The sequence below is a fragment of the Drosophila ananassae genome, assembly GCF_017639315.1.
Source record: "Drosophila ananassae strain 14024-0371.13 chromosome 4 unlocalized genomic scaffold, ASM1763931v2 tig00000054, whole genome shotgun sequence".
NCBI lineage: Eukaryota > Metazoa > Arthropoda > Insecta > Diptera > Drosophilidae > Drosophila > Drosophila ananassae.
In genome coordinates this window covers 7206777-7350955 of record NW_025319037.1, presented here as the reverse complement: position 1 = coordinate 7350955, position 144179 = coordinate 7206777, and the positions used below count along the sequence as shown (strand labels likewise).

The 144179-nt window shown below is 41.7% G+C and overlaps 2 protein-coding genes across 5 annotated transcripts; both read left to right on the top strand.

The window, feature by feature from the left end:
• The first annotated feature begins 46860 nt into the window (after positions 1-46860).
• On the top strand, positions 46861-123697 carry LOC6505487 (transcription initiation factor TFIID subunit 3). 4 transcript variants are annotated; one of them, XM_032455897.1, is made up of 9 exons: positions 46861-47163; positions 78076-78585; positions 78642-79529; positions 79594-80262; positions 102569-102676; positions 102736-103550; positions 122524-122893; positions 122964-123414; positions 123470-123697. In XM_032455897.1, the coding sequence occupies exons 1-9, from the start codon at positions 46998-47000 to the stop codon at positions 123582-123584; spliced, it is 4092 nt and encodes a 1363-aa protein (XP_032311788.1). In that variant the 5' UTR covers positions 46861-46997; the 3' UTR covers positions 123585-123697. The 4 variants fall into 4 exon arrangements, with proteins under 4 accessions (XP_032311788.1, XP_032311787.1, XP_032311789.1 ...); XM_032455896.1 differs by having other exon boundaries at positions 122946-123414; XM_032455898.1 differs by lacking the exons at positions 78642-79529; positions 79594-80262 and having other exon boundaries at positions 122946-123414.
• A 10131-nt stretch (positions 123698-133828) lies between these two features.
• Positions 133829-137273, top strand: LOC116656388. The gene is made up of 2 exons (XM_032455880.2): positions 133829-135453; positions 135507-137273. Exon 1 carries the CDS (start codon positions 134018-134020, stop codon positions 135338-135340), a length of 1323 nt encoding a protein of 440 aa, XP_032311771.1. The 5' UTR covers positions 133829-134017; the 3' UTR covers positions 135341-135453; positions 135507-137273.
• Positions 137274-144179: the final 6906 nt, after the last annotated feature.

The window sequence follows — 144179 nt, the reverse complement described above, 5'->3', positions numbered from 1 at the left end:
GCCCTAACTTTGTTTTTTTTAAGTTAGAAGGCTGGGACTTTTTATGGATCCCACTTTGAAAAAAATTACCCGATCTGACAAATTTTGATAAGGATCGACCGACTATATCCTATAGCTTCCATATTTCTGATCAATCGGAAATGCCATAACATTGTTGCTGTTTAATTTAAAGAGATTGGACTTTCTATGGATTTCACCTTGCGCAAAATTTTTCAAGGAGCAGAGCGCAAATCAGGAGCAATGAGCTAAGCATGATCCAGAGCTGGAGCAGCTCTAGGTGGTGCAGAAGTAGTAAGAGTCAAATTTGGTGGGCCATAGGCCTTATGTATTTATTTAGGCCTTAGGCATATGTATATAAATAAGATACATTATACTCGCATATGAAATCACTGTGGACGGCAGTAAAAATTTGTTAACTTTAAATATAGTCCTATAAGTGCAGCTACCAATTTTGTGCAGCCACCTGTGAAGCTTGCTGTTACTTACACATGTGTGTGTATTTGATTGGCAACTTTGCTTTTTGGAGTCTGCATATATTTGGGCAATATCCTAGAAAATATGGAGTATATCTTTTCAGCTTTTAGTTTATCTATTTAAAAATAAAATCCGAATAAAAAAGGGCTTAAAAAGTAAAATAGGAACATTGGCTCAACTAGGACTAGAACTCAGGCCCTCCGTGTTAGAAACCACAACGCTCTCCACTCGACTAATTGTGCTTTGTGTTTCAGTGTCTCATGTCTTAATGAGAAGACTCACAAATGCACAATTTTACGAGTAAAAAGCTTTATATGCATATGCACCCACTGAAAATATAACATAATGCATATAAATAAAACACTGCTTTACTTAAACTACAGCCACCACCGTTTTTTACCGAAATCATGGATTAAAAGCTTAAAAAAAAGCTAGGCAAACCAACTCCGCCAATTCTTTTCTAATATTTGTTATTTTATAATAAAGTGTTACATTCAACAATTTGTTTAACTAGAAAAACTTCAAAAACTTCGTTAACTTTGTTAATTAAAAACAAGATAGGAAAGCTAACTTCGGGTGGAGCCGAAGTTGATATACCCTTGCAGTAAAGTTTGTGCCATTTCCTATAGTTCAGTTATATGGCGGCTATAGGATATAGTCCGTCGATTCTTATGAAATTTGTCAAAACAGATTAGATTTCCCAAAATGGAATCCGATGGAAAGTCCCATCATTCTAGCTTAAAAGACACCAAAGTTATGCCAATTCCGATCGTTCAGTTATAAGGCAGCTATAGGATATAGTTGACCGATCCCGTCCGTTCCGACTTTTATACTGCCTGACAAAAGAAGGATGTATGCAAAGTTTCAAATCGATAGCTCTAAAACTGAGAGACGGACAGACGGTCATGCTTATATCGACTCAGGGGGTGATCCTGATCAAGAATATATATATGTCGTAAGTCCAGTAATTCCTTCCCTTGTCGAGCACAGCGAGTTCCGCTCACGTTCGTTACCATAACTCGACTGCCACATTTTCTCTCATCGATCATTATGCTTAACCCTGCACTCTCTCAGCATTCTCTCAAGTTGAGCCTTTATCTCCAAACTTTCAGTAACTCGTCAACGGACCTCACTCACCAGCAGAGACTACCCCCGTTTTTGCTGCTATGCCTTTCGCATGAATTCTATATTCCCCGAACTTAGAACTTCGCGACAACTCTGTTTGCCCTGGAATTTTACTGGTTCTCGACACGGCCTTCATGACCTATCACACGTCCCTGTGTGTTGAGTTTCTAGATTGCTAAAGAAGTCAAGAAAACATCGGTTAGAGCTATTCTTAATTCTAAACAATTCATCGTTTACATAACTTAAATCGTCATCTAATTTTATTCATAATTGCCGCGCAAACACATGCACCAGGACACCAAGACCTCCGCCATAAGTGTTCGACCCTGCGAGACAGCTGTGGTCAACACTTCCCTCCTTGGAACGCAGATGCACATTCACTTATATCATCCTCATACTGTTTCCCCTCTTGGAAAACAGACGCACCTTCACTGGTGCCGTCTTCATGGTCTTTCCCCTCTCGGGACACAAACGCACATTCACTTGTGCCAACTGTCTATTTGGTAGCGCTCTCAGAGACTCGTGAGTATTTATACGTCCGCTTATTAACTAATGATTTTAACTTAGGAACAAGAGTTGTTTGATGACGCTCTTCAGTCTTCAATAAAACATGATCACCTACGTTATACGCAATAACTCTCGCCTTATTTTTGTCAAATCTTTTTTTATCGTATCGTGCATTATTCTCCATATTTTCTTTAGCTTTTATTCTTGCACTTTCTCTATTCACTATATTATCTTTTTCATTTATTTTCAGCATACCAAAAGGCCTAGCCTCTTGCCCTATTAGCAATTCTATAGCACTAGATTTTGTAACTCTATTTGTAGAGCAATTTAAGGCTAACTGGATATCTTGCAATGCATCCTGCCAAGAACGTTCGCTAGTTTCTACAGCAGTTAGCATAGCTTTTAGCGTGCTCATTACACGTTCCACCTGTCCATTGGCTTGGCTTGCGCCCGTGGCTATTAAGTGCAACTCAATTTAACTGCCATCCTAAATGCATCATAGCCTCGTGACCATGGTTTATGGCGGAGCACCAAAACACCTTAGGAATCACTGGTAAACAACGGGTCTTGCCATTACGTTGTATCTTGCGATATAATAGCCCAGTTCTAATTTCGTAAGTTTTCATTACATCTGTCTCGATATCTTTGCTATTTAATTGGTCCATGATTTTTATTATGCTATCATCTCGTTGCTGTTCGGTTATCAGCCAATTATTTGTTATTGCTGCTACACGAAAGATCTACACGAACCTCTACTGCTCTACGGACTCAATGCTAAAATCAATATCCTGTAAAACCCCACCAACGGTGTACTCTTGGGGTCAATTCAGCTTTCTTCTGAGTCGCTCTTAGTGAATTGCAATCGGTGTGCACAATACATTTTCTACCATGTAAATAATGTCTGAAGTGTTTCACTGCATTGTAATCAGCTAAGGTCTAGCTCATATGAGTGATATTTAGCTTCGGATACTGTCGTGCGTTTGCTAAAATATTCAATTACTCTTCGTATACCATCTAATTTGTGTATTAGCATTGCGCCATACCCATCGGCACTGGCATCTGTGTGCAATTCGATTTTTAGTTCAGGGTCAAAGATTGTCAGTACGTCGGATCTGCTCATGCTTCTCTTTCCAATCCAACGTTTTAAGCTTAGAGGTCAACTCATGGCCTTTATCTGTTCTGAGAACCGCGGGACAAATTGTCTGAATTATGATGCCAAACCTATGAATTGCCTTAACTGAGTTACAGTGGATGGTGGCGGCAGAGCAGCCAGGACTTTTATCTTACTTGGATTTGGATTAATTTCACCATCTTTAATATAGAATCCCAGGTACTCTATTCCTGTGCGAAGAAAAGCGCACTTTTTTATGTTAAATGTAAAACCTGCCAGAAATTCATACTGACCTTCTGGGGTATCGAATGCTGTTCTTTCTATGGAGTCAGGATGGATCGGTATTTGATAAAATCCGCTGGTCATGTCTAAAGTAGAAAAATATTTTCCGCCTCGCAAGCGATCTGATCAGAAACGGGTACTTATCTGAGATTGTACTTATCTGAGATCAATATACAGTCTGTCGCTGCCATCTTTCTTTTTGACTACTAGTATTGGACTTGCAAATGGCGAATTGCTTAGACGGATCACATTGGATTTAATCATTTGGTCTATTTTCCCATAACTAATAGCTTTTCATCTACACTGAGCCGATAAGGACGCCTTTGAACAGCCTTTGAACAGTTTTATCTTGTCTATCAAAGGAATTTCTAATACTCCTGTGGTTACGCGTTTAGTTGGGATTCCATTTATAGAATTGTCAGAGTAATGTTTCAATATGTTTTTTTAGTTTACCTTTATCAATTTCACTTAATTCTATGTTGGTATCAAGTACATTTTCAAAATTGGATGTATCTTCATGTATAGCAATAATAATCTTTGTTTTGTAAATATTAAATTTGTCTGTTTCGATCATAACACCAAAACCAAGCTGGAATATTTCTTGTCCAATCATCATATCATGCTTTAAATAATCGTCTAATACGAAATGAAACAAAATTTCTAAATTAAACTGCGATATTTGAATCGAAGAGCCATTTGCAGATTTTATCTTATGAAGCTCTTAACAATATTGTCGCCAATTCCTCGTAGTACAACTAAATTATTAAATCTTTTTCACTCTTTTTGCATCTTATGTTTGAACGCTCCTTTACTCCAGAAACGCTGCTTCCACTGTAACTCTTTCCTTTGGTGGAGAATGAGCTCTACATGCGAGCGCGACATTGAGCGTATTTGTGGCCAATTTTCCCAAAACTCTGGCATTTTATCTGCGACTGCATTGGTGGTTTTTTCTTATCCAAACTTGACGAAGATTCATCACTTTCGCTTTTACGCTGCTTGAAGGCGTAAGCCTGCAGCTGCCGCTGTAGTTCATTACGTGACGTCACGCTGGTTGTGAAAACCCAACGCAGCAAATTATTGTCAATTTGTGTCATGTGGGCTATCGCTATTGACACCGCAATCTCTTCCAGCTCCGTATATTTCCACTGGGATAGTAATAGCGAGTGCCATATTCAGCAAAGCTTTCTCCAGATCTGGGATGTCCGTTTAAAACATCAATCAGTGCGGCAGCCGTTGTCTCAATGCACACGAATCGCTGGATGAACAGTTCCTTGAATTGGGTCCAGGTGATGCCAGCAAAGCATACCTGCGACAGTCATTGCGAAGCACTGCCCTCCAGCGCTTTGCTTAGTGCTATTACTAGGGCGCTTCCTTCAAGTACATTATCTGCGAAGATTAAGTCGACCGTAGTGCACCATGCTGATGCATCTGTTCCAGCACCATCGGGATTCAATTTGGGCAGTGTCACATGCGTGGCCTTCCCATCTGACGCCGAGGCTTTTGTCGCCTGCATGGCCTTTATGATTTCCATGAGGTTTTTGTTTTGCTCCTACAGCGCTGCCGTATATTGAGTGGAACTTTGTTCTTGTGGCGAAGGAAATCCCACTTCGGATGTCGTAAGTCCAGTAATTCCTTCTATTGTCCTATAATATTTAATAATCGATGCGGCAGCACAGCGAGTTCCGCTCACGTTCGTTACCATATCTCGACTACCACATTTTCTCTCATCGATCATTATGCTTAACCCTGCTCTCTCTCAGCATTCTCTCAAGTTGAGCCTCTGTCGTCATCACTTTTCATCTCCAAACTTTCGGTAACTCGTCAACGGACCTCCCTCACCAGCAGAGAATGAATTCTATATTCCCCGAACTTAGAACTTCGCGACAAGTCTATTCGTCCTTGAATTTTACTGTTTCCCAACATATACTTTATAGGGTCGGAGATGTCTCCTTCACTGCGTTGCACACTTTTAACCAAAATTATAATACCATCTGCAAGGGTATAAAAACAGTGTGTGTCTAGGGACACCCATGAGGAATGAAGTTCCTTTGGCATTTTTTCGTTTGGCAAGCATGTCGAGATGGAGGCCACTGAAGGAGAAACAGGAGTGAATGAAGGCGATAAATGATTTACAACAATAATTTACATTTATACAAAAATGATTTTTACTTTTACCTCTTTATTCTAGGTATATAAATCTAATCAGTGCGTCAAAATATCACAGGACTAAAATATCACAAAATAAATAAAAACTGAGAAATATTGCGAAAAAAGATAAAATGCAATTGAAAATTGAAATTGAAAATTTAAATTGAAATTGAAAATTGAAATTGAAAATTAAAAATTAAAATTGAACATTGAAATGAATTTGAAAATTGAAAATGAAAATTGGAGATGAAAATTGAATTTAAAAATTGAATTTGAAAATTGAAATTGAAAATTGAAATTGAAAATTGAAAATTGAAATTGCAAATTGAAATTGAAAATTGAAAATTGAAAATTGAAATTGAAATTGAAAATTGAAAATTGAAAATTGAAATTGAAAATTGAAAATTGAAAATTGAAAATTGAAAATTGAAATTAAAAATTAAAATTGAAATTGAAAACTGAAATTGAATATTGAAAAAATTGAGATTGACAATGAAAACTGAAGATATGAATTACAATTTCAAAATCATCTGTCTGTCGCATTTCTTCAAATAAGAGACAACACAGGCCGACAATTTTAAACTTTTTTTTCACTCCATAACCTATCTCCGCGGTACACCTAAGAGAATAAATTGATCAAATTTTACCATATATTGAATTATGTAGGCCGTGTAATGGCGATGACCATCATAATTTTAATATAATTTTTTACAAGAAAGGAAAGCTAACTTCGGGCGGAGCCGAAATTTATATACCCTTGCAGTTGAGTTGCAGTCCGCTAGGTGGCGCCACGCATCTTATATTATTAGATATATAGCGGATAGCATATAGTCAGCCGATCCTTATAAAATTTGGCAAATCAGATTATTTTGTCCAAAATAGAATCTGTACCAAATCCCAACTTTCTAACTTAAAAAACACCAAAGTTATGCCAATTTCAATCGTTCTATGACAGCTATAGGATATAGTCGGCCGATCCTTATGAAATTTTGTACACAAGATATTTTGGTCAAATATAACATGTGTGGAAAGTCTCAACCTTCTAACAAATAAAAAATCCTCTAACAATAAAAAACACATGCCATTTCCGATCAATCAGTTATATGGCAGCTATGGAATATAGTCGACCGATCCCGGCCATTCCGACTTAAGTACTACCTGCAAGGAAAAGAAGGATGTGTGCAAAGTTTCAACTCGATAGCTCTAAAACTGAGAGACTTGTTTGCGTAGAAACCGACAGGCAGACGGACAGACGGACATGCTTATATCATCTCAGGAGGTGATTCTGATCAAGTATATATACTTTATTGGGTCGGAGGTGTCTCCTTCACTGCGTTGCACACTTTTGACCAAAATTATAATACCCTCTGCAAGGGTATAAATATAATTCTAATTTATAATTTTTTTATTTTCATAAATTGATATATTACATTCTTTTAAGCAGTAAAAACTAGATGATGTATTCTGCTCAATCTAAACTCCTTTATTAAAAACTACGAGTATATTAGTTATTAAATTACATTATGTTAGTTATTAAATACAATATTAAAATTGCAAGAATCTAGAAACTATTTAAATTTGTATGTTTTAAAGAATGGGCATAACTTTTGTTGAAAAATTTGTAAGTTTAAAGATGCATGCCATGATGAACATAGATTTTATTGTTAAATTTTTAAGTTTTAACGGATGGGCAATTGATTAAGCTATTAATATTTTTTAATTGTTGTTTTATTGTTCAATTTAAACCTAAAACCGCAGCCGCTCAAATCAATGCCAAAAATAGAAGTAAATGAAAGCTTAGCAATAGAAGCTCGGAACAATGCAATTTTTTATCTCTTCGTTGGCAACAGGCGAGGCGGGGGAACGCAAAAAATGCAAGATGAGTTATTGTGCAAAAGCTCTTTAAAAAAGCTCCCAAAAGCGCATGCACTACAAATATTACTACAGCGGATACGAACGGGGGACAAACAAACAAATTGATATATTCCGACAGATAAAACTCGGGCAGAGAAGTCTGGTGGTCCTGGCTGAGGAATCTTTGTTTCAACTCGATCAGCTCATTCTTGGCACCCACAAAATTGCTAGCATTATTCGACCATATCTGTCTAGGTTTACGTCGCGCACAAATAAACCGTTGGAGCTGCTCAGAAAGAAGCTGTGTAAAGGTCATTGACTAACTCAAAATGAATTGCCTTCTTACTGAATCAGATGATTACGCTCATATAACGCTCATTTGATAGGGCCCTTATTCCAAGACTGTCTTGTAGAATAACGGTCTGCAAAAATCCACACCTGTTACATTAAAGCTTTAGAATCCTTTAACTCTCTTGGTCGGATGTTCAGCCAAGACATGATCCAGTATACGAAGCTTTGCGAGAAAACAGCGTATGCATTTGTTTAAAACCCTAGGACGCGCAACAGAAGATGGGTTCCTCCTTGGAGATCCTGGACAGAAATCTCTTTGTGACGGATGCGGTGGCAAAATTTGTAAATGTAGGCGAACACTCTCTGCAAGGCGGAAAACGAGTTGGCAAACTTGGACAATGATGCGATGTCCTTGCGAGGGGCAATAGTCAAGAAGGTTTTGGCACGGAGCTTGTTCGTTGCCCTTTCGGGCACAATAGTGCTGGCCAATCATCCTTGAATGCAAGAAGAAATTAAGGCCCATGAGACCATAGCTGGGAGTCCAACAGGTTAGTGAGCACCTCTCGACAATGGATCGGCTGGATTGAATGCCGTGGGAACGTACCGCCATTTCATTGCCTTGTTGAGCTCCTGTATGGATGAAACGCGATTAGAAAGAAACACGTTAAATCGAGCAGCTTCGTCTTAAATATAGGATAGGGCAACCGAGGAGTCATGCCAACAATAATAATCTGCTTTATACATATGTTCCAAGATCAGCAACTTCAACCATCAGTCTTGCTAGTAACTTAGCTCCAAATAGTTCCAGCTTGGGTATTTTCTGAGTTTTTATGGGTACCACTCGACTCTTTAAGCATAACAGCCGACAATCAGACCCTGACACTCTAGCGCAAGCTAGAGTCGCAGAAACCGTGGACCTCCAACCTTCTTGGCAGGGAATGACTAAACGAGGAAATTTAATTCGCTAAATTTGGTCAAAACTGGAACCGAATTGCAACCACTCGGAAAGAAGGGATTGAGGAAGGCTTTCATCCTATTAAAAATTTTTTCTGCACAGCTTCTGCAACAAGATCTTTGCCCTGGTGACGACAGGACCTACCAAGTCCCTCGGGTCATAAAACCGAGAGACGGATGATAGTATAGATCTTCCAGTTAGTTTGGCGGTGAGCTGAAAAGCTTCAAAGGAAAACAGTAAAAGGATCCCATGCTAATTCAAGAGTTTTTGTGAACGAACTGCCACCGTAAAATTTTAAGAAGAACTCCCTATCACCTTCGGGTACTCCTTCCAAAACCTCTGGGATGTTGGAGCACCATTTCCTTAATTGAAACTTGCCCATGTTCAACAGGCTCGATGTCTGAGCTATTATCTTAACCGTTTCGGTAGTCGTTGGGACACCAGATATGAGGTCGTCCACATAAAAATCCTGAAGGACAATACGATAGCAACGGCGATTGCACGCTAGACAGCGGGATGATAAGCATCAGCGGGCTAAGTGCTCAGACTTGAGAAACATAAAGCAGAGGGCAAGACGCCGGACCTCATCGAATCGTTCCTCAACTGACAAGGCGAGGAACCTTCTTGTGCCTGCACAGGGCATACAAAGCAGGCGGAGCATTCAGGAGCATGCACGATCGGGCCTACGTCGTCTCACCTGATTCGCAGACAAACACGGAGCTAAGGCCAAATCCAAAGGGTAAGGCACCTTTGTTCCAGAAACCAAGCCATAGATTCCCAAAATGGCAGACTGTCATCACTGCTTCCTGCTAGAGATTCTTCCCACTTGGCATTTGTGGCAAGGTCCAGCTTTTGGAAGATGATTTGGATGAAGACTCACCCTTAAATTTCGGTCCCGGACCTCATGAGGGCCCGCATATGACCATTAAATCGGTCGGATAATTCTCGAAGCGTTGCAACGGATCGCCAATGAGGGAGGAGGAGTATGGAGTAGTTGAAGTCCCAGCACCCCTGGTACCATCCAGAAGCATAGAGTGCGCAGCAAGTTCACAGTTCAATTAAACCTCATCCGCTCAAATCAATGCCAAAAATACAAGTAAACAAGAAAGGAAAGCTAACTTCGGGCGGAGCCGAAGTTGATATACCCTTGCAGTTGAGTCGCAGTCCGCTAGGTGGCGCCACGCATCTTATATTATTAGATATATAGCGGATCGTATATAGTCGGCCGATCCTTATGAAATTTGGCATATCGAATTATTTTGCCAAAAGAGGAATCCATTGAAACTCCCATGCTTTTAACTTGAAAAACAACGAAGTTATAGCATTTCCGATCAATCAGTTATATGACAGCTATAGGATATAGTTGGCCGATCCTTATGAAATTCGACAAATCAGATTTTTTTTCCCAAAATTGAATCTGTACCAAATCCCATCTATCTAACTTAAAAAACACCAAAGTTATGCCAATTTCGATCGTTCTATGACAGCTATAGGATATAGTCGGCCGATCCTTACGAAATTTTGTACATAAGATATTTTGGTCAAATATAACATGTGTGGAAACTCCCAACCCTCTAACTTAAAAAACACCAAAGTTATGGCATTTCCGATCAATCAGTTATATGGCAGCTATAGGATATAGTCGACCGATCCCGGCCGTTCCGACTTATATACTGCCTGCAAAGGAAAGAAAGGTGTGTGCAAATTTTCAACTCGATATCTTTAAAACTGAAAGACTAGTTTGCGTAGAAACAGACAGACGGACAGACGGACAGACGGACAGACGGACCGACGGACAGACGGACAGACGGACAGACGGACATGCTCATATCGACTCAGGAGGTGATCCTGATCAAGAATATATATACTTTATAGGGTCGGAGATGTCTCCTTCACTGCGTTGCACACTTTTGACCAAAATTATAATACCCTCTGCAAGGGTATAATGAAAGCTTAGCAATAGAAACTCAGAACATTTGTTTATCATTTCGTTGGCAAGAGGCGAGGCGGCAAAACGAACACGGGGGATCCATTTTTTTGTAAAATTTATATTTTTTAGGGGAAAGGCAATTGTAGGCACCTTTTGGTTTTGTGAGGAGATTAGATCTCCCACACGCCAAGACAGGCGATAAGAGGGGCAGCAGCGGGGGGGGAGAGAACAAGCAAATCAGCACCGCAGCGTCGGATGGGCCAGCGCTGTGTTTAGAAATACGGAAGAAGAGAAAGGCATTAAGAGCAGACGGCATGCGGGGGCAGCAGCGGGGGCGTGGGAGCCGGCACGGCGGCGCGCACGGAAGAAGGCGAAAGAGGAATCACCGTGGAACGTAACGGTCCCGGCCAAGCCTCCGCGGCCGCGCTCGAAGGTCATAGAAAACAGCGGGGACGGCGGGGAACGAAGCGGCCGGCGACTGCGCAGCTGTGTTTAGAAAATGCACAAAACACAGAAATGCATTTGGAATGACCAGGGGGGGGTCGCGGGGTATCTGGACGAAGTCCGATGACCGGCGCAACAACAATGCGGATCGGAGGCCCAAGCAGGGCAATCGGGGGAGGGGAGATAAAGAAAGCCCGCCGATAGAAAGACGGCGGGATTGGAGAAAGCTTACGGAGAAAGTAAATGAGCGGAGGATTAACGGCAGGAAGTAGATTTGCAAGGATTAACGGGGGCCTCTGGCACTATATAATGAGGGCCCCTGGAGCAAATCGGGAGCGAGTCTTCTAGGGAAGCTGGAAGAGTTGAGTGAAAGACCCCCCGTGGGTAAGTCTGACATTCAAGTGGGAAAGTTTCCTTGGAGGAATTAGGAGTACAGGCTGAAGGACCCCCTGTGGGTAAGTCCGGCGGCGGTACGCGAGTCGAGCAAGGAGCAAGGGGAAAGGATCAAGGATCGGCGGCAAAGCTGAGGCCCAAGGGTAAACGAGTCGGGTGGAGTTATTCCCGGACACAACAGGTACCCTGGTGTAGTAGCGGCAACGACGGATCAGCCTGGCGTACGTGTTGCCTGCTCCTGACCGTTCGATCCAGGTGTGATCCTGTAACGCGAGAGATAGCCAGCTCGGGAACTCAAGCCCAACAGTAAAACCACGCAGGGACACCCCGGGAAAGTCAGTAGAATCCAGGCGCTGGAGCGTATGCACAGCGTAATACCTGGAGTTAAAGGAGACGCGACGCCCAAACCTCTGGCTTATCATAAATCCTGCGGGGCGTAGGCACGCAGGTGTTTGGAGGCGAGTGGCGAACGCGACCGGGGGCGTGTCCTGTGCGGTAGGTAGGCCCTTCGTGCCCTGATCCGGCCGCTAAGCTGCGAGGAGCATATCCTGCCCGGCGTATGCCTGGGAGGTGAGCCACTCGGACTGTTAACACGGATTAGGTGCCGGCCACGGCGAAAGGGCAAGTGCAGCGAGCCAAAGTTTCCGAAGGTCCACGGCACCCATAAAGGAGGAGCAGCAACAACAGAGGCGACGACGAGGGACCGACGGCGACAACGAAGAAGCAGCAGCATCGACGAGGGAGCATCAGCGTCAGAGAAGCAGCGACGACGAGGGAGCGACGGCGACGGACGAGCAGCGGCAGCAGAAGACCAGCGCAGAAGACGGCAGCAACAACACAGGCCCCGCAACCAGAGTCCGTGAGTCCGAACGAAGGGAACCGTGAGCCGTTTCGGTGCCAGGGACCAAGACCACACGACCTGCCGGGCGCAAGCTTTGAGAGGGCGTGTGTATTGGCACCAACCCGGAGCGGGGATCGGGGATCGACGGGAGGGCAAGCGGTCGGTCGGCTGAGCCAAACAGCCGGTGAGATTCTCTTATTCTTTGTAAAGTAAAGACAATAAAGGGGATATAAATTCGGTGGAACGTACCCTTAACCTCTGTGAGCTAGTCGCGGCCTTTGTTGCGAACAAAATATAGCAGTTCGTTACAGTTTTTTAATTTTTTTATTTTTAAGACTTGGAGAATCAAGTATCGCAAAGAGTAATTGTTATTTTAAAATTCTAAATTGGTAAAAAAAGGACTTATTTTCGATTTCATGAAAAAAATTTCAAAATCTAAAGCTTTGTTTTTTTGAAAAAAAAACTTTAAATAATTTTAAAACGGGAGGTGGGCAATTTAAAATATTGATGGGCATTATACTAATTGAAAACGATTTCAGTAGTTTTTTTAATTAATATTTCTTTACCCGTTCAAAAAATTACCAAAACTAAACACTTAAATATTTAAAAAACTAAACGTTTTTTCAAAATTCTAAAAGATACCCATTGGTGAGCAAATGTTTTATTTCGACTTTAAAAAAAAAAATTCAAAAAGTCGGATTTAAAATTTTTAACAATGTTCAATTTTGAATAATTTTGAAATGGAAGGTGGGCATATGAAAATATTTATGGGCAATTAAAAAGGTGGACGCTCGACGTCAGGTATAGGCAGAGCGCAAACCTTCAAACGCGTTTTTTTCAAAACTATGTTTTCAAAGTCGATCGGCAAGATTTCTCGGAAACTACTCAACCGACATTGATCAAATTTTGCGCAGGCCTTCGAGATACGATTCTCGAGAACTTAAACGACGGATTTTTCGTTGATAACAACTATTTACAACAAAATGTCAAATAAATTTCACCACAATTTGAATTTTTTTGCAAAAAGATGTCCCAAAAATCGATTTTTTTTGTTACCCTTGCAGAGGGATTATAATTTTGGTCAAAAGTCTGCAACGCAGTCGGAACCGCCAGGATCGGTCGACTATATCCTATAGCTGCCATATAACTGATTGATCGGAAATTCCATAATTTTAGTGTTTTTTAAGTTAGAGGGTTAGAATTTTCCACACATGGTATACATAGTTAGCAAAAATATCTTATGTACAAAATTTCATAAGGGTCGGCCGACTATATCCTATAGAACTGTCATAGAACGATCGGAATTGGCATAGCTTTGTTGTGTTTTAAGTTAGAAAGATGGGAATTGGTACAGATTCTATTTTGGACAAAATAATCTGATTTGTCGAATTTCATAAGGATCGGCTGATTATATTCTATAGCTGCCATCTAACTGAACGATCGGAAATAGCACAACCTTAACTGCAAGGGTATGTCAACTTTGGCTCCGCCCGAAGTTAGCTTTTCTTTCTTGTTTTGCCTTCGTTCAGTTTCTAATTTTAGGTCCGTACTAAAAGAAAATATTTGGTCAGATGTTTCTGTCAGGAATTGTGCTGTCAACGCGAATGCACCTTTTTTCCGAGTTGTCACCAGAAATGACGTTCAATGGCTGACTGAAGAAACTTACTTCAAAATAGTAGAACTAAAGTGAATAATAAAGTTGCATTTAAATTTCATTAAAATATTGCCAATAAATGAACAATTGCCTGTGGACAAAATTAAGACGCATAAATTATTCCAAAATCACTGTCGCTTGGTTGAACGCTTCTTTTTAGAAAAGAAATAATTTTATAGAATGGAGAGTAATAAACCCAAAATTAATTCCACGACCCTTCATGATTTAAAAAGCAGATTATAAAGAAGATTTAAAAATAAGATAAAATGTTAAAGTAAAAAGCATTCGCCGGGTAGAACGGGTAGAACGTTTGGCAGTTGGATCACTTCCTCTAGAAAAGACTGAGCTAGAACGCAGGCTTTAAGTTTTAGATGAGACAATTTCTAAAGCAAATGAGTTGCAAGACCAGATCGAGCAATTAGACGAAATGGATGAGTTTGGAGCCGAGTTGGAAAAATTAACCATAACAGCCAAGACAAGGATTATGTCCTTACACAGAAGTGTTTAAATGAGTTGTTGATGGTGGGTCCAACAATTCAGGAAGAGCTTTACTCAACTCTTCTTAGATTTCGGCTAAACAAATTCGCTCTGGTAGCCGACATAAAAAAGATGTATCGTCAAGTGATGGTAAATGAAGCAGATCGACGATACCAGTTGATAGTGTGGAGAAAAGACCCGTCTGAGTCCTTGAAATTGTGCAAGCTCAACACCGTTACTTATGGCCCTGCACCAGCCCCATTCCTGGCCATAAGGTGTTTGAAGAGGTTGAGTGAATCCGCGAAAAATCCCTCGAGCTGCTAAAGTTATTGGGTCTGACTTTTACGTCGACGACATGTTAACGGGTGCTGGTTGCGTGGAGGAGCTAAAGACAATTAAGTCTGAAGTAACTCAGGTTCTTCAAAACGCTGGGTTTGAATTGAGTAAGTGGTTTTCAAACTCGCCTGACGTTACTGCATCCGAGAGCACGGTTAAACCAATAACACTTTCGGACTCAGAGCTGACAAAAACATTAGGAATCGTTTGGGTTCCTAAAGATGACGTGTTTAAATTCGAAATGGATATGTCAGTCATGGGTCAAAGGGCGACTAAGCGGAATATTCTTTCGGTGACATTAAAGCTTTTCGGCCCCTCTTGGCTTATTAAGCCCGATCCTTATTAAAGGAAAGATCCTGTTGCAGGAACTTTGGCTTAATAAGCTAGATCGGGATGAGTCGATTCCACAGCATTTGGAATCAGCGTGGAAAAAAGTTCAACTCGCCTTGTCACAGTTAGAAGATATCTCAATACCGAGATTTGTGATGAGTGAGCCGAAGTCATCAATTCAAATTCATGCCTTTTCTGACGCATCGATGAGAGCCTATGGATGCGCCTATATTCGTTGCAAATCTGCAGAAGTTAAAAAAGGTTGTTGACTGCAAAGTCCAAAGTATCGCCGTTCAAGACAAAGACGCTCCCCCGTCTTGAGGTATGTGCAGCTCACCTTATCGCAGACCTCTGCCGTAAAATCAAGCCTCTTATAACAGTACCGATCGAACGCAGTATATATTGGTCAGATTCTGAAGTTTGTCTTCATTGGATACATTCCCATCCATCGTCGTTGTCAACGTTCGTATCAAATAGAGTTGCTGAGATTCAAGAGTGGTCAGAGGATAGCACGTGGCGGCATGTACCAACCAAACAGAACCCGGCAGATATCGTGTCATGAAGTGGAGACGTAACGGAGAGGGTGAAATCGATCTGGTTTACAGGTCCATAGTTTTGAACGGAGCCGGAAGATAAGTGGCCAACGAGTCCCAGGTTTGATCCATCACCAGAGGTGTTGCAGATGGAAGTAAAAAAGAATGCGGTCGGATTAACCGCAATGGTGTCCAATTTATATTTATTGGAAGTGATAGAAGGATTTTCCTCTCACTTAAAACTGCTGAGAGTTTTCATTTACATGTTTCGCTTTATAGTTTATAGTTATAATAAGTAGTTCCTTTTGATAGTATCGCGTTACCTAACCTACTTCGAGTGTTGCTCCCGTAAAACGGACCGCCAGTAGGACTGGCCGATAAGGAATCAGCCGAACCACCATACCACCGGAGGAAAATCAGCCCAGGACTTCAAGCCCCCCACATCAACTCCAGCCTGATCACAGCAAGCGCCTGGTCAACCCGAGCAGTCCCTTGCAGAATACAGGTAAACTTAGTCAGACTATTTACGTTCTTTGACTACGACTCCGAGACCTACCGCTACTCCCGCGAGTTCAAGTTTGACGTAGTTGCCGCATAACGCTCTACGGACGAACATTTGGTGACCCCGACGTGATCCTTTTCTAGAGGATCACAACTTGAACACAAGCCGCAACGCAATTTAACTCATCAAAAAAAAAAACGAAAAAAAAACAAGAAAGGAAAGCTAACTTCGGGCGGAGCCGAAGTTTATATACCCTTGCAGTTGAGTCGCAGTTTCCTAGGTGGCGCCACGCATCTTATATTATTAGATATATAACGGATCGTATATAGTCGGCCGATCCTTATGAAATTTGGCATATCCAATTATTTTGCCCAAAGAGGCATCCATTGAAAATCCCATCCTTCTAACTTGAAAAACAAGTTAGTTATGGCGTTTCCGATCAATCAGTTATATGGCAGCTATAGGATATAGACGACCGATCCTTCTGAAATTTGGCAGATCGGATAAGTTGGCCCAAATTAGAATTCATAGATAGTCCCATGCTTCTAACTTAAAAAACAACGGAGTTATGGCATTTCCGATCAATCAGTTATATGGCAGCTATAGGATATAGTCGACCGATCCCGGCCGTTCCGACTTATGTACTGCCTGCAAAGAAAAGAAGGGTGTGTGCAAAGTTTCAACTCCATAGCTTTAAAACTGAGAGACTAGTTTGCGTAGAAACAGACAGACAGACAGACAGACAGACAGACAGACAGACAGACAGACAGACGGACAGACGGACAGACGGACAGACGGACATGCTCATATCGACTCAGGAGGTGATCCTGATTAAGAATATATATACTTTATAGGGTCGGAGATGTCTCCTTCACTGCGTTGCACACTTTTGACCAAAATTATAATACCCTCTGCAAGGGTATAAAAACATCATAAAATACATACATAAAAAAAGGGGATACATCGTAACCATGGGATATCAGAATCAGACCCCGTAATCCAAATGCTCATTGATGAGCAAATTGAAAGCAACATAGCCATCCAAAGGCTAATAAGAAACTTCACTAAGGAACGATACTTCGAGAAGAGACTCAGACAGCTCACTCACTCATGGACCCAGTTTAAAAAAAATTATGCCCAGCTCCATGAGCTAGCACTAATTCCTGAGAATGAGTATTTCACAAAGGCCAAAGCGCTAGAAGAGCTTGTGAAAAAATATGATGCAATATTTTCGGATGGAATCCCATCAGTGTCAGGCCCGTCACAAAGGCCCCGGAAAACAGGCGAAAATCTCGAGCAAACGGCACCATCATCACGAGGAAACGAAGGAAAAGACCTTCGATTAACATCATTAAAACGAAGACATGAAGGACGATTAGACGATATGGAAGACTTTCTGTGCAACCGCACCGAAAGACGGGAAGTGTCCACACACGTCAGACAACACATGAAGGAGCTATGGAAGGAAATCGTCACGGGATACCATGATCTCATCGACCTGGAACCAGCCATAAAAAATGATGGACACACCGATGACAGATTTCAGGTTGTACGAGCAGAATACTTTTCGTTTCTTAGCGAAGAATCGCAATCGGCTTCAGCATCAACACAAAAACCTGCGATCGCCCCTCCGTTTGTAACACCACCAGTAGAAATTCCAAAGTTTGACGGAGACTACCGATTTGTCCGCCAATTGACGTTGAGATTAGGTTTTTTGCTTCACCTTTTACATGATTTTCCAAACGACGGAATTTTACTGCATCACTGAATCGTAGCCAAGATTCTACGAAATTTTTACGGAATGTATCCACAATCAAGACTACAGTGATGCAGTAAAATTCCGTCGTTTGGAAAAAAATGTAAAAGGTGAAGCAGAAAACCTAATCTCAACGTCAATTGGCGGACAAACCAGTTACCAGGATGCCTGGCAACAACTAAAGAATCGATACCAAAATGAACGACTTTTGATTAAATTCGCGATCCAAGACCTTTTCGGACACCCCAGAACAAATGGATCAGCGGATCCATGTTATCCATCAGCATAACAATGCAGAAAAATACATCGGCTGCCCCACTTCGATCCAGTTCATCACGATTGGTGTGTTCAGCCACAGCCCTGCTTACAGATAAGCCCACCGTTCTGTTACCAACCGCCCAAGTGGCAATACATGGCCCAGCCGGAACCCATCAGCAATGCCGCACACTCCTAGATTCTGGATCACAGATTAACATAATCACCAGAAGGATGGCTGACACACTTGAACTACAATTGGAGCCATCAACCCTGAAGATCACTGAACTGGGAGGAACAACTAAAAGATCAAGAAAAAAGGCTGTGGTGACATTATCATCATTAACCACTGACTTTGAAGAGAAAATCAACGTCGTTGTACTACCGGAAATAATGCCCAATCAACCATCCCACCCTATTCAAGCGCCAAGAAATATCTCACCTCAGTTGCGCTCAGCCGATCCTGAATTTATGCAGCCCCAGAATATTGATCTGTTGTTGGGCGCCGAAATCATCTCCCAGCTTATGAGGCCACAACAGACATATTTGGGAGAAGGACAGCCACTACTAAAATATACCGCGCTTGGATGGATTGTGATGGGGCCAGTGCGACAGGAATCAGCTCCTGATATCAAGGCAGAACAAGTCGTCGGTAATACGACGGCTTGGACACCGGAAGCTAACGAGCCACGACAAAGTTTGATTGCATGCATCGGCAAGGAGAAAATAGTAAAATCCTCATTGCGGATCAACAAGGTTGTCAACTCACAACTGAAGAGCACAGAGTGCAAGGGCCAGTAACCAAGGAAATTCAAGAAGTAGAAGTCACCTCCTATCTGGCATGGGTAACAAGCATCTCCAAAAGGGAGCAAGAAGCAAGGTCAAGAGCGGACCAAGAGTCCTGTATGCGCACTGACCAACCAGAAAGATAGTTTAGTACTTCATATGATGCCCAGGGAGAATGGTTACGAGGGCGCGCAACAAGGCGAAGGAGACAACAGGTCGAATAGAATTATCGTTGGTATCTTATCAATCTTGGAGATCTCACCCACATGACTCCAAATTTTTTTGGTATTAACATTAGATTTTTAGTAATTAGTTTTAAGATCCACAATATTTCTAGTGCAAGGGTACACATCGGTTCACTGAGACGGTCCAACAACAACGCACAGCATTGGATTGAGTTCCTCAATGGGGGGAGAGAATAATGACAGTGCCAAGACCTCTACCCTATATGGTAAACCTAGTAATAAATTAGCGATAAGCATAAAACAATATCCAACCCGGCACTAGTCGACGGCGCCGGAAGCAGAATCAGCACTATCAGCGGGAAGAATGACCTAATGACCGAAGCAAGCAAAACCCAGCCAGCTAAGCTGAAATGCGTATGCAAGCAGTACATGAACAAACAATCTGAGTCAGCAGACTCAGAGGTGGGTGACCCTGGCATTAACATTAGTTTTAGCACTCCTTAACATTGACCTTTCTTATATTTAATGATGTATAATTTAGCATCTTATATAAGAATTGTTCTTCTAGAATAAGACAGTTGCGAAATCAGAGTGAATCGTCTCGTTACTCAGTGTGTTGGGCCAAGCAGCCACCAAAGATTGCATATAAAATAATAATAATATTCTAAGCTGCAGCTGTTGTTATCAGCATGTTTCGTCTCTGTTTTGTCCCCAGTTTCGCATGCGCTTTATTGTTATTTGTAGCGTATGCGCTTTGGGAAGCTTTGGTTGAGCTTCTGCGCAAGCTCTTGGTTTGGCGTTTGTTGTGATTTGGAGTTGATTGGAGCCGCATACATATATTAGGGTTAAATTGAACCCAAAATAAATATATTGAACATATAATTTGATATGCGTGTAGTTATTCGGCTGCTATTAAAAACTATTAATAGCTCAACATTTGGTGACCCCGACGTGATTATCATCCCGTTCAATTCTCGTGATCAGCATTAAAAGTGCCACTAAAACACCGTTGTTGTTTTTGTTGTCGCAAAGTTGCATTTTAATTTAATTGCACAATGGAATCTGAAGCTGAAGCTACTGCATCTGCTGCGTCAAGCCGTGAAAGGATGTTGCGGAGACGCGCAGAGGTAACATGTCAGGAAATGGAGGTACTGCATCGGAAGGTCAAGGCTGCGATGCAGACCGACGATTCAACCATTCTGACCCTCGAGTCTATGGAGCGTCTGCGCGACCGTTTCACCACGCTGCAGGAGGAATTGGAGGAGCTAAACTACAGCGAGATCGGGAGCGATTTATATTGGCGATTCTCTCAGCTGGCTACGGACGTGCACGTTGACATCCAGGTGGAGGTGGCCAAGCGTTCTATGCGGGTTGCTGCTCACTCTACGCTGTTGGATGCTACCAATGGTGCTGGGATTTCAAACGCTCCATATAGGCCTGCTTCCTCATTGCCCCCGTTGCCAATGCCAACATTTAGCGGCGCCTATGCTGAGTGGCCGGATTTCTGCGCCTTATTTAGGACAACCATTGACAGCCACCCGCACTTGACCAAGATGGAGAAGCTCAGGTGGCTCATTTCCTGCCTGCGGGACTCAGCCCTGGAGACTGTGAGGACGCTTGAGATTACCGACGCTAACTATGATGTTGCCCTCGACCTTTTGCGCAACCGTTTCAGCAACCGTCGCTTAATCTTCCAGGCTCACATCAACGAGATCCTGCAGTTAAGGGTGGTTGAGCCGGGATCCGTTGCTACTCTTCGAGAATTATCTGACCGCTTCAATGGACATATGCGAGCCCTTATGAGTTCTGGAACGTCGGCCGAAATTCAAGGATGCCTCCTCATCCTCATCCTCATCAAGTAGGCCGAGGTAGATCCTCCAATAACCGATCCTCGTGCATGGTTATTAACGCCAGTCCTGCTCTATGCGCCCTGTGTGGTGTTTCGGCTCACGAGCTTCCTGCTTGTCCAAAGTTCAGTGCTTTGCCAATTGAGGAACGGTACGACGAAGTGCGGCGTCTGACTCGCTGTTATGTTTGTCTGGAGGATGGCCATCTCGCTCGCGGATGCTCAGCTTCCCGCTGCACGACTTGCAATCACCGTCATCATATTCTGTTGCACCCTCGCGGGCAGGTTTCACCCGCACGAGTCTCACGTCCCATCGGTGCAGTTGCTGGTGCGAACCCATCACGCTCAATTAACACTGTTGTGACCCAGGATCGCAATGCTGAGCTAGTGCTCCTGCCAACAGCAAATGTACTCGTTCGTGGTCGATCTGGAAACTTCTTGCCTTGCCGAGCGTTATTGGATTCCGGTTCACAAGTGCATCTCATCTCGTCGCGGCTGGCGAATGAACTTCAGCTTGGCCGCTCCAAATGCTCCACAACGGTGGCCGGTTTCGGCGGCGCTGGATTTGAAACAAATGGAGCATCCGTTAATGTGTGCTTGAAGTCCCGCCTTAGCACATATTCAGTGGAAATTGAGGCTGTTGTAGCTTCACATATAACGGACTATCAGCGTAGCCAGGACATAGATGCTTCGGGCTGGAAGATTCCTGGCAATATGGACCTAGCTGACCCCAACTTCCACAAAACGCAGCGAGTGGATCTTTGACCTGTTGTCGGCTGGCCAAATCCAGTTAGGTCACGGGCTCCCAATTGCTCAGAACACTCGATTTGGCTGGGTGATTTCTGGCCACGGTGGACTATCACGGGATGTGTCGGCGCTCTGTGGTAGGGAGGACAACCCATGGAATAACCTCTGCAATAATGTGATGCTGCCCCTTCCAAAATTCTTATTGAAGGCCCACCCTTCAATGGGGGGAGGATGTTGGGCCAAGCAGCCACCAAAGATTGCATATAAAATAATAATAATATTCTAAGCTGCAGCTGTTGTTATCAGCATGTTTCGTCTCTGTTCGAGTGTTGCTCCCGTGAAACGAACCACAAGTATACCCCGCGTGACCCAACCTACTTCGAGTGTTGCTCCCGTGAAACGGACCACAAGTAGACCCCGCGTTACCAAACCTACTTCTTATATAGATGCATAATTAAATCTAAGAAAGGTCAATGTTATGAACGTGCTAAAACTAATATTAATGCCAGGGTCACCCACCTCTGAGACTGCTGACTCAGATTGCTTGTTCATGAATTGCTTGTTTTTTGCTTGGCCTCGGTCAGTCGGTCATTCTTCCCTCTGATAATGCTGATTTCTGCTTCTGGCGCCGTCTACTAGTGATGGGTTAATAGGTTGGATATAGTTTTATGTTTATTACTAATTATTATTAGGTGTTCCAATGTATATTGCGACATGCTGATGCATATTGATTGGATCAAATTACTAAGTGTGCATATAGGGTAGTAGGTCTTGGTACTAGGTGCCAACACTACACAACACAACACAACTTCACCGGAACTCGCCTAAAACTGCACAGGGTTGAGTTAAAGGAATTTTTGGTTTCTTCCAGGAAAGAACTTTCATAAATAGTTAAAAAGTATGTATCAAAAAGCATTCCAACTTAGATGAAGTTTTTTTGATTCCATGGAGACTTGGAGAAGAGCAGAACATTGGACAGTGTATGCAAACCTTATTTCGAAATCAGTGTCGGGTCAGGCAGCAGCCACGGCATAAATCGAATCATATATAAATAAATGTAACATATATATATAAATGTATTAATTATAGTTGATCATATAGTCATTTTCTAATCGCTGTTGTTAGTCGCAAGACGACTCTTCTCGGCCGCTCGGCTTTATTTTATTGTTGTCATTAAGTTAACGAGGTTTCGCCCGTCCTATGCTAAAAGGCGGGCCCACTTGTACTCTTTATCTTATTGCATACGCATCATAAATCGGAGCTTTCTGTCTCCATTTCATATGCGAATAAATAAACATTTTTATAACGTGGTGAAACAAATAATTACTTTGTTATTATTTGGATAAAAGTCATTGAAAAATCTCAATGACCAAACATTGGTGACCCCGACGTGATATAATTAATTATAAATTATAATTAATAAAATAAATAAACAATTCCACGAGCATAAAACAGTGCGAACATAGCCGTTTCAGTTTTTGCGCGGTGTATTAATATATGTATGTGCCTTTTGAACCTAAACGGCACACAGTGCATTTGTGAAACAATTATTTTGTATTTATACAAAATCATTTAATAATATAAATAAATACAATACATACAATTGTTATTCGGTCCGCCAGCATACATACATACACACATACGTTCCTCTTGCAAGTGCATTCGACTCACACAAGCGTTCATATATATATATATATTCCACAACTCAGTGTACGGTTCTGAGCGCACAGTGGGATAAATCGTGTTCGCTGCGCTCAAATATAATTAAATATAATAAAATAAACAAGAACTATAATATTGGCGCCAACATTAATTTTTCGTGTTTTTACTTAAATTGAGCGTATTTCAATTATAGTGGCGATGAACTCCAGCGGCGCCGTCACAGGAGAACCCACTCCATCTCGGAGCACGATTTTAAAATGCAAGGCAAAGGGTATCCTCCAGGATTTGAAGAGGATCCAAGGCGCCCTGCAGCCAATGCCAAAGGTGGAGGATGCTATGTTCCATGTGCGTCACGGCCAGTTTGTCGCCATGTACGAGGATTTTAAGGCCATCCACGGGGAGCTTGAAGAGTTAGACATTGCTGAAATAAGCAGGGACTTGCGATGGACAGTCTCTGAGCTTGTAGCTACGATGCATGCCGAAATCGAGCACGAGACGTCGTTGCGCTCTGCTCGAATGGCTGCCCATTCCACCCTTGCCAGCGGAGTTTCCAGTGTCCAGGTGGAACCAGCGCTTAGTCGGAGTTTTCAAGCCTTGCCTCCTCTTCCTCTTCCTACTTTCAGCGGAGGATGTTTAGAGTGGGCTGAGTTTCATTCGGTCTTTTCGACGATCGTAGGCTGCAATCCTTATATAAGTAAGGTGGAAAAGTTTCAGAGGTTGCGATCTTGTCTTCGGGACTCCGCTTTAGAGGCAGTCCGTTCCTTGGAAATCTCCGAGGAGAATTATGATGTCGCAGTGCAGCTTTTGGAGAATCGATTTTATAACCGTCGATTGATATTTCAGGCTCATGTGAACGAGATTTTGGGCCTCAATCTATTGGAAGATGACTCAGTGGCAGCGCTTCGAGGGCTGTCCGATAAGTTCAATGCCCATATGCGAGCTTTAAAAAATTTGGGGACGACAGTTCAGATCGCCGGCTGCGTCATTGTCCAGGTACTTCTTCAAAGGTTGGATCCAGCTACTCAGGCCAAGTGGGAGGAAGGTCAAAATGCCTCGAACTCGGATCTCATCCCTACTTGGGAGTCGATGGCAGAGTTTTTGGAACAGCGTTGCAGGACTTCGGAGGCTATGGATGTGGCCTTGGCCGCTTACGCGCCGGGCACTCAGGTGGGAAGACGTAGAGTCGCAGATAACAGTAGAGCCTCCTTTATTATTACTAATTCACCTGCCTCTGCTAGTATATTATGCGGTGGGTGGTCCCATGTAGTTTCTGCATGCCCAAGATTTTTATCATTGCCCCCTGAGAGCCGCCTTGGCGAGGCTAGGCGACTAGGTCTATATCGGAAATGTCTCCAAACTGGCCATCACCTGCGTGAGTGCCTCGCTGGTAATTGTCGCAGTTGCGGGAGGAGGCATCACAGTCTGTTGCATTTTTTGGAGTTACAGCCTTCCAGCAGCCAGCCTTCTGCTGTGCAGTCTACATCAGCAGCAGCCGAGTGCGCCGAGCCAATAGGCGCTTCACCATCCACGGCTAATGCACTAGTTGCCCAGGGTCGCGGCCCAGGGTGAAATAGCCTTACTGGCCACAGCGAAAATTCTCATTCGGAGTCGTTCTGGGGTTTTTGTTCCATGCCGGGCTATTTTGGATTCTGGATCGCAGGTGCACGTGATTACGTCACGACTGGCTAGTCAGCTGCAGCTTCGTAGACGCAAATCGTACGTGGCAGTGTCGGGCATTGGCGACACTGGCTTCGCGACAGACGGATTCTCTGTTGATGTGCTCCTACGATCCTATTGCTCTGAATATTCGGCCCTCGTCAACGCTGTAATCGCCACCAACATCACGGACCTTCAGCCTAGTTTTAGCTTAGATGTCTCCAGCTGGAATATTCCGTCAAACCTCACTTCGGCTGATCCCCAGTTCTTTCGACCGCAGCGGATCGATTTACTTATCGGAGCCAGTCTATTCTATGATCTGCTGTGGGTTGGTCAAATGCAGCTCTTAGCTGGCCTATCGGTGCCGCAGAAAACCCGGCTTGGATGGGTTGTGTGTGGCGGTGGTTCACAACTGGAGAGAAAGTCGTTCGTAGCCACAGCCCGCGAGGACGTTGTGAAAAGCCTTCTTCAGCAGCGCTCCAAATGGCGTGCGTCCGGCCCTGAGTTGGCGATTAACGATGTGGTGCTAGTCAAGGACGAGAACCTACCCCCCATGAAGTGGCCGTTGGCTAGAATTCTGGATCTAGTCCCTGGTCGGGATAGAGTGCCTCAAGTGGCGGTGGTTCGAACCGCTTCTGGAACTACCAAGCGCGCAGTGACCAAGCTTTGCCTATTGCCCCTTAAGGATGAAGTTGAAGGACAGGCCTCAACTGGGGGGAGTATGTCGGGTCAGGCAGCAGCCACGGCATAAATCGAATCATATATTGTAGCAGTATGCTAAGTCACACTCATGTACATATATCATATCATATCATTGTATTCAGTAGTTCCTAGTATTTAACTGTTAGTTCTTAAGTATGTATAAGCAGTTTGTGAAGTAAGGAGGAATGAGCAAAAACCGAAAATAAAAAGAGTCAGTCTTGTGTTAGCTCTGGAACTGTGCGGGTGTTTTCTCTGCTACAATATAAATAAATGTAACATATATATATAAATGTATTAATTATAGTTGATCATATAGTCATTTTCTAATCGCTGTTGTTAGTCGCAAGTCGACTCTTCTCGGCCGCTCGGCTTTATTTTATTGTTGTCATTAAGTTAACGAGCTTTCGCCCGCCCTATGCTAAAAGGCGGGCCCACTTGTACTCTTTATCTCAGTGCATACGCATCATAAATCGGAGGTTTCTGTCTCCATTTCATATGCGAATAAATAAACATTTTTATAACGTGGTGAAACAAATAATTACTTTGTTATTATTTTGGATAAAAGTCATTGAAAAATCTCAATGACCAAACAATCAGTATTTCTAAGTTTCATATCGTCGTATCGAATTGTACCGGTGAAAAGTATGCCAACTCAAAAACAAGCCTTTGCTGAAAAAGTTAATTTCCTTTACTAATAGCTTTTTAATTCGCGCCAACAATGAATAGTTGCAAACATGTACTGTAACGAATGCTAACTCCTACAATCATTTATGGGCGGAGGCGGGTGGTAAAAACATGAGAACCAGGGGACGATGGAATATCCGGCTTCGGCTCGTCGGCAAGGGGGGTGTTTATTGCCGGTTCCCAAGGGTGGCTCTCCAGGTAGGGATCTAACTAAACAAGAAAGGAAAGCTAACTTCGGGCGGAGCCGAAGTTGATATACCCTTGCAGTTGAGTCGCAGTCCGCTAGGTGGCGCCACGCATCTTATATTATTAGATATATAGCGGATCGTATATAGTCGTCCGATCCTTATGAAATTTGGCATATCGAATTATTTTGCCAAAAGAGGAATCCATTGAAACTCCCATGCTTCTAACTTGAAAAACAACGAAGTTATAGCATTTCCGATCAATCAGTTATATGACAGCTATATAGGTATAGTTGTACACAAGATATTTTGGTCAAATATAACATGTGTGGAAAGTCTCAACCCTCTAACTTAAAAAACACCAAAGTTATGGCATTTCCGATCAATCAGTTATATGGCAGCTATAGGATATAGTCGACCGATCCCGGCCGTTCCGACTTATATACTGCCTGCAACAGAAAGAAGGGTGTGTGCAAAGTTTCAACTCGATAGCTCTAAAACTGAGAGACTAGTTTGCGTAGAAACAGACAGACGGACAGACGGACAGACGGACCGACGGACAGACGGACAGACGGACAGACGGACATGCTCATATCGACTCAGGAGGTGATCCTGATCAAGAATATATATACTTTATAGGGTCGGAGATGTCTCCTTCACTGCGTTGCACACTTTTGACCAAAATTATAATACCCTCTGCAAGGGTATAAAAATTGCGTGCTCAAGACGGCATACTATAGATGGTTTCCTATAGATGGTGAGAATGGGGGTTCCCTTCCTGCGCCTAACTAAGAGTCACCCAGATGTCAAGGGGCGACTCTCGCCCACCCTACCAATGATCGCTCCGGTTCCGCATCCTGCGAGCGACCCCTTTTCTTGGGTACTCCTACTACCTGATCCCGGCTAGCTGCGGCATAATTCTTAGTGTTTAGAACATTATAAAATATTTATTAATACGTCAGAAAATACATATAACAATTGATCATTGCAAATGAGTATATAAAACTTAAGATAATAAAATTTAAATATATAAATAAAATAAATATTAAAACGTACATATAATATTAAAATTGGCATAGAAAATAGGACAATTTAAAATCGATAGAATTTAATAACATTATAAATCAATCAAGCAAATCAAAGCGTAAGGCTGGGTATTGATTTTTAAAAACCGAAAAAAAACCAAAGAAACCAAAAGGGCTCAAAATTACTTTGTCATTACAGAGTCCAGATTTTTCGGGACACCAGGAATTTAAATCAAAAGGATGTCCAATCATAAAAATAAGTTTTACTCACAGAACATAATTCCTTGTTGCATCCCACGACGAAAGCGCTTTCGATGGGTCGCTGGAAAAAAAGGTTTACAACATCAATTGTCTGTCTTCCCCCAATGGGGCAGGCATAAACTGATAAAACCAATGAACAAAAAAATCAAAATTTTTAGAGGCGATACAATTTGATTATTTCCGATATACCGATTGAAACCACTAGGATATTTACGTTACTTTTCCCTTTGTTTTCCATAATTTTTTTTTTCCGCTGCTGATTTTTTTATTTTTTTTTCCCGTTTATAATTATATCATGTTTTCTCGAGGTTTTTCTGCGGCTATTAGATTAAGACTCCCGGAGCCTAAAATTGACTCTGCCGTGGCCCTTCTCGAGTTCACTACTAGACCGGATCCTAGGCTGCAACACACTCAGCCTGGACCTTCTAAAAAGGGAAAATCTCGGCGGTCTTCCTCCCTCACATGCTGATCTGTCGCGCTAAACTGATTTTGGGGTCTCTAATGCGTTCCTCTGTTCGCTCGAACCTAGCTTTGGTTCGAACCGAACTTGTTGCGGTACCTTATTTCAGGCTGGGATTACGGCTCCTCCTTGGCGCTCTTCTCGTCCGCCTTTGAGTGGACTGGCTTCGTCGAGCCACCTGGACTCCTTTCCTTTGGCCTCCAAACTGGGAATAGCCAATGCGAAATTCTGCTCGTGCCTGCTAATCTAGAATTCGTGACTAAATCCTATCCCTTGACCATTGGAACACTCACCCCGGGGTTTTCTCCGATCCAACACTTTCACACCTCCAGTAAGCCGGAGGACAATCGGGAGCCTTTGTGCGTCCTCAAAAACAATTAACTCAAATGCCAGCGGGATCTTCGGGTATATTTGGCTAATTTCTAAGCAGCCTTGCTCCAACCGTCTGGTCAGCTCAATCTCTCGCTTGGGAATGATCCTACGTACACTCACAACCAGACCGACGCCGGATTTCAGACGGGCTGGTTCCTGGGGTCCACAAAGGGCGAACTACCGGAATTCAATTGTTCCAGGCGCTCCCTCAATACCTACACCTACACCTTTCCCATAAATGGCGCCACTTTCCGCCAACTGCGGCTCCTAGGGGTCGCTTTACGTAATGGCAAGTGCTACAGTACTCACACTTTGACTCCACATTATATCATTGGTGCATCAGAAAAACACATTATTACGTAATATTTGCACCATCTACATTATGTCAGCATTATTTCGTGGGATCTTTTCGGAATGACTTAACATCCAAAGATACCCAAAATACTTTTCTAAATTAGCGCTGTAAAAGGTGCCATTTTTGGTGCCGGTGAGGGAGAGAACGGCTTGGGGCTGATTGAACTTTTTATAAGGCCTTTAAAATCATAAACATTTATTTTTTATAGTCTCTGAGAGCCAAGTGTTCGTAGACATATAACGACCAGTGGGCGGACGACCGGATGGACAAAGGAACGACTGTTGATCGGAGATAATTCCATCTCCCTTTTACATACATTTACACATACCATGTATGAGAAAACATCACAAATCCAAATCACACATATTTACATAAAGAAAAAAACTCAATTTGGAATGGAGATGGAATTATCTCCGATCAACAGTCAACATATTCCCTAAAAAATGACAGTATTCTTTTTTTCGCGTGGTTCCCGCTGCATACGTATAGCCCACCTCCTGGCTAAGTAACCGAGGAGTCTGCCGCATGACGTACGGCCCGAATAATTTCTGTACATGAGAAGGAGGGACAAGATTTGCATCCCAGTTGAGTCCCCTAAGAGCAAATAATAAGAAAATCTTTTGTACTGGGGACATATTGGGGACTCCAGACGCCTGAGCATTGCATTGCATTGTGCTTCATTCAGATATCACTGTGGACGGCAGTCCACGAGCTGACGACCTGCAGGCCTTGGCATGCGCGAGGAGACTCTATATATAGCCGAAGAATTAAAAATTTTCTGTAGGCATCCGATCTGAATGAATTATACACCAATCAAAAGGTATTGTTTTAATTAAATAATTTTTCTAATTCTATTTTTTTTTCCAAAAGTCGTTTGGTTTGGGAGAAATTTGGGTGAAAGTAAAGAAATTTTGAATCACTAGTACATTTTTTGAATAGGTGTACAAAATTGCATATAAAAAATATTCTTATTCGGCACGTGGCTGATTTTTTTTGGTTTTCTTGCACGTGGCAAACAAGAATATTTTTTATGTGCAATATTTTACACCTATGTAAAATATATAGCATATTTTCGTCACCAAAATTGGTATCAGATATTTTTGGTTTAGCATGCAGGTTCGTCACTGGTACCTTAGCTCGTCAAGAAGATTTTTTATATGATAAGTTATAAGCCTAGTACTCAGATCGACAAAAACTTGGTTTTAGATATGTGAGTGTAGCAACTCGCACCGACTGTGTATTTAAATTAGTTAAAATTTGCCCAGCCATTTGGTATTGAAAACCTATCAACGTCAATTACATAAAAAAATTTTGGAAGCAATTTAAAATCAAAAATGTTTTGTCCTGTGATAGTTTTACTTTCAAAAGAATTTTGGAACGAAGTTGCTTATGGCGCGGTGTGAGTTTGGCGGAGGAGGGCTAGCCGAGAAAAACCGTAACGTATATATATATAGCATAGGATATAACCATTTCTCCTCTCTCTCTCTCTCTCTGTCTCTTATTATCTCTTATTTGAAGAAATGGGACAGATGATTTTGAAATTGTAATTCATATCTTCAGTTTTCTTTGCCAATCTTAATTTTTTCAATATTCAATTGTAAATTTCAGTTTTCAATTTCAATTTTTAAATTCAATTTTCAACTCCAATTTCTCAGTTTTTTTATTTTGTGATATTTTTTTTTTTGTCATGTGATATTTTGACGTACTGATTAGATTTATATACCTAGAATAAATAAGCAACGGTAAAAATCATTTTTGTATGAATGTTGCAAATTATTGTTGTAAATCATTTTTCGCCTTCATTCACTCCTGTTTCTCCTTCATTGACCTCCATTCCGTCATGCCTGCTAAACGAAAACATGCCAACTTCGTTCCTCACGGGTGCCCCTAGACACACACTGTTTTTTTTTAATCCAAGAATTTAAATCATTTGTTCCTGTCGTTATTAATTTTTAAATTCAATTTCAAATGAATTTATCAACTAGCAAAGTGAATTTCCTAGTATGTTAATTGGAAAAAATTCGTCCACACTGGAAAAAATAAACATTTTTGCCCGTCAAACATGGTGTTCGATCTAAGTACTTGCTAGAAGTGAAGAAACATCGATGTTCGGAGACTTCGACGTTTTAAAAGAGAAAAACATCGCTATATATATGAAATATCGCTGTTCTAAAAAAAAATTATTCAAGTTATAAAAAATTGTTATGACCAGCATCGGGTCCTACGGTCCGCCAATCGGCATGGGTCTGGCTCCGGCTAGCTCATCCAGGGCCGTGGTTCCCCTGACCCTTCCCACTAGACCGCTAACAATGCCGAATAAAAAAAAATACAACATTTACCGAACCGCACATGTTAGACGTTCACAACATTAACTTCCACAACATTTAAATTTAAATTCTAACATACCCAAAAAAATAAAAATTCAGAACACTCATCCTCACCTGATCATCACGGGATCTCCATCCTACTCCTGATGAATCGGAGTAACCTTAGCGGAACGCTGGCCAATTCTCGCGTCCGCCCCTTACCTCCATTCCCCTCAATCCCCTACTCTTACCTTCCCATTATCCTTTCCTTAACCCCCCATTAACCTCCACTCGGACTTCATCTTCTAATTAAGTTTTATTGAATAAATTTGACAATTATTGTTAATTTGTTTCCTCAAACTTTCCTTTTTCTTTTCGTTCTTAATAATTAATAATTAAAATTAATAATTAAAATACCGCTTTCCGCCCGGATTTATACCCCTACCTACGAGAGCTCTGCTTAGGATGTAGGGACTACCGCTAAATAAAGGGAAATTTATCTTTCTTTCTGAAAATAGCCATCCATCAGCTTCTACGGCCGCTATCGGAACTCACAATGTATATGCGATAATACAAAAAACTAAAGGAAAATGTGCTGAATGATACTACTATTCGTAATTAACACTTAAAGGTAGAAGCAAAAAAAATATAAAATAAAAATAAAAACAGGATAAAAAATAAAACAGAATTATTAAATAACAACGACACATGTACCACCACACACATAAATACGTATTAAAACTAAAAATAAATTATCTATATACATATATCAAACAACTGGGTTTTCAAAACTAGATCTAAAACTGCGACCTCCTATTTTGTTGCTTCTCGGGTGGATTTCACCTCCGAGAAGGCGGGGCAATTTTTCCGGATTACAGAAGAATGGCCAGTCCTCTCTTTCACCCTGTGGTCCTTTTTAGGTGGGCCATGTTGGAACCTTTGGCCGGCTTCCACAATGTAAATTTAGGTTCGGCGTCAATCGTTGTGAGGCGCCAGCAAACCTGCGGCGCCAAAATTAATGGAGCGCCAAAAAAACAACGTCGAGTTTTTCAAATCGGGGATTTTGATCCACCAAAAAAAAACACGTCAGGCCCAGCTTGAGTTCTTAGGTCTGGCTTCTTCTCCCGGAGATACGAGCCTGGTCGGTCCTGGAATGAAGAAGCCCATTTATTTATGCCTTTATCTTTCTATCCACTTTAGTCAGTTCCATCTGAAAACATGTGCTGCCCAAACAGGACAAAGTGCGGGGTTACTCCCGTTACCGTATGCACCGACGTTCTCAACGTCGATTCAATTTCCATCAGGTATAGGTCCCAATCTCTGTGGTCCTGGTCCAAGTATGCCCTAATTGCGTTCAGTACCGACTGATTCACCCTCTCTGCCGCATTCGACTGAGCGGAATAAACTGCTGTTCTGACGTGGCGGATGTGGAATTCCTGCATAATTTCCCGGAATCGCTTTGCCACGAACTGTTTCCCATTGTATGAAAGCTCGCGAATGAAAGCTCTCCGGCACTCCAAACGTGTGAAATACCTCTCCCACCAGGAACCTAACCACCTCCGCTTCATGGCTGTCAGGAACACGAACTTTGAAAAATGATCTACCACAATAAAAATATATACACGTGCCCTTTTCGAGACCTCGGATATTTCCACAAGAAATCAATGTAGGACTTTTGGAATGGCCTGTAGGTCACCGTTTCGGCTCCTCGACCTGGCCGCGGGCCGCTATTCGTGGGTTTCGTCTCCTTGTAAGTCCGACATTCCCTCATCCACAATCTTTAAATCTGGAAACCCATCTTTTTCCGCCTCGAGCAACTGCCTTTACTCCGTGTACTCTGAATTCTGTGGTTGGAAATCCGAAATCCGAGCATCCAGCCTTCGTCTGGTTCCTCGGCGGTTTCCACCATCCTGGAGAGCGTGTCTGCCACCACGTTCTCTGATCCTCTACAGTGCTACAGTCCTCTACAGTTTGAACGACCACCTCGCTAGCCTTCCGGCCAGGTTCTTAACGGACATGATCCATTGTAGGCTCGAGTGATCCGTGAGCAGCTTACACGGCATAAGCTCATTGTACGGACGAAAACGTTCCACCGCCAGCACGGCTGCTAAACACTCTTTCTCCGTAGTTGCGCTGCGCTGGGTTCAGTTTCTGCGAAAAGAAGCTATGGGCTATGGTACTAACAGTACCGCTCCTACTTCGGTATCTGAAGCATCGCACTGTACATAAAACATCCTTTTAAAATCTGGATGTCTCAGAACCGGTGATGCACTCAGCGCCTCCTTCAGCGTCCTTACGGACATTTCCGCCTTCTCCGACATAACGAATTTGCCTTTTTTCAAGGTGTCCGTGAGCGGCGCCGCCAGTTCTGCAAAGTTCCGTATGAATCTTCTATACCACCCTGCCATCCCGAGGAACCGTCGAACCTTCTTAGCACTTTTCGAACCATCATCACCCTTTTTATCGCCTCCACTTTCTCTGGGTCCGTCCTCACAATTCCTCCGCCAATCACATATCCTAGTTAACGCAGCTCCTTGAAGCAAAAGTGCGGCTTCTTGAGGCCAATCGTCAGCCCTGCTGCCTTCTGGCTCCTGGATACCTCTTCCAGCATTCCCATGTGTTCCTGAAAATTTTCCGACACTACTAAGAGGTCGTCCAGGTACACGAAGACGCTTTCCCTGAGCCTCTGTGGTATGACTTTGTCCATCAGCCGACACAGCCTTTGGGCTGCGTTTGTCAATCCGAATGGCATCACCACGAAATGGTACAACGGGCGTCCCGGGACCGTAAACGCCGTATACCTCTTGCTGGCTTCGTCCAATTCTATCTGCCAGAACGCATGCTTAAGGTCCATACTTGAGATGTACCTTGTCGTTTTTATGCGACTCAAGATCCCCTCGATGTTCTGTTGCGGATACGCGTCCTTATCTTGTTCCGTTATCTTGTTCAGCTTTCGGGCGTTGAGGCAGAGGCGATTCTTTCCTGGCTTTCGGAATAACGTGATGGTGTTACTTCATGCACTGTCACTCTCTTCTATAACTCCTATGCGTAGCATCTCATCCATTTCCGGGTAAATGAGTGTCTGCTCCGCTGTTGATACTGGATAGTGCCGGAGTGCTGGATTCTTGATCGGGGTGGCCCCTTCCGTCAGCTCGATGCTATGCTTCATGACCTCTGTCCTTCCTAAACCGTTTTCCTCAAAATTCAGGAACGAGTTTTTTATTCTGTCTGCCTGTTCTGCTCGTTTTCTATTCAGCCATTTATAATTCAGCCAGGTATAATTTCTGCTTTAACGATGGACATAAGTAAAATAGGATTTCTCGAGTCCTTTTTTTATACTCCACCTGCACCTTCACCTTGCTTAAGATCTGTTGTTGCGCCTCATTCGCTGTTCGGACCTTAGCATCCATGGGACCATGGCATCCATGGGATTTCGAGACGTTCTATCTATTCTCTGATTAGACTAACCGAAGCTCCGGAATGTAGTAACCCTCTCATCATCATCCCTGCTACCTTGTCCATAGCGTAGGGTCGAGGGTCTGTCTTGGGTCCTCCATGCGTCATGGACATCACCGGGTGAGTTACTTCCTGTCATTCCCTTTTTCTACTTTTGAAACGCTCGCGGATCTTCCTAACCCTTCTTGTAACCATTGTCATCCCTGCTAGCTGGTTCTCTCGGAAGATTCTTACCGTCGCCTTCTTGTACTGACACACCCTCTTCTCCAAACTTCGATAAACTCTACTTGCCGCTTTATCTCCTATCGTCGAACGCTGGTTGCCCTCTGATGCAGCATTCCTGTTGGCTTTTCCTGGTCTGCAGTTTCGGCATTTGGGCGTTACGGTGGTTGCCAATCCACATTTGTAGCAGAAAAGCTTTCGCTGAGCCGCTTCGCACTCCATGTAGACATGACCCTCCTGCTGACAGTTCCAACAGGTGATCGCTTTTTGGGGTGTGCCACTAGAGATCGCCACCAACATATCTTCTAGTTTATCCGTTCCGTTCACTTCCGCTGATCCTCCTGTCCAGTATGAATGCACCTCTCCAGTCTACCAACTCGTTGCTCATCCCGGGGCTTGAATGCGGCGCTCATGCGATGCCTATGACCTGTTTCTCGCTCTAGATTTAGAACTCGTTCCACTTCCTTTCACTCATCGTGCAGGTGTTCTAGGGTGTAGACTCGCATTGGATAAATCCACTGCCTCATCGGTTCTAGGAGATTTCTTTTTACCGTCTTGATAACCCAATTGTTTTTCACTCCTGATTTTATCGAAGCCACCAGTCTACTTAGAGCCATAAAATACGCCTCCAGTGACTCCCCTTGCCGTTGCTTCCTCTCCGCGATATCCTGGATTCGATCGTAGTCGCCTTTATTATCGCAATATCTGCGTTGCAGGGCTTCATTTAATTCTCTCCAGTCTTGTGGTGGCTTGGTCCTTGTTAGCAGCCAGTTCCATTCGGATGCCTCTTCCGTCAACAAGCTGAAAGTCTCGAAGCAGTTCAATCCACTTTGCAATTCATATTGTTTCTGAAGGTGTTCTACCCGGAACAAAAAATCTTCAGCCCTCATCATTCCCGGACGACCGGAAAATTTAAAACCCCATTTATCAATCGAAACATACTCCCGGCTCCTCTGTTGTGCCTCCTGTTCCTGCAGTACCACATATGTTCCAGCCATATTGATGCTTCTGGGCCCGTCCATTTGTGATCTTTGAAAACTTCTGTTCCTGCTCGAGCTCCGATGCTTCCAATTATTCGGCGGTGGGAGAAACTCCCAATTTCTGCTTCGCTCCGCTCTTTGGCTGCTTTCCGCTAGTACCCAGTTTAGCAAGGCGTTCGTTCCGACCTAATGCGTCTCCCTGGTTTCTGTTGTTCCCTGTCCCTGAACTTGATGGGGCAAGGAATACCGTAGCTTTTTCTGCCATTTGTTTGTCTCCCTGTTGCTTTTCCGAAGTAGGAGAACCACCAGCTGACCCATTAGACAGTGGATTCTCCACCTGGGTGGCCATGGAGGATTCTGATGACCTCGAGGATGGAACTTTTCCGGTGTTCCGTTCCAGCTTCCGGAGTATTTGGTCAAATCCCGTCCTCATGCACAGGTCGTTCGATCCACCAGTTGTCTGAGATCTACCCTCAGCTGCTCTTGGGAGGTGTGAATGAGGGCCTGCATCTCTCGCCGATTGAAGGATGCATAGGCCTCTGCGTTCTCCAGGCTATACTGCTCTTGAATGGGATCCAATTGGAGATGAGAGTAAGTCTCGAATGGAGCTGATGCTTGCTCCATGCTGAGGTTCCTCGGGATTGGCCTCCTTTGTTGTGCGCTGAGTCGACTGGTCTCTCTGCTTTGCTCGGTACCGCCCTGTGCGCCCCCCTCTCTGTCCAATTCTCTTTCCCCTTTTTCGAGCATCGATAGGCTTGGTCCGCCCATAGAGTCCTATATTGATTTTACTCAAGTTTCCTAATAAGGAATAATCCAATCTATTTATATGCAAGCAATGACTGAATGTAATAATTAATTTCGAGACCAGGTGGTACCACCAGAACGAGTCCCTGATAACCAAATTAAATAAATAAATAAATAAATGAATAAATAAATAAATAATTGATTAAATAAATAGAACTAAAATACATTTTTTTTGTTGCGAAAATGAATCCGTTTTTCGATTGTGCATCTCCTGGAAGGAAAGTATTCCTGAGTCAAAGTGCAGTTGCCCTTTTTGAGGATCTTCAAGGATTGTTGTCCTCCTTGAAATCAGTGGAGACATTTCCGGAGGCGATGTTGAATGTACGACTCAGCAAATTGGAGGCAATCGTTGCGGATTTCAAGAGCACACACAAGGAGCTGTCCGAGCTGGATGTTGCAGAACTCAGGGGCGATCTGAGCGTCAACTTCAACGATGCGGCGAGGGAGGAACGATTTATCCTGGACCAGGAGATTATGCGGCGCTCCAGTTTAAGGCGTCGTACGGCAGAACTTTCCCGGCTTTGTCGCCACTGCCACTTCCCACTTTTAGTGGAGGTAATGCGGAGTGGCTTGAATTTCGGTCACTATTCACGACCATGGTGGACACAAACCCATTCAACAGCCGGGTCGAGAAGCTTCAGCGGTTGCGGTCGTGCCTTCGTGAATCTGCCTTGGAGACTGTTCGATCGTTGGAGCACACCGTGCAAAAATTATGACGTCGCATTGGAGCTGCTAAACAAAAGGTTTAGTAATCGCAGGCTTATTTTTCAAGCTCATGGTAATGAAATAATGCATCTGAGGACCGTAGAATCTGCATCGGCGACGATGCTTCGCGAGCTTTTGGACAAATTTAATTTATTTATGCCGGATTTATGCCGTAAGTGCCTTGGATCTGGGCACCTATCTCGGCAATGCAGTGCGTCAAGCTGCCGTGCGTGTGGACGCAGACTTCATAGTCTGATGCATTTTAGTGGCAATTCGCCAGCTCAAGGCCAACACCCCTCTTCCGAGGTTTCTGCATCTAGCGACGCTGTTTCTCGGTCAGCGTTGGCTCCCGTCAATTCTCTTGTAGCCAAGGATCGTTTCGGTGATGTGGTGCTGCTAGCCACTGCCAATATTTTGGTCTGAAACCGCTCCGGCGTCTGGTCGGGATCTGCAACGTGGTAGCTAGTGTGATAGGTCATATATTACCCAGGGTGGATGTGAAGCCGCCCTTGGACTTTGGCAGCGAAATGGCTACCGAGATGCCATCGCCCAACTGCAGTGACAGCGAGGATGAAGACGACGATGACGGAGTGTTTCCGGTGCGCTGCTGAGGACGGCGTCCGGAGTTACAAGGCGGGCAGTCTACAAATTGTACCTGCGTCCCCTTCGTGATGCTGTTGAAAGCCAATCTTCCAACGGGGGAGTATGTCGGGTCAAGCAGCCGCCGGAAAGAAGTTTGGCCGGCAAGAATTTATTGAATTCGTGACGTCACTGTCTTTTATATTTATGTTCGCGTCTCCCGCTCTATTCTCGTCGCCCGCTCTCGTGCATTCTATCTGCCACCTGCATCTGCCGTCATGCGCTAGCATTTGTCTCGGTCTCTCGCGGGATCTGTCGGTCACTCCGCAGCATCAAGCGATGAGCCGCGCTCCCGCGTCAATATTCTAATTCGGTCGTCAACCCTCAACTCAGTCACATATATCATTTGTAGAAACCCCAAATCAATTAAATAAATTTTATCAATATCTTTAAATCAAAATGTGCTTGTTTTTATTGAGAACACAATATTGAGGCCAATATTGAGAACACAAAAATAAAGCTGAATGAGGGCCTGCATCTCTCGCCGATTGAAGGATGCATAGGCCTCTGCGTTCTCCAGGCTATACTGCTCTTGAATGGGATCCAATTGGAGATGAGAGTAAGTCTCGAATGGAGCTGATGCTTGCTCCATGCTGAGGTTCCTCGGGATTGGCCTCCTTTGTTGTGCGCTGAGTCGACTGGTCTCTCTGCTTTGCTCGGTACCGCCCTGTGCGCCCCCCTCTCTGTCCAATTCTCTTTCCCCTTTTTCGAGCATCGATAGGCTTGGTCCGCCCATAGAGTCCTATATTGATTTTACTCAAGTTTCCTAATAAGGAATAATCCAATCTATTTATATGCAAGCAATGACTGAATGCAATAATTAATTTCGAGACCAGGTGGTACCACCAGAACGAGTCCCTGATAACCAAATTAAATAAATAAATAAATAAATGAATAAATAAATAAATAATTGATTAAATAAATAGAACTAAAATACATTTTTTTTGTTGCGAAAATGAATCCGTTTTTCGATTGTGCATCTCCTGGAAGGAAAGTATTCCTGAGTCAAAGTGCAGTTGCCCTTTTTGAGGATCTTCAAGGATTGTTGTCCTCCTTGAAATCAGTGGAGACATTTCCGGAGGCGATGTTGAATGTACGACTCAGCAAATTGGAGGCAATCGTTGCGGATTTCAAGAGCACACACAAGGAGCTGTCCGAGCTGGATGTTGCAGAACTCAGGGGCGATCTGAGCGTCAACTTCAACGATGCGGCGAGGGAGGAACGATTTATCCTGGACCAGGAGATTATGCGGCGCTCCAGTTTAAGGCGTCGTACGGCAGAACTTTCCCGGCTTTGTCGCCACTGCCACTTCCCACTTTTAGTGGAGGTAATGCGGAGTGGCTTGAATTTCGGTCACTATTCACGACCATGGTGGACACAAACCCATTCAACAGCCGGGTCGAGAAGCTTCAGCGGTTGCGGTCGTGCCTTCGTGAATCTGCCTTGGAGACTGTTCGATCGTTGGAGCACACCGTGCAAAAATTATGACGTCGCATTGGAGCTGCTAAACAAAAGGTTTAGTAATCGCAGGCTTATTTTTCAAGCTCATGGTAATGAAATAATGCATCTGAGGACCGTAGAATCTGCATCGGCGACGATGCTTCGCGAGCTTTTGGACAAATTTAATTTATTTATGCCGGATTTATGCCGTAAGTGCCTTGGATCTGGGCACCTATCTCGGCAATGCAGTGCGTCAAGCTGCCGTGCGTGTGGACGCAGACTTCATAGTCTGATGCATTTTAGTGGCAATTCGCCAGCTCAAGGCCAACACCCCTCTTCCGAGGTTTCTGCATCTAGCGACGCTGTTTCTCGGTCAGCGTTGGCTCCCGTCAATTCTCTTGTAGCCAAGGATCGTTTCGGTGATGTGGTGCTGCTAGCCACTGCCAATATTTTGGTCTGAAACCGCTCCGGCGTCTGGTCGGGATCTGCAACGTGGTAGCTAGTGTGATAGGTCATATATTACCCAGGGTGGATGTGAAGCCGCCCTTGGACTTTGGCAGCGAAATGGCTACCGAGATGCCATCGCCCAACTGCAGTGACAGCGAGGATGAAGACGACGATGACGGAGTGTTTCCGGTGCGCTGCTGAGGACGGCGTCCGGAGTTACAAGGCGGGCAGTCTACAAATTGTACCTGCGTCCCCTTCGTGATGCTGTTGAAAGCCAATCTTCCAACGGGGGAGTATGTCGGGTCAAGCAGCCGCCGGAAAGAAGTTTGGCCGGCAAGAATTTATTGAATTCGTGACGTCACTGTCTTTTATATTTATGTTCGCGTCTCCCGCTCTATTCTCGTCGCCCGCTCTCGTGCATTCTATCTGCCACCTGCATCTGCCGTCATGCGCTAGCATTTGTCTCGGTCTCTCGCGGGATCTGTCGGTCACTCCGCAGCATCAAGCGATGAGCCGCGCTCCCGCGTCAATATTCTAATTCGGTCGTCAACCCTCAACTCAGTCACATATATCATTTGTAGAAACCCCAAATCAATTAAATAAATTTTATCAATATCTTTAAATCAAAATGTGCTTGTTTTTATTGAGAACACAATATTGAGGCCAATATTGAGAACACAAAAATAAAGCTCCCGAAAACGCTCGAACAGTATCCTTTATTGTTTTAGACACAGCCGTTGGATTTCCCTTTCTATTAATCCTATAATTTTCCTACTCTTATTTATTTCCACTCAAAGTCCTATATATTTATCACAGTACTTATCTCAGTTTGTTCCTTTTTGCGCAAATCGGCCTTTGGTTTATTAAAGCCCGATGTCGCCTATGAAATTCCAATTCAACCTTGATCTGTACTGCCATAAATTGACTCTATTTCCTTTCTTCCTTCGCAGACCAGAAACATACTACTTGGGGACCTCTCGAGTGGTCCTCCAATTAGCTTTCTGGATCCAAGAAAGCCGAGGTTCCTCTCGTGGAGGCTATAGCGTTGGTTTGGGCGCCATTTTGTTATGACCAGTATCGGGTCCTACCGGCCTCCAATCGGCATGGGTCTGGCTCCGGCTAGCTCATCCAGAGCCGTGGTTCCCCTGACCCTTCCCACTAGACCGCTAACAATGCCGAATAAAAAAAATCCAACATGTTAGACGTTTCACAAAATTAAACTTCCTCAACATTTAAATTTAAATTCTAACATACCCCAAAAAAAAAAAATTCATAACACTCATCCTCACCGGATCATCACGGGATCTCCATCCTACTCCTGATGAAACGGAGTATCTCATTCCTACCTCCTCCCTCGTGCCATCTGACTTGACCTTAGCAGAACGCTGGCCAATTCTCGCGTATGCCCCTTATTTCCATTCCCCTCAATCCCCTACTCTTACCTTCCCATTATCCTTTCCTTAACCCCCCCCCCCATTCATCAGCCCTTATTTCCATTTAATTTATTTATGGAAATTTATTTTTCTTTCTGAAAATAGCCATCCGTCAGCTTCTACGGCCGCTATCGGAACTCACAATGTATATGCAATAATACAAAAAAAATAAAGGAAAATGTGCTGAATGATACTACTATTCGTAATTAATATTTAAAGGTAGAAGCAAAAAAAATATAAAATAAAAATGAAAACAGGATAAAAAAAACAGAATAATTAAATAACAACGACAACGACGTACCACCACACACATAAATGCGTATTAAAACTGAAAATAAATTATCTATATATATCAAACAAAAACTGGGTTTTCAAAACTGGATCTAAAATTGCGATCTCCTATTTTGTTGCTTCTCGGGTGGATTCCACCTCCTAGAAGGCGGAGCAATTTTCCCGGATTACAGAAGAATGGCCAGTCCTTTCTTTCATCCTGTGCTCCTTTTTAGGTGGGCCATGTTGGAACCTTTGGCCGGCTTCCACAATGTAACTTTAGGTCCGGCGTCAATCGTAGTGAGGCGCCAGCAAACCTGTGGCGCCAAAATTAATGGAGCGCCAAAAAACCAACGTCTAGTTTTTCAAATCGGGGATTTTGATCCACCAAAAAAAAAATACGCCAGGTCCAGCTTGAGTTCTTAGGCATTGCTTCTTCTCCCGGAGATAAGAGTCTGGTCGGTCCTGGAATGAAGATTCCCATTTATTACGGCTCTCCTTCCTGGACCGACCTCTTACCATTGATTTCTGCCGACCCTGCTTCCGACCTTGCTTCCCGCCTCCATCTTTTCCAGTTCGCTTTTTAATTATTTCGGTGTGAATTTTTTTCTTCTTTTTTCTTTACCACCCGCACTGCTTGACTACTGTCTTTGAAATAACCTTTCCTTAAATCTCCGCACGGCATGGTCGTTCGGATCGGACCGTTGTTTCAAATCCGATATGTCGCGGGTCATTAACCCCCTCATATCCAAAATTTCCCTGCATGGGACTAGGTGGCAGCCCTAGGCCCCTTTACCTTCACTAGGTGGCATCTCTTTACCCGATTATTTCTTATATTATTATTATGTATCGGCCACAACAAAATAAAATACTTATATTATTTTACTTTAAAGGTTTCTTTTAAAACAAAAAAAAGCAGAACAATTTTTTCAATAGCTTCAAAAACAAACGGATTTATATTTTCACTGAGATCACAGAAAATCACAGAAATGAGATCACAAAAGAAAAATTTAAACTTCGAAAGAAAAATTTAAATTATAAAATAGGAAACCTTAAACTACAAAAACAAAATCGAAATAAAATAAAAAAAAACTAAACTCAATAACTTAATATTTTTAATTATTTCATTTTGCCCTAAAAAGTTCAAAGATGGAACTTCTTTTATTGATGAAAAGGAGTTTGTCCACCACAGATATTATTGCATTGCTTGCTTGCATTGGATCTCACATATTCATGGCATCACCAATGATATTGTGGGATACGTGCCTCCCGATATCGTTTTCGGTGCCTGTTCAAAAGGACGCAACAATGAGCAGACCTCCTGTAGTAGCAGCATTGGATATCTATGTTCTATATAGATTCTATATAGTCAAATCTTAGCCATGCCTAACTCAAGTTTGAATCACGCGCCTCAGTATGCAAGTAAGACGGCATCCCGTCAACTGCTCCGTCTGTCAGTGTAGAGAACGGCGAATGTATCGTGTTTCGACAAAGTAGTCGAAAAATTGTGAGCTCATTTATCGCGACGTTAATCACAGCATTTTATACGGTACGGTATAATCACCTGAATCAAAACATCGTGATCGTGGTGCCATCGTGAAAAACTTATCAGACTTCTGATGCCCTGTAATGGCGAAATTTCTGCGGTTTACTCTTGGCATTCATTACATTAGCTCTTACAAAGCAAAGCGCAGAACGTTCTTTTTCATGTTTAAAAAGGATCAAAAACTATTTACTTTCAACTATGAGTGGAAATCGTCTAAATAGTCTAGCAAATATGAGCATTGAGTTCAATTTACTCGAACGCTTGGAATGTAAAGATCTGATGTAGAGATCAGACGTGTTTGCATTTGAAAAAACGTGTCATCGTGTTTGTTTATTGAAGTTTTCCGATACCGTATTAACGTTACTTTTTCTAATGATTTATTTGATTCATTGATAATTGGATTTGGTTTATCATAAGGTGCTGCAAAAGGGTTCACTATATCTCATTCTCCTCAAGCGTTTGTCATGTTTGTTAATTGAGAATTTTGTTAACTTACAATAATGCAGGTGAATATTTTTTCATGATTGAACGATGAATAAATATATGTTAATAAATCAATATTACATTCATTACAGCTTTGCCACACCAAAATACTGATATCAATTTTGGAGACGAAAAAATGCAATATAGGTATTCAATATTAATCATAAACAAGAAAGGAAAGCTAACTTCGGACGGAGCCGAAGTTAATATACCCTTGCAGTTATGTAGAAGCTTATATAATTATATATATATCGGATCATATAGTTGGCCGATGTTTAAAACAACCTCAAGCACCTTTAAAAATAGAAAGGTGCTTGGGGTTGTTTTAAAAATTTTAATTTTTATAAACATTCATATAGTTGGCCGATTCTCGTGACAATTTCACCATCAAATCCATTTTCTAATAAAAATGTTTAAAACAACCCCAAGCACCTTTAAAAATAGAAAGGTTGAGCCATTTCCGATCGTTCAGTTAAATAAAGATATAGTCGGCCGATCCTTATGAAATTTGGCAGATCGGATTAAGTTGCCCAAAATGGAATCCGTAGAAAGTCCCATCATTCTAGCTTCAAAAACAACAAAGTTAAGGCAATTCCGATCGTTCAGTTATATGGCTGCTATAAGATATAGTCGGCCGATCCTTATAAAGTTTGGAATAACTTTGCCCAAAATGGGATCCGTAAAAACTCCCATTTTTCTAACTTGAAAAACACCAAAGTTATAGCATTTCCGATCAATCAGTTATATGACAGCTATAGGATATAGTCGACCGATCGCGGCCGTTCCGACTTATGTACTACCTGCAAGGAAAATAAGGATGTATGCAACGTTTCATCTAGATAGCTTTACAACTGAGAAACCAGTTTGCGTAGAAACCGACAGACGGACGGACATGCTTATATCGACTCAGGAGGTGATCCTGATCTCCTTCACTGCGTTATACACTTTTGACCACAATTTTAATACCCTCTGCAAGGGTATAAAGATAAAAACGAGTTTATGTTAAAGTGTAACAACTGCATAATTTTTATTTTCAAATATCACTTTCCCACAATATTTTAATCATGATTAATATAACGTTTCCTTGAGCACGCCACACGGCGTGCTATCCTTAAGGCTACCCTTAAGGGTCGCATTAGTCCATTTACATTGTTGTAACCAGTGTTTTCATCAGCTCGTTACAGAAAAAGGCTAGATTGATTACACAGGCCGACAATTTCCTATTTTTTTTTTCCTCCACGCATAATTTTACCTGCTCCATAACCTTTCGGCTCCCCTGAACCAAAGTCCAGAAAAAACATAGTTTCTATCCTACCTAAGAGAAGAAATTGATCAAATTTCACCATATATTGAATTATGCAGGCCGTGTAGTGGCGATGACCATCATTGATTCTAGTACATATAATTTTTGAAATGTATGTGTACCAACTAAAATTAAAAAATGTTATATAGCAGTTATCATATCTTTGGAATACTCATCCAAAGTTCAAATCTCAGATTTTCTACATTAATTTTTTGTCTTCTATTATTTTTACCCAAACATTTTGCTATGGAATATTTTTATTTTCTTATTGAAATCAGTAGATCATATCATTTTTTAATTTTGGATTTAAGGAAAAACTCGAAATAATTTTATTGAATTTATTATAACATAGGTGGTTAAACAATATTTTCTTCAATTAAATTGGAGTTTTTAATCCCATATTTTCAAAAAGTTATGGCTATCTAAAACTGTTCTATGTTCAAAACGTATCTATTGCAGGTTCAGCTTGTTTAGTAAAGCTTTACAGAAATTGTAGATATTTTGTTTGATTTAGCCATGAATTACGGAACTTTTGTTTGTAAGCTTTTTTTGGCACCTTCACTCACAAATTTCACAATAAAAGTAACGACTGATAGCACTGTGTATCGATATATACGACAGTGTTGCATTCATTTAAAAGTGCTGCTATCGATATCAAAGTAATGTACATTTGAAAAGTGTAATGTACACTTTTCAGCTCTTTACACAAAAATAACAAGAAAGGAAAGCTAACTTCGGACGGAGCCGAAGTTGATATACCCTTGCAGTTGAATCGCAGTCCGCTAGGTGGCGCCACGCATCTTATATCATTAGATACATAGCGGATCGTATATAGTTGGCCGATCCTTATGAAATTTGGCATATCGAATTATTTTGCCAAAAGAGGAATCCATTGAAATCCCATCCTTCTAACTTGAAAAACAACGAAGTTATAGCGAGTTCCGATCAATCAGTTATATGGCAGCTATTGAATATAGTCGACCGATCCTTATGAAATTCGACAAATCAGATTGTATTTCCCAAAATAGAATCTGTACCAAATCCCATCTTTCTAACTTACAAAACTCCAAAGTTGTGCCAATTTCGATCGTTCTATGACAGCTATAGGATATAGTCGGCCGATCCTTATGAAATTTTGTACACAAGATATTTTGGTCAAATATAACATGTGTGGAAAGTCCCAACCCTCTAACTTAAAAAACACCAAAGTTATGGCATTTCCGATCAATCAGTTATATGGCAGCTATAGGATATAGTCGACCGATCCCGGCCGTTCCGACTTATATACTGCCTGCAAAGGAAAGAAGGGTGTGTGCAAAGTTTCAACTCGATAGCTTTAAAACTGAGAGACTAGTTTGCGTAGAAACGGACAGACGGACCGACGGACAGACGGACATGCTCATATCCACTCAGGAGGTGATCCTGATCAAGAATATATATACTTTATTGGGTCGGAGATGTCTCCTTCACTGCGTTGCACACTTTTGACCAAAATTATAATACCCTCTGCAAGGGTATAAAAAGCGGATAAAAAAGGCCAGCCCAAAAATAAAAAAAGAACCGATAAAAGGCTAAGGGATGTTTTAAAATTTTTCCGGCTGACGCAGTTAAAAACCGGACAGATTTGTCCGGAAAAAGGATAAAATGGCAACACTGGTTGTAACTTACATTATTAAATTTAATACCATTTGAAATGAGGTTTTAGTATTTTCAAGCATTTTTGCTCGCGGAATTTGGTATATTTAAACGAAGTGTTGTCGGTCATACAATGAACAAAATTAATACTTGACCGATGTAGTTATTCCATATTTTACTTCATTATAAAATATAAAAATTGCAATGGCCGAAAAATATTCATCTGATCTTTTTCGTGTGGTCATTGCACAAATATCACAAACCATCGGATACAGCTATACATTTAGTTCCCCATTGGAATTATTACAAGACGTTATAAAAAAGTTTGTGCACGAATTTGCTCAAGACATGCATCGCAACATGGAACACGGTAAGCAATGCGGTAGCCTTATATTTTACGCACCTGAAACATATTAACTTATCGAGCTCTTACTTCGAATCTTTACGAACTTGCTATAACCCATCATTACTTTTCTTTTTAAATCTGTATAATGTACATAGAACTACCTACATTTGTACATATGTATATATGTATGTATACTGCAAACTTTGCACAACTTTGATGTTTTTGAAAAGTGTGCAACGCAGTGAAGGAGACATCTCCGTCCCTCTAAATTTTATATATTTTCAAAAATATTTACAATACTCAGGATCACCTCTTAAGTCGATATAAACATGTCCGTCTGTCTGTCGATTTCTACGCAAACTTGTCTCTCAGTTTTAAAACTATGAAGTTGAAACTTTGCACACATCTTCCGTTTGCAGGCAGTACATACATATGTAAGTCGGATCGGCCGGGATCGGTCGACTATATCCTATAGCTGCCATATAACTGATTGATCGGAAATGCCATAACTTTGGTGTTTTTTAAGTTGGGTCTTTCCACACATGCTATATTTGACCAAAATATCTTATGTACAAAATTTCATAAGGATCGGCCGACTATATCGTATAGCTGTCATAGAACGATCGGAATTGGCATAACTTTGGTGTTTTTTAAGTTAGAAAGATGGGTCTTGGTACAGATTCTATATTGGACAAAATAATCTTATTTTCCAAATTTCATAAGGATCGGCCGACTATATACGATTTGCTATATATCTAATAATATAAGATACGTGGCGCCGCCTAGCGGACTGCGACTCAACTGCAAGTTGTGTAATTTCCGATATTAACTTGGGTATATTAACTTGGGCTCCGCCCGAAGTTAGCTTTCCTTTCTTGTTTGTTTTAAGTTCATAATATAAGAAACCCATTCGATGCGGTCCCATATATATATTTCAATAAAAACTGTCATAAAACTGCAAGGGGTATATGCACCCATATATACAGTGGCGAGCATATTTGGATACGTTTTCACTTTTGACTTCAAGATTCATTCGTAAAAAGGTATTAATCGACAAAATTTCCAATAATATTATACCTATTATACAAAAAAATAAAATATTTCAATAAGTTTCTTATATAACGAATACCATGCCATGAATACCATGAATTGAACATTTTCTGGGTGCGGCAGATCCGAATTCCAATCGAAAGGTATTTTAATATCCTTGTAAAGGGTATTACAAGCATAAAGTATATGTATATATTCTTTATCAGGATCACCTTCTATCCTTAGCTGCCATACATAACTGATTAATCGGAAATTACACAACTTCGGTATTTTTGATAATAAGTTCGAACTTATTAAACTTAGGGCAAAATAATCCGATTTACCGAAATTTTTATTTTACCTTCGCAAAATGTATCTAGTTTGTCCATCTGTCTGTCTGTCATCTGTTTGTCTGTCTGTTTATCTAAGATTCGCATGCGCAGGTTCTTTGTAGCGCATGCCTTCCCTGGAAGTGACCTACCAGGAGATGTCAAGGCAGTGCAGAAGGAGGACCTCACCATCATGGTACTGGAGCCATTGGAAATGCAGTTGCGTGATAAATTCATCACCAGGCTCCTGGACGAGTTAGAGGGACTGCTGCTGTTCGCAATATCTGATTTGATTGTTTTAATTTTCACCGCTGGCCACAAAATAAGAGCCTGGGTTGGTCTCCACACTGGACTCTAACATGCACCCTTTCAATGGTGAAGGTCGTCCATGTCGCTGCTGCCGCCGTATGCAGATGCCAAGGTGGCTGCTTTTCCAGCCATGAAATCTGCCTTATGCTTATGTTTTAATTGTCGACGATCGACGATCGAAAATTGCCTCTGGTTCTGGATAGACGCGACAGTCAGGAACCAAGAATCATAGACCAAGATTATCTGATGGAGCTATTCCATGCCTCTGCGCAGTTGTGTTGAAAGTTGAATTTCCAAAAGAGGGGAGTATGTTGTAATTTGTGCCAGTATTAATAGTCGAAAAATTCTAAAAATGATTTATTTTTGATCGCGCAACTGCTTAAGGGGTTATATACAGTCAGGATTTTCAAAAAATCGATTTTTTTTTTTTTGCATTTTCTTAAAGAATATATATTTCTCTGTTGTGAAAAAAATTTTTATGAAGATTCGAGAAATATTTCCCAAGTTACAGACAAAACTAGAAAAAATTTTTAACTCAATGTAAACTGTTTGTGAAACTTTAAAATCGTTTTTCTCAAAACTATGTTTCTCAAATCGGTGAACACGATTTCTCGAAAACCACTGAACCGATTTAGCTCTAATTTTCACACAAAATTAATAACTACTTTTTGCTGTCTTTAATCGAAGATCTTTTAAATAAAATTAAAATTATAATTTAAATCAACATTTGAAGTCGATTTTTTTTTCCATAAAAATGAACTTTTTTTTTTGGAAGCTGCCATTTTGTCAAAAAGTGATATTTTTTTAATTCCTTCGATTAAGGACTACATTTTTTAATATACTAAAAGCATCTTTTTGAATTTTTGATTTCCGATGATTCTGCAAATAGTTATTATGTTCACCGCGAGACACTTTTTTTTCGAAGACCATTGGGAGATAAGATGCAGAGGCCAAAGGAAATAATATTTTTACAGATATAAAATATTTTTTTAAACTTTAAAATATGTAAAATAATATAGAAAAAATTCAACTTTAATAAATAAATATTTCCTTGAAAAAAAAAATACCCAAAAACTGCATTTTTTTGACCGCCTGACTGTATATAACCCCTTAACCCCATAAATGTTTGACCACAAAGACCACAGGTCGTTTAAGATCAAGTTCATATTAATGTTCTTTATATCGTGAACTAAGTTTCCTCATGCCTTTTTTGTTTGTTTAAAGCAGGGATGCCCAGTCCCATTGCTCTCGTTCCTCCTTTGTTGTTGGATTGCTCTGTCATATGGGTAAAGCAAAATCATTGCCTGTGCTGCTCCCAGCATAGGCAAGGAAAATTACAATTACAATTTTGCATAGCTTAACAACACTTAACTTAACACTTTCGTCCCAGTGCGAAGGCAATTTGTTGTTGGATTGTTGTTGAAATTGTATTTGTGATTTTGTGCATCGGTATTGGATTTTGCAAGCAGTGCTTGGGCACCCCTGGTTTAAAGCGATAATTTCACTTCTACAACTCTTATTTGATTGCACTGCCCTGCAAATTTCAACTTTTGCATTGCGAATTAGATGGAATTTAGTGTTTCCGAAATATTTTGTTGTTTGGTCGTTTTTGAGAAATCAAACCGTCAAATTCTGACGTGCTACGAAATAGAGTACTATTGGAAACTAAAGGCATGCACCGGCGTGTTTATATTTAGGGGTCTTATCAAAAAAAGTACACAGTACGAGGAACCAATCGCTTGCCGTATGAGTGGGAACACCGACAGTAGGAGAGTAATACTCCCTTAACCACCCGTGACTGGCAGTATTGAGAGATTGGACTGTATAAACACAATGCCTGCCCTAACGGCACATGCGAACTGTTTGGCTTGGGTCTCGTTTTAAAGATACAAAATCAAGCTTTAATTTTCCTTGACGTGATGGGATTCGGGATCAGCACAGAAAAACCTTTCGGAAACACTATATCCCATCTTATTCGCAAAACCCATGCAGGGCATGTTGTTTTTGATAACATGTTCATCTTCATATCTACCGTAAACAAATCACCGAACATTGTTACTCGTAATATTTCATTACTACGCCAGTCGGCTATCACCGCACCACTACGGTTAAACAGTTTTTGCAAAGTCAGTACTTTGCATTCGTTTTTCCCCGGTCTTGCGATTGATATGAACTTTGTCTGAACCTCTCTCACGTAGAGAATATATAAACGTTCAATGCAAAAGTTTCCCGATCTTAGACACATAGTCCAAATTCTCTCAACTAACGCAGAATTCTCTCACGCAAGATCAGATCTTTTAAGTTTTCCATCTGCTCCCACTGTCCAATCGTCAAAACTACTCCCTTCGATATTCCCACTCTAAATTTGCAAAGATGCTAAATGATAGCTTCTCTTGCGTTTCGCACACTAAGCTTATCTCGAACTCTTCCCTTACACTAAGAACGCATATGCATATTACATATTATATTTTTAGGTATTTTCTTATGGCACGGATCCGAAAAAAACATTTGTGCCTTTTTAGGTATCTCTCGCTTCACGCTCAACGGCTTGAAAATGTTTGGGATTCCAAATTCCAAATTTTGGATTATATAATATTATATCATATCTCCTGATCTTATTTTGAAGTTATTTCACTTTCATTAATTAACAAAAACACAATTCGAATCACACAACATTGTGAATTGTGTGTGCACACATTTTTGCGAGTGATTGCATGATGCATATAAACAACACGAAAAAAAGTCCCATTTTAAAGCTTCGGACAGTTTTCAAAGCTTCCACTCATAAGCTCACATGTTTATTGTGAACTGACAAATACAATTCAATTCAAAAAAAGTGTCTCGTTTTTTACATAATAAAAAATATTTAATAAGTGCATTGAGGCACTCTTGGGTATAGAGGGCTAAGCGTAAGTTAACGAATTTTCCTCCTTCCCTAGCTTTCATATTTCTTCCTCTTCACCAGTGGGTATAACTAATAACTTTGCCTAGTTTTTACAATCCTCATAGTCTGCTGACAAGTATAACTTATATTCTAATTACACAGGCCGACAATTTCCAACTTTTTTTTTTCCTCCCCTCATAATTTCATCTGCTCCATAACCTGTAGGCTCCCCTGAACCAAAGTCCACAACAAACATAGGTTCTATCCTCCACAGTTTCCGCGGTACATTTAAGAGAATAAATTGATCAAATTTTTATACCCTTGCAGAGGGTATTATAATTTTGGTCAAAAGTGTGCAACGCAGTGAAGGAGACATCTCCGACCCTATAAAGTATATATATTCTTGATCAGGATCACCTCCTGAGTCGATATGAGCATGTCCGTCTGTCCGTTTCTACGCAAACTAGTCTCAGTTTTAAAGCTATCGAGTTGAAACTTTGCACACACCCTTCTTTCCTTTGCAGGCAGTATATAAGTCGGAACGGCCGGGATCGGTCGACTATATCCTATAGCTGCCATATAACTGATTGATCGGAAATGCCATAACTTTGACTTTTTTAAGTTAGAGGGTTGGGACTTTCCACACATGTTATATTTGACCAAAATATCTTGTGTACAAAATTTCATAAGGATCGGCCGACTATGTCCTATAGCTGTCATAGAACGATCGAAATTGGCATAACTTTGGTGTTTTTTAAGTTAGAAAGATGGGATTTGGTACAGATTCTATTTTGGGAAAAATAATTCAATATGCCAAATTTCATAAGGATCGGCCGACTATATACGATCCGCTACATATCTAATAATTTAAGATGCGTGGCGCCACCTAGCGGACTGCGACTGAACTGCAAGGGTATATAAACTTCGGCTCCTTTCTTGTATCATATATTGAATACAAGTTGGCCGTGTAATGACCATCATTGTTTCTAGTACATATCATTTTTGAAATGTATGTGTACCAACTAAAATTAAAAAAATGCTTTTTAGCAGTTACCATATCTTTGGAATCGATAGCTCTAAAACTGAGAGACTAGTTTGCGTAGAAACCGACAGACAGACGGACATGCTTATATCGACTCAGGAGGTGATTCTGATCAAGAATATATATACTTTATAGGGTCGGAGATGTCACCTTCACTGCGTTCCACACTTTTTTTTTAATCAAATCTTATATTTTTATACCCTTGCAGAGGGTATTATAATTTTGGTCAAAATTATATCCTTCTTTACCTTTCAGGTAGTACATAAGTCCGAACGGCCGCGATCGGTCGACTATATCCTATAGCTGCCATATAACTGATTGATCGGAAATGCCATAACTTTGGTGTTTTTTATGTTAGAAGGATGGGACTTCTATAGATTCTAATTTGGGCAAACTTATACGATCTGCCAAATTGAGACTTTCCACACATATTTGACCAAAATATCTTGTGTACAAAATTTCATAAGGATCGGCCGACTATATCCTATAGCTGTCATAGAACGATCGACATTGGCATAACTTTGGTGTTTTTTAAGTTAGAAAGATGGGTCTTGGTACAGATTCTATATTGGACAAAATAATCTTATTTTCCAAATTTCATAAGGATCGGCCGACTATATACGATTTGCTATATATCTAATAATATAAGATACGTGGCGCCGCCTAGCGGACTGCGACTCAACTGCAAGTTGTGTAATTTCCGATATTAACTTGGGTATATTAACTTGGGCTCCGCCCGAAGTTAGCTTTCCTTTCTTGTTTGTTTTAAGTTCATAATATAAGAAACCCATTCGATGCGGTCCCATATATATATTTCAATAAAAACTGTCATAAAACTGCAAGGGGTATATGCACCCATATATACAGTGACGAGCATATTTGGATACGTTTTCACTTTTGACTTCAAGATTCATTCGTAAAAAGGTATTAATCGACAAAATTTCCAATAATATTATACCTATTATACAAAAAAATAAAATATTTCAATAAGTTTCTTATATAACGAATACCATGCCATGAATACCATGAATTGAACATTTTCTGGGTGCGGCAGATCCGAATTCCAATCGAAAGGTATTTTAATATCCTTGTAAAGGGTATTACAAGCATAAAGTATATGTATATATTCTTTATCAGGATCACCTTCTATCCTTAGCTGCCATACATAACTGATTAATCGGAAATTACACAACTTCGGTATTTTTGATAATAAGTTCGAACTTATTAAACTTAGGGCAAAATAATCCGATTTACCGAAATTTTTATTTTACCTTCGCAAAATGTATCTAGTTTGTCCATCTGTCTGTCTGTCATCTGTTTGTCTGTCTGTTTATCTAAGATTCGCATGCGCAGGTTCTTTGTAGCGCATGCCTTCCCTGGAAGTGACCTACCAGGAGATGTCAAGGCAGTGCAGAAGGAGGACCTCACCATCATGGTACTGGAGCCATTGGAAATGCAGTTGCGTGATAAATTCATCACCAGGCTCCTGGACGAGTTAGAGGGACTGCTGCTGTTCGCAATATCTGATTTGATTGTTTTAATTTTCACCGCTGGCCACAAAATAAGAGCCTGGGTTGGTCTCCACACTGGACTCTAACATGCACCCTTTCAATAGTGAAGGTCGTCCATGTCGCTGCTGCCGCCGTATGCAGATGCCAAGGTGGCTGCTTTTCCAGCCATGAAATCTGCCTTATGCTTATGTTTTAATTGTCGACGATCGACGATCGAAAATTGCCTCTGGTTCTGGATAGACGCGACAGTCAGGAACCAAGAATCATAGACCAAGATTATCTGATGGAGCTATTCCATGCCTCTGCGCAGTTATGTTGAAAGTTGAATTTCCAAAAGAGGGGAGTATGTTGTAATTTGTGCCAGTATTAATAGTCGAAAAATTCTAAAAATGATTTATTTTTGATCGCGCAACTGCTTAAGGGGTTATATACAGTCAGGATTTTCAAAAAATCGATTTTTTTTTTTTTTTGCATTTTCTTAAAGAATATATATTTCTCTGTTGTGAAAAAAATTTTTATGAAGATTCGAGAAATATTTCCCAAGTTACAGACAAAACTAGAAAAAATTTTTAACTCAATGTAAACTGTTTGTGAAACTTTAAAATCGTTTTTCTCAAAACTATGTTTCTCAAATCGGTGAACACGATTTCTCGAAAACCACTGAACCGATTTAGCTCTAATTTTCACACAAAATTAATAACTACTTTTTGCTGTCTTTAATCGAAGATCTTTTAAATAAAATTAAAATTATAATTTAAATCAACATTTGAAGTCGATTTTTTTTTCCATAAAAATGAACTTTTTTTTTTGGAAGCTGCCATTTTGTCAAAAAGTGATATTTTTTTAATTCCTTCGATTAAGGACTACATTTTTTAATATACTAAAAGCATCTTTTTGAATTTTTGATTTCCGATGATTCTGCAAATAGTTATTATGTTCACCGCGAGACACTTTTTTTTCGAAGACCATTGGGAGATAAGATGCAGAGGCCAAAGGAAATAATATTTTTACAGATATAAAATATTTTTTTAAACTTTAAAATATGTAAAATAATATAGAAAAAATTCAACTTTAATAAATAAATATTTCCTTGAAAAAAAAAATACCCAAAAACTGCATTTTTTTGACCGCCTGACTGTATATAACCCCTTAACCCCATAAATGTTTGACCACAAAGACCACAGGTCGTTTAAGATCAAGTTCATATTAATGTTCTTTATATCGTGAACTAAGTTTCCTCATGCCTTTTTTGTTTGTTTAAAGCAGGGATGCCCAGTCCCATTGCTCTCGTTCCTCCTTTGTTGTTGGATTGCTCTGTCATATGGGTAAAGCAAAATCATTGCCTGTGCTGCTCCCAGCATAGGCAAGGAAAATTACAATTACAATTTTGCATAGCTTAACAACACTTAACTTAACACTTTCGTCCCAGTGCGAAGGCAATTTGTTGTTGGATTGTTGTTGAAATTGTATTTGTGATTTTGTGCATCGGTATTGGATTTTGCAAGCAGTGCTTGGGCACCCCTGGTTTAAAGCGATAATTTCACTTCTACAACTCTTATTTGATTGCACTGCCCTGCAAATTTCAACTTTTGCATTGCGAATTAGATGGAATTTAGTGTTTCCGAAATATTTTGTTGTTTGGTCGTTTTTGAGAAATCAAACCGTCAAATTCTGACGTGCTACGAAATAGAGTACTATTGGAAACTAAAGGCATGCACCGGCGTGTTTATATTTAGGGGTCTTATCAAAAAAAGTACACAGTACGAGGAACCAATCGCTTGCCGTATGAGTGGGAACACCGACAGTAGGAGAGTAATACTCCCTTAACCACCCGTGACTGGCAGTATTGAGAGATTGGACTGTATAAACACAATGCCTGCCCTAACGGCACATGCGAACTGTTTGGCTTGGGTCTCGTTTTAAAGATACAAAATCAAGCTTTAATTTTCCTTGACGTGATGGGATTCGGGATCAGCACAGAAAAACCTTTCGGAAACACTATATCCCATCTTATTCGCAAAACCCATGCAGGGCATGTTGTTTTTGATAACATGTTCATCTTCATATCTACCGTAAACAAATCACCGAACATTGTTACTCGTAATATTTCATTACTACGCCAGTCGGCTATCACCGCACCACTACGGTTAAACAGTTTTTGCAAAGTCAGTACTTTGCATTCGTTTTTCCCCGGTCTTGCGATTGATATGAACTTTGTCTGAACCTCTCTCACGTAGAGAATATATAAACGTTCAATGCAAAAGTTTCCCGATCTTAGACACATAGTCCAAATTCTCTCAACTAACGCAGAATTCTCTCACGCAAGATCAGATCTTTTAAGTTTTCCATCTGCTCCCACTGTCCAATCGTCAAAACTACTCCCTTCGATATTCCCACTCTAAATTTGCAAAGATGCTAAATGATAGCTTCTCTTGCGTTTCGCACACTAAGCTTATCTCGAACTCTTCCCTTACACTAAGAACGCATATGCATATTACATATTATATTTTTAGGTATTTTCTTATGGCACGGATCCGAAAAAAACATTTGTGCCTTTTTAGGTATCTCTCGCTTCACGCTCAACGGCTTGAAAATGTTTGGGATTCCAAATTCCAAATTTTGGATTATATAATATTATATCATATCTCCTGATCTTATTTTGAAGTTATTTCACTTTCATTAATTAACAAAAACACAATTCGAATCACACAACATTGTGAATTGTGTGTGCACACATTTTTGCGAGTGATTGCATGATGCATATAAACAACACGAAAAAAAGTCCCATTTTAAAGCTTCGGACAGTTTTCAAAGCTTCCACTCATAAGCTCACATGTTTATTGTGAACTGACAAATACAATTCAATTCAAAAAAAGTGTCTCGTTTTTTACATAATAAAAAATATTTAATAAGTGCATTGAGGCACTCTTGGGTATAGAGGGCTAAGCGTAAGTTAACGAATTTTCCTCCTTCCCTAGCTTTCATATTTCTTCCTCTTCACCAGTGGGTATAACTAATAACTTTGCCTAGTTTTTACAATCCTCATAGTCTGCTGACAAGTATAACTTATATTCTAATTACACAGGCCGACAATTTCCAACTTTTTTTTTTCCTCCCCTCATAATTTCATCTGCTCCATAACCTGTAGGCTCCCCTGAACCAAAGTCCACAACAAACATAGGTTCTATCCTCCACAGTTTCCGCGGTACATTTAAGAGAATAAATTGATCAAATTTTTATACCCTTGCAGAGGGTATTATAATTTTGGTCAAAAGTGTGCAACGCAGTGAAGGAGACATCTCCGACCCTATAAAGTATATATATTCTTGATCAGGATCACCTCCTGAGTCGATATGAGCATGTCCGTCTGTCCGTTTCTACGCAAACTAGTCTCAGTTTTAAAGCTATCGAGTTGAAACTTTGCACACACCCTTCTTTCCTTTGCAGGCAGTATATAAGTCGGAACGGCCGGGATCGGTCGACTATATCCTATAGCTGCCATATAACTGATTGATCGGAAATGCCATAACTTTGACTTTTTTAAGTTAGAGGGTTGGGACTTTCCACACATGTTATATTTGACCAAAATATCTTGTGTACAAAATTTCATAAGGATCGGCCGACTATGTCCTATAGCTGTCATAGAACGATCGAAATTGGCATAACTTTGGTGTTTTTTAAGTTAGAAAGATGGGATTTGGTACAGATTCTATTTTGGGAAAAATAATTCAATATGCCAAATTTCATAAGGATCGGCCGACTATATACGATCCGCTACATATCTAATAATTTAAGATGCGTGGCGCCACCTAGCGGACTGCGACTGAACTGCAAGGGTATATAAACTTCGGCTCCTTTCTTGTATCATATATTGAATACAAGTTGGCCGTGTAATGACCATCATTGTTTCTAGTACATATCATTTTTGAAATGTATGTGTACCAACTAAAATTAAAAAAATGCTTTTTAGCAGTTACCATATCTTTGGAATCGATAGCTCTAAAACTGAGAGACTAGTTTGCGTAGAAACCGACAGACAGACGGACATGCTTATATCGACTCAGGAGGTGATTCTGATCAAGAATATATATACTTTATAGGGTCGGAGATGTCACCTTCACTGCGTTCCACACTTTTTTTTTAATCAAATCTTATATTTTTATACCCTTGCAGAGGGTATTATAATTTTGGTCAAAATTATATCCTTCTTTACCTTTCAGGTAGTACATAAGTCCGAACGGCCGCGATCGGTCGACTATATCCTATAGCTGCCATATAACTGATTGATCGGAAATGCCATAACTTTGGTGTTTTTTATGTTAGAAGGATGGGACTTCTATAGATTCTAATTTGGGCAAACTTATACGATCTGCCAAATTGAGACTTTCCACACATATTTGACCAAAATATCTTGTGTACAAAATTTCATAAGGATCGGCCGACTATATCCTATAGCTGTCATAGAACGATCGACATTGGCATAACTTTGGTGTTTTTTAAGTTAGAAAGATGGGTCTTGGTACAGATTCTATATTGGACAAAATAATCTTATTTTCCAAATTTCATAAGGATCGGCCGACTATATACGATTTGCTATATATCTAATAATATAAGATACGTGGCGCCGCCTAGCGGACTGCGACTCAACTGCAAGTTGTGTAATTTCCGATATTAACTTGGGTATATTAACTTGGGCTCCGCCCGAAGTTAGCTTTCCTTTCTTGTTTGTTTTAAGTTCATAATATAAGAAACCCATTCGATGCGGTCCCATATATATATTTCAATAAAAACTGTCATAAAACTGCAAGGGGTATATGCACCCATATATACAGTGACGAGCATATTTGGATACGTTTTCACTTTTGACTTCAAGATTCATTCGTAAAAAGGTATTAATCGACAAAATTTCCAATAATATTATACCTATTATACAAAAAAATAAAATATTTCAATAAGTTTCTTATATAACGAATACCATGCCATGAATACCATGAATTGAACATTTTCTGGGTGCGGCAGATCCGAATTCCAATCGAAAGGTATTTTAATATCCTTGTAAAGGGTATTACAAGCATAAAGTATATGTATATATTCTTTATCAGGATCACCTTCTATCCTTAGCTGCCATACATAACTGATTAATCGGAAATTACACAACTTCGGTATTTTTGATAATAAGTTCGAACTTATTAAACTTAGGGCAAAATAATCCGATTTACCGAAATTTTTATTTTACCTTCGCAAAATGTATCTAGTTTGTCCATCTGTCTGTCTGTCATCTGTTTGTCTGTCTGTTTATCTAAGATTCGCATGCGCAGGTTCTTTGTAGCGCATGCCTTCCCTGGAAGTGACCTACCAGGAGATGTCAAGGCAGTGCAGAAGGAGGACCTCACCATCATGGTACTGGAGCCATTGGAAATGCAGTTGCGTGATAAATTCATCACCAGGCTCCTGGACGAGTTAGAGGGACTGCTGCTGTTCGCAATATCTGATTTGATTGTTTTAATTTTCACCGCTGGCCACAAAATAAGAGCCTGGGTTGGTCTCCACACTGGACTCTAACATGCACCCTTTCAATAGTGAAGGTCGTCCATGTCGCTGCTGCCGCCGTATGCAGATGCCAAGGTGGCTGCTTTTCCAGCCATGAAATCTGCCTTATGCTTATGTTTTAATTGTCGACGATCGACGATCGAAAATTGCCTCTGGTTCTGGATAGACGCGACAGTCAGGAACCAAGAATCATAGACCAAGATTATCTGATGGAGCTATTCCATGCCTCTGCGCAGTTATGTTGAAAGTTGAATTTCCAAAAGAGGGGAGTATGTTGTAATTTGTGCCAGTATTAATAGTCGAAAAATTCTAAAAATGATTTATTTTTGATCGCGCAACTGCTTAAGGGGTTATATACAGTCAGGATTTTCAAAAAATCGATTTTTTTTTTTTTGCATTTTCTTAAAGAATATATATTTCTCTGTTGTGAAAAAAATTTTTATGAAGATTCGAGAAATATTTCCCAAGTTACAGACAAAACTAGAAAAAATTTTTAACTCAATGTAAACTGTTTGTGAAACTTTAAAATCGTTTTTCTCAAAACTATGTTTCTCAAATCGGTGAACACGATTTCTCGAAAACCACTGAACCGATTTAGCTCTAATTTTCACACAAAATTAATAACTACTTTTTGCTGTCTTTAATCGAAGATCTTTTAAATAAAATTAAAATTATAATTTAAATCAACATTTGAAGTCGATTTTTTTTTCCATAAAAATAAACTTTTTTTTTTGGAAGCTGCCATTTTGTCAAAAAGTGATATTTTTTTAATTCCTTCGATTAAGGACTACATTTTTTAATATACTAAAAGCATCTTTTTGAATTTTTGATTTCCGATGATTCTGCAAATAGTTATTATGTTTACCGCGAGACACTTTTTTTTCGAAGACCATTGGGAGATAAGCTGCAGAGGCCAAAGGAAATAATATTTTTACAGATATAAAATATTTTTTTAAACTTTAAAATATGTAAAATAATATAGAAAAAATTCAACTTTTATAAATAAATATTTCCTTGAAAAAAAAAATACCCAAAAACTGCATTTTTTTGACCGCCTGACTGTATATAACCCCTTAACCCCATAAATGTTTGACCACAAAGACCACAGGTCGTTTAAGATCAAGTTCATATTAATGTTCTTTATATCGTGAACTAAGTTTCCTCATGCCTTTTTTGTTTGTTTAAAGCAGGGATGCCCAGTCCCATTGCTCTCGTTCCTCCTTTGTTGTTGGATTGCTCTGTCATATGGGTAGAGCAAAATCATTGCCTGTGCTGCTCCCAGCATAGGCAAGGAAAATTACAATTACAATTTTGCATAGCTTAACAACACTTAACTTAACACTTTCGTCCCAGTGCGAAGGCAATTTGTTGTTGGATTGTTGTTGAAATTGTATTTGTGATTTTGTGCATCGGTATTGGATTTTGCAAGCAGTGCTTGGGCACCCCTGGTTTAAAGCGATAATTTCACTTCTACAACTCTTATTTGATTGCACTGCCCTGCAAATTTCAACTTTTGCATTGCGAATTAGATGGAATTTAGTGTTTCCGAAATATTTTGTTGTTTGGTCGTTTTTGAAAAATCAAACCGTCAAATTCTGACGTGCTACGAAATAGAGTACTATTGGAAACTAAAGGCATGCACCGGCGTGTTTATATTTAGGGGTCTTATCAAAAAAAGTACACAGTACGAGGAACCAATCGCTTGCCGTATGAGTGGGAACACCGACAGTAGGAGAGTAATACTCCCTTAACCACCCGTGACTGGCAGTATTGAGAGATTGGACTGTATAAACACAATGCCTGCCCTAACGGCACATGCGAACTGTTTGGCTTGGGTCTCGTTTTAAAGATACAAAATCAAGCTTTAATTTTCCTTGACGTGATGGGATTCGGGATCAGCACAGAAAAACCTTTCGGGAACACTATATCCCATCTTATTCGCAAAACCCATGCAGGGCATGTTGTTTTTGATAACATGTTCATCTTCATATCTACCGTAAACAAATCACCGAACATTGTTACTCGTAATATTTCATTACTACGCCAGTCGGCTATCACCGCACCACTACGGTTAAACAGTTTTTGCAAAGTCAGTACTTTGCATTCGTTTTTCCCCGGTCTTGCGATTGATATGAACTTTGTCTGAACCTCTCTCACGTAGAGAATATATAAACGTTCAATGCAAAAGTTTCCCGATCTTAGACACATAGTCCAAATTCTCTCAACTAACGCAGAATTCTCTCACGCAAGATCAGATCTTTTAAGTTTTCCATCTGCTCCCACTGTCCAATCGTCAAAACTACTCCCTTCGATATTCCCACTCTAAATTTGCAAAGATGCTAAATGATAGCTTCTCTTGCGTTTCGCACACTAAGCTTATCTCGAACTCTTCCCTTACACTAAGAACGCATATGCATATTACATATTATATTTTTAGGTATTTTCTTATGGCACGGATCCGAAAAAAACATTTGTGCCTTTTTAGGTATCTCTCGCTTCACGCTCAACGGCTTGAAAATGTTTGGGATTCCAAATTCCAAATTTTGGATTATATAATATTATATCATATCTCCTGATCTTATTTTGAAGTTATTTCACTTTCATTAATTAACAAAAACACAATTCGAATCACACAACATTGTGAATTGTGTGTGCACACATTTTTGCGAGTGATTGCATGATGCATATAAACAACACGAAAAAAAGTCCCATTTTAAAGCTTCGGACAGTTTTCAAAGCTTCCACTCATAAGCTCACATGTTTATTGTGAACTGACAAATACAATTCAATTCAAAAAAAGTGTCTCGTTTTTTACATAATAAAAAATATTTAATAAGTGCATTGAGGCACTCTTGGGTATAGAGGGCTAAGCGTAAGTTAACGAATTTTCCTCCTTCCCTAGCTTTCATATTTCTTCCTCTTCACCAGTGGGTATAACTAATAACTTTGCCTAGTTTTTACAATCCTCATAGTCTGCTGACAAGTATAACTTATATTCTAATTACACAGGCCGACAATTTCCAACTTTTTTTTTTCCTCCCCTCATAATTTCATCTGCTCCATAACCTGTAGGCTCCCCTGAACCAAAGTCCACAACAAACATAGGTTCTATCCTCCACAGTTTCCGCGGTACATTTAAGAGAATAAATTGATCAAATTTTTATACCCTTGCAGAGGGTATTATAATTTTGGTCAAAAGTGTGCAACGCAGTGAAGGAGACATCTCCGACCCTATAAAGTATATATATTCTTGATCAGGATCACCTCCTGAGTCGATATGAGCATGTCCGTCTGTCCGTTTCTACGCAAACTAGTCTCAGTTTTAAAGCTATCGAGTTGAAACTTTGCACACACCCTTCTTTCCTTTGCAGGCAGTATATAAGTCGGAACGGCCGGGATCGGTCGACTATATCCTATAGCTGCCATATAACTGATTGATCGGAAATGCCATAACTTTGACTTTTTTAAGTTAGAGGGTTGGGACTTTCCACACATGTTATATTTGACCAAAATATCTTGTGTACAAAATTTCATAAGGATCGGCCGACTATGTCCTATAGCTGTCATAGAACGATCGAAATTGGCATAACTTTGGTGTTTTTTAAGTTAGAAAGATGGGATTTGGTACAGATTCTATTTTGGGAAAAATAATTCAATATGCCAAATTTCATAAGGATCGGCCGACTATATACGATCCGCTACATATCTAATAATTTAAGATGCGTGGCGCCACCTAGCGGACTGCGACTGAACTGCAAGGGTATATAAACTTCGGCTCCTTTCTTGTATCATATATTGAATACAAGTTGGCCGTGTAATGACGATGACCATCATTGTTTCTAGTACATATCATTTTTGAAATGTATGTGTACCAACTAAAATTAAAAAAATGCTTTTTAGCAGTTACCATATCTTTGGAATCGATAGCTCTAAAACTGAGAGACTAGTTTGCGTAGAAACCGACAGACAGACGGACATGCTTATATCGACTCAGGAGGTGATTCTGATCAAGAATATATATACTTTATAGGGTCGGAGATGTCACCTTCACTGCGTTCCACACTTTTTTTTTAATCAAATCTTATATTTTTATACCCTTGCAGAGGGTATTATAATTTTGGTCAAAATTATATCCTTCTTTACCTTTCAGGTAGTACATAAGTCCGAACGGCCGCGATCGGTCGACTATATCCTATAGCTGCCATATAACTGATTGATCGGAAATGCCATAACTTTGGTGTTTTTTATGTTAGAAGGATGGGACTTTCTATAGATTCTAATTTGGGCAAACTTATACGATCTGCCAAATTGAGACTTTCCACACATATTTGACCAAAATATCTTGTGTACAAAATTTCATAAGGATCGGCCGACTATATCCTATAGCTGTCATAGAACGATCGACATTGGCATAACTTTGGTGTTTTTTAAGTTAGAAAGATGGGTCTTGGTACAGATTCTATATTGGACAAAATAATCTTATTTTCCAAATTTCATAAGGATCGGCCGTCTATGTGCTATCCGCTATATATCTAATAACATAAGATGCGTGGCGCTACCTAGCGGGCTGCGACTCAACTGCAAGGGTATATACAATTCGGCTCCACCCGAAGTTAGCTTTCCTTTCTTGTTAACTTAACTAACAATCATGTTGACTGATTCAGAGTTAGACGGCCCTAAAAATCGATTACTGGGTTGGAAGGTCGTTGCGTCGCAGGCGGGATCTGTCGGGATAATTTTGCAAGCTTCCAGATATGGTGTTATTCGAGTTAGCAAGCATTTTTCAAACAATTTAGACAAACAATATAGAAGGCTTATTGGTCTGTACGATGACGGTGTTGTGTGGTCTTTTCCAGGCTTCGGTATCATTATTATGATGGACTTCTTCCACTTTTTTGGGAAATAGCCAAGATTAATGTTACCATTAAATAGTTTGCAGACGACCTCTATAGCGCATTTTGGAAGTTCGATCAGCATCTTTGGCGTCAGTCACCACCGGGAGCCTTTTTTGGTTTTAGCCCTCTTATGACTTTTTCGATTTCGTTCGGCCGGAATGAAGGTGCAGTTGACTGAGGGGTAGCCTCTGGCTGAATGACTGGCAGGAGGAATGAATTTGAGGCAGGGTTTGGCTGGAAGAAACTTTTGAGATGTGTAGCTCGGTCTTCGTCGCTGCGAGCCCAGTATCCTGAAGAGTTTCTTCGGGGTGATCGGAGTGGTCATTTCGTTTGGGGCGCTAAGATTTGGGTGGGCGGGCCCTCCACTGGGGATACATTGTGCTTATAGGTTATATGGTGAAGGGCCAGGTCGAACCATCAGGTTGCTTCCATAAGGCGTTACTTTGATTCTGGCGCCTCTTTGTTCGCACGAGCTGTTCGATTTGCTGATTAGATTTGTGGTTTTTGTTTCGGTCTACTTCCTTCCCTTGAGGAGTAGAGATGTTGGCTTTTTCCATGTTAAACTCCGGTGCTAGTTCTATATGGGCACTCAAGTACTTTTTATATTTAAGCCAGTTTGTTTTTGGCGATGTCAGGCTGAGGGGGTGTTCAGATATTTCTGGGCTTTAAAGAAGCGTTAAAAGCACATGCGAGTGGTCTGATGATAAGTCCGAGGCACTTATTAGAGTGCAAGGTATGTTTTTTGTCACCGCAAAATCAATAAGGTCTGGGAGCTTGCGTGGGTCGGTTGGCCAGTATATGGGACTTCCAGGGGAAACATAGTCCAGTTTATTTCTCACATTTATAATTGCATTGTACAATTGCCTTTCTCTGGGAGTCACTAGATGTGATCCCCAGTGCTTGCGTTTGGCGTTTTAGTCTCCTGCGGCTATAAAACGATCTCCAAGTGAATTGTAGAAGTCCATAAATTGTCCTTCCGAGATTGAGAAACGAGGAGGGCATTAAACGGCAGCGATTGAAAGGCTTCCGTTTCTTGACTGATTTTGTATCGATGTGGCCTACAAGAAGTTTGTTTCAAACCTTTTGTGAAAATGGTGAAAATGGATGATCTGTGTAGTAGATTGTATAGCCTCTTATTTGAAAGTTGTATTTGCTTATAAAATGCGTAATTTGCTTATAAAATTGATCTTCGTAGAGTCTGCATAGATTATTCAGACTGCTGTGCTACGAGCAGCTGTATTACCATGTTTTGGGTTTGAACAACTGTTTGCATGGTCGTTTTCATGAATGAAATAATCTCCATCATACTTTGTTGGAGGGTAAGCATCATAGTTTCCGTTTTGCTATGTGGCTGTTCTGGGGCCTGTTGAGCGCTTTGTGAGTTAGGCTGAATTAGGCTGGATTTCCCATTCCAGATCGTAGAGCATCGGCATAGGAGAAGCCGTTGGTGGTGTTTAGGGGACCGAATGAGGACCTCGCAGCTTTGGCGAAGAAGACGTCTGGCGTAGCTTTTGATGCAATGTACAGATTCTGTGGATTTTGATTGCGCGTTGCGGTCGCTTGACGCATGCGACTCTTCAACTCCTTGTGCACCATACATCCTCTATCGTTTGCCGTATGGTTGCCTCCGCAATGTCCTTGTTTGTAGTGCAGTAAGTGGAGTGTTGAGTGTCCCCGCAGACAACACAGACAGCCCGAAGTGTGCAGTTTGACCTAGTGTGACCATACTCTTGGCAGTTAGTGCATTGCACTGGACCGTTGCGTTTATGTGGCTCTTCAACTGTGATTCTACGATGCAAAAGATATTGCAGCTTGTAGATTAGGTGGACTTCGTTTTTCTTCAGCGACCTGCTTTCTGGCTCGAGCTCGACCTTGAAGAGTGGTTGTGGCTTTTTAACTTTATTTAGAATGTTAATAAGGTTCTTGGCGACGAAGCCCTTTTCTTTAAGGGCGGTTTTTATTTCCGCGGCGGTAACATCGGGTTCGATTCCCTTTACTATCACTTGTATTCCCTTGCTGCTTTTCAGCTGGTACGTGTAATAGCTTATCCGATCATTGTCCAAATATTTGGACACAATACGGAAGTGCTCTTCAGTCTTGCTTTGCACCTTTGTTTCGTGGATGTTCCCTTTGATAAACGGGACAACATGAAATTTGTCATCGTTTCCGATCAACGACGCAATTCCGTTGACCAACGCACTCGAGTTTTTCTCCCTGATATACACTGCTGGTCTTGGGTTAGATGCACTAAGTTTTCCACACAAATTTAATTTATATATTTTATTTTAATGATTATTGAAAAAATGTTAATATGCAAAAATCTTGGTTATTTAATAATACTTCAATTATAATATTCAAAATTATATAAAAATATAACATAAGTTGTGTTTCAAACATTTTCTTCAAGCAACTTAAAAAAAGGCACATTTTTCTTGGTCAATAGAATAGACGCACTTAGAAATAAAATTTTTTTTTTAAAAAGTAACTTATTTTTAACTTAAATTTGTAGTTGGTGTTAATATTTGATTTATTAGAAATAAAAAAAAAACATTTTAGTAATGGGTTCTGCCTCCTTTGTTAGTAAATACAGGGAATCTATGTATTTCAACGAAATCTCGCTCCAAGCACGTTTAATAGCTGCAGTTAATGTTTCCTTATCTTCGTATTGCTTTCCTCCTTCGTATATCTTCCGTGTTAGCCAGCCCCAAACATTTTCAATTATGTTAAGATCTGGAGAATATGATGGCCAGGTCATGATATTAACATTTTGACTCGAAATAAACGACTTTACTACTCGACCGTTATGAATAGGAGCATTGTCTTGTTGAAAAATCCAAGGAATTGGTCGAAAGAGAGTATTTAATTTGGAAATACGGACTCCAACAATGTTTTGAAGCGATCGCCGTTCATCTTCTGATCGATAAAAATCAAGTCAATTGTTCCATAAAACGTGATGGCACCCCACACCATTACTCCACCTTCTCGGCTGTGGTGGCGCCTTATATATATCTCATCTTTTCGCAAATCGTGATAATAATATTGAAAACCATCGGGGCCATCTAAATTAAAACGTTTTTCATCAGTAAAAACAACAGAACGCCAATCATTAAGGCGAGTTCCTTCGCGAATTGAAGCCGTTTTTCTTTGCGTATTGCATTCAGAGGAGGTTTTTTCTTGATTTTTAGACGCTTTAGGTGTTCTGAATTTCTGATTGTACGCTGAACGGTTGAAAGGCTTGCTTTTACTTCGGCTAATTCCTTAATCTTAGCTGCGGACTTGGTCGAATTTGATGCGATTCCAACAATTTTGCGAACTGCTTGTTCAGATAGTGCTCTTTTTTATACCCTTGCAGAGGGTATTATAATTTTGGTCAAAAGTGTGCAACGCAGTGAAGGAGACATCTCCGACCCTATAAAGTATATATATTCTTGATCAGGATCATCTCCTGAGTCGATATGAGCATGTCCGTCTGTCTGTTTCTACGCAAACTAGTCTCTCAGTTTTAAAGCTATCGAGTTGAAACTTTGCACACACCCTTCTTTCCTTTGCAGGCAGTATATAAGTCGGAACGGCCGGGATCGGTCGACTATATCCTATAGCTGCCATATAACTGATTGATCGGAAATGCCATAACTTTGGTGTTTTTTAAGTTAGAGGGTTGAGACTTTCCACACATGTTATATTTGACCAAAATATCTTGTGTACAAAATTTCATAAGGATCGGCCGACTATGTCCTATAGCTGTCATAGAACGATCGAAATTGGCATAACTTTGGTGTTTTTTAAGTTAGAAAGATGGGATTTGGTACAGATTCTATTTTGGGAAAAATAATTCAATATGCCAAATTTCATAAGGATCGGCCGACTATATACGATCCGCTACATATCTAATAATTTAAGATGCGTGGCGCCACCTAGCGGACTGCGACTGAACTGCAAGGGTATATAAACTTCGGCTCCTTTCTTGTATCATATATTGAATACAAGTTGGCCGTGTAATGACGATGACCATCATTGTTTCTAGTACATATCATTTTTGAAATGTATGTGTACCAACTAAAATTAAAAAAATGCTTTTTAGCAGTTACCATATCTTTGGAATCGATAGCTCTAAAACTGAGAGACTAGTTTGCGTAGAAACCGACAGACAGACGGACATGCTTATATCGACTCAGGAGGTGATTCTGATCAAGAATATATATACTTTATAGGGTCGGAGATGTCACCTTCACTGCGTTCCACACTTTTTTTTTAATCAAATCTTATATTTTTATACCCTTGCAGAGGGTATTATAATTTTGGTCAAAATTATATCCTTCTTTACCTTTCAGGTAGTACATAAGTCCGAACGGCCGCGATCGGTCGACTATATCCTATAGCTGCCATATAACTGATTGATCGGAAATGCCATAACTTTGGTGTTTTTTATGTTAGAAGGATGGGACTTTCTATAGATTCTAATTTGGGCAAACTTATACGATCTGCCAAATTGAGACTTTCCACACATATTTGACCAAAATATCTTGTGTACAAAATTTCATAAGGATCGGCCGACTATATCCTATAGCTGTCATAGAACGATCGACATTGGCATAACTTTGGTGTTTTTTAAGTTAGAAAGATGGGTCTTGGTACAGATTCTATATTGGACAAAATAATCTTATTTTCCAAATTTCATAAGGATCGGCCGTCTATGTGCTATCCGCTATATATCTAATAACATAAGATGCGTGGCGCTACCTAGCGGGCTGCGACTCAACTGCAAGGGTATATACAATTCGGCTCCACCCGAAGTTAGCTTTCCTTTCTTGTTAACTTAACTAACAATCATGTTGACTGATTCAGAGTTAGACGGCCCTAAAAATCGATTACTGGGTTGGAAGGTCGTTGCGTCGCAGGCGGGATCTGTCGGGATAATTTTGCAAGCTTCCAGATATGGTGTTATTCGAGTTAGCAAGCATTTTTCAAACAATTTAGACAAACAATATAGAAGGCTTATTGGTCTGTACGATGACGGTGTTGTGTGGTCTTTTCCAGGCTTCGGTATCATTATTATGATGGACTTCTTCCACTTTTTTGGGAAATAGCCAAGATTAATGTTACCATTAAATAGTTTGCAGACGACCTCTATAGCGCATTTTGGAAGTTCGATCAGCATCTTTGGCGTCAGTCACCACCGGGAGCCTTTTTTGGTTTTAGCCCTCTTATGACTTTTTCGATTTCGTTCGGCCGGAATGAAGGTGCAGTTGACTGAGGGGTAGCCTCTGGCTGAATGACTGGCAGGAGGAATGAATTTGAGGCAGGGTTTGGCTGGAAGAAACTTTTGAGATGTGTAGCTCGGTCTTCGTCGCTGCGAGCCCAGTATCCTGAAGAGTTTCTTCGGGGTGATCGGAGTGGTCATTTCGTTTGGGGCGCTAAGATTTGGGTGGGCGGGCCCTCCACTGGGGATACATTGTGCTTATAGGTTATATGGTGAAGGGCCAGGTCGAACCATCAGGTTGCTTCCATAAGGCGTTACTTTGATTCTGGCGCCTCTTTGTTCGCACGAGCTGTTCGATTTGCTGATTAGATTTGTGGTTTTTGTTTCGGTCTACTTCCTTCCCTTGAGGAGTAGAGATGTTGGCTTTTTCCATGTTAAACTCCGGTGCTAGTTCTATATGGGCACTCAAGTACTTTTTATATTTAAGCCAGTTTGTTTTTGGCGATGTCAGGCTGAGGGGGTGTTCAGATATTTCTGGGCTTTAAAGAAGCGTTAAAAGCACATGCGAGTGGTCTGATGATAAGTCCGAGGCACTTATTAGAGTGCAAGGTATGTTTTTTGTCACCGCAAAATCAATAAGGTCTGGGAGCTTGCGTGGGTCGGTTGGCCAGTATATGGGACTTCCAGGGGAAACATAGTCCAGTTTATTTCTCACATTTATAATTGCATTGTACAATTGCCTTTCTCTGGGAGTCACTAGATGTGATCCCCAGTGCTTGCGTTTGGCGTTTTAGTCTCCTGCGGCTATAAAACGATCTCCAAGTGAATTGTAGAAGTCCATAAATTGTCCTTCCGAGATTGAGAAACGAGGAGGGCATTAAACGGCAGCGATTGAAAGGCTTCCGTTTCTTGACTGATTTTGTATCGATGTGGCCTACAAGAAGTTTGTTTCAAACCTTTTGTGAAAATGGTGAAAATGGATGATCTGTGTAGTAGATTGTATAGCCTCTTATTTGAAAGTTGTATTTGCTTATAAAATGCGTAATTTGCTTATAAAATTGATCTTCGTAGAGTCTGCATAGATTATTCAGACTGCTGTGCTACGAGCAGCTGTATTACCATGTTTTGGGTTTGAACAACTGTTTGCATGGTCGTTTTCATGAATGAAATAATCTCCATCATACTTTGTTGGAGGGTAAGCATCATAGTTTCCGTTTTGCTATGTGGCTGTTCTGGGGCCTGTTGAGCGCTTTGTGAGTTAGGCTGAATTAGGCTGGATTTCCCATTCCAGATCGTAGAGCATCGGCATAGGAGAAGCCGTTGGTGGTGTTTAGGGGACCGAATGAGGACCTCGCAGCTTTGGCGAAGAAGACGTCTGGCGTAGCTTTTGATGCAATGTACAGATTCTGTGGATTTTGATTGCGCGTTGCGGTCGCTTGACGCATGCGACTCTTCAACTCCTTGTGCACCATACATCCTCTATCGTTTGCCGTATGGTTGCCTCCGCAATGTCCTTGTTTGTAGTGCAGTAAGTGGAGTGTTGAGTGTCCCCGCAGACAACACAGACAGCCCGAAGTGTGCAGTTTGACCTAGTGTGACCATACTCTTGGCAGTTAGTGCATTGCACTGGACCGTTGCGTTTATGTGGCTCTTCAACTGTGATTCTACGATGCAAAAGATATTGCAGCTTGTAGATTAGGTGGACTTCGTTTTTCTTCAGCGACCTGCTTTCTGGCTCGAGCTCGACCTTGAAGAGTGGTTGTGGCTTTTTAACTTTATTTAGAATGTTAATAAGGTTCTTGGCGACGAAGCCCTTTTCTTTAAGGGCGGTTTTTATTTCCGCGGCGGTAACATCGGGTTCGATTCCCTTTACTATCACTTGTATTCCCTTGCTGCTTTTCAGCTGGTACGTGTAATAGCTTATCCGATCATTGTCCAAATATTTGGACACAATACGGAAGTGCTCTTCAGTCTTGCTTTGCACCTTTGTTTCGTGGATGTTCCCTTTGATAAACGGGACAACATGAAATTTGTCATCGTTTCCGATCAACGACGCAATTCCGTTGACCAACGCACTCGAGTTTTTCTCCCTGATATACACTGCTGGTCTTGGGTTAGATGCACTAAGTTTTCCACACAAATTTAATTTATATATTTTATTTTAATGATTATTGAAAAAATGTTAATATGCAAAAATCTTGGTTATTTAATAATACTTCAATTATAATATTCAAAATTATATAAAAATATAACATAAGTTGTGTTTCAAACATTTTCTTCAAGCAACTTAAAAAAAGGCACATTTTTCTTGGTCAATAGAATAGACGCACTTAGAAATAAAATTTTTTTTTTAAAAAGTAACTTATTTTTAACTTAAATTTGTAGTTGGTGTTAATATTTGATTTATTAGAAATAAAAAAAAAACATTTTAGTAATGGGTTCTGCCTCCTTTGTTAGTAAATACAGGGAATCTATGTATTTCAACGAAATCTCGCTCCAAGCACGTTTAATAGCTGCAGTTAATGTTTCCTTATCTTCGTATTGCTTTCCTCCTTCGTATATCTTCCGTGTTAGCCAGCCCCAAACATTTTCAATTATGTTAAGATCTGGAGAATATGATGGCCAGGTCATGATATTAACATTTTGACTCGAAATAAACGACTTTACTACTCGACCGTTATGAATAGGAGCATTGTCTTGTTGAAAAATCCAAGGAATTGGTCGAAAGAGAGTATTTAATTTGGAAATACGGACTCCAACAATGTTTTGAAGCGATCGCCGTTCATCTTCTGATCGATAAAAATCAAGTCAATTGTTCCATAAAACGTGATGGCACCCCACACCATTACTCCACCTTCTCGGCTGTGGTGGCGCCTTATATATATCTCATCTTTTCGCAAATCGTGATAATAATATTGAAAACCATCGGGGCCATCTAAATTAAAACGTTTTTCATCAGTAAAAACAACAGAACGCCAATCATTAAGGCGAGTTCCTTCGCGAATTGAAGCCGTTTTTCTTTGCGTATTGCATTCAGAGGAGGTTTTTTCTTGATTTTTAGACGCTTTAGGTGTTCTGAATTTCTGATTGTACGCTGAACGGTTGAAAGGCTTGCTTTTACTTCGGCTAATTCCTTAATCTTAGCTGCGGACTTGGTCGAATTTGATGCGATTCCAACAATTTTGCGAACTGCTTGTTCAGATAGTGCTCTTTTTTATACCCTTGCAGAGGGTATTATAATTTTGGTCAAAAGTGTGCAACGCAGTGAAGGAGACATCTCCGACCCTATAAAGTATATATATTCTTGATCAGGATCATCTCCTGAGTCGATATGAGCATGTCCGTCTGTCTGTTTCTACGCAAACTAGTCTCTCAGTTTTAAAGCTATCGAGTTGAAACTTTGCACACACCCTTCTTTCCTTTGCAGGCAGTATATAAGTCGGAACGGCCGGGATCGGTCGACTATATCCTATAGCTGCCATATAACTGATTGATCGGAAATGCCATAACTTTGGTGTTTTTTAAGTTAGAGGGTTGAGACTTTCCACACATGTTATATTTGACCAAAATATCTTGTGTACAAAATTTCATAAGGATCGGCCGACTATATCCTATAGCTGTCATAGAACGATCGAAATTGGCATAACTTTGTTGTTTTTTAAGTTAGAAAGATGGGATTTGGTACAGATTCTATTTTGGGAAAAACAATCTGATTTGTCGAATTTCATAAGGATCGGCCATCTATATCCTATAGCTGTCATATAACTGATTGATCGGAAATGCTATAAAATCGTTGTTTTTCAAGTTAGAAGCATGGGAGTTTTAATGGATTCCTCTTTTGGCAAAATAATTCGATATGCCAAATTTCATAAGGATCGGCCGACTATATACGATCCGCTATATATCTAATAATATAAGATGCGTGGCGCCACCTAGCGGACTGCGACTCAACTGCAAGGGTATATCAACTTCGGCTCCGCCCGAAGTTAGCTTTCCTTTCTTGTTTTCCTTTAAAGTTGTTTCCATATTCCCCTGGATCTTTTAAATATCTATCAACAGTCCTGGAGCTGCGCTTTATCTTTTTGGCAATGTTTCGATTGGACAGGCCTTGCGAGTGAAAAAAGTCTACTTTTTTACGTTCTAATAAGCTCATAACACCAGCTTTCCCCATTCTTACTTTAAATATAGCTCTAAAACAATTTACTTGTTTATTATACCCTTGCAAAGGGTATTATAATTTTGGTCAAAAGTGTGCAACGCAGTGAAGGAGACATCTCCGACCCTATAAAGTATATATATTCTTGATCAGGATCACCTCCTGAGTTGATAAGAGCATGTCCGTCTGTCCGTCTGTCCGTCTGTCTGTCTGTCTGTCTGTCGGTTTCTACGCAAACTAGTCTCTCAGTTTTAAAGCTATCGAGTTGAAACTTTGCACACACCCTTCTTTCCTTTGCAGGTAGTATATAAGTCGGAACGGCCGGGATCGGTCGACTATATCCTATAGCGGCCATATAACTAATTGATCGGAAATGCCATAACTTTGATGTTTTTTAAGTTAGAGGGTTGGGACTTTCCACACATGTTATATTTGACCAACATATCTTGTGTACAAAATTTCATAAGGATCGGCCGACTATATCCTATAGCTGTCATAGAACGACCGAAATTTGCATAACTTTGGTGTTTTTTAAGTTAGAAAGATGGGATTTGGTACAGATTCTATTTTGGGAAAAATAATTCAATATGCCAAATTTCATAAGAATCGGCCGACTATATACGATCCGCTACATATCTAATAATATAAGATGCGTGGCGCCACCTAGCGGACTGCGACTGAACTGCAAGGGTATATCAACTTCGGCTCCGCCCGAAGTTAGCTTTCCTTTCTTGTTTTTAATATTATCTCAGTACAAAAAACTGCACTTGTTTAAGCAAGACAAAGAAATCGGAAGTGCGTCTATTTCAATGACCAACCGAAAACACGCTAGATTGCAATAGAACTTTCTGCAATCTTCGAATGTACAGTTATTTTTTCGCAAATCAACCAGCTGTGAGCACATATTTTTCGAACAAGATTTGAACTCTGATAAGAAAAGCTCTTTGGACAATTAGAATAAGCATTATTATAAATATAGTATTTTATTTAAAAAAAAGTGAGTGCGTCTAACCTAAGACCAGTAGTGTAGATTGGAGGGGGCTTGGGTTTTTTTGCAGTGTCTGGCGTTGGTTGGTTTTCGTTAACCTCCGCCAATAGGGCAAATCTGTTACTACTGGATCTTCCTGACGAAGTACCAGGAAGATAGCGATCAAATCCAGTCTGCACACTTTTGAACAAAATTATAATACCCTCTGCAAGGGTATAATAAAAATGCAAAAAAAAATATTATACAAGAAAGGAAAGCTAACTACCCATGGCTTCCACCCAGGTCTTACCCATGAATTGGAATGGGTCTTTTATCAGTCCTCTACATAAAGGAAGTTCAAAACATAATCTAAAGAGCTATATTGATATAGCAAAGTTTTCTGTTTTATCAAAAATACTGGAGAATTTGATTACTTCACAACCTATGTATACATAAGCTGTATGATCTTTCTCCGCTGTTTACTCTTATGGGTTTGTACGTCTTAAGAATCACGTCTTAGATCATGTGCCATCGATAAATATTTTTGAGGTCCTATATAATCATAAGTTGTTATGTGACCGTGAATAAAGACAGAGGAATGTTTTCCTTTATTAAACGATAGTTTGAGTTCTTAATGACCTATACTCGAATACTATTCTTGCGTTTGGAGCCCGCAATATTCCGTTTATTAACCGCCTTATCATTACAGGCTTCAACTGCTAAACTTAAAAACATTGCAGGGTCGTCGAAGCTGTGCTTGGGTTATGTTTTCTCTTATCCGGTTGACTTAAACTCCTGCAATTACCAGACCGAAAATCTAATTACGCTGAACATGATCTGATTTTATGCAAAAAACTACGCCATCTCCCATCACCAGAATTATCACAAGATATAATGAACAGACTTTCGTTTTTTTTTTTTGTGCAAACTTATTCAATCTAAAACTTTTCATTAGGATGATCGGAATTGGCAAAAGTTTTGTTGTTTTTAAGCTAGAAAATTAAGACATTACCCAGATTTCTTTTCGAGCAAACTAAACCGCTCGGATTCGGGCTTAAAATCGAATGGTAAATCGGTTACCGTTGCATAGTAGAGGTTGCTCGACTTAACCGACTCATGTTACGCATCATAATGAGAGCTGACACTTACTTTGTTACTGCAAATGGTGAGGTGGTAAACCAGGATATTCCAGTAAATTTAAAAACTCCGTGGAATAGGTTTCTACGTCATCCTGGTTCATAAAAGTGTCGACTGAATTTAAAGAAACCAACTTTCCATGAAGAATATTCTGAATCGCTATGAGATCCTCGAATTTTTTTTCGCTGCCAATAGGTTTCCTTTGGGGTATTATTAAGGAATCATGGACTAATATACCCAAAAAACCCTGCCAGGACTTAGCCGATTCAATGCCAAGGCGTTGTTCAGCTTTTTTAGCCAATAAAGGATGCGCTACCAAATATTAACACACGCATTTTTAATATATCAATATTGTTTACTAATGAATCTCATACGATTTAATCATTATTATAATTAAAAATCCATTTTTGGAATTTTATAGACATTAATACATTTTGTTAAATACCTTAATAGCATTAAAAAAAATTGTATTTTTTTTTTTTTTTTATAGATACTTTAATTTGGAAAATGTATGAAACGTTTTCCTATAACTAAGAATATGATTATGATGACTATTGAAAAAATGTATCTGGTGGTGGTTCTATTTTTTTGCGCAGCTTTTGGTAAAAATCAAGTAAAATTAAAACGAAACCTTTTTATAACTGTTAAGACTTAGGTCCTATATGTAAGGTCCAAGGTCCAAGGTGCGTTTCAAATTAAACAGGACATTCTGAATTAATGAAATCAATTTCGATTTCAATATTTATTATGGGTCAATTTAACCCCAAAGCAAACGCGGTCGGTCGAATCAATGCCGAAAATACAAGTGCATAAACTAACTGCTTGCGCAGAAGCTTGCGCAGAATTGTTGTTCTTGCGCATGCGAATCTGGGAGAATCAAAAAATATGATAAGGGGCAATTAGTGGACCGCTGCGGCTAGTTATACTGAGAGAACTAATTAGAGATGATTACAATATTTGATGCTGGCACAAGTCCCAACACTGAATCTAGCGCACCCTTGTGATGCCATCTATATGTCAACCTGTGCGTTAGTATCTGTTATTTTTCAAGTCCAGTGATAATTTCATGATATTTTATCGATTGGAAGTAAAGTTATTGCCTTTTAGATTACGACCAAAAATTGCTCAGAATCCAACATTCGAAAGACATCAATAAACGAAATTTTAACCATTAACCAATCTCCGTATTCACTTGATATGGGACCGTGCGTCTTTGTCCTTTCGAAAAAATGCATTTGCCAATGAAGAATAGACGCAATTTAAAAGGTTTGCACCGGCATATTTGCGGCCATACCGGCCAACGAGCTAAAACGCCCGTTCGGTGTCTCTCATACGTCCTGTAACAGAGCAATGATACAAAGACAACTCAGATAAGTCAGTGAGTGAGCGGGTTGAAGTGAATTGGGAAGTCTGCAATCCTATGAAAAAAAAAATATTTGGTTCAGCGTTAAGAATGTACTGATTGGGGTCAAGACAACTACAATGGGAATCATTTATACAACTATTGTTAAAGTAAAAACATAAAAATAAATTTTGAATAATAAGTTTTTATATGAATTTTGAAAATACTCCCACGCTTTTATCTTCAAAAATACCAAAATTCAGTTATATTGCAGCTATAGTCAGCCAATCCTTATACAATTTTGAATATCAAATCAGTTAAGCAAAAATAAAACCCATAGAAATGTCCAAACTTCTAACTTTGAAACCCTGAAGTTGTGTCATTCCCGATTGATCAGATTTATAGCAGCTATAGGATTTAAGACCCGGCTTATGTCCTATGCGCTTAGTTCGCGGGAAAACATCTACTGAAGCTGTGATGCCCTCGAGGGGGTGTATTGCACTCGTTTGTATAAACCCTAAGATACAAGTGTAATTGTTCATAATACAAATTTTATGCTAACATTCTTATTTTTTCTTCCGTTAGCTAATCGACTTGAACCAGACTTAAAAGATGCACGTCAGAGTTTAAAAAACCTCCACATGAATGTTTATGAAATATTGGATTATATTAGCAATGTGGAACCAGTAATTTCTACAAGAGATATTGGAAAATTTCCTATTAGCCGGTCATCAAACATGAATTTTCTTAAGGCTGGAAGTGCTGAATCTTTAACTCGGCCGGTGCATATATTTGAATATTTGCCTGCAATTGAGACTCCAGAGTCACCGGAAATTCAAGCTGAAAATGAATCGCAAACTCATGACACAATCATAAAGAATGATTCAAGAACGACTATTTCAATGGAGAAACTTAGCCTCAATTCAAATGAAACACTTCCTTCTGACGTGGTCGTTGTTTTTTCTAATAATTATGGTGATTTTGAAAACGGAAGTTCCGTACGAGAAATGAGTAGCGTAGTAATGACGACAGGAGGATTTTTGAGTCCGGCCATTGAAGGAAAATTACCAGAAGCATTTGTTCCGGATATTATTGGTAAGCTAATTCATATGAATAATAGTTCTACATATTTTACTTAAAATATTGTTTAGAAAAATTTATGGGTCTAGATGCTCCTCCTGTTTCATTATTGGTGGTCCCCTCGGCTGAATCTTCTAGAAAACCGAATACATTCGTTAACGAATCATTATTGTTCTTAGGAGAAATAACCTCTCATCAACCACTGCCAGCATATGAAACATTTGGACACACATCAATAATAGCCAATACAGTTAATACTGATGTTTTGCTAGCTTTTGACCCATATAATGCATCGATATCAAATGAATTAAATATCATAACTTCTAAAAAGAATAAAAAACAGAGGAATGAAATAAAAGATAACAAAAATTTGCATGATAAAACTATAGAAAAGACCAAGATTAAAGCTATTAAAATGCTCCAAAAAAGTCCAAATATAAAAAATGAGCTTAAAATTTGTGAATTATTTCATTTAAAAAAGTCCAAGAAGCTCGAACCTAATAACTTTCAATTAGAAAAACTTTTGAAGAAACAAGCTAGACAAAAGAAAAAAAAACTGAAAACTCATTTGCCTCATGTGCTTGAGAAGGGTGAAGCACACGAAGAGTCCAATAAAACCATTACAAAACCTTTTATTGTTGAACCTAATTGCACTTCAAGTTTCAAAAGTGAAAAAGAAATCAGTTCAGTTGAGGATGAATTTAATAATTTAAATAAATATGAGAAGGAAGTTTTTGAGCTACACAAAATTGAAGCCCATCCACCGGAAAATTTGCCATCAATTAAAAAAAATGTAGGCGAAGCAGAACGAAGTAAATTGGATATTTTTAAAAAAATTTCCAAGCCGCGAACAGCACGTAAAGATGAAATAGAGTCGTCGGGTGTACTATTTGGTCCATTGACTGGTCATTCGATATTAAATCTACCGTCGGGGACTACTATAACACCAACACCAATAGGTATAAACACAAAGCATACTGAAATCTCAATTATTAACTATATTTATTTATCATGGTATTTTAGAACAACCTGCGGCACCAGTTAAAGTGGGAATTGATATGATGAAAAATACCCCCAAACCGAAAAAACGAGGTAGAAAGGCGGGAGGCAAAGATCAACTAGAGTGTTCTGGTATAGCAACAAACTCTTCTGGTGGCCTACCAAAAAAATTAAAGGCTAAAAATATATTAACCCTCCCCATTGTTTCGTCCGATAATCTAATGACCAATTCCAAAAAATCAAATATTCCAATATCAACAGAGCCACTTAATTTATGTAACATTGAAGTCAAAAGTGGAATTGTGCCAAGTTTTAAACCAAAGTCAAACAATAAAAAAGATAGAAAAAAAAATAGAACAAACTATCTTACTGATGAAAATAATGAGGTTTGCGCCAAACCTGTTCTTGAGAACGTAAAATCTGCCATTTCCATATCAGATCAATTTATTTCTGTTTCCAGTACTTTGCCCAGTACCCCTTTATATACAGGTACTGAAACTGGAATTGTACCATTGTTGCCTCTTTTACAATTTCCACCTCGCCCGGGTTTAATTCCATCAGGACCTGGACTGTTTCCGGCTGCAGTTGGCCTTGTTGGCTTGAGTTCTAATGATAATAGGATTACAGTTCCACCTTTTATAGCTCAACCTGTATCTGAGCCCTTTAGAACTCAGCATCTTTCTGACTTAATTGGTAAGTAAATTATACAGCAATCACTATATAAATTATTTTAAACATGTAGGAGAACTAACTAAGATCTGAAAATTATGATTGTTGGCTTATTTTTTAATTAGGGTATTATAATTTTGGTCAAAAGTGTGCAACGCAGTGAAGGAGACATCTCCGACCCTATAAAGTATATATATTCTTGATCAGGATCACCTCCTGAGTCGATATGTCCGTCTGTCTGTTTCTACGCAAACTAGAGTCTCAGTCTCAGTTTTAGTGTCAGCCGAGATCGGTCGAATATATCCTATAGCTGCCATATAACTGATTGATCGGAAATGCCATAACTTCGTTGTTTTTTAAGTTAGAAGGATGGAAGTTGGGTGCCAATGGGTGCCTCTTTGGGCAAAATAATTCGATAAGCCAAATTTCATAAGGATCGGCCGACTATATACGATCCGCTATATATCTAATAATATAAGATGCGTGTCGCCACTTAGCGACTCAACTGCAAGGGTATATAAACTTCGGATCCGCCCAAAGTTAGCTTTCCTTTCTTGTTATTATTAAAAAAATCACATTGTGTACTCTTTTAGTATTGCTATAAGACCTACTTTACGTATTTTCGATTGATTCTTTTATTCAGCCAAAATTAATTCCCAGAAATATGCCAATTTTGGGTGCTACTGTGAATGCAACTACGCAACCCGTGGAATAATCCATTGCAAGATGTGTCCTGCTGCCCTTCCAGAATTGTTATTGAAGGCCTTCCTTTCAATAGGGGGGAGGATGTTGGGCTAAGCAGTCACCAGATAAGTCAATTAGAAAATTGATAACTTGTTTAGCTGTAGCGGCATTTAATCTTCTCTTTTGTCTCCCAGATTCGCATACACTTTTTTGTCATTTGTAGCGCATGCGCTTTTGGGAGCTTTGGAAGAGCTTCTGCGCCAAAGCTGTTCTTCTTCTTGCATATTTTGGAGTCTTTATTGACGGGCCGCTATTTTGTGATATTGCGCAGAATGAGCTCTCAATAAATTATAAACTGGAATTGCAATTGGTTTTATTCGGCCGCTATCAAAAAGCTGGAAGCGAGAATTCAGCATTTTTTTTTTAGGGAATCGCATTTTTATACCCTTGCAGAGGGTATTATAGTTTTGGTCAAAAGTGTGCAACGCAGTGAAGGAGACATTTCCGACCCTAAAAAGTATATTTATTCTTGATCAGGATCACCTCCTGAGTCGATATGAGCATGTCCGTCTGTCCGTCTGTCTGTCTGTCTGTCTCTCGGTTTCTACGCAAACTAGTCTCTCAGTTTTGGAGCTATCGAGTTGAAACTTTGCACACACCCTTCTTTCCTTTGCAGGTAGTATATAAGTCGGAACGGCCGGGATCGGTCGACTATATCCTATAGCTGCCATATAACTGATTGATCGGAAATGCATGCATAACTTTGGTGTTTTTTAAGTTAGAGGGTTGGGACTTTCCACACATGTTATATTTGACCAAGGAAGGAACAGACGTGACTGTCGACGAATGCAGACGTGTTTTTTATTGTGCTCCGGGAAAAAATATTCAATAAAATCATAAAAGTGTAGTGACTGGTCTAAGAAATCTACAATAACGCGAAAAGACGCTTTTTGCGATGAAATCGCTAATGTTTATATTGATTAATTAATTAATTAATTAATATAAAACACAACTCTTAAAACTCGAACTAAATCAATCTCGACTGCAATGAGCTTAAACGACGTTCGCACACAACGTCAACGTGAGCAAGACGACAGACGGCTCTCAGTACAAAGAAACAACGCGTACTTCTCTTTTAAAGCAACCGAAAACCATGCAAGCTCTGATCAAGCGCGGTCCATTACCCCCAAATTGACCGAATTCTTAAACGTAGAGAGCGAGAGAGCGCGTTCCTGCTTCCCCTCGATACCATCGATGTCTCTGCAGCCAAAGAGAGCAGTAACTAGCACCTCAATTTCTTTGACAACGTCAACAGTAACAACAACAACAACCGCAACTGTATCGACAGCGCGTTTAACGACGTCATCAGCTAGCAGCGCAAATAGTAATACGTCCGCGCTGCCCGAAAACCAAAACAAAAACAAGGACTATATTAAGCCGGCTGTGCAGACTGGCATGGATTGCTACATCCAAATCAAAAGGAAGCTGAGCCCCCTCAACTCCAAACGCAAAATAACCCGTGGCAATGCTAGCCTAGCAGCAAAAGAAACGCCCATTAACTCAAACCGATTTAAAATCTTGGCAGACGCCGATAAGGTGGAGGCGGGCGAATCCACTGAAGTTGAGAAAAGGAAGCCAAAACCTCCGCCTATCTATATACGCGAAAAAAGTTCCAATGTTCTTGTCAACAAAATTATTGAGCTTATTGGTAAGGATAACTTCCACATAATACCCCTTGTAAAGGGCAACATTCAAGAAACAAAAGTTCAAATGAAGTCTGAAGATAACTACAGAGTATTATCAAAATATCTAACCGAGAATAAAAAGAACTTTTACACGTATCAGCTAAAAAGCAGCAAGGGCCTGCAAGTCGTACTTAAGGGCATAGAGCCCGAAGTAACGCCTGCGGAGATAAAAAAGAAGGGTTTCAGCGCCAAGACAGTCCTTAATATCCTTAACAGGGATAGAAAGCCGCAGCCACTCTTTAAGGTTGAGCTCGAACCAGAAACCAAGCTCCTGAAGAAATACGAAGTGCACCCAATATACAATCTTCAGTACCTGCTGCACCGCAGAATTACAGTTGAGGAACCGCACAAACGCAATGGCCCGGTACAATGTGCGAACTGCCAGGAATATGGCCATACAAGGTCATACTGTAAACTGCGCCCGGTGTGTGTAGTTTGCGGAGAGCTTCATGACTCCGCACACTGCCCAGCGAGCAAAGATGACAGCAACTCGAAAAAGTGCGGCAACTGCGGTGGCAATCACACTGCTAATTATAGAGGATGCCCAGTCTATAAAGAGCTGAAAAGTCGCATCCACCAGAAAGGAATAGCTGCCCGCACCCAAAATGGACAGTTCACGGCGTCCAGATCAAACCCTGAAGTCTTCTTCTCGACTGCAGCCAGATCCTCACTAGGACCCATTAACGTTGACAAAAACGTGACATACGCAAGTGCCTTAAAATCAGGACCGGCGACACCTGCCTCAAGAATCTCATTTCTGCAATCAGCATATCAAGAACCGAACACGGCTCAGCAACATCAACCAACAGAGCAGCCAAAAAGCAACTTTGAAGCTATGATATGCAGCCTACAACAAAGCCTGACGGAATTTATGTCGTTTATGCGCACAACTATGAAAGATTTAATGCGAAACCAAAATCTATTGATTCAAATGCTGGTTTCACAACAATCCAAATAATGGCTTTCCTACGGATATCTACGTGGAACGCTAACGGCGTTTCGCAACATAAACTAGAGTTAGCTCAATTCCTACTCGACAATCATATCAATGTAATGCTGCTTTCGGAAACACACCTTACAAACAAATACAATTTTCAACTACGAGGATATTCATTCTACGGAAAAAATCATCCAGATGGTAAAGCACATGGTGGGACTGGAATTCTAATCAGAAGCCGCATAAAGCACCATTATCAAAACAAATTTGCTAAAAACTACCTACAGGCCACATCTATAAATATACAACTAAATACTGGCAACCAACTTACACTAGCCGCCGTATACTGCCCCCCTCGCTTCAATATAGCTGAAGATGAGTTTATGCAGTTTTTCAACACACTTGGAGACCACTTCATAGCAGCAGGAGACTACAATGCCAAGCACACACACTGGGGATCCCGTCTCGTGACACCAAAAGGGAAGCAGCTCTATAATGCAATTATCAAAGCCAAGAACAAGCTCGACTATGTTTCTTCTGGCACACCAACATACTGGCCGGCAGACCCAAGGAAACTACCAGATTTAATAGACTTTGCGATTACCAAAAACATCCCTAAAAATCTGATAAGCGCCAATTGCTTATCGGATCTCTCATCTGATCACTCGCCTGTCCTGTTTATTCTACTGCGACATCCAGGAACATTGGAACAACCATTAAAATTGACCTCACAGAAAACCAATTGGGTTAAGTACAGAAAATATATCAGCTCACACATTGAGCTAAGTCCTCATCTCCACGATGAAGCCAACGTAGACAGCTTTGTTAATTCACTTGAGTCTGTACTCGTCTCTGCAGCTCGAGCCTCAACATCGCAAACTATATATACACAAAGCAATAAAAAGACAAATCTACAAATCGAACAGCTTGTCCTCAAAAAGCGGCGTTCACGTCGCGAGTGGCAATTCCACAGATCGCCATCTACTAAGCAAAGCTTTAGACATGCCTCACGTCAACTTACTAAAGCCCTACAGCAAGAAGAAGATTATGTCCACCGCCGCTATATAGAGCAATTGTCAACTTCTAGTACAAAACACTCACTATGGAGAGCTCACCCAACTCTAAGCTCACCGAAAGAATCCGTGATGCCTATTAGAAATCCCACAGGAGGCTGGGCGCGCAGCGATGCAGACAGAGCCAGCACGTTTGCCAATCACCTTAAAAATATCTTCCAACCAAATCCGGCCACTAGTGCCTTTACTTTGCCGACTTTACCATATGAGCCTCAGCTTCAACATGAACCAATCGAGTTTCGCCCAAACGAAATCGCAAAAACCAACTAAATTCGAAAAAATCACCAGGCTGCGACCTCATAACTCCCAAAATGATCATTGAGCTTCCATATTGCGCCGTCTGCACTATCACCCAGCTCTTCAATGCCATCGCAAAACTTGGCCACTTTCCAGCGAGATGGAAAAAGTCAATTATAATAATGATAGCAAAGCCGGGAAAAGACCACACAATTCCCACGTCGTATAGACCTATAAGCCTACTTTCATGCTTATCTAAACTCTTTGAGAAATGCATTCTGACTCGAATAAACACATACCTAAGGATCCAGGAAGGAATCCCGTCACATCAGTTTGGGTTTCGTGAAAAGCACGGTACAATTGAGCAGGTCAACCGGATAACAGCAGAAATTCGGAATGCATTCGAAAAACGCGAGTACTGTACCGCAATATTTCTAGATGTCTCTCAAGCATTTGATAGAGTCTGGCTAGAAGGTCTAATGTACAAGATCAAGACAATGCTCCCTTGTAATACCCACAAGCTCTTAGAGTCTTACCTTTACGACAGAAAATTTGCTGTGAAGTGCAACACAGATATATCTGACGAATTCACTGTTGGAGCCGGAGTTCCTCAAGGAAGTGTACTCGGACCAACATTATATGTTTTCTACACAGCAGACATCCCGACAAGCACACGACTAACAACATCTACGTTTGCTGATGATACAGCTATTCTTAGCCGCTCAAAATGCCCGATGCAAGCAACTGCGCAGCTAGCTCTTCATCTGGTGGATGTTGAAAAATGGCTATCAGACTGGCGAATTAAAGTAAACGAACAAAAATGCAAGCACGTTACGTTCACCTTGAATAGGCAAAACTGCCCGCCCCTTACGCTAAACAACACCCTACTCCCGCAAGCAAACGAGGTAACATATCTAGGAGTACACCTCGATAGAAGACTCACATGGCGTCGGCACATAGAAGCTAAAAGAACCCACCTAAAGCTAAAAGCCAGCAGCCTTCATTGGCTTATCAACGCTCGGTCTCCCCTTTGCCTTGAATATAAAGTCCTGCTGTATAACTCGGTACTCAAACCTATATGGATGTACGGCTCCCAGTTATGGGGGAATGCCAGCAATAGCAATATTGACATAGTCCAGCGAGCTCAGTCGAAGATCTTGAGAACAATCACCGGGGCACCGTGGTACGTTCGCAACGAAAACATACTTAAACACTTAAACATTCTTCCAGTCAAAGATGTGATCGCAGAACAGATGGAAAAGTACTTTAGCAAGCTATTGTCGCACCCTAACCACCTGGCGAGAGGTCTAACAAGGTTGAGCAACCAATCACGACTTCGTCGCAATGACCTACCCACCCAGCGACCGTCTTGAGGAACGCGCAACCAGAATGCAGTCTTAGTCTACTGTTAGTTAAATGTTAATGTTAAGATTTGAAAACTTATTGTTAGTATCAAAATTAAGAGAAGATCCAATAAATAAAAGCAAAGTTTAGAAAGCTGGGACTTGGTACAGATTACTGTTTGGGCAACATAATTCAATATGCCAAATTTCATAAGGATCGGCCGACTATATACGATCCGCTATACATCTAATAATTTAAAATGCGTGGCGCCACCTAGCAGACTGCGACTGAACTGCAAGGGTATATCAACTTCGGCTCCGCCCGAAGTTAGCTTTCCTTTCTTGTTTTTTTCTAATTATTTATTTTTATAAAATAATTATTTAATTTTTTTTTTACTTAAAACGCAACTTAAGATAAAGTCTTCTGTTTATCACGAAAAAGTTTCAAGATCATGTAATTGAGTTATCAGTTGGCCAGAGGGTCAGATCAGTTAGGTCACTGCCACCCCGTTGTCCAAAATAGTTGTTACAAACTTTGGATTTTGATGGATGCCATTTAGTCACTTAATCTAGAGCAGTGTTAACGACTTCGATAACTCGCGATATTAACGCCAAAAATTCTGCTGCAGCGCATAAATGATGATTCTTGATGAGAGCGTTTCATTTATGATATTTGTTATGGTATGGAAAAGGGGAGGTTATGCAAATAAGTACATCTACATAAGTAACTTACAAAGTAACTTTTTTTGAGAATATAAATTAGATAGCATCATTTTCAAAATCGATTAAAATTTTGGAAAATTTCTTATTGATTACTTTTACTTTTAAAGTCGTGATATGCATTTAAAGTGAGCTTAAATTTTAGAAATTTATAACCAGAGCTTAAATGGACTATTAAAATTAAATGGTGCTCTTTGGTTCTGCTTGAAGAATGGAACGATAGTTTTTCGATTATTGGCCTATGGAACTACGGTCCAACGGATCATCTGTTTAAGGGTATAAATATATATAATATATTCTGCTACTTAACTGCAAGGATATATCAACTTCGACTTCGCCCGAAGTTAGCTTTCCTTTGTTTTTATACCCTTGCAGAGGTTATTATAATTTTGGTCAAAAGTGTGCAACGCAGTGAAGGAGGCGTCTCCGTCCCTATAAAAGAAATATCTATTCTTGATGAGGATCACCTCCTGAGTCGATATAAGCATGTCCGTCTGTCTGTCTGTTTCTACGCCAACTAGTCTCTCAGTTTTAAAGCTATCGAGTTGAAACTTTGCACACACCTTATTTTCTTTGCAGGCAGTACATAAGTCGGAACGGCCGGGATCGGTCGACTATATCCTATAGCTGCCATATAACTGAATATTCGGAAATGCCATAACTTCGTTGTTTTTCAAGTTAGAAGGATGGGACTTTCTGTGCATTCTAATTTGGGCAAACGTATACGATCTGTCAAATTCATAAGGATCGGCGCACTATATACGATCCGCTATATATTTAATAATATAAGATGCGTGTCGCCACTTAGCGGACTGCGACTCACCTGCAAGGGTATATCAACTTCGGCTCCTCTCGAAGTAAGCTTTCCTTTCTTATTTTAAATTAATACTATTGGGAACATAACTGTGAAAATAATGCAAGCAAAAAAAATTTCCTTTTACATGAACTTTTGGAAATCTTATTGACCAAAAGTGGTTGAGAATACTTCGGCAATGAAAAAGATTTCTATGGTAGTTTTGAATAGGAATTAAATTTTAATGAGGATATAGAGGATTGAAAACATTTGGATTGACCTCTTCCCTTGAAGTTAAATTTGGAATACCATCCGCTAATTCGTGCCGTGCCTTTCTCCGTTTGTCTGTATAAGCGCGAGGATCTTAGAGTTTATAAGAAATAGAGCAAGATTTTAAATGTTGACTTCTTTAATATCCACGCAGATCAAGTTTGTTTAAAATTTTGGCTAATTTATATTTTGAAAACAAATTTCCATTAAATCGGCCGATGGTTAGAAGAGACTTCAACATTTATATTGCGACTCTAATATTGGCTTGAAGAATTTTGGAATTCTCTCAGAGAATTCGTTAGTCAGAGCTATCAGATTTGGCATGTACACTCCCCTGATAGACACGCCGATTCAGTTTGTGTAAAACAAAATATAGCACAAAATAAACGCCACGTCAAAAATAAAATGTAGCACAAAATTCACTCAAATCGAACCATTTTTACCCACTGGACCACTGGATTTGATTGAGTTTAGTTTTTTTTTACAAAACATGCAAAAGTGTCGAACAGTGGAAAAAAATTAGATTCTTTTTTCATAAACTCTAGTTTTAAAGATACAAACTTGAAATTTTTATTAAGATTAATGTGTTTTTTCGGTTTTTGTTGCTTTTTGAATCGGACCATTGTCTTCATAGAGCCCCCACGCCGCATATAAAAAAACTGGCCTTTGTGATTAGATTTATCACTTGACATGGCCCTTTTAATAAAATAAAGTTGTAAAATTGCTGCAAGCCACTTATAATTTTTTTAAATTTGTATATTTTTATTATAAATAATATACAGTTTAATCAGATTCCTCTTCCTCTAAATATATTTCCAAAATATCATTTTCATTATCGTAATCGGATGTGCGTTTTTACCTTTTTACAACTTTATGCCATTTATAAGTTATACACCACGGAACACAAACGAATTTGTTAGTTTTAAGATAAAACAAGACATTAAATCTAACTTCGGGCGGAGCCGAAGTTGATAAACCCTTGCAGTTAAGGTAAAGGTTGTGCCATTTCAGATCGTTCAGTCTTATGGCGGTTATAGGATATAGTCGGCCGATCCTTATAAAATTTGGCAAATCGGATTATATAGTCCCAAATGGAATCCGTAGAAAATCCCATCATTCTAGCTTAAAAGACTCCAAAGTTATGCCAATTCCAATCTTTCAGTTATATAGCAGCTATTGGATACAGTCGGCCGATCCTTATGAAATTCAGCAAATCGGATCTGTACCAAGTCCCATCTTTATAAATTAAAAAACACCAAAGTTATGCCAATTGCGATCAATCAGTTATATGGCAGCTATAGTATATAGTCGACTTGCAAGGAAAAGAAGGACGTATGGAAAGTTTCAACTCGATAGCTTTAAAACTGAGAGACTAGTTTGCGTAGAAACCGAAGTTAGAGGGTTGGGACTTTCCACACATGTTAAATTTGACCAAAATATCTTATGTACAAAATTTCATAAGGATCGGCCGACTATATCCTATAGCTGTCATAGAACGATCGAAATGGGCATAACTTTGGTGTTTTTTTAGTTAGAAAGATGGGATTTGGTACAGATTCTATTTTGGAAAAAAAATCTGGTTTGTCGAGTTTCATAAGGATCGGCCGACTATATCCTATAGATGCCATATAACTGATTGATCGGAAATGCTATAACTTCGTTGTTTTTCAAGTTAGAAGGATGGGAGTTTCAATGGGGGTTCCTCTTTGGGCAAAATAATTCGATATGCCAAATTTCATAAGGATCGGTAAACTATATACGATCCGCTATATATCTAATAATATAAGATGCGTGGCGGATTGCGACTCAACTGCAAGGGTAGATAAACTTCCGCTCCGCCCGAAGTTAGCTTTCCTTTCTTGTTTTTAGTATTATTTCTTTTTTTTGTCGAATCTTCTCTGTAGGGAACATGTAATAAAATTGTATGTCCGTAAATTTACTTGATTAATAGGGCTATTTAGTTGAAGTGTGGCCTTATTCGATACTGGGCTGGTGGGTCATTTCTTTTTACGCGGGTGTGGTTTCTAGTTTTGCAGAAAGCGCATGCTACATTGTTTAAGTGAGTTGACAATTCGGTTTTATATTTGACTTGTAGTTGCATCTTTTTTTCCTTTACTAAGGAAGGTTAACATCTCTGATTGCTGATGTACCATCGGATGTACCAGGGTACTGAGGTTAAAGTCCTTAGAACTTTTGATTGTGCTCATTGAATCACCTCGATATGGCTGTTGCTAGCGATGCCAAAGTTGTAACGAACTGATTCTGCTAACTTTGGCTCGCAACAAATTTCGTTAAAGATTACAAAAGGGTGAATCTCACCGGCTGCTTGGCTCAACCGACCGACCGCTCGTCCTCCCTTCCATCCCCGATCACCGTTCCAGGTTGGTGCCAATACACACGCCCTCCCAAAGCTTGCGCCCAGAATGACGTGTGGTCTTTGCGGGGCCTGTGCTGTCGCTGTTGTTGTCGTCGCAGGCTATTGAGTTCTGGTTTCAAAGAATTTTTATTAGTTGTTTTTCGTAAATGTCATAGGCTTGAGTCATGAGGCATTGTTACAGTGAGGCGATAAGTGCTTCTATTGCATTTGATGTTTTTGAAGCATTTGTCCTTGGAATTGTTGAGTAGCTGTTTACCACTGTCGATGATCCCGTTGCTGTAATTGTAGTCCCACCTGTATGTTAATGTTTAATAAAATGTTTATTTGTCAACTATATATAGTGGATACCTCGTGGACTGCCGTCCACAGTGCTAGCCATCCCGCGAGGGCCATGGTATGGCTTTAAAAAATCTGTTAGTTTGTGTATTTTCTCGTTAAAATAATAATTGAATCATGTTAAATTAAGACTGCAAAATTAATAAATAAATAATAGTCAAAAAATATATCTCATATCACAGCATTCTTTACTGGAAATCGAACAGCCAACCTTAAGATTTGCAGACAGCAGTTTTGACTTCTAATTCATAAGAGAGATCAAAAGATTAGCAGCAGCCGAGGTTCGGCAGAGTCGGTTTGTCTACTTTATTTGCGCGGTTCCCACTGCATACGTACATCCCACCTCCCTTCCAACCGACCGAGGGACGGTTCGCTCAAATCGCGGGAATAGATCCGAGATAGTTTAAGCGAGGAGTAGGAGAAAAATATTTGGGAATTAATACATACCTTGTCTTTTATTTTTGAACAAATGGTGTTGTTACGCCCCTGAAAAGGTGTTCACAGGAAATAAACCTAGGCAGGGTATTATTTATATTCGTTATATGTTTTAACAGCTTTTTGTTGTGAGTCCTAAGTCTCCTTATTAAGACATGGGACTTCTTATATTGCCATTATACTTTATTATACCCTTGCAGAGGTATAATAAGATTTTTGTCAGAAGCGTGCAACGCATTGAAGGAGACATTTCCGGCCCTAAAAAGGATAGATATTTTTTATCAGGATCACCTCCTGAGTCGATATGTCCGTCTGTCCGTTTCTACGCAAACTAGAGTCTCAGTCTCAGTTTTAGTGTCAGCCGAGATCGGTCGACTATATGCTATAGCTGCCATATAACTGATTGATCGGAAATGCCATAACTTCGTTGTTTTTCAAGTTAGAAGGATGGGACTTTCTATGCATTCTAATTTGGGCAAACTTATCTGCCAAATTTCATAAGGATCGGCCGTCTATATCCTATAGCTGCTATATAACTGATTGATCGGAAATGCCATAACTTCGTTGTTTTTTAAGTTAGAAGGATGGAAGTTGGGTGCCAATGGGTGCCTCTTTGGGCAAAATAATTCGATATGCCAAATTTCATAAGGATCGGCCGACTATATACGATCCGCTATATATCTAATAATATAAGATGCGTGTCGCCACTTAGCGACTCAACTGCAAGGGTATATAAACTTCGGATCCGCCCAAAGTTAGCTTTCCTTTCTTGTTATTATTAAAAAAATCACATTGTGTACTCTTTTAGTATTGCTATAAGACCTACTTTACGTATTTTCGATTGATTCTTTTATTCAGCCAAAATTAATTCCCAGAAATATGCCAATTTTGGGTGCTACTGTGAATGCAACTACGCAACCCGTGGAATAATCCATTACAAGATGTGTCCTGCTGCCCTTCCAGAATTGTTATTGAAGGCCTTCCTTTCAATAGGGGGGAGGATGTTGGGCTAAGCAGTCACCAGATAAATCAATTAGAAAATTGATAACTTGTTTAGCTGTAGCGGCATTTAATCTTCTCTTTTGTCTCCCAGATTCGCATACACTTTTTTGTCATTTGTAGCGCATGCGCTTTTGGGAGCTTTGGAAGAGCTTCTGCGCCAAAGCTGTTCTTCTTCTTGCATATTTTGGAGTCTTTATTGACGGGCCGCTATTTTGTGATATTGCGCAGAATGAGCTCTCAATAAATTATAAACCGGAATTGCAATTGGTTTTATTCGGCCGCTATCAAAAAGCTGGAAGCGAGAATTCGGCATTTTTTTTTAGGGAATCGCATTTTTATACCCTTGCAGAGGGTATTATAATTTTGGTCAAAAGTGTGCAACGCAGTGAAGGAGACATTTCCGACCCTAAAAAGTATATTTATTCTTGATCAGGATCACCTCCTGAGTCGATATGAGCATGTCCGTCTGTCCGTCTGTCTGTCTGTCCGTCTGTCTGTCTGTCGGTTTTTACGCAAACTAGTCTCTCAGTTTTGGAGCTATCGAGTTGAAACTTTGCACACACCCTTCTTTCCTTTGTAGGTAGTATATAAGTCGGAACGGCCGGGATCGGTCGACTATATCCTATAGCTGCCATATAACTGATTGATCGGAAATGCCATAACTTTGGTGTTTTTTAAGTTAGAGGGTTGGGACTTTCCACACATGTTATATTTGACCTAAATATCTTGTCTACAAAATTTCATAAGGATCGGCTGACTATATCCTATAGCTGTCATACAACGATCGGAATTGGCATAACTTTGGTGTTTTTTAAGTTAGAAAGCTGGGACTTGGTACAGATTACTGTTTGGGCAACATAATTCAATAGCGCTGCTGCAGCGCATAAATGATGATTCTTGATGAGAGCGTTTCATTTATGATATTTGTTATGGTATGGAAAAGGGGAGGTTATGCAAATAAGTACATCTACATAAGTAACTTACAAAGTAACTTTTTTTGAGAATATAAATTAGATAGCATCATTTTCAAAATCGATTAAAATTTTGGAAAATTTCTTATTGATTACTTTTACTTTTAAAGTCGTGATATGCATTTAAAGTGAGCTTAAATTTTAGAAATTTATGTAAGATGGGAGATGAGGCGAGAGCGAGTATGAAGTGTGAATCGGAGTCAGCAGTGAAGAGTTGGAACCAGCAGTTGGTGTGAGTTGCAGTCGTCCAGCCGCAGTCGTCCAGTTGCAGTCGTCCAGTCGCAGTCGTCCAGTTGCAGTCGTCCAGCCGCAGTCGTCCAGTTGCAGTCGTCCAGCCGCAGTCGTCCAGTTGCAGTCGTCCAGCCGCAGTCTTACTATACTATATCCTATTATCCTATTCTACTATTCTATATTCTAATAAATGGCAATTTGCCTTATATTTGGGGGCTCAACCAAAAACAACGGAAAAAAGAGTGCATAAGTAAATTTGGCGCCTGAGTAATTCTTGCATATGAACGAAAAAAAACCAGGAACCGACGACGAAGAAAAAACGACAGTGAGAAGAGGAAAGGCAAAATTACTGCAAGCAGCCGCAAAAGAAAAAGCAGACACACAAAAAGAAGAGAAGCCAAACGTAAAGCCGTTAGTTGTGCAAGCGAGAGAATTATACTCGCTGCGATCACGCATGATAATGTCAGAGACAAAAGAATCTGAAAAAGTTGCAAAAGCGATGGAAAAAAAAGTTGAAAGAAAGGAGAACACGGGTGTTCAAGGTGACATGAATTTAGTTACACAAAATAATGAAATGCTCCAGCAGTTAGTACAGTTGTTAACTTTAAAAATTCGGGCAGACGAAGTTCAGAAAGATGAGGGAAAGCTGATTGTGGAAAACTTCGCAAAAATTATACCCGAATTCGACGGTAGTAATATGCAAGTGAAGGCGTGGTTTCAAAATTTTGAGTTGAATGCCGACGCATATGGGCTCAGTGAAAAACAAAAATATGTGCAAGCTCGTGCCAAGATGACCCATACAGCCGCACTATTTTTGGAGTCGGCAATTGTGTATGAGTACGATACATTGCGGGAAGTGTTAATTGATGAATTTTCTAGAGTAAAAGTAGGCAGCGCCGAAATAAACAAGCAATTGATGGCGCGTGTGAAGCTTAAAAACGAAAGTTTTCATGAGTACCTTCTGCAAATGAAACGCATTGCTGCGCGTGGAGTCATAGACACAGAATCAGTAATAAAATATGTGGTAGATGGTCTGAATCTCAAAAGTGACTTTAAATTTACGCTTTACGGCTGTGCATCATTTAAAGAACTGAGAGAAAAGTACGAAGTGTATGAAAGTAATCATATCTATGAGAAAGATGAGAAACGACAAATTCAGCCGAATAGAAGTAAATACGGCGCACAGGCAAATGCTGGGAAAAAGCAGCATTGTTTTAATTGTGGTGCCCAAGATCACATTCGAAAAGACTGCAAAAGTGAGGTTAAGTGTTTTCGCTGCAACGAAAGCGGACACATGGCGAAAAACTGTGGTACAGCACCAAAAATAAAACTTGCCTATGAGGAACGTCGACTTAAAAAGTTGTGCATCGGTGACATCTGGGTGGAAGCTCTAGTGGATACTGGAGCTGACGTCTCAATCATTAAAGAAGCCGTGGTCAAGAAAATGAGTGGTGTTAGTCTGCAGCAGAGTGTCTCTACCCTACGAGGTCTTGGAAATGGCGTGACGCGCCCGCTTGGTCAATTCAATGCAGAGGCCAAAATCGACGAAATGAAGCTTACACACAGGTTCCTGGTCGTGCCGGAAAATGCCATGGTCTGTGATGCCTTACTAGGATACGACTTTGTGGCAAAATTTAGGGTAAAGATGACAGCAGCCGGCTTCGAGTTTTCTCCCCCTGCTGGGGAGGAAACTGTGGAATCGAATCAGCTAAGTATTCTAAATGTTATTGAGACCAACACTGATATAGAAACTCCTCCGCAGTTTAAAGAAGCAGTTGAAACCATGGTGAGCGAGTTCAATATGATGGAAAAAACAGCCGAATGCCCGATCGAGCTCAAGATCGTGCCGGATAATAACATTGTGCCTTTTCGGCAGGCACCAAGTTGTATCGCCGCCAACGAGGCAGAAGCGGTAAAACATCAAGTCAAGGAGTGGCTTGATACAGGCGTAATTCGGCAGTCAACGTCTAATTTTGCCAGCCGCATAGTGGTTGTCAAAAAGAAGGATGGAAGCAACCGCATTTGTGTCGACTACCGGCAGCTCAACAAAATGGTACTTAAAGATTGCTTCCCGGTACCTGTTATTGACGACGTGCTGGAAAAGCTGCAGAGGGCCAAGTTCTTCACAGTTATGGATTTGGAAAACGGGTTTTTCCATGTGCCGGTCGAAGAAAAGAGCAGAAAGTACACCGCTTTCATTACAAAGGAGGGCCTTTTTGAATTCAACAAAGCACCATTTGGGTTTCGCAATTCTCCAGCAGTTTTTATTCGTTTTGTCAACCATGTGTTCCAAAAGCTAATGAACGATGATGTTTTGGATCTGTATATGGATGATATAATCATACATGCAGTAACAGCGGACGAATGTCTGAGGAAAATGGAGAGCGTGTTCAAGAAGTCAGCAGAGTATGGCCTAAAGATAAAATGGAAGAAGTGCCATTTTCTCCAGACGAAAATCCATTTTCTAGGCCATGTAATTGAAGAAGGCAAAATCAAGCCGGGAACAGAAAAAACAAAAGCAGTCGAAAAATTTCCAGTGCCGCAGAATATTAAAGCTCTGCAGTCTTTTCTGGGTCTCACGGGGTTTTTTCGCAAGTTCATTCGAGGATATTCCCAGATCGCAAAGCCGCTGACAAACCTTTTGCGCAAAAATGAGTTGTTCCGAATGGAGTATGCCGAGTTAAAATCGCTGAAAGAATTGAAGGATGCACTTATCTCGAAGCCTGTTCTAAGAATTTATAATAGAGATGCCAGAACAGAGCTCCACACAGATGCCTCGAAGGATGGGTTTGGTGCCACATTGCTGCAGTGGTACGACGAGCAGTTGTATCCAGTCTGCTACTGGAGTAAGAAAACTACACCGGCCGAATCGAAGAAGCACAGTTATATACTGGAGGCAAAAGCAGTGTATTTGGCTTTTAAAAAGTTTCGCCAATACCTACTTCGCATTTCATTCAAACTGATTATCGACTGTGCCGCGTTCAAGCAAACCCTTAAGAAGCGAGATGTTCCGCGTGACGTGGCAGAATGGGTTGTATACATGGAGCAGTTTGACTTCGAAGTGGAACATAGGCCTGGCACCCGATTGAAGCACGTTGATTGTTTAAGCCGCTACCCACATCAGATAATGGTAGTCTCTGCAGAAGTTTCTGCCAGACTGCAGAAAGCGCAGCACGATGATGCCATGATCAAAGCGATTTTAGAAATTTTATCCAGCCGACCTTATGAAAATTTTAAAATCAAAGGAGGCCTATTGTACAGATCAGTCGAAGGCACTGATGTGCTTGTAGTCCCAAAGATTATGGAAAAGGAGGTCATCACAGAAGCACACAAAGTTGGCCATTTTGGTACTCAGAAAACAATGCATTCTATCCAACAAAACTATTGGATTCCACATTTGGAAGGAAAGGTGGCTAAGGTCATCAATAACTGTATCAAATGCATCATCTACAACAAAAAATTGGGCAAAAAAGAGGGATTTCTTCACAGTATCGACAAAGGAGTAGAACCGTTACACACCGTACACGTAGACCACTTGGGGATAATGGATGCCACAGCCAAGCAATATAAACACATATTTGCGATTGTGGATGGCTTCACAAAGTTTGTCTGGCTGTATCCAACTAAAACCACCAGCAGTGAAGAGGTTTTGCAAAAGCTAAACAACTGGTCAGATGTTTTCGGTAATCCTAGTCGAATCATCAGTGATCGTGGATCGGCATTTACGTCAGCTGCTTTTGAGGCGTATGTTAAGGAAAACGGGATCGAGCATGTATGGAGCACCACAGGAGTCCCAAGAGGAAACGGTCAAGTCGAACGCGTGAATCGTTCCATTTTGGCCATAATCTCAAAGCTGTCAGCGGATAAGCCCGACAAGTGGTTTCATTTTGTGCCAAAGGTACAGAGAGTCATCAACGGCACAATACACAAGTCTACGAAGCGCTCGCCATTCGAACTTATGTTTGGCATTAAGATGAGGAATGATGCTAATGGTAATATGCTGCAAATGCTAGAGGAGGAAATGTACAACAGTTTCGACGAAGAGAGACAGAAAACCAGGCAGGAGGCTAAGGTGGAAATTCAGCAGGCACAAGAGGACTATAAAAAAGCGTTTGATAGAAAAAGAAAGAACAATTATGGCTACAAGATGGGTGATCTAGTTGCTATTCGCCGTACGCAGTTCGTGGCTGGTAGAAAACTAGCTAGCGAATACCTTGGTCCATATGAAATCACGAAGGTGAAACGCAGCGGGCGTTATGAGGTCCGTAAAGTTGGCGACTCAGAAGGGCCTAGGAACACCGCTACAAGCAACGACAATATGAAGCTGTGGCGTTATGCGGAGGACAACGATGAGGCTTGGTCATCAGAGGCCGATGACTAATCAGGAGGGCCGAATGTAAGATGGGAGATGAGGCGAGAGCGAGTATGAAGTGTGAATCGGAGTCAGCAGTGAAGAGTTGGAACCAGCAGTTGGTGTGAGTTGCAGTCGTCCAGCCGCAGTCGTCCAGTTGCAGTCGTCCAGTCGCAGTCGTCCAGTTGCAGTCGTCCAGCCGCAGTCGTCCAGTTGCAGTCGTCCAGCCGCAGTCGTCCAGTTGCAGTCGTCCAGCCGCAGTCTTACTATACTATATCCTATTATCCTATTCTACTATTCTATATTCTAATAAATGGCAATTTGCCTTATATTTATAACCAGAGCTTAAATGGACTATTAAAATTAAATGGTGTTCTTTGGTTCTGCTTGAAGAATGGAACGATAGTTTTTCGATTATTGGCCTATGGAACTACGGTCCAACGGATCATCTGTTTAAGGGTATAAATATATATAATATATTCTGCTACTTAACTGCAAGGATATATCAACTTCGACTTCGCCCGAAGTTAGCTTTCCTTTGTTTTTATACCCTTGCAGAGGTTATTATAATTTTGGTCAAAAGTGTGCAACGCAGTGAAGGAGGCGTCTCCGTCCCTATAAAAGAAATATATATTCTTGATGAGGATCACCTGAGTCGATATGAGCATGTCCGTCTTTCCGTCTGCCTGTCTGTTTACTTCTACACAAATTTGTCTCTCAGTTTTAAAGCTATCGAGTTAAAATTTGGCACACATTCTTCTTTTGTTTGCAGACAGTCGGAACGGCCGGAATCGGCCGACTATATCCTATATCCGCCATAGAAGGATCGGAATTGTTTCAAACATGTTTATTAGAAAATTGATTTGATGCTGAAATTCTCATAAGGATCGGACAACTATACACCATCCGATATATATATAATAATATAAGCTTCTACCTTACTGCCAGGGTATATAAACTTTGGCTCTGCCCGAAGATAGCTTTTCTTTCTTGTTTATTTTTTTTTGTATCATTTGTGCTACAACAGTCATCTGATCACCAGCGATACTCGTTCGGGGGACGCATTTACAAATCAAGTGGGCCCAAAGAACAAAGGATCTGAGCCTCTTTTGTCAGCGATCGCCAAACCGAATGGACTTGTAGGTAAAAACTACTGACTTGCATAAACCAAGTAAAATAAAATACTAATAAATTGTGGTGGAACTTAAAATCCAAGGAAAGGGGGCCAGCGAGCACCTGCAATCCAAACCAATGCCGAGGTGAACCAACTTGCCAGAAGCTAACGTATTTTCGTCTGACGACTACATAGAACCCGGACGCAGGAATGGATACAGGGATTTCGATGCAACTAGAATAAGTAACTATTAGCCTTCGCCGCCGCGATCGGGTTCCTGCGGCTAACTGCGTCGCAATTTAGTTATCTAGGCTAATTGAACATCGCATCACAAAAATTGTATTACACTTTGAACATATTTTTCGACGTTTGCGTGCCGTGGAAATATCCGTCCGCTTCAACGAATCCGCCTTGGTATACAAGGCACCTTATAAATTTAAGGAATAGTAGAGTAGACTTTTAAATAAACAGAGTATCTGGCTGTACAGTTAGTTATTCAAGATACTTAGTAGCTCGGTCCAATTTCACCGTGCATAACGCATAATGTTATAGGAGTTATATTCGCCGCTGCAGGATTCAGTTTACTCAGGATCCGAAGCAGTTTTATAACTTTGTAAACACTAAGCGTAAACATGTATCTTTTCCCCCACTGCTTACGTTTGAGAACTCTTATGCTAACACGGATCAGGCAAAGGCTGATCTCTTTGCACAGTTTTTTCAGACAACGTATTCACCTAGCAGCAGTCCAGCTCAGCCTTACACTTATAATATCGAATCAGCCAACCTTATATTTTGCCCATCGATCAACGTGATGTGTTATCGGATCTTCTTAAGGTTAAGCCCGTATATTCGCCAGGCCCTGATGGAGTACCAGGCTGTGTTCTGAAAAACTGCGCCGAGGCTCTGTGCAAACCGCTCGTTAAGCTCTTTAGCGCTAATGTAGTTTAATAATAACTCCGTGCCAGCATGTCTTCATGAAGTGCCGCTACACCACTACCAACTTATTGGAGCTTATTTATCACGGATGGGTTCAGGAATGGCTTACAAACAGACGTCATTTACACTGACTTCAGTAAAGCATCTGTTAACCATTCGCTTCTTAATGTAAACTTAGTTTTTTAGGATTCCCAACTGATCTTCTTATCTGGATTTCGAGCTACTTATCTGGGAGAACCCAACGTGTCTTCTTTAAAGATGTTACCTCGCGTTTAGTCCGCGCAACATCTGGGGTGCTCCAAGGAAGCCACCTTGGAGCCCGACTTTTCACACTGCTTATTAACGACTGGCCCCTTGCCTGTACGCTGATGACGTTAAGCTATGCCTTCAGTATAAATTCAATAGTGCCCAGTCTAGACTTCAATCCGATTTGAATATACTTTAAAATTGGTGTTTAGCTAATAACCTTAAGCTTAATGGATCGAAATGTAAACACATGTCTTTTTGCCGTTCTAGTCCTCACCAGGCTATGTACTTTCTCTATGGGAACGCCTTAGAACGATTAACTCAGGTTAACGATCTACATAGGTGTCTTATTAGATTTGAGACTTAAATTTACCGCTGCCGATGCTGGGTGTCATGTTTCTATATAATCTTATTTATGGAAATGTAGACAGCCAGCATTTACTAACACGCATTAATTTTAACGTTCCTAGTAGAAGGACTAGAAACTTTCGTCGACATATGCCCAACACGATCCGTTCAGGGTATTATGTTCAGACTACAATGGTCTCTACCACGTCTTGTCACTTTGCTCCACTAACAATCTTAAATCTCTTATATTAAACGTCTTATCTGTGCAACACTCTTCCTCGTGATATCTTACTCTTCTCTTAAACTATCTCGGATCTATTCCCGCGACTCGAGCCGTACGTTACGCGTCAACGTCCCTCGGTCGATTGGACGGGAGGTGGGCTGTACGTATGCAGTAGGAACCGCGCAAAAAAAACCAAACCATCAGATCTTCGAAGTTTGGACATCGAAAAACAATCTTGCGCCCCTAGTCCAAGCTCTTGTTCGAATCCCATGCCTGCGGCACGACGCCGTGGATAGTTAAGGAAGAATCGTCAATGGAACTGGGTTAACGAGCAACAAACCGTCTTCGATATACTTAAAGAACTACGTACGAATGCTCCATTACTTTCTTGATTTTTCCGCAAAGATGACCCTACAATGGAAATGGAATGCCTTGTAGTAAGGGGAATTCTTAAGCTAATAGGAATTTTTATGTTACCAACAAATTCGGGAACAAGAGAATACAACATTACGTATTTTCTTCGACTTTCCCAATTGGGTTGAACTAGAACCTTTTAGAAAGGCCACCGCAGCGACTTTAATACGAGCCCTCCGCAAAAGGATTCTCTCTCACTTCGAGGTTCCAAAGCTCTCGTGTGTGATAGTGGCTCCCAATTCACCAATCGAGCTTTCTTGATCGCTCTGATAGCGATAAATTTTAGCACATCTGAGACGACGTGTCAGTGGGTACCAACCCTTCCCTGATTTTCAGAACACTAATTATATTCCTAGACGTAACTTAATTAACCCTAAATTTGCTCACAATAAATTCCCGAGTAGTTTGAATGAAGTTAGATAAGAGAGCTGAGCAAATGTTACCCCGTAGGAAAATCAAATTAAAATATATCAAATTGTCGGTGTTGCAGCGACAAGGAGATGAACACTTTCATAAATTATAACAAAAACAAGAAAGGAAAGGGTATAATTATAGAGAAAAAACAACATACAAATTACGCAGATCTACAAAATTGCATAAGTTGTTTTTTGCGTTTTTTATAGCCTTGCAGAGGGTATTATAATTTTGGTCAAAAGTGTGCAACGCAGTGAAGGAGACATGTCCGACCCTATAAAGTATATATATTATTGATCAGGATAACCTCCTGAGTCGATTTGAGCATGTCCGTCTGTCTGTCGGTTTCTACGCAAACTAGTCTCTCAGTTTTAGAGCTATCGTGTTGAAACTTTGCACACATCCTTTTTTTTCTTACAGGTAGTACATAAGTCGGAACGGCCGGGATCGGTCGACTATACCCTATAGCTGCCATATAACTGATTGATCGGAAATTCCATAACTCTGGTGTTTTTTAAGTTAGAGGGTTGGGACTTTCCACACATTTATATATGACCAAAATATCTTATGTACAAAACTTCATAAGGATCGGCCGACTATATCTTATAGCTGCCATAGGAAGATCGAAATGGGCATAACTTTGGTGTTTTTTAAGTTAGAAAAATGGTACTTGGTACAGATTCTATATTGGGCAAAGTAATCTGATTTGTCAAATTTGCCAATTTCATAAGGATTGCCCGACTATATCGTAAAGCTGCCATATAACTGAACGATCGGAAATGGCACAAACTTTCCTTTTTTTAAGATGCTTGGGGCTGTTTCCAACATTTTTATTAGCATATTGATTCGATAATGAAGTTCTCATAAGAATCGGTCAGCTATATACGATCCGATATATATTATTTTATATATTTATAATAACCTCTGTAAAGGGTAAAAAATGTGTTGTTTTTAATCATTTTATGTAATTATTAAAGGCAATCCAATTGTATTCTATTAATAATTAACACATAACCCTAATTTAATTTACTTTACATTTTAATCATAGGTCAAACATACTGAATTGATTAATACAGATATGTTTTCCGGTATATTGTAAATAATATGGGTAATATTTGTACATTTTTCAGGTACAATTCCTCAAGAACATCTGCCATGCCCTAAAACGGAGGTTAATTCGGACCAAAATTATTGTAATGTTGCTCCTTTGGTACCTGAAAACATGAAATTATCTGAAAGTAAGAGGTAGCTAAAATAAAAATTAAAAAAAAAATTTAATTATTTGTTTTGTTTATAGATCTTGCATTAAATCGTGATGTAAAAGGCTTGGGCAATTTAATTATTCATGATCCTCAGAAACAAGAAAAATCGTTATCCCTACCCACAGGTAATTTAGGGGATCCCATTGAGGTATCAGATGAATCGGATGAATCAATGCAACATAGAGATTCAAGGCGATCCCCATTAATATCTCAAAATAAGCAATTATCCTCAGTGCATCAGCAGAATCCGTCATATGTATCATCAAGTGATACACGTAGGGATGGCTTACATGTGGATTTAAATAATGGTCTTCACACTTTACCTTTGATAAGCAACTCAGAAGCCATTTATTTAAAGAAAGAAGTTAAACTATCCCTTCCGAAAGTAAAAAAAAATACCAAAGAACCATCTACTACCCCTGGACTTACTTCGTTTAACTTGCCCAATTTTATAGGAGCGGATAAGTTCAGCTTAGCTGGTGGGGCTGACCTTATTCCATTGTCTAGATTGGATTTTGGTTCGAAGGACCCTAAAATACATTCCAGTAACGAAAGTTCTGGGTCACACCCACAGTTAAATATTTATGAAGCCCGACCATTTTTGTCCAAAATATCAAGCTACGACGATATTACAATTACACCTACTGGGCCAGTTCCATTCGAGGTAAAAATACGCAAACACCATAAAAAGTTAAAAAAAATAAAAGATGGAAAAATAAAGAAAAAAAAGGATAAAAAGAACAAATCTAAAGAAAAGGATAGGGTTGAAATTACTCAAAATAAATCCGATCGCAAGCATAAAGAATTGGAGAGAAAACAAAAGAAAGAAAAGAAGGAAAAGGATAAACAGGTAAGCCAACATTTTAAGTCGTAACATACTATGGATAAATTTTTGCAACTCACAAAAATAGTCTTGCTCATCAGCCATATAACTGTTTCTTTTCCCACTCTTGATTTGAGCAAAAGCTTTTACTCGTTCTCCTTTTTTTTTTTGCTCTTCATTATTTTTAAGTATAATTTTTTTCATATAATTTTCCCATTTTAGTGTATAAACACTGCCGCTCAACTAATAGGTTCATGATCTCAGAGATAGGAATCTGTCTATAATTCGTTAACCTGTTTTCCGATTTACATAAATTTTTTTTCTTTAATTCTTAAATCATATTAAAATAAAAATCTGAAGAGGGTTTTTCAAAAAAATATTATTTATTCCTTATATATTTTTTTTTCTGAAAGGTTAACAAAATCAATAATTTTTTTGGTTCATCGGAATAGGTTCAGCTGATATGTAGGTCTTCTAGCTATGTTTTGCCCAGTATAGGAACTTGTGGAACAAATTTGATTTTTACAAAGATTGTGGTAGATGGTTCGCTTTTGTCGAGCAGAGTGCTGTCTATGGGGAGCATCCAGAAAAGTAATTATGTAGCAGCGTAGCTAGAGATTTCCCACTTATACTGGTCCAAGCGACATCTTCTATCATGAGATAACCTAGAGTTGTGGCTGATTGGAATCGGCTTTTCCTAAGCCAAGTCGCTTGGGTTGTATTTTCAATGTCCAAACAGGAAGAGCGTTGGAGCGTTTAGCTTTTCGGATGGTTTTTTTGGTGGTTTCTAGCTCTGTTGACCACTAGGGAGGCCTGTTTCGCTTTATATACCAGAGGGTATCTTGCAGAGGGTATTATAATTTTGGTCAAAAGTGTGCAACGCAGTGAAAGAGACATCTCCGACTCTATAAAGTATATATATTCTTGATCAGGATCACATCCTGAGTCGATATGAGCATGTCCGTCTATCTGTTTCTACGCAAACTAGTCTCGCAGTTTTAAAGCTATTGAGTTGAAACTTTGCACACACCCTTCTTTCTGTTGCAGGCAGTATATAAGTCGGAACGTCCTATATCCTATAGCTGCCATATAACTGATTGGAAATGCCATAACTTGGTTGTTTTTTAAGTTAGAAGGATGTAAGTTTCAATGGATTCCTCTTAGGGCAAAATAATTCGATATGCCAAATTTCAAAGGGATCGGCCGACTATTTACAATCCGCTGTATATCTAATAATATAAGATGCGTGTCGCCACCTAGCGGACTGCGACTCAACTGCAATGGTATATAAACTTCGGCTCCGCCCGAAGTTAGCTTTCCTTTCTTGTTTTGGTTTTGTTTTTGGGCATGTTATTGAACCAGAGTATTCCGACTTTCCACGGTTTGAAAATAATCTGGTGGATGTAATTCGAAATTATTTTGCAATAATTGGCCCATTAGTTTTCCTAGGGGTTCGAAAAACTTCTATCGAAAGATGGGCAGTTTCTGTGAATGTATCTATGGTCAGAGAAGTAGTGCTTATCAACAATTCTCCAGAGAGATACAAAACTGAGTATTTGTTTCGATACTAGTGTTAAATCAAGGGATTCCGTACCATTTTTAATGATAAAATTTTATACTTAATTTTAGAAAGAGACTCGGTCGGTCGTATATGCGGTCGTATATGTTTGAGCTCGCCCACTGAGTGTTGTGAGCGTTACAACCACATCCTATTAAGAAGTCTATGTTGAGCCTTTCGCTGTCTTTTACTAGCCTTTCCACTAGCTCATTTGGGGGCTCCGACCTTTCATAGGCCATGTACGAGGGTGGTCTGATAAGTACTTAGCCTCCAAAAGAAAATGTTGGAAAAGTTTTCACAAAAATTTTGGAAAGGTGGCAATTTATTCTCAACATTATCTCATTTTAGCTAGATACACTTGACCCAGCGATACGTTTTTTTGAGGTCTGTAAAATAGGCCTCTGTGGCGGCGACGACCTCCTCATTCGACGCAAATTTCTTTCCAGCGAGAGACTTTTTCAAGTTTGGAAACAAAAAGAAGTCACACGCGGCCAAATCTGGAGAATATAATAGATAGGGAAGCAATTTGTAGTCCAATTTGACCAATTTGGCCGTGTCGAGGGCGGAAGTCTGAGCCGTTGTCATGATGGAAGAGCACTTTTTTCTTCTCCATTCCTGCGGATTAAGCTTAAACAACGTTAAAAAATGCTCTGAAGTGGTCTTACGGTTGCTTTTGTTGTCTGGAGTGAGCAAACGAAGCACCCATCGCGCAGACAGCTTTCTCATGACCAAAATTTCATGGAGGATATGACCCACGCGATCTTTTGAGACCGCCTACTATCTCAGCTATCTCGCGCATCTTCAATCGGCGGTTTGTCAATACGAGATCGTGGATTTATGTCACGTTATCCTTGGGGGTAGACGTTCTTGGGGCTTTTGGGCGTGGCTTATCAAAAACCGACCACGTTGAAACTCGTTGGACCAATTTTTAACAGATCGATATTGCTCTTTGTCCATTTTGAATCCCGGTCTCGTCCGATTCCACACGCAGTCAAAACAAAACTACGAGTAGCAGTAGCCGTCTACGAGAATGTGCTACACGATGGAATTTCCCTTGCGATAGTGACGCCATCGGGCGGTGAGGCTAAGTACTTATCGGACTGTCCTCGTATGATGACAGTATCCATTGGAGCTGAAATTTTGCCGCGTTGGCTCTGTCATTGTAATTATGGTGCTATCTGCTAGCAGGTTTTAGTCCTTGGTCGCTATCCCAGACTATGTATGTCGGATCCATTTTCAGTCATATGGAGCAGTCATATGATTTGTAGACCTTTAAGGTCTCCGAGCTGAAGCCTAAGTTTAGCCATATTTTCTACCTTTACCACTCGTCATGGAGGCCGGGATCCAAATCTTTGCTCGATGTCTACTCAGGATGGCTCAGCGCAAAAAGCTTGGGGCCCGCGTAGTTTTCGCCCAGCTCGACTATTGCCGCTTTTTAGAGCTCTCCAAACCGTTCCGCAAAGGGCTATTTCGACTGTGTGCGCATCCGCTTCGCCGAGGGTCCTCCTAGCACATCGCTCACGCTTGGGTTGTGAATTTGGGCGGTGTGCCACACTCTGGAAGTACGCTTTTCACCCAATGCACATTTTTGAGCCACTTCTCTGACCTCTTGGTCGGTTTGGCACTCTCGTGGCTTCTTAGGATCTGGCCCACGGTTCATTTGAAGAGTTGCGGAGATGCGACAGTCCACCCGGACGGAGATCCGCCACACCCGGTTAAGGCTTCTTAGAACAGGCTGTTGCCAGGTACTCTGAGCCCTTCGTTAGAGACTGGACAGAATTTCTAAACCGGGCGCCCAATCAGTCTTAATCTCTGTACGGGTCGAGTATTACCTTAGTCCGGCCCGAGGTGAGATGGCGTTTTGAAATGGGGTAGGTTTTTGTTCGTCCGTAGAGCGTTATGCGGCAACTACGTCAAACTTGAACTCACGGGAGTAACGGTAGGTCCCGGAGTCGTAGTCAAAACCGTAAATAGTCCTGACTAAATTTACCTGGATTCTGCAAAGGACTGCTCGGGTTGGCCAGACGCTTGCTGTGATCAGGCATGAGTTGATGTGCTTGAAGTCCTGGGGTGGTTTTCCTCAAGTACCGGTGGTATGGTGGTTCGGCTGATTCCTTATCGGCAGGTCCTACTGGCGGTCCGTTTCACGGGAGCAACACTCTAAGTAGGTTAGATAGCGCAGGGTCTGCTGGTGGTCCGTTTCACGGGAGCAACACTCGAGCTAAACTGGTATGCCGCGGGGTCTCCTCGTGGTCAGTTTCACGGGAGCAACACTTGGAGTAGTTAGGTACCGCGGGGTCTACTGGCGGTCCGTTTCACGGGAGCAACACTCGAAGTAGACTGGTATGCCGCGGGACCAACTCGTGAACCGTTTTACACAGGATCACGAGAAGTAGGTTGATTTTAAGTGCCGTGGTTCAGACACTGAGTAACGAGACGATTGACTCTGATTTCGGAACTGTCTTTATTTCAGAAGAATAACTCTTATATAAGATGCTAAATTATACATCATTAAATCTAAGAAAGGTCAAAGTTCTGGACGTTCTAAACTAAGGTTAATGCCAGGGTCACCCACCTCTGAGTCTGCTGACTCAAATTGTTTGTTCATGTACTGCTTGCGCATTTCGGCTTAGCTGGCTGGTTTTTACTTGCATCGGTCAGTCGGTCATTCTTCCCGCTGATATGCTGCTTCTGCTTTTGGCGCCGTCTACTAGTGCTGGGTTAATAGGTTGGATATAGTTTTATGCTTATTACTAATTGTTTATAGGTGAGAAAATCGGTTAGTGGGTTTTTATATTGCGACATGCTGATGCATATTGATTGGATCAAATTACTAAGTGTGCATATAGGGTAGTAGGTCTTGGCACTAGGTGCCAACATTCTCCCCCCCCCATTGAGGTACTCAATAATAGGGGCTGTGCGTTGTTGTTGGACCGTCTTAGTGAACCGATGTGTACCCTGCTCCCTTTCGGAGATGCATGTTACCCATGCCAGATAGGAGGTGACTTCTACTCCTTGAATTTCCTTGGTTACTGGCCCTTTCACTCTGTGCTCTTCAGTTGTGAGTTGACAACCTTGGGCTTGTGGATTGGGGTCCGTCTGCGGCTCTCCTTGTTGATCTTGTCGTGGCTCGTTAGCTTCTTGTTGATCCGCAATGAGTGGGGAACTATGTACTCTTCCGGATTTTACTATTTGCTCCTTGCCGATGCATGCAATCAAACTTTGTCGTGGCTCGTTAGCTTCCGGTGTCCAAGCCGTCGTATTACCGACGACTTGTTCTGCCTTGCTATTAGGAGCTGATTCCGGTCGCACTGGCCCCATCACAATCCATCCAAGCGCGGTATTTTTTAGTAGTGGTTGTCCTTCTCCCAAATATGTCTGTTGTGGCCTCATAAGCTGGGAGATGATTTCGGCGCCCAACAACAGATCAATATTCTGGGGCTGCGTAAATTCAGGATCGGCTAAGCGCAACTGAGGTGAGATATTTCTTGGCGCTTGAATAGGGTGGGATGGTTGATTGGGCATTATTTCCGGTAGTACAACGACGTTGATTTGATCTTCGAAGTCAGTGGTTAATGACGATAGGGTCACCACAGCCTTTTTTCCTAATCTTGTTGTTGTTCCTCCCAGTGCAGCGATGTTCAGGGTTGATGGCTCCAATTGTAGTCCAAGTGTATCAGCCATCCTTCTGGTGATTATGTTAATCTGTGATCCAGAATCTAGGAGTGTGCGGCATTGCTGATGGGTTCCGGCTGGGCCATGTATTGCCACTTGGGCGGTTGGTAAAAGAACGGTGGGCTTATCTGTAAGCAGGGCTGTGGCTGAACACACCCATCGTGATGAACTGGATCGAAGTGGAGCCGCCGACGTATTTTTCTGCATTGTTACTTGACTGGTTGCCTGACGCTCAAGGTTTTCTAACATCTGCTTCAGAGATTGTCGATTGATTGGATCGTTGACGGCTAGTTCTAGAGCTGACAGCGTGTGTGGATCCAATCTTTCCTCAATGATGTGTATCAAGATTGGGTCCCAGTTGTCTGTTGACACTTTGAGTGCGTCGAGAGTGGCGACCGTTCGGAGCACGGTATCATGTAAGCTGCGCAGCTGGTCCGCTGATCCATTTGTTCTGGGGTGTCCGAAAAGCTCTTGAATCGCGGATTTAATCAACAGCCGTTCATTGTGGTATCGATTCTTTAGTCGTTGCCATGCATCCTGGTAACTGGTCTGTCCGCCAATCGACGTTGCGATTAGGTTTTGTGCTTCACCTGTTACATGATTCTCCAAATGACGGAATTTTACTGCATCACTGTAGTCTTGATCGTGGATGCATTCCGTAAAAATTTCGTAGAATCGTAGCCAATGCCGGTAGTCTCCGTCAAACTTTGGAATTTCTACTGGTGGTATTACAAACGGAGGTGCAATCGCGAGTTTTTGTGTTGATGCTGAAGTTGATTTCGATTCTTCGCTCAAAAACGAAAAATATTCTGCTCGTACAACCTGAAATCTGTCATCGGTGTGTCCATCATTTTTTATGGCTGGTTCCAGGTCGATGAGATCCTGGTATCCCGTGACGATTTCCTTCCATAGCTCCTTTATGTGTTGTCTGACGTGTGTGGACACTTCCCGTCCTTCGGTGCGGTTGCACAGCAAGTCTTCCATATCGTCTAATCGTCCTTCATGTCTTCGTTTTAATGATGTTAATCGAAGGTCTTCTCCTTCGTTTCCTCGTGATGATTGTGCCTTTGGCTCGAGATTTTCGCGTGTTTTCCGGGGCCTTTGTGACGGGCCTGACACTGATGGGATTCCATCCGAAAATATTGCTTCATATTTTTTCACAAGCTCTTCTAGCGCTTTGGCCTTTGTGAAATACTCATTCTCAGGACTTAGTGCTAGCTCCTTGAGCTTGGCATCATTTTTTTTAAACAGGGTCCATGAGTGAGTGAGCTGTCTGAGTTTCTCTTCGAAGTATGCTCCCTTGAGTTTACGCTCTGCGGAGTCCTTAGTGAAGTTTCTTATTAGCCTTTGGATGACTATGTTGCTTTCAATTTGCTCATCAATGAGCATTTGGATTACGGGGTCTGATCCTTGGATTACGGGGATTACGGGGTCTGAAGTTGTGATCCTAAAGGATCACGTCGGGGTCACCAAAATGTTCGTCCGTAGAGCGTTATGCGGCAACTACGTCAAACTTGAACTCACGGGAGTAACGGTAGGTCCCGGAGTCGTAGTCAAAACCGTAAATAGTCCTGACTAAATTTACCTGGATTCTGCAAAGGACTGCTCGGGTTGGCCAGACGCTTGCTGTGATCAGGCATGAGTTGATGTGCTTGAAGTCCTGGGGTGGTTTTCCTCAAGTACCGGTGGTATGGTGGTTCGGCTGATTCCTTATCGGCAGGTCCTACTGGCGGTCCGTTTCACGGGAGCAACACTCTAAGTAGGTTAGATAGCGCAGGGTCTGCTGGTGGTCCGTTTCACGGGAGCAACACTCGAGCTAAACTGGTATGCCGCGGGGTCTCCTCGTGGTCAGTTTCACGGGAGCAACACTTGGAGTAGTTAGGTACCGCGGGGTCTACTGGCGGTCCGTTTCACGGGAGCAACACTCGAAGTAGACTGGTATGCCGCGGGACCAACTCGTGAACCGTTTTACACAGGATCACGAGAAGTAGGATGATTTTAAGTGCCGTGGTTCAGACACTGAGTAACAAGACGATTGACTCTGATTTCGGAACTGTCTTTATTTCAGAAGAATAACTCTTATATAAGATGCTAAATTATACATCATTAAATCTAAGAAAGGTCAAAGTTCTGGACGTGCTAAACTAAGGTTAATGCCAGGGTCACCCACCTCTGAGTCTGCTGACTCAAATTGTTTGTTCATGTACTGCTTGCGCATTTCGGCTTAGCTGGCTGGTTATACCCTTGCAGAGGGTATTATAATTTTGGTCAAAAGTGTGCAACGCAGTGAAGGAGACATCTCCGACCCTATAAAGTATATATATTCTTGATCAGGATCACCTCCTGAGTTGATATGAGCATGTCCGTCTGTCCGTCTGTCTGTCTGTCGGTTTCTACGCAAACTAGTCTCGCAGTTTTGGAGCTATCGAGTTGAAACTTTGCACACATCCTTCTTTCCTTTGCAGGTAGTATATAAGTCGGAACGGCCGGGATCGGTCGACTATATCCTATAGCTGCCATATAACTGATTGATCGGAAATGCCATAACTTTGGTGTTTTTTAAGTTAGAGGGTTGGGACTTTCCACACATGTTATATTTGACCAAAATATCTTGTGTACAAAATTTCATAAGGATCGGCCGACTATATCCTATAGCTGTCATAGAACGATCGAAATTGGCATAACTTTGTTGTTTTTTAAGTTAGAAAGATGGGATTTGGTACAGATTCTATTTTGGGAAAAATAATTCAATATGCCAAATTTCATAAGAATCGGCCGACTATATACGATCCGCTACATATCTAATAATATAAGATGCGTGGCGCCACCTAGCGGACTGCGACTGAACTGCAAGGGTATATCAACTTCGGCTCCGCCCGAAGTTAGCTTTCCTTTCTTGTTTTTACTTGCATCGGTCAGTCGGTCATTCTTCCCGCTGATATGCTGCTTCTGCTTTTGGCGCCGTCTACTAGTGCTGGGTTAATAGGTTGGATATAGTTTTATGCTTATTACTAATTGTTTATAGGTGAGAAAATCGGTTAGTGGGTTTTTATATTGCGACATGCTGATGCATATTGATTGGATCAAATTACTAAGTGTGCATATAGGGTAGTAGGTCTTGGCACTAGGTGCCAACCGGGCGCCCAATCAGTCTTAATCTCTGTACGGGTCGAGTATTACCTTAGTCCGGCCCGAGGTGAGATGGCGTTTTGAAATGGGGTGGGTTTTTTTTTATACCCTTGACACATTTGATTTTGCTCCAGTTTTGCTTCAGTAAAGGAGACATCTCCGACCCTATAAAGTATTCTTGATAAGGATCACCTCCTGAGTCGATATAAGCATGTCCGTTTGTCTTTTTCTACGCAATCTTGTATCTCAGTTTTAAAGCTATCGAGTTAAAACTTTGCCCTCGCAAGTCGCAACGGCCGAGATCGGTCTATACTATATGGCAGCTTTGGTACTGCCATATAACTGAATGATCGAAGATGCCATAACTCTGGTGTTTTTAGGTTAGAGAGTTGGGACTTTCCACACATGTTATAATTGGCCAAAATATTTTACATATTAGGATCGGCTATATCGGCTTATAGCTGTCATAGAATTGGTGTTTTATAAGTTGGAAAGATGGGACTTGGTACAGATTCCATTTTTGATTCCAATATAATCTGATTTAGCAAATTTCATAAGGATCGGAAGATTAAATCCTACAGCTGCCATATCACTGATCGATCGGAAATGGGACAACCTTGCTATAAAACAAGAGGTTCTTTCTTTTTTTTAAAAACACTCTTAATTTTAACTTATCGTACCAGTACGTTATTTAATTCCGTTTGGGGCTAGAAGAGCTTGATTATGTTCTGCGGTACAGCCGTGAAGCTAGTGCTAATCCTCCCCACCATCCTTCATAAGCTTACGCCTTTTTGCCTCGGGCTTCTAATTGGAAGCATGTGCCCTAGTCGTCTCGCTTGCCCTCTTGAGAGCATACTCCAGGTGCTCCCGCAATGAGAGCCGCTTATCCAGCATCACCCTGAGGTATTTAAGGTAGTAGACCAATGTGATGGGTTCCAAAAATCGAATTTTTTTTTTCTACATTTTTTGAAAGAACCACATTTCAAAAACATGCTCTTAAATTTTCAGACCAAAATTTAGAATATTGTTAAAGTTATTGGCAAAACAAGAGAGCGCGCCCTAGTGAGTATGAACGCGTGTCGAAACTTTGAACGCGTTTTTCTCGAAACCAGGTTTTTGAAATTTCGGGGAAGCACTGACTTTAAACTATTCAACCGATTTGGCTTAAAATTTAAATTAAATATGAATATTCTACATACACATATCTAAATACCTAACCTTTAAAACATTTAAATTTCGAATAATAAATTGATTTTTTCAAACATTTTATCAACGGAAAAACTTCGATTTTGAGTACTTTTTTTTAAAACTCCAACATTTATACAATTTCTCACTTTCTATGTATATTATTGGTTTGTTCATTAGAATAGGGTCTACATAATAATAATTTCTTTGATTTTTTAAATTCTGATGACTACGGAAGGCTGTGTGCTTCCCCGAAACAGCTCACCATTCTTTCGTGACCTCTACTTCAACAGAAAATACTGTTAATGATTTAAAGTATATTTAAGTCAACTAAATTTTTTTGTACCCTAGAAATTATTAAAATAAACATGTAAAAGTTACAAGACGATCGCATTTTATTTTCTTGTTAAAAAAAAAATTCAAAAAAACGTCCAAATTTGGGCCGTCACATTGGTCTACTACCTTAATAGCTCTCCTTGAGGTGATGGCCACTCCTCTTACGCGAACCGTCGCCGTTTCAACTTTTTTCCGGCTCAAGATTAACACTGCCTCCGTCTTGTGCGGTGCCAATTGTACGCCGGCGGTGGACAACCAAGCCTCCATCATTTCGATCGCACAGTTCGTTATGGTTTCCACCTCCACGACTGTCTTCGCCACGACCACCACATCGTAGGCGAATCCAACTATGGATGTTCCCTCGGCCATTGGAATTTGGAGAATTCCATCGTACATCACATTCCAGAGCAGTGGCCGCTGCACAGAGCCTTGGGGCACTCCAGCGGTGACCTCCCGCTCTTTGCGTCCTTCATTCGTGTCGACTAGCAGAGTTCTATTGCTCAGATAGCTGTCCACCATCCTAAGGAGGTTGTCGTGCTGTCCTGGCTTGGACGTCGCATTCCTTTCTTTTTTTTTTTGCAAAAATTTACCAAAGATGTTTTTTGAAGAGTTCTTTGCAAAGAATACCCAAGACCTTCCTTATATTTTCTTTGCAAGAATTCCTGGAGAAATTCTTTATTTAGTTAGGGAGAAAATTCCCAAGGTCACAGATGCGTAGGACACTCCATAAAAAAATTTGGGAATTCCTCATGCATAGTGAGCAGGTAGTGGAGAGTTTCCCAAGGAACTCCTTGACACTGGTATTAATACTGCAGAATAATGTCTCAAATGTTGTGCAATTTCGCTCATTCTTTTTGCTTTAGCATTTTCGTCGGCCTCAACTCATGTATAAATTAATTAGTTTAAGGGGTAGGTATAGTTGTATGTTCGTTGCTGGAGAGGATGTCTTCAGTAGAGGATGATATAATATCCCTGGCGGTTGCCTAGGGTTCTTCCTTCTCGCTGGAAGTTATGTTGGGAGTTACTAACTCCGTTGTTACCGCCCTTGAGGCTGAGTAACCAATTTTACAAGTGAATTTAATTTTACGGCTTGGGCCGGAGTTTTGGAATAGGAGTTCTTTATTGTATGAGACTCAAGTACAAACTGAAACTTAAAGCTAACAAAAATATATTTCATAGCGGCCACGCAAATATGCAGTGTTCGCCGGCTATGCACGGGCATCCGGCCAGACGCTGTGTCAGCAGTTTGGCCAGAGCGAGCTCTTAAGTAATCGGACATTGCCGTTGCGCGGTTAACTTCAGTTAACTTATATATACAGAAAAAGAGAAATCGGTTTAAGCTTGTGCATATAAGCATGTTCGAAATTATCAGTAAAAGGCAACAAGCCTTATTTAAGTGTGCCGATATCACTTCGAAATGCACAAATGATTCGGGTACACTTATTGTTCGGGTGTACCCTCGCCGTTCTCTGGTTTCTACCATAGCAAATAACTGTCGACCGTTATCTTTCTCTTTGCGAGCACAACCGAAAAAGTTCATACTCTCTCGCTCTCGCTTTGAGCAAGAGACTTGCTTGAGCAAGAGACTTGCTGTCTTCATTATACCCTTGCAGAGGGTATTAAAATTTTGGTCAAAAGTGTGCAACGCAGTGAAGGAGACATCTCCGACCCTATAAAGTATATATATTCTTGATCAGGATCACCTCCTGAGTTGATATGAGCATGTCCGTCTGTTTGTCTGTCGGTTTCTACGCAAACTAGTCTCTCAGTTTTGGAGCTATCAAGTTGAAACTTTGCACACAACCTTCTTTCCTTTGCAGGTAGTATATAAGTCGGAACGGCCGGGATCGGTCAACTATATCCTATAGCTGCCATATATCCATATTGATCGGAAATGCCATAACTTTGGTGTTTTTTAAGTTAGAGAGTTGGGACTTTCCACACATATTATATTTGACCAAAATATCTTATGTACAAAATTTCATAAGGATCGGCCGACTATATCCTATAGCTGTCATAGAACGATCGGAATTGGCATAACTTTGGTGTTTTTTAAGTTAGAAAGATGGGACTTGGTACAGATTACTCTTTGGGCAAAATAATTCAATATGCCAAATTTCATAAGGATCGGCCGACTATATACGATCCTCTGTATATCTAATAATATAAGATGCGTGGCGCCACCTAACGGACTGCGACTGAACTGCAAGGGTATATCAACTTCGGCTCCGCCCGAGGTTAGCTTTCCTTTCTTGTTTATGTTTTCTGTTGAACGCTTTTCATTGAGCTTTTTGTATGTCGCTAGTTCAGTTACTGAGCGTTTTCGGTAGATTTATTTTTTCTGTTCTAAATATTGCCTTTAATAAAAACAACCACAGTTCGATTTACAGATGTTGATCCAATTTATTTAATTGTTCAGGCGTTTCTATAAATGATATATTTACATATGTGACTGAGTAGGGTTGACGACCGAATTAGAATAATAAGCGCGGCTCAACGCTTGATGCTGCGGAGCGACCGAGAGATCCCGCGAGAGAGAGAGACAGACGCTAGCGCATGGCGGCAGATGCAGGTGGCCGATCGAATGCCCACCTTGTAGCTACGGACGCCGTCCTCAGCAGCGCACCCGACACACTCCGTCACCGTCGTGCAGCTGGGCGATGGCATCTCGGTAGCCATTTCGCCGGCAAAGTCCAAGAGCGACTTCACATCCACACTGGGTGGATGTGACATATCACACCAGCCACCACATGCGCTGCTCGAAGTGACGACGGTGTCTGTAAGACTTCTCCTACTCGCTGAGCACTTTGCGGGACTCAGCCTTCACCGACTTCGTCTGAGGCTGGACGAGCAACTCTGACTGCCAAGAGGATCAGATGCCAAGAGGACCTTACCATTGTCGACAAACAACCCAACCGAGCCGAATTTTTTGGATGGAGGCAAACCAGGAGACAGATGAATTTGCCCCACACAAAGCAGCTCGTAAAAAATCCAGCTCAAATTAGCAAATCAACTGTCTGAGGCTGGTGAAAAAGAGGAAATGCTAGCATTACATTGTCGGGAATTTTCCAAGAGCTGACGTCCAATGCAAAACTGGGCTGTAGGTCAATGATGTTGGAGGCTACGATCGCAGTTAATTGCTCAGAGTAGTCAAAGCATTGGGATTGCAAGCTGACTATCACTGAAAATCCATCTGTAGAGAACCCTGCGCCTCTTATACCGGATACAGTCACCGTAGTCCTTATCTTCCGCAGCTGCAGTTGGTCCGCCAGCCTTGAAGTGACTAGATGCACCTGCGAGCCAGAATCGAGCAACCCTCGGCAGGGAAGTAGATCTCCGGAGCGGTTCCTAACCAGAATATTGGCAGTGGCTAGCAACACCACATCACCAAAAAAATCCTTAGCGAGAATTGACGGCGGCGGACGCTAAACCAGAAACAGCGTCACTAGATGTGGAAACCTCAGGAGAGGGCTGTTGGCCTTGAGCTGGCGAATTGCCACCAAAATGCAGCAGACTATGATGCCTGCGTCCAACCGCACGGCAGCTTGACGCATTGCAATGCCGAGATAGGTGGCCAGATCCAAGGCACTTACGGCATAAATCCAATCGCCTAACGGCATAAAGTTGGTCACTTACGATAACGTAAGGCGCAAACGGTCGTGGTCGAAAAGCGGTGAAGCGGCCCAGACGGTGGCCAAGCCTGGATTGACGGCCAGGAAGGTTCTTCTGTGTGTTTGGTGGGATTGGCAGGGATTATGCACTATGAGCTGCTCCCCTATGGCCAAACTCTCAATTCGGACCTGTAGAAGAGGCCATCTTTGATCAACAGATGCCGAATTGTCTTCCACCAGGACAACGCCAGGCCACATACACCTTTAGTGACGCGCCAGAAGCTCCGGGAACTCGGATGGGAGGTTCTTTTGCATCCACCGTATTGTCCGGATCTCGCACCAAGTGATTACCACCTGTTTCTGTCCATGACGAACGCGCTTGGTAGTCTGAAGTTGGTCACAAGAGAATCCTGTGAAAATTTCCAATAGGGGAGCCTCAGCGAGGGGGAGCGAGCAAGGGGCATTATGAAGTTGGCATCTCGTTGGGAAAGCGTTATCGAACAAAACAGCGCATATTTGACCTAAATCGTATTATTGTAACCAATTTTATTAACAATTGAAAATTCAATAAAAATACCTCAAGACTTTTTTGACAACATTATATATATGTTCGTATGTACTTGAACTCGCGGGAATAACGGTTGGTCCCGGAGTCGTAGTCAAAGAACGCATAAAAGTCTGACTAAATTTACCTGGATTCTGCAAAGGACTGCTCAGGTTGACCAGGCGCTTGCTGTGATCAAGCTGGAGTTGATGTGGGATACATGAAGTCCTGGGTTGGTTCTCCTCAAGTACAGATGGTACGGGGTTTCGGCTGATTCCGTATCGGCCGATCCTAGTTGTGGTGCGTTTTACGGGAGCAACACTCGAAGTAGGTTGGGAACTCGGGTTCTACTTGTGGTCCGTTTTACGGGAGCCATTCGAAGTACGTTAATTTTAAGAGCCGTACCTTGACACTGAGTAACAAGACGATTCACTCTGATTTCGCAACTATCTTTATTACAGAAGAACAATTCTTATATAAGATGCTAAATTATACATAACTAAATCTAGGAAAGGTCAATGTTATTAACGTGATAATGCCAGTGTCACTATCCTTTGAGTCTGCTGACTCAGATTGCTTGTTCATGCATTTCGGCTTAGCTAGCTGGCTTTTACTTGCTTCGGTCAGTCGGTCATTCTTCCCATTGATACTGCCGATTTCCGCTTCTGGCGCCGTCTACTAGTGCTGGGTTATAAGGTTGGATATTGTTTCATGCTTATTGTTAATTATTACTAGGTGTGCCAATAGGTTAGTGGGTCTGATGCTTGTATATTGCGACATGCTGATGAATATTGATTAGATCAGATTACTAAGTGTGAATATAGGGTGGTAGGTCTTGGCACTACGTGCCAACAATATATAACAATATAAGCTGCTACCTGACTGCAAGGGTATATCAAATTCGGCTCCGCCCGAAGTTAGCTCTCCTTGTTGTTAGCATTAAATAGGTTGAATTCCACCTTATAGCAGCGTGAAGCGATGCTATGTTTCTTTGGTTCTCATTTAAGATACGTCTGCATAGAACAGATATTTATATATATAACTTATTACTTACCTATATGTTTCTGTACGCAGCCATTTGCATAATGTGCGCTAGGAACTTATTTTATCGGCGATATCCTCCTTTCGTTCACATCGAATACGCACAAGAGCTGCCCATCTCATAAGGTGTAAATCTCCAGAATTGTTCCACTCATTGACAATTTCCATATGTTTCGCGCGCCAGCCTACCTCCCGTCCAACCGACCGAGGGGCGCTGCCGCATAACGTACGGCTCGAATCGCGGGAATAGATCCGAGATAGATAAGCGAGGATTTGGAGAAAGATATCACGAGGAAGAGTGTTGCACAAATAAGGCGGTTAATATAAGCGATTTAAGATTGTTAGTGGAGCAAAGTGACAGGCTGTGGGAGAGACCATTGTAGTCCGAACCTAATACCCTGAACGGTTCGTGTTGCGCATATGTCAAACTACAATGGCTGAAAAGTAAAGGACGAAAGTTTTTAGTCCATCTACTAGGAACGTTACAATTTAAGCGTGTTAGTAAATGCTGGCTTGTTACAACACCATAACGACCCGGAGTCGTGGTCAAAGAAGGTAAAAGTTCTGTCTAAATGTACCTGGGTTCTTCAAAGGTCTGCTCGGGTTGAACAAGCGCTTGCTGTGATCAGGCAGAGGTTGAGGTGAGATACTTGAAGTCCTGGATGAATGTCCTCAAGTTCAGGTGGTGGTAAGGGACTTCGGCTGATTTCGTATCTTTAGGTCCTACTGGCGGTCCGTTTCACGGAACACTCAGCGATGGATACGTATCGGCAGGTCCTACTTGTGGTCCGTTTTCACAGGAGCAATACTCGAAGTAGGTTGGTTAAGGAGGGTCCTACTTGTGGTCCATTTTCACAGGAGCAACACTCGAAGTAGGTTGGTTTTAAGTACCGTAACTTAACCCTGAGTAACGAACCGATTTACTCTGTACTCGGTCTTTATTTTGGACCAGGAGATCTTTTATAAGATTGGATAATTACATAAGTTGTTACTTGACTATGGTAAGCTGGTAAGGTCAATGTTTAAGAACGTGATCAAGAATATATATACTTTATAGGGTCGGAGATGTCTCCTTCACTGCGTTGCACACTTTTGACCAAGATTATAATACCCTCCGCAAGGGTATAAATATTACAAATATATTTTATAAATATTGGCCATATCGTGCGTCTATATGATATAGATGCTATTGGAATGATCGGTTAAAAATACAAATTTAGTATGAAAAATGTTTTATTTTAAAAGATTTGTTATCTAAACTCTCAGACTATAAGATTGGTGTAGTTTTACATATGCTTAGCAAATTTTATTAGAATCGGATAACTAAATCATATGGCTGTCATAGGAAAGATTAACTATTTTGTGTTTTTATGTTTCTTCTAATAAGTTGAACACAGATTCAAGTAACATTGATTTATCCTTCTTTCCATGTTTTCTTTGTCCAGTTATAAATGGGTCCGACCGTAAAATGAGTGTGTTCAATATGTCTGTGTTTGTTGCAATCCGAGACATTTTTCGGGTGTGATACAGTCTACATTTTTTTAGCCCTGTATTAGTTGACTCAGCTGCTTCCTTGGAAAGCTTTCCGATTGATACGAGTGCATGCTCAATCACTGAAGATCCATGAACTAACACCTTGTGGACTGTAGCTGACAAGTGGCCATGACCATACTGACCATGGATATTCTCTTATCAGTTTCTGTTAGCATATTAGCAACCTGTAAGTCGTGTTAGCAAATTAGCGATTACAAATACATCCGCAACTGTCCGCACCTAACTTTAACGATTTTAAAATCTTAAAACTATGACAAAGATAAAAAATAATAATTCACTCAAATAAGACACTCAAAAAAGGTACAAAAAAAAGGGTTTCACATATCAAGTTAGTTTGTATTAATTTCATATCAAATTAGTATAAATTAATTTCATAAATTAAAATAAATACCTTGGGCTTCAAAATCCATTTTAAATAATATAAATTTATAAACTTGATTAGTTACCAGCCTAATTTGAAGTGCGCTTTTGCTTCGAAATATTGCATCAGAGCTGCGATGCGCTGTTGAAATGAACACGTGTTCATGCTTTTGATTCTATTTTTAGAAAGTACCGTTAGGTTTCCAGCGAAATCCGGTTTGCAAATTGAAAATTTTGACATTTTAGAGACAAACTGTGTAAATTCAGTTTAAATATTTTCTGATCGGTTTTTTGATTTTTGGCCTCTGGTTTCAAAGTTTTAAGTTTCAAACAAATAGAAGACCAAGTTCGTTAACTGAGTTAATCGTAACTGATCGTTAATCGAAAAAGTACATAGCCTATTGAGGACTTGATCGATAAAATGACATGAGATTATATTTCGATTCATTAAGCTTTAGTTATTTGCTAAACACCAATTTGGAAATTTATCCAAATCGGATTGAAGTTTTGATTGGTCGCTGGTGAATTTATACTGAAGACATCATCAGAGTACATAAGTACAAGTGAATCAGTAAAGGCAAGGGGCACGTCGTTAATAAACAGTGTAAAAAGTAAGGGTCCATGATGGCTACCTTGGGGCACCCCAAATGTGGCGCGGACTAAACGTAAGGTAACATCTTTAAAGAAGACACGTTTGGTTCTTCCAGATAAGTAGCCCGAAATCCAGAGAAGGAGATCAGTTGATCACATCAGTGATCAAATTTTTCACAAATCTTGTATACAAAAAATACTTGCGGATGAACGATCGCATTATTGATAAAAAAAAAATTATTTTACCATTTTTACGGGCAATAATGGTCTGACTTTATGTAAAAATGGTACCACCTACTTAACAACCGCGCCAAAAATTCAAAATCGCATATTTTTCAAAATGGTTTCGTTCATCCGCACAAGAAACTAATATTTTAAGTAAATCAATACAATTTTTGTATTTTCGATATCCCTGTAAGGCCAGACTTTACGCACCGCAAGATAACAATTTTTTGAAGCGACTCCGGAGTTTTCCCTCAGCTTTTCCGTCAACTCCCTCAGAGTTTTCCGTAAAGGGTCAGGAAATGACACTTATTTGCAAACAACGAGAAACAGTCGACAGTTATTTGCAAGCTCAGCACTGTAAAAGTCATTGTAATTTATTACTTTAATATAATATGGTGCAACGCAGTGAATTAGATATCTCTGACCCTTAAAAATATACACATGTATTCTTGATTATCATCACTATTGAGTCCATATAAGCATGTGTGACTGTCTGTCTGTTTCTGTCTTTCTTGAACTAGTGTTTTAGTTTTAAAGCTATCAACTTAAACCACAGCACACAACATATCAATAAAACTGATCAATCGGCAAATACACAACTGTGGTGTAAAGATAGGATAGGAAAGAAAGATAGGAAGGTTTATACAGTTTCCATTTCGACAAACCATATCTTATAGCTATATGGCAGCTGCCATCGGAAACGTCACAACTTTTTTGGTTTTCCGGTAAGATAGACGGTTTTAATTATTTTGTAATTTTATTTTATACGAAATCGATTTAATACCATTACATAAAAGATGAACGATGTAGTCTTTGGAAGACCGAAATCAAATGGACAACAAAAAAAAAATTGTTTTACTTTGAGCGGAACAGGGTGAAATCATTTTCCTAGTTTTTACCTCATCGATTTTTTCAGTCCCTAAAAATGGTCTCGTCTCTGATAAAGTTTACAGTAGCCCACAGTAAGTTTCTGAGTAAAAATAAGTATACATGGTAAAATTAACTATTTAGTCATAATAGAAAATTTACTGCTAGATAGACTGCTGCCTGCTTTTCGTCTGGTTCCTGATTTTCTAGTGATGCTTCAGGCAAGAATATCATTTTCCAGTATCAGAAGTGAAGCATTAGAAATAAAAATTGAAATAATTTTAAAACTGAAATTTTCTAAAGCAATCTACTGTTTTATTACAGATTTTAATACCTTCTCTTCAAGACAAAGAAGTCTTTGTGAGTGCAACATCTATCAATGATAATGGCTCTACTCAAAACAAATTTTTTGGGACATTTCCGAATGATTCCATTTTAATAACATCTTTACAACCATCCATATCACCACGTTGTACGACACCGCAAAATGTAGATCAAGCTACAAATCCTATACCAAAATTAACATTAAAATTAAATGGGAAGTCTACACCTTTGACAAATATAAATAATGAAGCAGATCCAAAAGATATTGGATTTTCAAAAAATACAAATACCTTAATCCAAACGAACGATCAATCTCCAGAACTAGCCCGATTTTCACCTTTAGTGACTGGACCTCCGAAATCCAAACAAAGTAGGTTTTGCAAATAATAATTTATTGGACAACATTAATTATTTAATTTTAGCTGATCTTTATATATTAGGCACATCTAATCTTGGAACATCTATAGGAAACTCTCCTCATAACACTATGTCATTGCCGCCGTCACCTTTAATTACAAAGTCATCACATATGACAATCAATCAACTAAGTTCTATTGGATGGGCGTCTAATTCAAATAACAATTCGGCTGCTTCATCCACTATTTCAGCCAGTTCAGTTTTGTTACCACAGCAATTAATGTTGACACCTAATGCGGTCATGCATAATTGTTCGTCAAGTTTAGCCACAAGTTCATGCATGGGGGATAAGGAACTAATTTTAAATTCTCCCCTGCATATACCAGAAATCTGTGCCAACACTGCACCAATTAATCGGCCTTCTTCATATGTTGATGCTGAAGGAAATCGTATTTGGATTTGTCCGGCGTGTGGGAAGGTTGATGATGGTTCAGCAATGATTGGATGTGATGGCTGCGACGCTTGGTATCACTGGTAAAATCATTTATCATTAAATTCCAATAGTTACTTGACGAAAAATTTTTTTTAGGACATGTGTTGGCATAGAAATTGCACCGAAAGACGATTGGTATTGTCGTGTTTGTATAACAAAAAAAAAAAATCAATGTTCGGAAAAGAAGAAGAAGCGAAACAAAAAAAAGTAACATTATTCCCACTATTACAAAAATTGTATTTACATTTCTTAATTGACTATGTTTTATTTTATACGATTTATTTTTTTAAGCTACAATATACCCTCTAGTTCCAACCTATAAAATGATCGATTTTCCATTGTCCATAAATATTATATATAAAAATGTTATGTTGGGTTGATTGGTCACGAACGCCGCAAGAGTGTAAAAATGCAGTTACCCCTTAGAAATTTTTAAGTACCACGTAGTAAGATTGCTTCAAGCGAACTTGTGAGAAGAACGTTTTTTATCGGAATTGATGTTAGAACCTAGGGACTGACTTATCGCGCGGAGTGGTAGACATCCTGGAACATTACCAGCCCGTTGAGGACAGTAGATTGGGTCTGATATGTAAAGAGTCCTTTTGGAAGTCCTAGTGCAGAAGCAACGCGCTGAGGAGACGTTCACGGCCTAAGGGTTCCAGCACGTCAGGTGAATAAGTTGTATTCGGGATATTAAGGATTTATTTATATTTCTTTATAACGAGCATTCTAAAATGCTACCATGTTCATCTATGTATTTTTACACTAACTGGCAAGGGAGGCACGTTTCAACCTGGACCAGGAGATTATTCTGCGCTCTAGCTTGTTGACTGCGAGCTCGACGCTACTTAACGCTACGTCCGCTCCCAATTTTGATGCGCGGCTTGGCAGGACATTCCATGCTTTGCCACTACTGCCGCTTTTTAATGGAGGATATACGGAGTGGCTTAAATACCGGCCACTGTTCTGCACCATGGTGGGCATGAACCCCTTTATAGGTCGGGTAAAGAAGCTTCAGCGGCTGCGGTCCTGTCTCCGTAACTCGGCCTTGGAGACTGTGCGTGCGTTGGATGTGACGGACGAGAACTTTGCCGTTGCCATAGAGCTGCTAAGTAAAAAGTTCAGTAATCGCCGTAGAATGCGCGAAGAGGCTTCGCGCTGGTACGCATGGGCACAACTAAGCCGATTGCCAGATTAATATGGCCAATGCCCTATTTAGACTAACACTCAAACAAACCAAGAAAGCAAGCATTAACAAATTCACATCCCAAGTCTTACCGGACACCCAACCCAAAACGATCTGGAACAACATCCGAAACTTCTGCGGCATGAACCCTCAAAAACAAATACACTGTATATTCAACGCATCCACAAAACTAAATACTACTAACGAATTTGAAATTAGTCAGCTCTTCTGCCAAAACTTCTCTAAAATTCCTCCGACAGCTATTTTTCATGCACCTTTAATAATCACAAACAAACGTCACTCAGTAATACTATTCATCTTTCATATATTCCTACCAAAAGACCAACCGAAATAAAAAAACCTATAACAGCAATAGAATTCTCAGAAGCATTAACCACATTCAACGGAAACACACCAGGACTTGACAGAAAAAATTACACAATGATAAAAAAAGGGATAAAACAACAAAAAACAGAATTATTAACCTTCAAAACGCCATACTAACAACTACATTCCATATACAAAAATATTTTAATAATACCAATCCTAAAACCAAACACAGAAAAAACTTTGCTAAACTCATACCGGCCGATCTGACTAAACTCATGCCTAACAAAACTACTTTACAAAAAATAGCAAAACGGCTCTGGTGGTTTGTAATAAACGACAAACAAATCCATAACAGACAAACTGGCTTCAGAAAAGTGAAATCGGCTATAGACAGTCTACTCATAGACCATCTTTTAGCACGAGCTCTCAAGAAGAAACCACGCATCTATCATATCCCTAGACTTCGCAAAGTCTTTCGACAGACCAATTTGTTGTACTTGACCAACTTGTAATCTGGAAAACTGGCCCAACAATTACAAACTATGTGCGAAACTATATGACAAATTGAAAAATACTCGTGCGCATTGACTCTGACATCTCCTCCTTTCAACCAATGCAAAACGGCATTCCTCAAGGCTCCCCACTCTCCCTGGTCCTTTTTGTGATTGCATATAACTCACTAATAGAAAAGCTCACACTTCACCCGAACATCAGCCTAAGCGCATGCGCAGATGACTTCAACATCATCCTAAAACTAAAAAAAAACAACAAAAAACCTTAATAAAAACCTTATTGTAAACTAAATTAATATGTTAAGTAACATTACATTATTATAAATATTATAATAATTTCTCTCCCTGGGATTCGAATTTAGTGCTTTTGTATACTGGACCGACATGCAAGCCTCTAACCAATCAAGGAATCTAGAACAAGCGGCCGGAAATTTGTACTGAAATTTTTGAAAATGTTCTCTCGTCCCGAAATTAAAAATTAGTCAGTTATATGACAGCTACAGGATATAGGTGGCCGATCCTTTTGAATTTTAAATAAGGCGATATGTAACATGTGTGGAATGTTCCAACTCTCTAAATTAATTAATAAACGCCAAAGTTGTGGCATTTCCGATCAATCAGTTATATGGCAGCTATAGGATATAGTCGACCGATCCCGGCCGTTCCGACTTATTTACTACCTGCAAGAAAAAGAAGGATGTGTGCAAAGTTTCAACTCGATAGCTTTAAAACTGAGAGACTAGTTTGCGACAGACAGACGGACATGCTCATATCGACTGAGGAGGTTATCCTGATCAAGAATATATATACTTATATATACTCTGCAAGGGTATAAAAATCCCTAGGAAGTTCTTCAACATGTTAAGAAACATTTTACAAATATCATAAACAAATTACATTTTACTTATTTTACTTACTCCCGACTGGAATGTGATTGGAACCTTTTGTTAAATGGACCAATACGCAAGCCTCTATCGCGCGTAGATTGCGTCTGACAATAATATAACTACAAACTTGCATGTATAAATCAATAAAAATTATTATCAAATGCCCATTTTAAAAAAATTATGAATATAACATTTACATTGAGTGTTGAGCTAAGCAGCCACAAGATAAGCCGATTAGACATTTATTCTTCTCTATTCTTCTCCCAGTTTCGCATGCACTTTGTTATTTGAAGCGCATGCGCTTTTGGGAGCTTTGGAAGAGCTTCTGCGCCCAAGCTCTTATTACTTTCTTGTCTTGTTGGCATTGATTTGATAGGCTGCGGTGATAGGCTGCATAAAATATTGAAAATTGAACTGAACCTTGTGGACATTATTGAAAACTATTCGTAACACTTCGTAACACCCCCCCCCCCCCTGGAGGCCCCTAAACACATCCCAAAGTCGACTGACGAAGCGGTGGCTAGCTTGGCTGCACCGGCAGATCCTGCGACAAGCCAAAAGAATGCTTAGCAATCCTCAGCGTTCATTAGCAGCTCGAAGATACTGCGATCACCCATCTTGCAGGACCTCCGCGCGAAGCGAGTCAAATGCCGAGAAAGAAACCCCCAAGAGGTCGAGGAATCCCTCAAGCCCCCCGGAACCCCAGAGAGCAACCCCGGCGAAGAAAACTCAAGCGTCAAGCGAGCTTCCGTGCTATGGCATGCTATCCGAGCTGGAGGCGATTCTAAAGGGCATCATCCTACAAACCCAAGAGAAGCAGGAGAGGAGCATAAACCTTAAAATGAAGAGGATGTTCTGCAGGATGAAGGAGCTGCAGGAAGGACTCAGTGGGGCCCTCGCAAGCCAAAGCGACGCACGCCAACCGTGGTAGACATCCGAGGCTATCTGCTTGAGATGTGGCTAGCAAGACGTCACGAAGGCGGACAAGCAGGTCTGTGTAGACAACTATATATCAGATCGTATATAGTTGTCCGATCCTTATGAAAAAATCAATTTTCTATTAAAAATGTTGGAAACATTTCGATCGTTTAGTTATATGTCAACTATAGGATATGGTAAGCCGAAAGTCTCATCTGGTTTAAGGCTGGAATGACAGTCTGTAATGAGGGAAGCTGTAACAGCTGTTCGTCCGTAGAGCGTTATGCGGCCACTACGTCGAACTTGACCTTGCAGGCGTAACGGTAGGTCCCTGAGTCGTAGTCAAAGAACGAAAAAAAATTCGGACTAAATTTGCCTGGGTTCTTCAAGGGTCTGGCGCTGGTATTGAACAGGCGCTTGCTGTGATCAGGCATGAGGATCCGCTTATGAGGATGAACATACCTGGATACCTCCAAAGGATGGTGGATAGCGACCTGAGCAATAGATCTCTTCTAATTGTCACGAACGAGGGACGCAAAGATCGCGAGGTCACCGCTGGAGTGCCCCAAGGCTCAGTGCTCGGGCCACTGCTCTGGAACGCGATGTACGATGGTGTTCTTCGGATTCCAATGGCCGAGGGAACGTCTGTAATTGGATTCGCCGATGACGTTGCAGTGGTGGTCGTGGCGAAGACACTCGGGGAGGTGGAAGCTACGGCGAACCGTGCGATCGAAAAAGTGGAGGCTTGGCTGTCCACCGCCGGACTACAATTGGCACCGCACAAGACGGAAGCAGTGCTAATCTCGAGCCGGAAACAAGTGGAAAAGGCGACGGTCCGAGTAGGAGGAGTAGCCATTACCATAAAGAGAGCCATCAAATACCTCGGAGTGATGCTGGACACGCGGCTCTCATTCCGGGAGCACTTGGAGTATGCTCACAAGAGGGCAAGTGAGACGATAAGGGCACTCTCACGCATGGTGCTCAATATTAGAGGCCCGAGGCAAGAAAAGGCGTAAGCTCATCACCAGCGTGGTAAGCTCGCAGATTCTTTATGCTACCCCGGTGTGGGCCGAGGCAATGACCGTGCGGTCTTATGTGAGGCGTATCGAGGCTGATTATCGGCTTTGTGCGTTACGCACGTCATGCGCCTTCAGAACGGTGTTGGACCGGCGGCACTTGTGATCGCCGGTCTCATTTCGCTAGGGGAACTGGTCCGGGAGAGGTCAGAGCTGGCCGAGACGGCACAGGACGAAACCGCGTCGGCGTCGGCTAGGAAGGCAGCGGCAAGACCTAGAAGCCTGGCCAACTGGCAGAGCTTATGGGAAAACTCTACAAAGAGTGGTTGGACGCACAGGCTCATGAAGGACGCCTACCATGTCCTCTTCGAATGTCGGCGCTTCGACGAGGAACGCACCAACCTTAAGGAGAGCCTGGAGGAGACCTTCTCACCGGAGAGCATGGTGGCACTTATGCTGGAGTCGGGCCGTCAAACACAGCAGCATCAAGTTTGTCTATCCCCAATAATAAATTAAATTAAAAGTAATGTAAATAATTTACTGGTAGGATATATTTAACATAAGAGCAAATAAAATACGAATATAAAAAAAAAAAAGCTGTGTATAACCATATGTTTATATTCGTGACCGTGACATGTTTTTGCAGCTTTTGTGCAGGCAAAATGAGCAAGCGAACAATTTGGAGGGAGTTGTGAATTTCTTGAAAAAATACGAATGGGCTCATCCCAGATTATGTTCGTCTGTTGATAACAATTCTAAATCCATCCTGTTCAAATGAGAGAAGTTTTTCGGTCCTTCGCCGACTGAAAACATATTTAAGGTCGACAATGTCACAAAATCTGCTGAACAACGTCGCTCTTCGGGCTACCCACTCGGGCCCATTTCGGACTACCCACTCGGGCCGAACATGTCCTGCCGATACCTATTGGCAGGTCCTATTAGTGGTCTTTTTCACGGAGCAACACTCGAAGTAGGTTGGTTAAGGAGGGTTCTACTTGTAACACTCGAAGTAGGTTGGTTTTAAGTGCCGTAACTTAACCCTGAGTAAAGAACCGATTTACTCTGTGTCGCGGATCGATTACACAGTGTTACAAAAATGACAAAAGTGAATGAACTTTTGAAGTGACATAGTAGGAATTGTTCATTGGGTCGAGTATATCACAAAACAATTTTTGAAATATTTCTAACACCCTCAAAATCTTGATTTATGGTTAAAAACCCGTTTTTCGGGACTTGTTTGCGCTTAAAAATTCCTGAACGCGTTTTTTTCAACCGATTTCAAAATGTTTGGTGTTTTTTAATAGTGAAATGTTGTAGCTTTTGAAAAAAAAATATATCTTCGATTTTGTTAAACAAAAAGAACAAAAATTTTACATCTGAAACTGAAGTTTTCGACTTTTGTTCGTGTTTTTCGGATTTTGATGCCAGTTTTTCGGTACAACTTACAAAAATTCTGTCATTTTTGATACATATCAATGTTGTCTCATTAATTCTGAATAAAATGAGACAAATTTCATCAAAAAATAATGAAAATTGGTAAAGTTATAACGCTATTCCCAAAAAAAGTCAATTCAACCTAGCGGACGCTCCGGAGTAACAATGTGTATAAGAATAAGAGTATATTGCTTTCTTCTGACAAAAATTCTGTCATTTATGCCACATATTAATATTGTCTCATTAATACTGAATAAAACGAGACAAATTTCATTAAAAAATAATACAAATTGTTGAAGTTATAACGCTTTTCCCAAAAAAAGTCAATAAAACCATGGGAGCACTATAAGAAGAAGAGCATATTCCTGTCTTATACACACAGGTACTCCGGAGCGCACGCAAGGTTGAATTGACTCTTTTTGGGAAAAGCGTTATAACTTTACCAATTTTCATTATTTTTTGATGAAATTTGTCTCATTTTATTCAGAATTAATGAGACAACATTGATATGTATCAAAAATGACAGAATTTTTGTAAGTTGTACCGAAAAACTGGCATCAAAATCCGAAAAACACGAACAAAAGTCGAAAACTTCAGTTTCAGATGTAAAATTTTTGTTCTTTTTGTTTAACAAAATCGAAGATATATTTTTTTTCAAAAGCTACAACATTTCACTATTAAAAAACACCAAAAATTTTGAAATCGGTTGAAAAAAACGCGTACAGGAATTCTTAAGCGCAAACAAGTCCCGAAAAACGGTTTTTTAACCATAAATCAAGATTTTGAGGGTGTTAGAAATATTTCAAAAATGGTTTTGTGATATACTCGACCCAATGAACAATTCCTACTATGTCACTTCAAAAGTTCAGAATCACTGTTACACTGTGTTATCGATAGTTAGTATTTAAGTAGAATTTTGTTATCGTGCACTCGTGAAGAGATTGGGCACACTAGAATAGGAATATTGGCGCGTGTGGTGAATTTGTCGTTGTTGTGATAGGCTGTGATAGGCACACATTGGCTTGTGTTTTTGGAAGCGGGTTGCCCCATCGCCGCCGTACATTTGTTTAAGGCATCTCCCACACGAGAGACGACAGAAGCTTTTATTCGCAGTCAGGCGACTGGCGACATTGTTTGGAACAACACCCTAGTGAAAGGATCGATCTAGCCTGGACGGCATGATGCAGCATTCGCCCAGAAGGAGTCCCCGATTAAACGAAGGACAGGATGGACGTCCCGTAACGCAAGTAGATGGCAGCGCTTTGGCCCCGCCAAGTGTAGCGGCGTCGCAAGCCGGCGGCCGAGGCAGTGAAGCCCCGGCGTCATCAGCGCAGCCGGCAGCATCTGGAGCCACCAGGAAACCGAAGGTGGCCGACCTCATGGAGAGGATTGCCGAGCTGGAGAAGGAATTGGAACGCGCTCGCAGCGCTAATATGGATCGCACTGACCCCGGTATGTCGAGTGAGGTTGGGGTAGGTCAGCCGCCATTTGCAATCGGCCTGACCGTACCCAACGCAACAAGTGTTTATCCGCCATCCTGGAGCGGACCTCAAACGGTACCGTGTTCGCAGAACTGTACCACGAGGATTAATCACGCATCGCCATTTTGCGCTACCGGCACTACTGTTCCAGCGCATGGTTTCGGGCTGCAAAATGAAGTGGCCGGCGGAACGTCGGTACGTGCGCCTTCCCCTGGAGACGCTGCTTGGGCGACGAGCATTGGAGGAACTGCACGCTGGGCGCCACGAAAGCTTCCTGAACTGCCTACGTTCGGAGGGAAGCCAGAGGACTGGCCCATTTTCTACTGCGCGTTTACGGAGACGACGCAAGCGTATGGTTGTACGGACTTGGAGAACAACCAAAGGCTACTGATGGCTTTAAAGGATGACGCGCGTGAGACGGTGAACCGTTGTTGATTCACCCCAGCAATGCGAATGCAGTGATGGAGCAGCTGTGTTTCAGATATGGCCGGCCGGAGCAACTAATACGCAGCCAGCTCAACAGCATTCGAGATGTGCCCGCAATTACGGAACACAATCTAGGAAAGCTCGTCGCTGCCGCCACACATGTGAGTAACCTCAAGGCCTTCTTGCAGTCAGCGAAGGCAGAGCAGCATCTGGGTAACCCTACCCTGATGGAAGACCTTGTGGCCAAGCTTCCGATAACTAAACGAATGGAGTGGTCAAGGCACGCTGCAACTATTCAGCCCTTTCCGACTATTGTGGACTTTAGTTCGTGGTTGACGGAACTAGCGAATGTGGTCTGCGTGGTGGCGGACATTGATGGAAAGGAGCCAAGGCGTCGATTGCTTCATGCCAGCATCGACCATGAGCTGGACGAGCAACAGGAGAGCTGCCTCAGGAATTGTCCAATATGTGGAGGTGTTGGACAACATGCAGTTCGGGACTGCCAACGATTTATTGGAGTCACACCTACAGAGGTGGAGGATCGCAAGAAGACATCGCTTATGCTTTATGTGCTTGCAAAGCGGGCATATGACTGGATCATGCGCTGCGTCAGGAGAGTGCCCCTGACGCGTGCCCCTGATGCGTCAGAGTGCCCCGGATGCGTTTTCGGAAAGGAATTTGAGCTGTGTCGACGAAGACCGAGAACGACTATTGTTCCGTGTATTACCGGTAACGCTATACGGGGGTGGAAAGCAGGTGGATACGTACGCTCTCCTGGATGAAGATTCTTCGGTGACGATGGTCGACAACGAGCTGGTTGCAGAGCTAGGCGTACAAGGAGTACGTCGCCAGCTGAATATTCAATTGTACGGAGGCAGGGCCACAAGAGAGCCTACTAACGTGGTACGTCTGCAGATTAGTGGAACAGGCAAGTCCACCCGACATGTGCTGAGAAACGTGTATGCCATTTCGAATTTGAGTTTGCCGATGCAGAGCCTGCACAGAAGAGATGTTAGGAGCGTGAACAAGGAAGCCCGATTACCAATGAAGCCCTACGAAAATGCAGAGCCGAAGCTGTCTTGGAGGACACTACGGTGTGAGTTGGCCGCCGATACCTGACGGGATTATTGTGGAAAACGGATAACATTGTGCTGCCACGTAGTTAGTAGTAAGAAAATAAAGCGAGACGGGCAGTTCGGGATACGCTCGGCGTCTGGAACGACATCCGACCCGATGATAGATGTGCGCAACGATTTATGTGGAGAGATGAGGATGACCAACGGGTCCCCGACGTTTATGAGATGTGCGTGATGACGTTTGCAGCGCATGCTCACCGAGTGCGGCGCATCATGTGAAGACAGTGAATTCCAAGCGATTCCTGGATTCGGATCCCAGAGCAGTCAAGGCCATCGTGGATTACCACTACGTGGATGACTATGGGGACAGCTTGTATCCACTAGAGTGAAGGAGATACATGCAGAAGGCGGTTTTGAGCTTTGCAAGTTTTCGTCTAGTTCGCTTACAGTAGAGAGGATGCTCGAACCCAGTGATCACGCCCAGAGTATTGGATGGGGTGAGGCCGAGCAAAAGATTTTGGGAATGCGGACTTCAGGCTTCGAGTTAAGTACCACAAAGTTGCCCCCATCGTATCCGATGGGAAGAGAATTGCCACAAAAAGGGAATTCTTAAGTATGGTCTTGTCAACGTTTGACCCCTTTGGGATTTCTGTGTTGCCTGATGATAACAGCGAAGTTATTGTTGCGAGAGGTCTGGAGAAGGAGGATCCCATGGGATGAGCCTCTACCGGCTGAGATGTACAACGCCTTTATGGATTGGCGTAAGGAAATGGATAAAATGGAACATTTTCGGAGCCCACGTCACTATTTTGGATTTGGGCTGGTGGAGCCTATCGAGATGCACGTGTTTGTAGATGCGAGTCAGTCGGCATTCACGGCAGTGGCCTACTGGAGGATCACGTATGATAACGGCGACGTGCAAGTGAGGGTCGTGTGCGCAAAGACGAAGTGTGCACCGCTGCAGGCAGCAGTTCTAGGAACGAGATTAATGGCAATAGTCAGGCCATAGAGTGCCCATTGCAGAGATTGTGCTACGGACGGACTCGAAGACAGTGCTGCGTTGGATAGGCAGCACGCGCAGGCGCTACAAGCAGTTCGTAGGGATCAGAGTAGCCGAGATTCTGGAGTCAACGAAGGTGGCCCAATGGAGATGGCTACCGTCCGCCGACAACGTGGCGGGTGATGTGACTCGGGCGCATCGCAGCGTAGACCTTTGTGCTCGTTGGCACGAGTGACACGTTTATATCGCTACAGAGATTCTCCAAGCGTCCTAAGGTTCACACGTCGATGCTGTGGACAACGAGTTGAGCTTGAGAACTACGAAACAGCTGAGGACTTGTTGGTCCGTATAGCACAACGTGAGGCGTTCCACGACGAGATGCAGGCCGCAGAGAATGGCCTGGCGCTATACCTAGATGGCAATGAAGTCCTGCGAGCGTATGGCAGGATCGATGCGGCGCTATGTATTCCATACAGCGCCAGGAGGCCAGTGATCCTCTCCCACTGGCATGGTCTCACGGAGATGATTGTGCGCGACGCCCACGTGAGGATGAAGCATCAAAACGTGGATGCTACTATGGCGGAGATCCGGACCAGGTTCTGGATTACGAGACTGCGGAGAGTGCTTCGTAGTGTGATCTCGGGATGCAGCGAGTGTAAGCTGCACAGAGCACGGCCGATGCCGCCGATTATGGGACCCCTGCCAGATGATCGTTTGGACGCCTATGGCTGGCCGTTTAAGAGCACAGGCCTCGACTACTTTGGGCCGCTGCTAGTGACCGTTGCTCGGCACCAGGAGAAACGGTGGGTTGCCTTGTTTACGTGCCTGACGACCAGGGCGATTCATCTGGAACTGGCACATGACCTGTCGACTGATTCCTGCATACTTGCAATCAGGAATTTCATCTGCCGTCGAGGGCCTGTACATAGACTGCGCAGCGACAATGGCAGGAACTTCGTTGGAGCAGACAGAGAGGCCAAGAGATTTGCGGAGATCTTCGAACCCGAGAGGATCCAGTCGGAGCTGTCAAGCAAGGGAATTGAATGGATCTTCAACTGCCCAGCGAACCCATCAGAGGGTGGAGTCTGGGAGCGAATGGTGCAGTGCGTGAAGAGGGTGCTACGCCACACAGTGAAGGAAGTGGCGCCGAAGGAGCACGTCCTGGAGAGTTTCCTAATAGAGGCGGAGAACGTCGTTAATTCTCGTCCGCTCACCCATTTGCCAGTGAGTGCGGACCAGGAAGCCCCTCTCACGCCCAACGATCTCCTCAAGGGAGCAGCTTGCCCACCGGATACCCCCGGCCTGGATGGAGGCCTCGTCAAGGAAGAAGCTACGCGGAAGCAGTGGCGCGTGGCAAGGATGTTGAGGGACCGATTCTGGAGGAGGTGGGTCTTGGAGTACCTACCCACGCTGACACGGAGAGAGAAGTGGTGCCGCAGAGAGAAGCCGATTCAACGAGGAGACATCGTCTTCGTTTGCGATCCAGCTATTCCGCGTCGAGACTGGCGGAAAGGCGTCGTGGAGGAGACCTTTACTGGAACGGATGGTGAGGTCAGACGAGCCCGCGTTAGGATCATGGATGGAGATCGGACCCGCTGGATAATGCGCCCCGCTTCAAAGTTGGCGGCTTTGGATTTAAGTGAAGAAGTTCTTCACGGAGGTGGGGATGTCGCGGATCGATTATCGATAGTTAGTATTTAAGTAGAATTTTGTTATCGTGCACTCGTGAAGAGATTGGGCACACTAGAATAGGAATATTGGCGCGTGTGGTGAATTTGTCGTTGTTGTGATAGAGTGTGGGAGGTTAAACTGCGGTAAGATTTTGTAATTTATAATTATTTTCTTACTCTAACTTGTAATCCCATAGAATAAAACATAAGTTGTACGCACACATTGGCTTGTGTTTTTGGAAGCGGGTTGCCCCATCGCCGCCGTACATTTGTTTAAGGCATCTCCCACACGAGAGACGACACTCTGTATTCGCAACTATCTTTATTTTGGATCAGGTGATCTTTTATAAGATCAGATAATTACATAAGTTGTGGTTTAACTGTGGTTAGCTGGTAAGGTCAATGTTAAAGAACGTACGTGCTATGTACTAGTTCTGAGTCTGTCGACTCATATACCATGGTATTGGGTTTCTTCTGAGCTTGCTGTCAGTCAGTCGGCTCTTCTTACCGCTTATATTGCTGATTTCGGTTTCTGCCCCGATTCCGGTGATATCCTGGCGCCGTTTATTAGAGGTTTGTTATTGTTATTAGGTCTTGGCACTAGGTGCGAACAACAGCCTCTAAATGCATTAGTAGAGGCTCCATCAGTTAAAGAGACTTTGGAGCGGCGAAGCTGAATAGCAACTACTTTGCTGGGGCCCGGACAGGTGAAGTTTGGGAATTCATAGCATCAGGAAACCTTCGGCCAGAAGATGTCGACCATTTCACATTGAGCAACGGGGTGAGCTGAGCATTATCGTTCGAAATAGCCATTGATCCGGCGCAAAAAAGAGAGTCAGCCGTCGCACTTCTACGTAATATTTCTCAATTGACAAGAGAATAAACCTTAGACAAGCATGGAGGCGTGCGCCCCATAGCGCATAAGGCGCGTATTAAGAAGCATGCACTGTGGTCGATTGTTATATTATCTTTATAGATGGGGCGATATAGCTGGTGGATGCGCAGCCAAAACAAAGTCTATGCTTTTGAGGAAGACTATCCTCCTTACTACCAACGAAAGAATCGTCCCATTTGGCCTTTGATGGTTGATCCATTTATCTCAACAGTTATTCCGGAACTCATTAGGGCCCGCAAATGACAAAGAATTCCCGAAAACTATTGTCGGGACCTGGCTCATTGATGTGAGCATTGTGAACGTTGATTGCCCGACATCTGGCCAGTCTCGGTCTCTAAGACCGGAGTGAATTTTTGTATTCTTAGTAAGTATAGAAAATTGTATTGGAATCATTACTTTTTTCGAGTTATTATTTGACAGAAATTTTTAAATAAACTTTAATGTATATAGATAATATGATATATATTTAATTTTGTAAGAAATCTTTGTTCTATTTATATGTCCTAAAGCTAAACTAATTTAATAAGCCGATAAAATAAAATTTTATAAGAATCGGCTGATTATACCCTATAAAATTCTATAATATAGGATACAATAGGATTCTATCCTTATTTGTTCGCCTTCTTTGGGGAATGGGAATAAATATTATATAAGTTGAGATTTTTGAGCGACGAGTAACTGAGTGTTACTGTTGAGAGGCAGAACTTGAAGCGACAAAATCAGAACACCGTGTGTATGCTTCGAAACTTTATTTGTGACTAAAGACAAATTGATATACATATTTTCTTATTCTTTATTTCTTAGAGCGAGACAATTATAACTCACCAAGATCTCTTTCTCCTTCCTATAACTATAAAAGCGTGCATTGTAACATACTAAAATATACGGGGTACCTTATTTTCTTCACCCTTCCTCTTAATGCAAGCTTGTTTAAAAAAAATAAATATTAAAACAAATTAAACATTTTTGTAAGCTCTTCGTGTTTCGTTTTAGGAAGATTTTTTGTCAAAATATCTGCTATCATTTCAGTTGTACATTTGTATTTCAACGAAACTTGCCCTTCCTTAACAACGTCTCTAACAAAATCATAACGTTGTAACGAACTGTTTAGGCTATGTTTTGCTCGCAACAAACGCCGCGGCTAGCTCACAGAGTTTGAGGGTACGTTCCACCGAATTTATAGTTCGACGTGATTGCCCGAGCCCAGAAATAACACGTTAAAGCTTCTTTATAAACAAATCCCCTTTATTGTAAATAGTTTACAAAGCAATAAAAGGAATCTCACCGGCTGTCTGGCTCAGCCGACCGACCGCTCGTCCTCCCGTCGATCCCCGATCCCCGCTCCGGGTTGGTGCCAATACGCACGCCCTCCCAAAGCTTGCGCCCGGCAGGTCGTGCGGTCTTGGTGCCTGGCGCCGAAACGGCTCTCGGTTCCCTTCGTTCGGACTCACGGACTCTGGTTGCGGGGCCTGTGTTGTTGATGTCTTCTGCTGCCGCTACCTGTCCGTCGCTGCTGCTCCCTCGTCGTCGCTGCGCTACGGTTGCCGCTGCTCCCTCGTCGTCGCTGCTATGCTGCTACCGCTGCTCCCTCGTCGCCGCTGCTATGCTGCTGCCGCTGCTCCCTCGTCGTCTCTGCTCTACTGCTGCTGTTCCTCCGTTTGGGGATGCCGTGGACCTCGGAACCCTTGGCTTGCCTGGATTCGCCCTTTCGCCGTGGCCGGCACCTAATCCGTGTTAACAGACCGAGTGGCTCACCTCCCAGGCATACGCCGGGCAGGATACGCTCCTCGCTGCTTAGCGGCCGGATCAGGGCACGAAGGGCCTTCCTACCCTACAGGACACGCCCCCGGTCGCGTTCGCCACTCGCCTCCAAACACCTGCGTGCATACGCCCCGCAGGATCTGTGGTAGGCCAGAGGTTTGGGCGTCGCGTCTCCTTTGACTCCAGGTGGTTTGCTGTGCATACGCTCCAGCGCCTGGATCAGGATTCTTTTGACTTCCCGGGGTGTCCCTGCCTGGTTTCACAAATGGGCTTGAGTTCCCGGGTTGGCTATCCCTCGCGTTACAGGATCACACCTGGATCGAACGGTCAGGAGCAGACAAGGCGTACGCCAGGCTGATCCGTTGTTGCCGCCACTACACCAGGATACCTGTCGTGTCCGGGAATAACTCCACCCGACTCTTTTACCCTGGGCCTCAGCTTTGCCGCGGATCCTTGATCCTTTCCCCCTGACTCCTTGCTCGATTTGATGCGCGTACCGCCGCCGGACTTACCCACAGGGGGTCCTTAAGCTATTCTCGTATATCCTCGCTCACTTGCTTTAATAGCCCGCACTAAGGACTGTCGGACTTACCCACGGGGGGTCCTTCAGCCTATACTCCTAACTTTCCAACTTGAATTCCAGACTTACCCACGGGGGGTCTTTCACTCACTCTCCCAGCTTCCCTAGAAGACTCGGCCTCGATTCGCTCCATGGGCCCTCCTTATATAGTGCCAGAGGCGCCCGTTAATCCTTGCGAATCTACTTCCTGCCGTTAATCCTCCGCTCCTTCACTTTCTCCGTTAGCTTTCTCTAATCCCGCCGTCTTTCTATCGGCGGGCTTTCTTTATTGTCCCTCCCCCGATTGCCCCGCTTGGGCCTCCGATCTGCATTATTTTTGTGCCGGTCATCGGACTTCGTCCCGATGCCCCGCGATGGACATCCCAAATGCATTTCTGTGTCTTGTGCATTTTCTAAACACAGCTGCGCACTCGCCGGCCGCTTCTTTCCCCGCCGACCCCGCTGCTTCCTATGACCTTCGAGCGCGGCCGCGGAGGCCCGGCCGGGACTGTTACTTTCCACGGTGACTCCTCTTTTCGCCCTCTTCCGTGCGCGACGCCGTGCTGGTTCCTCTTGCCCCCGCTGCTGCCCCCGCATGCCGTCTGTGTCTGCTGCCCCCGCATGCCGTCTGTGCTCGACGCATTTCTCCCTTGATACCTTTCTCTCCTTCCGTATCTCTAAACACCGCAGCGCTGGCCCGTCCGACGCTGCAGTGCTGACTTGCATGTCCACCCCCCCGCTGTTGCCCCTCTTGCCACCTGTCCTGGTGTGTGGGAGATCTAATCTCCTCACACTTCCCCCCTTCTTCGGGAACGACAGAAGCTTCGTGGTTCCAGCTTCATGTTTGTTGTTGTTTCGCAAAATTTCTGTTTTTTTTGATTTTTTTTTTTTTTTTGCGTGTGGATATTTGTGTGTGGATACCCTTATCCACTTCCCCCCTTCTTCGGGTGACTTTAGGGTCGTTCCCCTTCCATATCCCTATTTTGTTGCGAGTACCGCTTTTTTTCTTTTTTTTTGTATATATAGTTATATATATGTACTCTTATATATTTCCCTTTTTTTTTATATTTTTTTTTTAAATATTTTTTCCATCTTTTATTTAAATATTTTTCTTATATATTTTTTCTTTGCTTTTTTTTTTTTAAATATTTTTCTTATATATTTTTTCTTTGCTTTTTTTTTTAAATATTTTTCTCTGCTTTTTTTTTTAAATATTTTTCTTATATATTTTTTCTTTGATTTTTTTTTTTCTTGAAAATTTTTTTTTCCCCTTTTCATTTTTTTTTCCTTTTTTTTTTTTTTATGTATATTCTTTTTTTTTTTTATGTATGTACTTTTTTGTGTCCTTTAGACTTCCCCTTACCCCCTTTTTTCCCTTGAGTGTTTCGTTTTGTGATATATATTTTATTTTCTGTTTTCTTTTTTTTTTTTTTTTATTTTATAGCTTCCGGGTGACGCGTATCCCGTTCTGGCCGCCGCGCACCCGGAAACTTTCTGGCCCAATCTGCCAGACTGTGCTCCACCTGCCCGGCTTTTCTTTCCTCCTTCGGGCCTCTTCCTCCACCTTCCTCTTTAGCTCCGGCGGCCAGTCCTGCTCGGGCACCGCTCCTCCATCTCCTGTCGACTCGGCCCTTTGGAGCACCGGCCTCGGCGGCCTCTTCTCCGGGCAGGAGACTTGCCTCTCCAGCCCCGGCCTCACCTTCGGGGCTGGCCACACCCATGGACCTCTCGTCCACGGCTCCTCCTCTGTCTCCTCCTCCTTCCGCTCCTGCGGGTGCGGGGTGGGTGGCCTCGCCGGCTGCCACTTCCGGCTTGGCCATTCCCGTGGCCCCGTCATCCTCCTTATCCGCGCGTCCTGCGCCTCCTTCCTGGCCCAACGGCCCCGCCGGGTGGCCCTGTTCTGCCGGCACCTTTGGCGCGCCGCTCCTTGGAGCATTGCGGCACGCCCTGCCGCTGCTTCCGTTCTCCACCGGTGGGTCGCCTCTCGGGCCATCTCCTCCGCCAACCTAGTCCTGGCCCTTGCCAGCGCCAGGGTAGCGCCCGCCTTCCGCTGGTCCTGGCTCCTCCTCCGTCTCCTTCTCATCGCCTGTAGGTTCAGGCTCGGCCGGTGGTCCTCCTCCTCCGTCCTGGCCTTTCCCACCGGGATCGCCGTGACTCCATTGGCCCCCCGGGCCATCACCCGGAGGACCCTCCTCATCGATTGGAGCCGCCGGACGTCCCAACCTGGCAAGTCGAGGATTTCCAGGTCGCTCTCATCTGACGAGACGACTGGCGAGGCGTGGGATGACGGCTGGGATGACTTCTTAGCTTCCATGTTATACTTGTATAAAAAGGCCGGCCCGTGTCCGCTGCTGCCTTTTATAGGCCCGCCGCCTGGTACAGATCCGTTCTTGCGGTTCTTTTGTCACTCATCAACTATGATTTAGCGGTGCATTTATGGACCGTCCAAGATCCGTGGTTGTATATGTGCTTTGCGTTTTTTTTCTATTGGTGATCGTACCCTCTCCTTTTACTTCTATCCTACGCCTTCGGTGCCGATTCCTCCGCCTGGGCTTTTAGCTCGCTTATGTGGGCTCTCCTCTCCTTCTTTGTGATCCCGTGACGTAGCACGGCGATCACCGGCGAAATGAAATTTGTTACTGCGTATGGCCCGTCGTATCTCGGCGCTAGCTTCGCCGCAAAACCTTCGGCCGCTTTAGATAGATGGTGTTCTTTCGCCCACACTATGTCGCCGATCTTCGGGCTCCACTCCCGCCTCCTCAGATTGTAGTGCTGAGCTTGCTCCTGCGCCGCGCGCTCCATGTTTCTCCGCACCAGCTCGAACACTTCTTTTAATTTTTCCGCATTTTCTGAGGGAGTGGCTTGGGCTTCTCCTGTCCCCAATGCCCCCTGGTCGAAAATTGCTTTCGGCATTCTTGGCTCTCTGCCTTGGGTGATGAAACACGGAGAGTATCCCGTGGAGTCCGACACGCTCGAGTTCACCGCCAGCATCAATTCTGGCCAGTGCTCGTCCCACGTCCTTTGGTCTTTTCCTGCAAACTGGGCGATCATCGTCTTCACCGTCCGGTTTGCCCTTTCCGTCGGGTTTTCCTGAGGCGTGTATGGTGCAGTGAACTGGTGGCGAACTCCGAGCTCCTCGAGGAATTTTTTGAAGCTCCGGCTGGTGAATTGAACACCATTGTCCGTCACCATTACCTTTGGCACCCCGTACCTGGCGATGATCCTTTCACGAACTGCCTTCTGCAGCGTCTCTGTTGTGGCTTTCCGCATTGGGACCATTTCTGTCCATTTTGAGAACCGATCGATCATCACTAGTAGCATGGTGTTCCCATGCTTGGACCTCGGCAACGGTCCCACGAAGTCTGCACACACCGTCGCCCATGGCTCCTCTGGGACCTGTGTTAACATCTTCCCCGCGGTCTGCATCTGGCTCGGTTTATAGCGCAGGCATGTCTCGCATTTCCTGACGTATTTCCTCACGTCCCTCTGCATCCCTGGCCAGAAGTACCTTGCTGCTACCTTCGCAATTGTTTTTCTTCCGCCTAAATGTCCTGCTGTTGGTGCGTCGTGGTTCTCCTTCAGCACCTGTTGCCTCATGTACATTGGCACACATAATTTCCACGATGCCACTTCCTCGCTTCCGGCTCTGTGTGGAACATGCCGGTAAATCAGGCCAGCCTCCTCGACGTATTCCGGATACTTCTGTGGGTTTTCTTTTAGTTTCTTCTTCAGCGAGCCAACCCAAACGCATTCCGCGTCTTCCGTTGCTGTGGCACTCCTCAGCTTCTCCACGATCGGCTGGCGGGAAAGTGCATCCGCGACTACGTTCAGCTTGCCTTTCCTATAGCTGATTACGTAGTCGTATTGCTGCAGCTCGAAAACCCATCTCGCGATCCTTCCAAGTGGGCTCTCTATGTTGTTTAACCACTTCAGCGCCATGTGATCCGTTATCACGTCGAACTGGTATCCCTCCAGGTATGGCCTCATTTGCCGAATTGCCCAGATTATTGCGAGACACTCTTTCTCTGTTGCCGAGTAGTTCTTCTCCGCGCCTATTAGCGTTCGGCTGGCGTAAGCGACCACTCGCTCGCCCTCATCCGTGTCCTGCGTCAGCACTGCGCCTACGCCGTAATCGCTGGCGTCCGTTTGCAGTACAAACTTCTTCGTGAAGTCGGGGCATGCCAGCACCGGGTCCTCTGCTAACCGCGACTTTAACTTTTCGAACGCTTCTTGCTGTCTCGACGTCCACTCCCACTTTGTTCCCTTTCGCAGGAGATCGTTCAAGGGTTTTGCGACCCCCGCGAAATCGGGAACGAACCGTCGATACCACGACGCCATTCCTATGAACTGCCGTACCCCTTTCACGTTCGTTGGTGGTTCCAATTCCGTGATCGCTGCGACTTTTCCCGGATCCATACCAATTCCGTGACTCGTTATCCGGTGGCCTAGGTACAAAAGCTCTTCCCTGAAGAAATGGCACTTCTCTGTGTTTATCCTTAGGTTCGCCGCCTTCAGTCTTCGGAAAACTTCCCTTAAATTTGCCATGTGCTCCTCCCTCGTGCGCCCGATCACTATTATATCGTCCTGGTACGCGAATGCGTGGGGAGCCATGTCCGGGCCTATGACCTGGTCTAGAGCCCTTTGAAAAGTTGCCGAAGCCGAGTGTAGTCCGAACGGCATCACCTTCCACTGGTACAGACCTTTCCCTGGTACCGTAAAGGCCGTGTATTTCCGGCTCTCTTCCTCAAGTGGGATTTGCCAATAGCCGTCCTTCAGGTCGAGGCTGCTGAAAAATTTTGCCTCCCTCAATTGCTCCAAAATGAAATTTATCCTTGGCATCGGGTACGCATCCTTCACTGACTTTGCGTTTATCTGCCGAAAGTCTACGCACATCCTCCACTGACCCGTCTTTTTCTTCACCATGACAATGGGTGAGCTGTAGGCGCTGTTTGAAGGTTCGATGCATCCCTTCTCCAGCAGTTCTTCCACCTTTTCATTGATTTCCCCCTGTATTTTGGGGTTCTTTGGGTAGTATCTTTGTTTAATTGGGATGTCGTCCTTCATCGTGATTTTATGCTGGGTTATGTTTGAACAACCCTTCTGATTCCTGAACGCCGCCAGCTCTTCTTCGATGAACCTTTTGTCCCGCTCGCGCTCCCATTCCTCCGAGGGTCCCGCTATGGCTATGGACAGCCTATCCTCCAGGCATCCGCTCCATCTCTCTCTTCTCGGGATCGTGACTTGGTGGCCTGCGCAGTTGATTGTTGTGCCGAATTCTGCGAGGAAATCCCATCCAAGCACCGCGCTGTCTCCCATGCCTGGCAACACTATCATATTCAAGTCCTTTTTCTTGTTGCCAAAGCTTACAGTTGTTAGGAGTACCATTTGAGTTTCTATGTGGCTCCCGTTGGCCAACTTCACTAATCTTCTTGTCGCTTTCCGTTCTCCGGCGATTCCCGGGTCCTCTGCTAGCTTTTCTGAAATGAAGCTAGCCGTTGCCCCGGTGTCCACCATGGCCCTCACTTCTGCTCCTCCGACCTTGATGACCGCCGCCAATTGCTGATCGTCTCCGGTTAATCCTCCAACTATCTCTGAGAGGCAGCACCTCGCGATCTCCGCCTTCCTCTCTATGGCTGGGATCGCTGCACGTTTCCC

Coding starts and splice junctions, on each gene's coding strand:
- LOC116656388 (XM_032455880.2), top strand. CDS start 134,018: ATGCAGGCCGCAGAGAATGGCCTGGCGCTATACCTAGATGGCAATGAA.
- LOC6505487 (XM_032455896.1), top strand. CDS start 46,998: ATGGCCGAAAAATATTCATCTGATCTTTTTCGTGTGGTCATTGCACAA. Junction 78,586..78,641: donor ATTTGTTCCGGATATTATTG/GTAAGCTAATTC, acceptor AATATTGTTTAG/AAAAATTTATGGGTCTAGAT. Junction 80,263..102,568: donor GCATCTTTCTGACTTAATTG/GTAAGTAAATTA, acceptor TACATTTTTCAG/GTACAATTCCTCAAGAACAT.